Raw genomic sequence first — 144,179 nt, forward strand, 5'->3', positions numbered from 1 at the left:
CTTCCTTTACCTTTTATCCTTGTTAGTTTGTCACAATACTTGATACAAATTTAAAAAATTTAGGTATGTTCTGATTGGAGGTTGTACTTGTGGGGCAGTGTAAGGCAGCCTAACTAGAAACAGATCATCTTATGTGATTGATTTAGAAAAGATATTTGGCTTTGACTGGTCAGTCTTGAGTTGGAAGTGGGAACAAAAATGGGAACTTCAATGTCATCGACCAAATCCTAATCATATGAACCCATTGCTGCAAAGACTGTGGTTTGGCTTCCTGGACTGCTTGCTGCAGAGGTTGTGGTTTGGTTTCCTGGGTTTCTAATGTGGCTCAGAGGTCAATTGTTACATGTGGTCCGGCCCTTGTGTCTTTGTATATTGAGAGAAATATACAACAACTTGACAAAGTCAATGGTCATCTTCTCTCTCTCCTCATCTTTCTTTTCTACCCTTCATCAACTTGAATTTCTCACTCTTTAGGAGTCTAGCACTGGGGGAGAGAGGACAGCAGAAAGGCAAGCATAGCCTTTACGAGACTAGTAGTGGCAGGCTCTGGTGTGGATGGTCGCTGGGTGTGGTGGATACACAAAGCCAACTCTTTCTCTTACCAACCTGATCCAAAGTGTGGAAACTGGACCAGAAGCATCAGCCTCACTTTGGAAATTGCTACAGCTTACTGATTCAGATCCTATATTTTAACAAGTTCTTCCAATGGTTTGTACATACAATAACATTTAGAAAGCACTGAGCTAGAATGTCTTTGTGAGTTTCTCCTAAGTTTTCTTACTGACAACATTCAATTCCAATTCTTATGAGGTTTATGGTGACCCTTCCACTGACTACGTTCTGTTTCTCTTCAGTCCCCGAGTTTCTGACCATTCGCTGTATTGCCAGGTCGTTTCGCCACTTAGGCAATTCTCCTATTTGGAATGCCCTTGAGGACAGCTCCAGCCAGATTGGTTTAATCTACATAGTACAGAGAAAATGTGGACTTTTGCTCTCTTCTTAGTAAAGATGCTCTCTTTTTTTTCTCTCTCTCCGATTGGCTCTTTCAGACAGACTTAAACAGACTTCCTTATACTAGACCTAAGCCAAAGAATACACATTGCCCACACTCCAGTGCCCACCCGCCTTAAACTCCTCTTCCTTAGCCAAAGGAAGAGGGCAGCACTCTTCTTTTCTTTAATGTAGGTAAGAGGCAGCATGAGTGAGAGAGCACAGACCATTTCAACAACTCAGCAAAGGAACTCTATCCTTGGAGTACAAGATTTTAAAAGCTGGAGATGGGAAACACCTACTAACATTGAAACAAACAGATGTACAATCTCTTAGCTTGACCTGGAAGGGGTAAAGCCTCTCATTTAGGATAAAGGGATGCTTTCAACCTATTGCACTGTTCTTCTCATTGTGGATTAAAAAACCAGCAGAGGCAGAGGGACATCCTGTTACAGTCAGAGTGGTCAAAGCACAGTTATATTGCAGGGCAAGGAATTAAAGCTTCAGGACACAAATCAAGCAGAAATCTGATAACTTGGATGCCCAAGGGCAGGTGTGTTCTTCAAACTGTTCTTTAAGGCCTTGAGGGTTATGTTGTCTGTTTTTTCCCCCATAAAATAGGGTGGGGATTGCTATTATTTAATAAAACATACAGAATGTTGGACATGAGAGAAATTTGGAAACCAGTTTTGGCAATAACTATTTAGCTCAAGACACTCCCAGTTGGTGTTTAGCTTTGGGTTTTAAGAAATGTAGGACACCACGAAATCTATCTGGATATAAATGTAGCCCTTGTTTTGACATCAGATACCCTAAATATCAAACCTGGTTTTGAATAGTCTACAATTTCTTTTCTTTTCTTTATTTTTTGGGCAACCTTATGTCCCATTAAGTCTAAAATCTTTAACAAGTGGATGCTGCTGTCTTCCTATGAGGAGGCTTGAGAAGGAGAGCAAAGAAGAGAATTATTCACATGCTGCAACAAAGTAGAACACTTAGAGAACTTTATGTCATCCAGATCAGCTTTCAGGATTTGTGAGAAATAGGAAGAACTCTCTGTAAGCCTTATGGCTTACTGTCCATGTGAACTGTTTTTTGTCCCAAGTGAAGACCAAAAGGTATTGAGTAGCTTCATCAACTAGAATGGTAAAGATTGTGCTGCATAACTCAATTACAGTAAAGAATTTACTTTTGTTAGGAATGGATGTTAGCAATATATCAGAGTTAGGGGAAACAGGGTGTTCAGAAATAACAGTGTATTGCTCTGATGTCATGGATAAACCTCTACCCTCAGCCCTTAGGTCTTCTCACTGATAAAACAGGAGTATTATCAAGACTGATGCAAGAGATAATGGGGCTTTGAAACTTGTAGTCTTCTTTTATGAGTTTTATGCCTTGAAGGCCTTCTTTACTTATAGGGTATTGATTAATTCTGGGAAGAGATTTTGAGGGGTAGATTCCCATTTGAATCTAATGGGAGGTGCACTGTGAATTTTGCCAACATCAGTTGGAGATTTTGCCCATAAGAAAGGTGGTAGCTGATTCAGTAGGCACTAATGATCAGTGTTTCCAGAATTAACTCTAGTACCGTCAGAGACAGAACAAATAAAAGATGTCAAAGGTCATTTAATTCACTGGTCAGTTACTTTAATGACTACTGTCAAATTCTAGAATTATTTTCCTCTTTTGGGAGAAAGGAATTCCAGCATGACACTTCTCTAAAAAGTCTCGACCTAATGAATGGATTGTTGGGGATGAGGGAGAGGAACTAAGAAGAACAGGGTGGGTATCTCTCAATGCCCCTAAACTAAAGGGAATATGTTCAGAGACAGGAACTTCTTAAAGTTCATTAGAGATCTCCACTATTTGAACAGTTTTATTACCCCAAGGCAGGGACAGTTTTATTGTAGTGAGGTTGAGCACCAAGAGTGTGGCTCAGTGTCAGTTAGGACTGGAAGAGATTCATCCCCAATCTGGAGGACTGTTCCTCCAAGCCAGTAAAGAGGGAGGACTAGGAAGAGCCCCTGTGCTTCCTTGGAGCCCCATTATTGAGAATGAGGAGGATGTTAAAACGACTGGTTAGAGGGCTGAAGGAGCCTAAAGTGCTTAAACTTGTAACAATCTCTTCTCCAATGTTCTAGCTCTTTGCAATAACAGCAGAAGCTAAAAGGGTTTTGGTTTTGTTTAGGAGCCTTTATTTGCTGGAGTTGAAGATTAAGAATTTTGGCGGTCTTCCTTTTAGGTGACTCATTCAGAGTGTGAGAGAGCTGGTCTGCCAGATTAACTAAATCTGGAGTAGACATAGTTTACTACCCCAGCCTGGTCCTTTTTACTAAAAGGGAAAGATCCTGGTTCAGCTTACTAATTAACAGAGTTAAAAGCTCCTTGGGTGAAATCAACATCTGAAGGAAGATCAGAATTTTCTTTAGAAAATAATCTGAAGTTGATTGTAATACACATGAACAGATTCATCAGATTTTTGTTTGCAAGCCTGAAATTTATTCCAACAGAGCTAATCAACTAGAGCTAATCAATGAATTTGGCGAAGTAGCAGGATACAAAATTAATGCACAGAAATCTCATGCATTCCTATAGTAACGACAAAAAATCTGAACGAGAAATTAAGGAAACACTCCCACTTACCAATGCAACAAAAAGAATAAAATACCTAGGGATAAACCTACCTAAGGAGACAAAAGACCTGTATACAGAAAACTATAAGACACCGATGAAAGAAATTAAAGATGATACAAACAGATGGAGAGATATACCATGTTCTTGGATTGGAAGAATCAACATTGGGAAAATGACTATCCCACCCAAAGCAATCTACAGATTCAATGCAATGCCTATCAAACTACCAATGGCATTTTTCTCAAAACTAGAACAAAAAACTGCACAATTTGTATGGAAACACCAAAGACCCAGAATAGTCAAAGTAATCTTGGGAAAGGAAAATGGAGCTGGAGGAATCAGGCTCCATGACTTCAGACTATACTACAAAGCTACAGTAATCAAGACAGTATGGTACTGGCACAAAAATAGAAATATAGATCAATGGAACAGGATAGAAAGCCCAGAGATACACCCACACACATATGGTCACCTTATCTTTGATAAAGGAGGCAAGAATATACAATGGAGAAAACACACCCTCTTCAATAAGTGGTGCTAGGAAAACTGGACAGCTACATATAAAAGAATGAAATTAGAACACTTTCTAACCTCATACACAAAAAATAAACTCAAAATGGATTAAAGACCTAAATGTAAGGCCAGACACTATAAAGCTCTTAGAGGAAAACATAGGCAGAAGACTCTATAACATAAATCACAGCAAGATCCTTTTTGACCCACGTCCTAGAGAAATGGAAATAAAAACAAAAATAAACAAATGGGACCTAATGAAATTTAAAAGATTTTGCACAGCAGAGGAAACCATAAACAAGGTGAAAAGACAACCCTCAGAATGGGAGAAAATGTTTGCAAATGAAGCAACTGACAAAGGATTAATCTCCAAAATATACAAGCAGCTCATCCAGCTCAATATCCAAAAAAAAAAAAAAAAAAAGAATCCAAAAATGGGTGGAAGACCTAAATAGACATTTCTCCAAAGAAATACAGATTGCCAACAAACACATGAAAGGATGCTCAACATCATTAATCATTAGAAAAATGCCAATCAAAACTGCAATGAGGTATCCCCTCACACCGGTCAGAATGGCCATTATCAAAAAATCTGTGAACAATAAATGCTGGAGAGGGTGTGGGGAAAAGGGAACCCTCTTGCACTGTTGGTGGGAATGTAAATTGATACAGCCACTATGAAGAACAGTATGGAGGTTCCCTAAAAAACTAAAAATTGAACTACCATATGAGCCAGCAATCACACTACTGGGCATATACCCCTAGAAAACCATAATTCAAAAAGAGACATGTACCACAATGTTCCTTGCAGCACTATTTACAATAGCCAGGACATGAAAGCAACCTAAGTGTCCATCGACAGATGAATGGATAAAGAAGATGTGGCACTTATATACAATGGACTATTACTCAGCCATAAAAAGAAATGAAATTGAACTATTTGTAGTGAGGTGGATGGACCTATAGTCTGTCATACAGAGCAAAGTAAATCATAAATAGAAAAGCAAATACCTTATGCTAACATATATATATGGAGTCCAAAAAAAGAAAAAAAAAAAAAAAAGGTGCTGATGAACCTTGCTTGGGACAGGACAGGAATAAAGATACAGACGTAGAGAATGGACTTGAGGACACAGAGAGAGGGAAGGGTAAGCTGGGACAAAGTGAGAGAGTGGCATGGACATATATATACATACCAAATGTAAAATAGATAGCTAGTGGGACACAGTGGTATAGCACAGGGAGATCAGCTCAGTGCTTTGTGACCATCTACAGGGGCAGGATACGGAGGGTGGAAGAGAGACACAAGAGGGAGGGGATATGGGAATATATGTATGCATATAGCTGATTCACTTTGTTATACATCAGAAATTAACACAACATTGAAAGCAATTATACTCCAATAAAGATGCTAAAAAAGAAAAAAAAAAGAAAAAAACAGGAAAAAAAAGAAGAAAAGAAAAAAAAGAAGCACTGAGATTACATTAGACCCAGGACAAACCGCCCCCCCTCCCCCATTTTAAGGTCAGTTGATTTGTGATGTTAATTCCCTTTTTACTACATAATCTCATATATTCTCAGGTTCCAGGGATTAGGAGAAGGACATTTTTGGGGAGACTACCATCATGCCTACCACAAAAGGTAGACAGAGAAACTGTAGAAGAAAAGGGAAAAGTGTCCTGCTTTTTTAACAAGAGGGTCACATTTTTATTTTGCACAGGGCACCACAAATTATCTACCCAATGCCAGAAAGGATCTAAGTAGATCTACACTCATTCCCTCTTTTGTGGTCCACATCTAGTTCACAGAAACACTCATGCATCCCTTGCCCCCATAAATCCTGGCAGCATCTTCTTTCCTGCTCCATAGATACCTTGTCTTTCTCAGGCATGAGTCACACACTAGACTTCATCTCACTCAACTCAGGACCTCTGCATTCTCCCATGGAAATCTCTATAGGGAAAATTAGCCCGTAATTCACTGCTACCCACTTCGTTGCCTTTTATATGTTTTTGAGGTATTCGTTTCCTGTGGTTACTGTAACAAATTACCAAACACTAGGTGGTCTAAAACAACAGAAATTTGTTCTCTCAAAGTTCTGGAGTCCAGAAGTCTGAATCCATATCATTGTGCTGAAATCAGGGCGTCAGCTGGGCTATGTTCCATACGGAGTCTCTAGGGGCAAATCCATTCTTTGAGTCTTCCAGCTTCTGGTGGCTGATGGCATTTTTTCACTTATAACCACATCACTCCAATTTTCAAGGTGAGCATCTTTAAATCTCTCCCTGCTCCATTTTCACATGGCCTTCTCCTCTGTTAAATCTACCTTTGCCTCTTTCTTATAAGGGTGCATGTGATGGCGACAAGGAGCCACACAGATAATCTAAGATAACTTCCCCATCTCAAGGTCTATGACTTAATCTCCTCTATAAAGACTTTATCACATTAGATAGCATTCATAGATTGCAAATATTAAAACATGAATTTGTGGGGAAGGGTAATTTCCAATCTATCACAGTTGATTGGACTGAAGGGTTCAAGAATGGTGATCCAGGTTTCTCTAAATTGCTTCTGCAATTTCTACCTAAGGCGAAGTCTGTTTCTTCCTCACTCTGTTACCTAACAGACAACAGCTGTTATCTGTCTAGCAGAACCTCATTTCAAACAGAGGCTGCAAGAATTCCATTGAAACATCTTGCAAAAAATTAAATTCAACAAATAGGAGAGGTGGACTTTTTTAAACTAATCAATCATTATCACTCAGATATAAATGTGAAATGTTCTGAAAATAACCTGGATAATTATTTGAGGACATAGTCTCAAAAAGATAATTTTACTAATGAATAACTTCATTAACTAGAAAGATCAATGTCAAGCTCAAGGTAGAAAAAGTGTATATGAATATTTAATGTGTTCAAAAATTCAAATGTACATAGCTTTATGACTTTGGGAAGTTTCTTGTCTTATCTAGACTCAGTTGTTTTCATCTGGAAATTAGATATATTAAATATTTTCACAATGATAGTGTGATGGTGCTAAATGAGGTAACATGTAGAAGCACTTTGGGAAATTTTAAATACTGCATAAATGTGAGCAATTTGAATTGTCATCCAATGGGCTACATATAAGGATATTTCTAGGGATTTCATTCTGCCATATACTATGACTTCAAGGTATTTACAGGTCTAGTTGTAGAGAGATTGACATAGAGAACTAACCATAATATCATTGGAGAATAGAGAAGGGAACTTTCTTAGTTACCTGGGCTGCTACAACACAATTCCATAGATTGGGTGGCTTAAATAAAAGACACTTATTTCTCATAGTTCTGGAAGCTGGGAAGTCCAAGATCCAGGTCCCAGCAGCTTTGATGTCTGGTGAGATCTCTCTGCTTGGCTTGTAGATGACTGCCTTCTTGCTATATGCTCACATGATAGAGACAGAGAGGGTTTTGATTTCTTCCTCATCTTATATGGGAACTAATCCTATCATGGGGACTCCACCCTCATGGCCTCATGTAAACCTAGTTACCTCCTAAGGGTCTCACTTCCAGAAACGATCACATTGGGGATTAAACATGTGAATTTGTGGGAGAGGGTGGGACACAAATATTCATCCCATAGCAGGAACCATCCGCATATGTGCCAACACTTAGAGAAATCTGATCACACTTGAATGATTAATTCTATCAATTTTTTTTTTTTTTTGCCAACATTCTTTTTTTTTTTTTTTTCTTTGTGGACACCCGGAACAGCAGGCTGGGGAAGTCAGAGTGGAAGATAAGGAAATTGGTGGCCCAGAAGCAATGGCAAACAGCACATTAAGATTTGCTAAGTGCACCAGCTCCGACCCTACCGAGAAGGGGCGCACGCCTCCTGAGACACTTCTTTGCAAACATTCTTATAAGAGTTTGCTTCAAAACATGGAGAAATCAGGAAACATTATCTTGCCTCTGTTCATATTTTAGAGATTTAATATTGAACTTAAGGTTCCTTCCTTTGATTGGCCTCAATCTATCTAAATTCAATCCATATCTATATACATAAGATTGTGTGTATGTGTGTGGCCATTTTCCCCAAATTATCAAAAATTGTGTGGCACTCTTTTTCTAATACTTAACAGAATCACTGTGGTGTTTCTAAGGGTTAAGCAATACGTTGGGGCCTGGGTGGTAATGCAGTTGGTTAGTTTGACAATTTGAGATAACCGCACCTGCCAACACCACTGTACATGTCACTCATTCTATCACTGTATTGTTATTGTCAGTACCTTGGCATCTTGACATTTCTTTTCCAAGCTCTGCCACTTTTAGTTTTATTTTTCTGATTTCTTAAAAGGTACTGCAATTGTATTAGTTATGCATGAAAAATATAACCTTTAATTTTTGAATCTATGTAGGAAAACATAATTTATATTCTTCAGCTTAGAAGTATTTATAAAATATCATAGAAAAATAAAATGAGCCTAGTAATGATTTAATATATGGCACTTAGATCAAAAATAAAAGACATTCACTGTACTATCATTTTTCTAAACAGTTTTTTAATACACAATTGTTAGGTATGTCATTTTCTTTAATATTTAAAATTGCGTGGTTTTTACCTCTACATTTTTGCGAGAAGCAATTACGTATTGGTTCTTTCGAGACTCTGTAGGAAGTTATTTCAAGTTAATTCACTAGGAAAGCACTGAACCAGCAAATCAGCATTACTAGAAATGGCTCCCCATCATCTGTACTGTAACAGGATGCCAATAAGTGTTGGCTTTCTTCCCTGATAGAGGACCCAACCCTATTTTACCAACCTGTCTGGAGTTCTTCCTTCTGTTTTCTACTTGTATCTACCATATTCTATAATGTATTTTATTTCATCATACTTACTAGCTATGGCTTCCATAACGATTTCTATCAGGAAGGCAATAGAGCTTGAGAACATAAGCTTTAGCAATTTAAATATTGGTTCAAATTTTAGCTCCATCACTTATTGGTTTGCAACCTTGTTCAACTGAACTCTGAATTTCAATTCCTTCATCTGTAAAATGGGAATAACAAGAATTTACTCATAGGAGTGTACAAGGATTAAAAGAGAAAGATGCAAAGCATGTGACCCACTAGCTGCCACATGGTAAAAACCTTATGCAATACCTGTTGTCTCCATTGCTGCTCCTATTATGACTACCATAAAATCAATGGTTATGAATTATATAGAAATACAGAATCTACATTTAGTTGTGCAAATGTCCCATTTGAAACTGGAAGCTAATATACAGAAAGTTTTTTCTCCAACTCTGACAATTAAAAAGATAAAAATAAACAGAAAATGAAAAACAAAGTTATATCTGTGAACTAAATGATTTTCAGAAGCAGAAGCTATGTATGTTTATCTCAATGGAATTAATTAATAGGAAATATGAACAAGCTTCTGAGTTAAGAACATCTTTAAAATATTTTGCTTAAGGAAAATGATAATTTGTAAAAGTGCAAAGTCTATTCAATATAGTCTATAGTCCAGACTGTCCAATGCTGTGATTATATAATAATGAGTGGGCAAACAAAAGTAGTAGAATAATTACAAGTTTTCAGGATGTAAGTTTCTTTTCATCCCTGGAATATCTTTTGTATAAAAAATTAATTGTAATACTGCTCAACTGAATATGGCTGTCCTTCCATTTAGGACACTCACAAATCACAATGTACTAGACCTGACCCCCTGGGTAAAATGAATTTGACCAAAATATTTCAATTTCAAGAATATGAGCTATATTGAAAATCATTTTGTCACTTTAAGAATTTGGACTGCACTACCTTTGAAACAAGTATTGCATCTTGCTCATAGGAAAGGTATCATCATGGTAAATACTTAATTAGATATAGATATTATGGGATTTTTTCATCAGTGTAAGAATAAAAGTATTCAGTTTGAGTTCTCAAGACTTTGATTACAGTCTATGGTTGTAAATCCAGTCTTGTTCATCAGAGATATCAGTTATTAAAATATACATTTTAGTTAAATGGGTATTTGAGTTTTTAAGAGAGAATCTATCTCAAACTTAAATAAGGACATTTAATAATTTTACAAAAAAGGCAATGAAAACAAATTCCTCCCAACAATGGCTTATTCATGTATATAAATACTGTTTAAAAAATGTTTTCATGGAATATGCTTTAGAAACTTCAACATTTTAGTTGACCTATAATCCTTTAAGAATATTACAAAGTGGCTAGAAACCTATAAACCAATGAGAAGTTTTAAATTAATTTAATCTATAGAGTGAATATTAAGACATTTTAGGTCTTAATCCATCAGATAGTATTTTCATTATGGTCAATAATTCAGAATCTATTGCGGTAGTACAAGTACTCAAAGGAGAAGGTAATCCAAAAATTAGTTTTATTTTTGTTTTGTATTCCCATATTTATATTGAACATGCTTGAACTTTTTTAGGGTTTATAGTAGCTCAAATTAAATAGTCAATTTTTTAAGGCTTAAGTTAGAACACTAGAAAACTATTTAGATTCTATTTTTCTTGCTCCCTGCCTCAACTGAGTAATTAAAAACATCACTTTGCAAATGGATGCAGAGTACATGCCAGAGTTAACCTGAAAATTCACTCTCTACATAAATTAGGAATGGTACATCCTAATTTCTCTGCAAATGTGTATCATATGTGATAACAGTGGTGGGGGTGGGGGAAGAATAAAGGTTTTATAAACACATCAAAATTGTAGTTTGCTAGATGATTTCTGTGTGATTGAAATCTTCTATAAGCAAGGGAATAAGTAGAAAAGTACAACTCCTATTATTTTGGAAGCCAACATTAGTAGTTTATAGTTAAAAGATTTCTAATGCTGCTGAGTTTTACATTGTCATCAAAATTCTTATCATATAGCAAATGCTGTAGATAATGTCCAGAAGATTAACAAAGATATTAAAGACTTCCCTAAAATTAATTGATTTGAAAAGGGATTAATATCCACAGAGGAGAAAGTCCATTATCTCTTATTTAAATTCTGTTTATTGGAAATAAAATTATTGGTATATTGCCATATGGTTCCTTAAAATCAATCATATCTACTATCAATTATTTGCCAAGTTTCACTGCTTAAATATATGAAAAATCCGGTTACACAGTGTTGGAGATGCCAAAACAAATTTGAGTTACAGCCCTAAGGGCCCAGAAACCCAAATTTGAATATTGTCTTACATTAAATTAGGTTCTGCTCACTATGATTTAAATTTTTAATTTCTCTCCCCAGTAGCCTAAACTTACTAGTTTGCCAAACATTCTTTGGTTTTCTTTATAGACAATTTATCTTAGATTTTTGTTAATTTGAATTATACTCCTGTTTAAATATAGTGCCTAAAGTGAACAAAAGACCACACTCATTTTATTTTTTTTTTACATTTTAATTTTTTGTTTATGGCATGATTTTTTTTTTTAATTTTTATTTTATATTGGAGTAGAGTTGATTTATAATGTATTAGTTTCAGGTGTACAGGAAAGTGATTCAGTTATATATATATCCATTCTTTTTCAGATTCTTTTCCCATATAGGTCATTACAGAATATTGAAGACCACACTCATTTTAATATTCAACAATAATAACAATATTAACCCATCTTAACCCACTTCTCTTCAGATTTAGCATAGTGACTTAAATGGGATGTGAAGTTTTATTTATTTTTTAAACAAGCTTAATTTACTTTATTTTTCTTGTACTTAAAAAATGTGTGGTGGCCACAGCTGGAGCCTAGGTCCTCTATGTGGAAACTGTAGTGTGGGTCTTTACAAGATGGTCAGTGAATTCCGGATAGGGAGGCTTAGTGAACACAGTCTCTTTCCAGAGGATGGGATGAGATATCTGTAGGTCTTGGAGATGGCATGGAAGGTGGACTTGGCGAAGCTATCCATGGTGGCACTGCAGCCCCTGGATGAGATGTAGCAACCATTGATACTAGCCATCAACTGCAACTTCTTGGGCAAAGGGGCTGAGACAGTGCCAGTTCCCCTGGGGGTGGGGAAGAGGTATACCAGCACAGAGCCACAGCAGTGGGTTACCTTGCAAGGGTCAGTGCAGGGCTTGCCAATCTCGTCCCTCCACTATCTTGTTGCACGGAGATTATGGCGACCTTGGCCGGAATAATGGCCCCATACATTGCAATGGCTCCCTCCTTGGAGCACTTAACACCCAGAATGACAGGTTGTTGTAATTCCCAATGGTGATAAATGCCTTGAACCTGGTCTGCTGGCCAGTATAGATCTGCTTTTGCACAGGTATACTCTTCAGAATCTCCCCCTTCAGGAACACTTTCAGGAAAAAGTCAGTGATCTCAGATTCCTTGATGGGCAGGGAGAGGCGATAGATCTCCTCCAGGGACTAAATAAAAGATACCTGTGTAGATTTCATGGAAGGAGTAAGTTTTTAAGCAGGAAAGAAAATTAATTTTATTCTTCCATTTATAAAAGTAGGATTTCTGAGCCATATGTGTAGGGACTGCTATTTTTTGAAATGTCTTACAAGAGTAGCCCAGTGTTAAAACATTGGGAAAGTCAAACTGGTAATTAGAATCTTGTCACAGTAGTTGAACTTTCATACTGTTCTGAACACAGGGGCATGGAAAGCTTCAAATTTTATATTAATATGTTAGATCATAGAGTCTGTACGATCCCCAACATTTATTTATTTAAATTTAACCCTTTTGACAAGCATATACACGTGCACATATACATACATCACTTCAATAAAAACATACTGGAAAATGAGAAATGAGGAACTGAATAAGAAAATAAATTACTTATTTCAATAAATACAAGATGTAATATTTAGAAGTGAAGAATCAAGTGTATGGGTCATTGGATAAAAAGGGGTTCAGATGAGGTTCATGCTTGAGTTTGAATGAGTGGGAAATAGTGATATACCTATTAGAATTATTGGACCAAGAACATGAAAAAATATCTTCAGACTAATTATGATAAAGATATATTACTTCTTAGGCTCACACCAGTCATTCCAAAGATCATACGTAATGAGAGGTACAACCATTGGACTATGTTCATTCTGAATAAAATGATGGTATTTCTGTTCAGCCAGTGAAGGGCTAGAGGGCCATTTTTGGATTAGGCAGAATATTGAGAGGAAGACAAAGGAGCATACTTCATTTTATTAAAGTAACAAAATGTGATGAAGGCTGAGAAATCTTGAACCAAGATGTCCTCTTGCACCAGATGTCCCTGAATACAGAATTCTTTGCAGTAGAATATTTCACTGAATATAGAAGTAAAATACCTAGTTTTCTCATGCAAGATTCTTGTTCCAGAAAAGAGATCTGAACTAGAAAGATATTGATCACTTGGTCATCAACAAATAATACGTTTTTCTATAAATTATCACCAGCTCAAACCTAGCCATAATTAGTTACGATTCTATTTGGAGGACGTCAGAATTTGACTAGATTGTGTCATTGCATATAGCTTTGTATGTAGCCATGTTACACTGTCACAACTAAGAAACCAGCAGTGATACATTATTATAAACTGAACTTTTCAATGTGCTTAGATTTCACCAGTTTTTCCATTAATTTCCCTTTTCTGTTCCAGAATTCTATCAAGGACACCACATTGCATTTATTCATTATGTCTCCTTAGCTTCCTCTGGTCTATGATGATTTCATAGGTTTTCTTCTTTTGATGACCTTGGTGGTTTTGAGTTCTGGTCAGGCATGTTGTCCTTCACTGGATTTGTCTGATGTTTTTCTCATTATTAGACAGGGGTTAAGGGGTTTGGGGAAAGAATAGAAATGGAGTGCCCTTTTCATTACCTCAATCAGTAGATATGTGTCAGCAACACAACACTATCAGTGATGTCAAACTGGATCACTTGGTTAAGGTAGTGTTTGCCAGGTTTCTCCATGGTAAAGTTATTATTTCTTTTTTCCTTTTGATATTCTCTTTTGTGGCACCAAGCTATTAAGTTCTGCCCACATTCAGGGTGGAAGATTAAGTTCTGCCTCCGGGAGGTGGATCTTTTCTTTCTCTGTTTCTCTCTGTCCCTCTGTCTCTTTTTAGATTAGCTATAGATAGATAGATACTGATATAGATAAAATTATGTATATACATATATATGTTCATTTTTTAGGGTTGTCCTAACAAAGTACCACAGACTGGGTGGCTTAAACAACAGAAATGCACTTACTCACAGTTCTGGAGGCTGGAATTCCAAGGTCAAGGTGCTGGTGCTGGCAGGGTTGGTTTCCCCTGAGGCTGTCTCTCACCTTGGCCTGCAGATAGCCACCTTCTTGCTGCCTCTTTACATGGTTGTTCCTCCGTGCCCCTGTGCCTCTGATATCCCTCTCTGTGTATCTTAATCTCTTTTTTTTTTTTTTTAATAAAGTCAGATTGAATTAAGATCCACCCTAAAGGGCTCATTTTAATTTAATGAAATGTATTTGAATATCCCACCCCAAATTATGCCTCCTTGGCATATGAATTACGTGGAGATAAAACCATTTGAGCACCGGCAGATGCAGCAAAAGTTATTTACCTCTCTTCAACTACTTAAAAATAAATTATTAATGTCTCCTTTTATAAAATAAATTTACATTTATAAGGAAAATTTCTATTTGTAAAGATATCTCTATACCAGGAAAATGGCTAGGCCCCATGTCATCTAAGAGACTCTAATATAAATTTCAAGACAACCTTTATTTACCGTAGATTTCCTCCCCTCACCCTCCCATAATTTGCCTTCTCAGCCCAGAAGCCCAAAATTCCATTTCCCTTTGTTTAGACTAAAATATTATATAAGCTGGCTGCCTCCTTGAGTTATGTTTTACTTCGCATACCCCCATGAGAATCTGTATAGATAACATTGTTTTTCTTTTGTTAATCTTTTATCAGTTTGATTTGCTAGCCACAGACATTGGTTTTAAGAGGAGAGGGAAGAGATTTTTTTTTTTTCCTCCCCTACATTAGTCACCTCTTTAAGGCCTTATTCTAAATACAGTCACATTCTGAGGTGCTGAAAGCTAGGATTTCAACATATGAATTATGGAGAGACACAATTCAGACCATAACAAACACTATCTCTCTATCATGTAGAATTCTTCTGTAAGGAAAATATTCCCCTTCTCTCTTTATTCAATCATTTTTATGACACCATTATAGATTCAATAAGTAACTTACACCTTAAGTTATAATCCAGTACTACATTATTAATTTGTTGCTCAAATTTTTTAAGCTTGGGAACTCTTTCAGACTGTCTCCAGTAACTCTTTGAAAGCCTTCATCCTTTAAAAAAATTTTTTTGAGCACTTCCTTATTTTGAGGTATATATGAGGCTCCAAATTCATCTTGTATTTCCCTTGCTCCAGCCCTAGAATTAGCCATTTCTCCTGGGAGTCCTAGTTTCTTTCAGAGGAGAATATCACTTCTTATCATTCAGATCACACCTTCTTCTCCAGGAGGCCTTCCAGGAGTAACTGAAGTTCCCTGCTTCTGGACCCCCAGCATTTCCATTATAGTCCCTGCTGCTATATTTCTTAATAATCAAAAGTAATTTAAAACCACCTTGTTTGGTGGTTGTATATTTATTAGTTTATTGTCTGTGTTCCTCTAAGGAATAAACTGCATGAGAACAGAAACATTGTTTTGGTCTCCATTCAAACTGCAGTGCTCACAAGAGGACCTGTCTCATAATTAACACTCAAAAAATATTTTCATGAGAAAGAATTAATAATTTATTTAGAAGTTACCTCAAGTTCAATCTGGTTGCATTTATTCTATCATTCTTTCAAATTATTCCATAGGTCAAGATAGGCTAGGTCAAGCTGCAATAACTAGCATTAGGATTTCAATGACTTAACAAAAGCTTTTTTGTTTGTTTGATGTAGGTTGTTTCAGTCATATGACTCCTTCATATCAACTTGTGCTCCACAATTATCGAGTATGGAGAAAAATAAGGTATATCAGCTATGCTCATATTTCATTGACAAAGCAAATCACAAAATTCCAAAGGAGCATGAAAGGTTAAGCTGTCTGGAGAAAAGGCAACATGATTATTAACATCTAATACTAATGAACATAAATTTTACTGTTTGTTTAATATTTGTGATTTCTTGGGGAAAGAAATGGTCTTAATTTTTTTTTTTTTTAATTTCTCCAATTGACCTTACATATAATAATCATTCAACTATCTCCCTTTTTTTCTTTTTTTTAACTTAATTTTAATTCTTATAATTTTTTCCCAGGTTTTGAAGCTGGTGTTTGCAACTAAAGGTAGAAATATGAACGCCTTCAAATAATGTCCTTAAAGACATATAGGATATATGTGTGGATTTGCTTAATCCACAGCAAAAATCATGGTTCTCAATAATATAATAAGAGTTAAGATAGTGAAGGAAACTTCTCATGTCTCAGTGAATGATAATATGGTGGAATGATAAGAGAACTACATGGTCAGTTTCCTGGTCATTAACATTTTTTAGTGTTAGGATGTCCAAAGATATTATGTCAAGGAAAGGAAGGCTTTGTGATTAAAAAAAGTAGGAAAATTCAAGTTTAAACAAAGTAAATTAAAAATTAACATATTTATTAACTGTTGGGCTTCTTAGAATTCCCATTATGCTAAATGTGTTCTATGAATTTTCTGAAAGATATTTAATATATGGTATCTGCTAAAGTATTTGAAGGCAGGTATAGTTTTGTTGATCTTGGCTGACCTTGGCCTGCAGCAGCTTGAAGCAGGTTTTCAGTTCCCAGCCAGAGACTGAAGTCAGGCCATGGCAGTGAGAGTGCTAAATCCTATCCACTAGACCACCAGGAACCAGTGGCCACTGACGAGGCCCTGGCCCGTCAGCTGTGTAGAAATGAATTTCCACATAGAGATGGAAAAAAGTGAAACAAGTAAAGTGTTTATTAGAAGGAGAAAGGGTACGTGTGGATAGACATAAGGGTGGACTCAGAGAGAGAGTCGTGCCCTCATGGTACTTTGAGTCATTTATATGGGTCATTTCTTCAGGGTTTCCTTTGGCCAATCATCTTGCTTTGCCTGGTTCTGAGTCTGTATTTGGTTTGTCTCAGGATCCTCTCATGTATGCATGTGCATCTCTTAGCCAAGATGGATTCCAACAAAGGGGCCTATGGGTAGTTGACATCACTTACTATGGCGTGACACCTCTTCCCTTTTTGAGCTCCAAGGAGCCTTTCTATGCATGTGTAGTTGGGAAGCTCTCCTTGACCTCGAGAATGAGAAATACGTGGTCTCTTATCTGGGCAGGGCTTAGTTCCTCCTCCTCTTCATCTTGGAGTTTCTGTCCACAGGGGACAAACTCCAGCTGTTCAGCCTGGGACCAATCTATCTCCTACCTCAGGATGAGTTACTGAATTGGTCATTGCAAAGGTTGACTAGTGTTAGATCTTACCTATGACCTCTTGAAGAGCCTTATGGAATGCCCCTTAGAACTGGCTGCCTGGGGCATGGAAGGGGGAAGATTTATCCACCCAACATCTATTCCTAAGAGGGCAATGATGGCTCCAGGAGGGTTAATTACTTTCATGTCTGGGTTCACATGTTTAAATGTTAGGTTGGTTTCTAACAAGGATGTCAATTTGTTAGGTTAGAAAAGTCCCTTGGGATGGAGAAGATTGGTTCAAGATGGCAGAGTAGAAGGATGTGTGCTCACTCCCTCTTGCGAGAGCACCGGAATCACAACTAATTGCTGAACAATCATCAACAGGGAAACACTGGAACTCACCAGAAAAGATACTCTATATCCAAAGACAAAGGAAAAGCTGCAATGAGATGGTAGGAGGGGTGCAATCACAATAAAATCAAATCCCATAACCACTGGGTGGATGACTCACAAACTGGAGAACAATTATACCACAGAAGTCCACCGATTAGAGTGAAGGTTCTGAGCCACAAGTCAGGCTTCCCAACCTGGGGGTCCAGCAATAAGAGGAGCAATTCTTAGAGAATCAGACTTTGAAGGCTAGTGGGATTTGATTGCAGAACTTTGACAGGACTGGAGGAAACAGAGACTCCACTCTTGGAGGGCACACACAAAGTAGTGTGCACATCAGGACCCAGGAGAGGGAACAGTGACCCCATAGGAGACTGAACCAGACCTACCTGCTAGGGTTGGAGGGTCTCCTGCAGAGGCGGGGGGTGGTTGTGGCTCACAAGCACACTAGTAGCAGAAGTTCTGGGAAGTACTCCTTGGCGTGAGCTCTCTCAGCCTCTGCCATTAGTCCTCTCAAAGAATTGGGTAGGCTCCAGTGCTGGGTCACCTCAGGCCAAACAACCAACAAGGATGGAACACAGCCCACCCATCAGCAAATGAGCAGATTAAAGTTTTACTGAGCTCTGCCAACCAGAGCAACACCCAGCTTTACCCACCACCAGTCCCTCCCATAAGAAAGCTTGCACAAGCCTCTTAGATAGCCTCATCCACCAGAGGGCAGAAGCAAGAAGAACTACAATCCTGCAGCCTGTGGAACAAAAACCACATTCACAGGAAGACAGACAAAATGAAAAGGCGGAGGACTATGTACCAGATGAAGGAACAAGATAAAACCCCAGAAAAACAACTAAATGAAGTGGAGATAAGCAACCTTCCAGAAAAAGAATTCAGAATAATGATAATGAGGATGATCAAGGACCTCGGACAAAGAATGGAGGCAAAGATGAAGAAGATGCAAGAAATGTTTAACGAAGACCTAGAAGAATTATAGAACAAACACCTAGAAGAATTAAAGAACAAACAAACAGAGATGAACAATACAATAACTGAAATGAAAAATACACTAGAAGGAATCAATAGCAGAATAACTGAGGCAGAAAAATGGATAGTGACCTGGAAGACAGAATGGTGGAATTCACCTCTGCAGTACAGAGTGAAGAAAAAAGAATGAAAAGAAATGAAGACAGCCTAAGAGACTTCTGGGACAATATTAAACACAACAACATTTGCATTATATGGGTCCCAGAAGGAGAAGAGAGGGAGAAAGGACCCAAGAAAATATTTGTAGAGATTATACTCTAAAACTTCCCTAACATGGGAAAGGAAATAGCCACCCAACTCCAGGAAGTGCAGAGAGTCCCAAGCAGGATAAACCCAAGAAGAAACATGCTGAGACACAAAGTAATCAAACTGAAGAAAATTAAAGACACAGAAAAATTATTAAAAGCAACAAGGGAAAAATGACATATAATGTATAAGCAAATTCCCATAAGGATAACAGCTGATTTCTCAGCAGAAACTCTACAAGCTAGAAGGGAGTGGCATAATATATTTAAAGTGATGAAAGGGAAGAACCTACAACCAAGATTACTCTACCTGGCAAGGATATCATTCAGATTTGATAGGGACATCAAAAGTGTTACAGATGAGCAAAATCTAAGAAAATTCAGCATCACCAAACCAGCTTTACAACAAATGCTAAAGGAACTTCTCTAAGTGGGAAACATAAGAGAAGGAAAGGACCTACAAAAACAAACCCAAAATAATTCAGAATATGGTAACAGGAACATACATATCAATAATTACCTTAAATGTGAATGGATTAAATGCCCCAACCAAAGGACACAGGCTTGCTGAGTGGATACAAAAACAACAACCATATATATGCTGTCTACAAGAGACCCATTTCAGACCTAGGGACACATACAGACTGAAAGTGAGGGGATGGAAAAAGATATTCCATGCAAATGGAAATCAAAAGAAAGCTGGAGTAGCAATACTCATATCAGATAAAATCGACTTTAAAATAAAGAATATTACAAGAGACAAGGAAGGATACTACATAATGATCAAGGGTTCAATCCAAGAAGAAGATATAACAGTTATAAATATATATGCACCCAACATAGGAGCACTTCAATACATTCTGCAAATGCTAATAGTTATAAAAGAGGAAATTGACAGTAACACAATAATAGTGGGGGACTTTAACACCTCACTTACACCAATGGACAGATCATCCAGACCGAAAATTAATAAGGAAACACAAGCTTTTAATGACACAATAGACCAGATAGTTTTAATTGATATTTAGAGGACATTCCATCCAAAAACAGCAGATTACATTTTTTTCTCAAGAGCACATGGAACATTCTCCAGGATAGATCACATCTTGGGTCACAAATCAAGCCTTGGTAAATTTAAGAAAATTGAAATCATATCAAGCATCTTTTCTGACCACAACACTATAAGTTTAGAAACAAATTACAGGGAAAAATTGTAAAAAGCACAAAAACATGGAAGCTAAACAATACCATACTAAATAACCAAGGGATCACTGAAGAAATCAAAGAGGAAGTCAAAAAATACCTGGAACAAAAGACAATGAAAACACGACGATCCAAAACCTATGGGATGCAGCAAAAGCAGTTCTAAGACAGAAGTTTATAGCAATACAATCCTACCTCAAGAAGTAAGAAAAATCTCAAAGAAACAATGTAACCTTACACCTAAAGGAACTAGAGAAAGAAGAACAAACAAAACCCAAAGTTAGTAGAAGGAAAGAAATCATAAAGATCAGAGCAGAAGTAAATGAAACAGAAACAAAGTAAACAGTAGCAATGATCAATAAAACTAAAAGCTGGTTCTTTGAGAAGATAAACAAAATTGATAAACCTTTAGCCAAACTTATCAAAAAAAAAAGAGGGAGAGGACTCAAATCAATAAAACTAGAAATGAAAAAGGAGAAGTTACAATGGACACTATAGAAATACAAAGCATCCTAAGAGATTACTGCAAGCAACTCTATGCCAATAAAATGGACAACCTGGAAGAAATGGACAAATTCTTAGAAAGGTATAACCTTCCAAGACTGAACCAGGAAGAAATAGAAAATATAAACAGACCAATCACAAGTAATGGAATTGAAACTGTGTTTCAAAATCTTCCAACAAACAAAAGTCCAGGACCAGATGGCTTCATAGGTGAATTCTATCAAACATTTAGAGAAGCACTAATACCCATCCTTCTCAAAATCTTCCAAAAAATTTCAGAGGAAGGTACACTCCCAAACTCATTCTAAGAGGCCACCATCACCCTGATACCAAAACCAGACAGAGACATTAAAAAAAAGAAAAATACAGACCAATATCACTGATGAATATAGATGCAAAAATCCTCAACAAAATACTAGCAAACAGAATCCAAAAGCACATTAAAAGGATCATACACCATGATCAAGTTGGATTTACACTGGGATGCAGGGATTCTTCAATATATGCAAATCAATCAATGTGATACAAACATATTAACAAATTGAGAATAAAATATGCACACATATTTAGGATAAAAACTCTCCAGAAAGTGGGAATAGAGAGAACCTACCTCAACGTAATAAAGGCCATATACGACAAACTCACAGCAAACATCATCCCAATGGTGAAAAACAGAAAGCATTTCCTCAAAGATCAGGAAGAAGACAAGGATGTCCACTCTCACTACTATTATTCAACATAGTTTTGGAAGTCTTAGCCACGGCAATCAGAGAGGAAAAATAAACAAAAGTAATACAAATTGGAAAAGCAGTAAAACTTTCACTGTTTGCAGATGACATAATACTATATAGAGAGAAACCTAAAGATGCCACCAGAAAAACACTAGAGTTAATCAATGAATTTGGTAAAGTAGCAGGATACAAAATTAATACACAGAAATCTCATGCATTCCTATACACTAACAATAAAAGATCAAAAAGAGAAATTAAGGAATAACTCCATTCACCAGTGCATCAAAAAGAATAAAATTCCTAGGATTAAACCTACCTAAGGAAGTAAAAGACCTATACTCAGAAAACTATAAGACAATGCTGAAAGAAATCAAAGATGGCACAAACAGATGGAAAGATATATCATGTTCTTTGGTTGGAAGAATAAATATTGTGAAAATGACTATACTACCCAAAGCAATCTACAGATTCAATGCAATCCCTATCAAATTACCAATGGCATTTTTTACAGAACTAGAACAAAAAATCTTAACATTTGTATGAAGACACAAAAGACCCTGAATATCCAAAGCAATCTTGAGGGAAAAAAGGAGCTGGAGGAATCAGACTCCCTGATGTCAGACTATACTACAAAGCTACAGTAATCAAGACAATGTGGTACTGGCACAAAAACAGAAATATAGATAAATGGAACAGGATAGAAAACCCAGAGATAAACCAACGCACCTATGGTCAACTAATCTATGACAAAGGAGGCAAGGATATACAATGGAGAAAAGACGGCCTCTTCAATAAGTGGTGCTGGGAAAACTGGACAGCTACATGTAAAAGAATGAAATTAGAACACTCTCTAACCCCATACACAAAAATAAACTCAAAACGGATTAAAGACCTAAATGTAAGACCAGACACTATAAAACTCCTAGAGGAAAACATAGGAAGAACACTCTTTGACATAAATCACAGCAAGATCTTTTTTGACCTACCTCCTAGAGTAACGGAAATAAAAGCTAAAATAAACAAATGGGACCTAATGAAACTTAAAAGCTTTTGCACAGTAAAGGAAACTATAAACAAGATGGAAAGACAACCTTCAGAATGGGAAAAAAATAATTGCAAATGAATCAACCGAAAAATGATTAATCTCCAAAATATATAAACAGCTCATGCAGCTCAACATTAAAAGAACAAACAACCCAGTCAAAAAAATGGTCTGAAGACCGAAATAGACATATCTCCAAAGAAGAAATACAGATGGCCAAGAGGCACATGAAAAGCTGCTCAATGTCACTAATTATTAGAGAAATGCAAATCAAAACTACAATGAGGTATCACCTCACACCAGTTAGAATGGGCATCATCAGAAAATCTACAAACAACAAATGCTGGAGAGGGTGTGGAGAAAAGGGAACCCTCTTGCACTGTTGGTGGGAATGTAAATTGATACAGCTACTATGGAGAACAGTATGGAGGTTCCTTTAAAAATTAAAAATAAAATTACCATATGTCCCAGCAATCCCACTACTGGGCATATACCCAGAGAAAACCATAATTCAAAAAGACACATGCAGCCCAATGTTCATTGCGGCACTATTTACAATAGCCAGGTCATGGAAGCCACCTAAATGCCCATCGACAGATAAATGGATAAAGAAGAGGTGGTACATATACACAATGGAATATTACTCAACCATAAAAAGGAACAAAATTGGGTCATTAGTAGAAATGTGGATGGACCTAGAGACTGTCATACCAAGTGAAGCAAGTCAGAAAGAGAAAAACAAATATCATATATTAATACGTATGTGTGGAATCTAGAAAAATGGTACAGATGAACCAGTTTGCAAAGTAGAAATAGAGACACAGTTGTAGAGAACAAACATACGGACACCAAGGGGGAAAGTGGCATGTGGGCGTTGTAGTGGTGGGATGGGTTGGGAGATTGGGGTTGACATTTATACACCGATATGTATAAAATAGATAACCAATAAGAACCTGCTGTATAAAAAATAAATAAAATAAAATTGAAAAAAAAAAAAAGTCCCTTGGTAGGAAATAAAGGCAAAAGGCCTAGGTAGGTCTAAGTGAAACCTTGTAATATGAACTAGTGCAAACTTGGACAGTCTATTCAGAAGCAACTGCTACATCAGAAGCTAGAATAAGAGTTGCGACCCAATCTTTTTTTTCATGTATTTAAGTGTATTTAAAATATTGAGGGATAAGTTCAGGAAGCAAATTATAAGTTTTACAAAAATGTATATAATAGATCTTACTATTGATGATTCTTTGTAACATTAGCAAGAATAAAATATATATATAAAGGAAGTTCTAATCTAGCCTCTAAGAACTCTTAATTGTCACATAAATTTTAAGAGCCATCACAGTGTAAAATACCAAAATTGTAGTTATTTAAATATATGTGCATGCATATACTCACACACACACATGTGTGTGTATATGCATACACATATTTATCTCTTACAAATAATCTTATTTTTCATTTTCAGATTTGTATACGAAGTGCTTACTTTTCTCATTTAGAACACATTCATGGAATGTAATGGAAATATTATTGCTTTCATAGGCTTAATGTCTACAACTCAATTCAAAGCAAAACTACAGAACAGCCATTTAACAATACAATAATTCTCAAGTTATTGTACACGGTGACAAACATTCACTGAGCAAACAGTATACAAGGACATTGTTTCCACAAATATAAGTGGAAACAACAAACAGGAAAAGCAATTTAGAAATGAGAGAGAATAAAAAACTAAAAGATTGGCTTTCAATACTCTAGAACACCCAGGATTTGTGCTTTCATGTTTTCATGACCTTTGTTACAGGATCTCAATGTATAGACATTAAAGTCTAGAGTATAAAAAGAGAATAGCTATAATGATATGTCTCATACATTTCATTAAAAATGTGTTTAGTTTTTTTTCTTTTTAGATTTTTAAGGAACCTCCATACAGTTCTCCATAGTGGCTGTATCAATTTACATTCCTACCAACAGTGCAAGAGGGTTCCCTTTTCTCCACACCCTCTCCAGCGTTTGTTGTTTGTAGATTTTCTGATGATGCCCATTCTAACTGGTGTGAGGTGATACCTCATTGTAATTTTGATTTGCATTTCTCTAATAATTAGTGACATTAAGCAGCTTTTCATATGCCTCTTGGCCATCTGTATGTCTTCTTTGGAGAGATGTCTATTTAGGTCTTCTGCCCATTTTTTGATTGGGTTGTTTTTTTTTTAATGTTGAGCTGCATGAGCTGTTTATATATTTTGGAGATTAATCGTTTTTCGGTTGATTCATTTGCAAATATTTTCTCCCATTCTGAGGATTGTCTTTCTGTCTTGTTTATAGTTTCCTTTGTTGTGCAAAAGCTTTTAAGTTTCATTAGGTCCCATTTGTTTATTTTAGTTTTTATTTCCATTACTCTAGGAGGTGGGTCATAAAAGATCTTGCTGTGATTTAATTTATGTCAAAGAGTGTTCTTCCTATGTTTCCTCTAAGGGTTTTATAGTGTCTGGTCTTACATTTAGGTCTTTAATCCGTTTTGAGTTTATTTTTGTGTATGGTGTTAGAGAATGTTCTAATTTCATTCTTTTACATGTAGCTGTCCAGTTTTCCCAGCACCATTTATTGAAGAGGCTGTCTTTTCTCCATTGTATATCCTTGCCTCCTTTGTCATAGATTAGTTGACCATATGACCCAGCAATCCCACTACTGAGCATATACCCAGAGAAAACCATAATTCAAAAAGACACATGCACCCCAATATTCATTGCAGCACTATTTGCAATAGCCAAGTCATGGAAGCAACTTAAATGCCCATTGACAGATGAATGGATTAAGAAACTGTGGTACATATATACAATGGAATATTACTCAGCCATAAAAAGAAATGAAATTGGGTCATTTGTAGAGACGTGGATGGACCTAGAGACTGTCATACCAAGTGAAGTAAGTCAGAAAGAGAAAAACAAATATTGTATATTAACACATATATGTGGAATCTAAAAAAATGGTACAGATGAACCGGTTTGCAAGGCAGAAATAGAGACACAGATGTAGAGAACAAACATATGGACACCAAGGGAAGAAAGCAGGGGCAGGGTAATGGGATTAATTGGGAGATTGGGATTGACAGATATACACTGATATGTATAAGATAGATAACTGATAAGAACCTGCTGTATAAAAAATAAAAAATATTAAAAAAAAAGCAACAGAAAAAACAGCAAAAAAAAAAAAAAAGAAAAAAATATGTGGTTTCTTATATTTTTGGATGATATTTCCCCAAACCATCTGATTGAAATATTGTTTTAACAACGAACTCTGGAATTGAATCTGGCTTCAGGTTTATGGAAAATAGCACACAGATATCATTAATTGATTATACAGCCTTAATAACTTTTATCTAAGTGTTCAGTTCCCTCAGTGATGAATGAACAGTAACAAGTATTGCCATTTGTAAGGAACTATGGAATTTTCCAATGAAGAGTACATGTCAGATAAAGATACCTTAACTTTCAGAAGGATACTGGCTCAAATACCTTCTTGTACAGGTAGCAACAGAGCATATTTTAAATCAAATATGCTCTTTGTCTATATTATCTGCTCATGAGCTTTAAACAAGTGCTATTCATTTACATTTAACCCAAACATCAAATATAGGTTATACATTAATCAAAGAGCAATATATATGATTTGGTCAAAGACATTTCAATGCTGTCACATTCCATAATCATACATTATTATATATGGAACTAAACCCAATTACACTGACACCAAAAATGCAGAATCTAATATTCAAATTAAAAAAAAAAAGTCTAAAAGTATTTCTCACTATAGTGGTTAATTTTATATTTCAGCTTGGCTAGGCTATTGTGCCCATTTGTTTGCTAAAGCACCAGTCTAGATGCTGCTGTGAAGCTATTTTTTTAGATGTGATTAACATTTAAAACAGTAGACTTTTAGTAAAGCGAATTAACCTCCATAATGTCTATTATCAGTTGAAGACCTTACTAGAAAATATTGAGGTCCCCCAAGAAGGAATAAAATCTGCCTCCAGACTGTCTTTAGGTTCAAGACTACAACAATTCTTTCCAGCGCTTTTAGTCCTGTGGCCTGCCCTGGAAATTTTGGACATTTCCACCCCTACAATTGCATGAGCCAATTCTTTAAAATAAATGTATATGTTTTTCTGGAGAAAAATTGGGGATTAAGACTTCAACATGTGGAGATTAACCAAGATGGCGGAGTAGAAGGACGTGCTCTCACTCCCTCTTGCGAGAGCACCAGAATCACAACTGGCTGCTGGACAATCATTGACAGGAAGACCCTGGACTTCACCAAGGAGGACACCCCACGTCCAAGGACAGAGGAGAAGCCACAGTGAGACGGTAGGAGGGGCTCAATCAGAGTAAAATCAAATCCCATAACTGCTGGGTGGGTGACTCACAGACTGGCGAACACTTATACCACAGAAGTCCACCCACTGGAGTGAAGGTTCTGAGCCCCACCTCAGGCTTCCCAACCTGGGGGTCCTGCAACGGGAGGAGGAATTCCTAGAGAATCAGACTTTGAAGTCTAGTGGGAATTGATTGCAGGACTGTGACAGGACTGGGGGAAACAGAGACCCCACTCTTGGAGGGCACACACAAAGTAATGTGTGCATCGGGACCCAGGGGAAGGAGCAGTGACCCTGGGGGAGACTGAACCAGACGTACCTGCTGGTGTTGGGGGGTCTCCTGCAGAGGCGAGTGGTGGCTCTGTTTCACCGTGGGGATAAGGACACTGGCAGCAGAGGTCCTGGGAAGTTCTCCTTGGCGTGAGCCCTCCCAGAGTCTGCCATTAACCCCACCAAAGAGCACGGGTAGGCTCCAGTGTTGGGTTGCCTCAGGCAAAACAACCAACAGGGAGGGAACCCAGCCCCACCCATCAACAGTCAAGTGGATTAAGGTTTTACTGGGCTCTGATCGCCACAGCAACAGGGAGGGAACCCAGCCCCACCCATCAACAGTCAAGTGGATTAAGGTTTTACTGAGCTCTGACCGCCACAGCAACAGTCAGCTCTACCCACCACCAGAGCCTCCCATCAAGCCTCTTAGATAGCCTCAACCACCAGAGGGCAGACAACAGAAGCAAGAAAAACTACAATCCTGCAGCCTGTGGACCAAAAACCACAGTTACAGAAAGACAGAGAAGATGAAAAGGCAGAGGGCTATGTACCAGATGAAGGAACAAGAAAAAACCCCAGAAAAACAACTAAATGAAGTGGAGATAGGCAACCTTCCAGAAAAAGAATTCAGAATAATGATAGTGAAGATGATCCAGGACCTCGGAATAAGAATGGAGGCAAAGATTGAGAAGATGCAAGAAATGATTAACAAAGACCTAGAAGAATTAAAGAACAAACAAACAGAGATGACCAATACAATAACTGAAATGAAAACTACACTAGAAGGAATCAATAGCAGAATAACTGAGGCAGAAGAACGGATAAGTGACCTGGAAGACAGAATGGTGGAATTCACTGCTGCGGAACAGACTAAAGAAAAAAGAATAAAAAGAAATGAAGACAGCCTAAGAGACCTCTGGGACAACATTAAACGCAACAACATTCGCATTATAGGGGTCCCAGAAGGAGAAGAGAGAGAGAAAGGACCAGAGAAAATATTTGAAGAGATTATAATCGAAAACTTCCCTAACATGGGAAAGGAAATAGCCACCCAAGTCCAGGAAGCGCAGAGAGTCCCATACAGAATAAACCCAAGGAGAAACACGCCGAGACACATAGTAATCAAAGTGGCAAAAATTAAAGACAAAGAAAAATTATTGAAAGCAGCAAGGGAAAAACGACAAATAACATACAAGGGAACCCCCATAAGGTTAACAGCTGATTTCTCAGCAGAAACTCTGCAAGCCAGAAGGGAGTGGCATGAAATACTTAAAGTGATGAAAGGGAAGAACCTACAACCAAGATTACTCTACCCAGCAAGGATCTCATTTAGATTTGATGGAGAAATCAAAAGCTTTACAGACAAGCAAAAGCTAAGAGAATTCAGCACCACCAAACCAGCTCTACAACAAATGCTAAAGGAACTTCTCTAAGTGGGAAACACAAGAGAAGAAAAGGACCTACAAAAACAAACCCAAAACAATTAAGAAAATGGTCATAGGAACATACATATCGATAATTACCTTAAACGTGAATGGATTAAATGCCCCAACCAAAAGACATAGACTGGCTGAATGGATACAAAAACAAGACCCATATATATGCTGTCTACAAGAGACCCACTTCAGACCTAGGGACACATACAGACTGAAAGTGAGGGGATGGAAAAAGATATTCCATGCAAATGGAAATCAAAAGAAAGCTGGAGTAGCTATACTCGTATCAGATAAAATAGACTTTAAAATAAAGAATGTTACAAGAGACAAGGAAGGACACTACATAATGATCCAGGGATCAATCCAAGAAGAAGATATAACAATTATAAATATATATGCACCCAACATAGGAGCACCTCAATACATAAGGCAACTGCTAACAGCTATAAAAGAGGAAATCGACAGTAACACAATAATAGTGGGGGACTTTAACACCTCACTTACACCAATGGACAGATCATCCAAAATGAAAATAAATAAGGAAACAGAAGCTTTAAATGACACAATAGACCAGATAGATTTAATTGATATATATAGGACATTCCATCCAAAAACGGCAGATTACACGTTCTTCTCAAGTGCACACGGAACATTCTCCAGGATAGATCACATCTTGGGTCACAAATCAAGCCTCAGTAAATTTAAGAAAATTGAAATCATATCAAGCATCTTTTCTGACCACAACGCTATGAGATTAGAAATGAATTACAGGGAAAAAAACGTAAAAAAGACAAACACATGGAGGCTAAACAATACGTTACTAAATAACCAAGAGATCACTGAAGAAATCAAACAGGAAATAAAAAAATACCTAGAGACAAATGACAATGAAAACACGACGACCCAAAACCTATGGGATGCAGCAAAAGCGGTTCTAAGAGGGAAGTTTATAGCTATACAAGCCTACCTAAAGAAACAAGAAAAATCTCAAGTAAACAATCTAACTTTACACCTAAAGAAACTAGAGAAAGAAGAACAAACAAAACCCAAAGTTAGCAGAAGGAAAGAAATCATAAAGATCAGAGCAGAAATAAATGAAATAGAAACAAAGAAAACAATAGCAAAGATCAATAAAACTAAAAGTTGGTTCTTTGAGAAGATAAACAAAATTGATAAGCCATTAGCCAGACTCATCAAGAAAAAGAGGGAGAGGACTCAAATCAATAAAATCAGAAATGAAAAAGGAGAAGTTACAACAGACACCGCAGAAATACAAAACATCCTAAGAGACTACTACAAGCAACTTTATGCCAATAAAATGGACAACCTGGAAGAAATGGACAAATTCTTAGAAAGGTATAACCTTCCAAGACTGAACCAGGAAGAAACAGAAAATATCAACAGACCAATCACAAGTAATGAAATTGAAACTGTGATTAAAAATCTTCCAACAAACAAAAGTCCAGGACCAGATGGCTTCACAGGTGAATTCTATCAAACATTTAGAGAAGAGCTAACACCCATCCTTCTCAAACTCTTCCAAAAAATTGCAGAGGAAGGAACTCTCCCAAACTCATTCTATGAGGCCACCATCACCCTGATACCAAAACCAGACAAAGACACTACAAAAAAAGAAAATTACAGACCAATATCACTGATGAATATAGATGCAAAAATCCTCAACAAAATACTAGCAAACAGAATCCAACAACACATTAAAAGGATCATACACCACGATCAAGTGGGATTTATCCCAGGGATGCAAGGATTCTTCAATATACGCAAATCAATCAATGTGATACACCATATTAACAAATTGAAGAATAAAAACCATATGATCATCTCAATAGATGCAGAAAAAGCTTTTGACAAAATTCAACACCCATTTATGATAAAAACTCTCCAGAAAGTGGGCATAGAGGGAACCTACCTCAACATAATAAAGGCCATATATGACAAACCCACAGCAAACATCATTCTCAATGGTGAAAAACTGAAAGCATTTCCTCTAAGATCAGGAACGAGACAAGGATGTCCACTCTCACCACTATTATTCAACATAGTTCTGGAAGTCCTAGCCACGGCAATCAGAGAAGAAAAAGAAATAAAAGGAATACAAATTGGAAAAGAAGAAGTAAAACTGTCACTGTTTGCGGATGACATGATACTATACATAGAGAATCCTAAAACTGCCACCAGAAAACTGCTAGAGCTAATTAATGAATATGGTAAAGTTGCAGGTTACAAAATTAATGCACAGAAATCTCTTGCATTCCTATACACTAATGATGAAAAATCTGAAAGAGAAATTATGGAAACACTCCCATTTACCATTGCAACAAAAAGAATAAAATACCTAGGAATAAACCTACCTAGGGAGACAAAAGACCTGTATGCAGAAAACTATAAGACACTGATGAAAGAAATTAAAGATGATACCAACAGATGGAGAGATATACCATGTTCTTGGATTGGAAGAATCAACATTGTGAAAATGAGTATACTACCCAAAGCAATCTACAGATTCAATGCAATCCCTATCAAATTATCAATGGCATTTTTTACGGAGCTAGAACAAATCATCTTAAAATTTGTATGGAGACACAAAAGACCCCGAATAGCCAAAGCAGTCTTGAGGCAAAAAAATGGAGCTGGAGGAATCAGACTCCCTGACTTCAGACTATACTACAAAGCTACAGTAATCAAGACAATATGGTACTGGCACAAAAACAGAAACATAGATCAATGGAACAAGATAGAAAGCCCAGAGATTAACCCACGCACCTATGGTCAACTAATCTATGACAAAGGAGGCAAAGATATACAATGGAGAAAAGACAGTCTCTTCAATAAGTGGTGCTGGGAAAACTGGACAGCCACATGTAAAAGAATGAAATTAGAATACTCCCTAACACCATACACAAAAATAAACTCAAAATGGATTAGAGACCTAAATATAAGACTGGACACTATAAAACTCTTAGAGGAAAACATAGGAAGAACACTCTTTGACATAAATCACAGCAAGATCTTTTTCGATCCACCTCCTAGAGTAATGGAAATAAAAACAAAAATAAACAAGTGGGACCTAATGAAACTTCAAAGCTTTTGCACAGCAAAGGAAACCATAAACAAGACGAAAAGACAACCCTCAGAATGGGAGAAAATATTTGCAAATGAATCAACGGACAAAGGATTAATCTCCAAAATATATAAACAGCTCATTCAGCTCAATATCAAAGAAACAAACACCCCAATCCAAAAATGGGCAGAAGACCTAAATAGACATTTCTCCAAAGAAGACATACAGACGGCCACGAAGCACATGAAAAGATGCTCAACATCACTAATTATTAGAGAAATGCAAATCAAAACTACAATGAGGTATCACCTCACTCCTGTTAGAATGGGCATCATCAGAAAATCTACAAACAACAAATGCTGGAGAGGGTGTGGAGAAAAGGGAACCCTCTTGCACTGTTGGTGGGAATGTAAATTGATACAGCCACTATGGAGAACAATATGGAGGTTCCTTAAAAAACTAAAAATAGAATTACCATATGACCCAGCAATCCCACTACTGGGCATATACCCAGAGAAAACCGTAATTCAAAAAGACACGTGCACCCGAATGTTCATTGCAGCACTATTTACAATAGCCAGGTCATGGAAGCAACCTAAATGCCCATCAACAGACGAATGGATAAAGAAGTTGTGGTACATATATACGATGGAATATTATTCAGCCATAAAAAGGAACGAAATTGAGTCATTTGTTGAGAAGTGGATGGATCTAGAGACTGTCATACAGAGTGAAGTAAGTCAGAAAGAGAAAAACAAATATCGTATGTTAATGCATGTATGTGGAACGTAGAAAAATGGTACAGATGAGCCAGTTTGCAGGGCAGAAGTTGAGACACAGATGTAGAGAATGGACATATGGACACCAAGGGGCGAAAACTACGATGAGGTGGGGATGGTGATGTGCTGAATTGGGCGATTGGGATTGACATGTATACACTGATGTGTATAAAACTGATGCCTAATAAGAACCTGCAGTATAAAAAAACAAACAAAACAACTAATACTAAACTTTCATTGGGTTATTTGTATGGAAATATGTTAATATAAATGTTTCAGACATTACATGAAATTTCTAAAAATCTTATATTTGTATTTGTATGGAAATATGTATGGAAATATGTTAATATAAATGTTTCAGACAGTACATGAAATTTCTAAAAATCTTATATTTGTATTTGTATGGAAATATGTATGGAAATATGTTAATATAAATGTTTCAGACATTACATGAAATTTCTAAAAATCTTATATTTGTATTTGTATGGAAATATGTATGGAGATATGTTAATATAAATGTTTCAGACATTACATGAAATTTCTAAAAATCTTATATTTGTATTTGTATGGAAATATGTATGGAGATATGTTAATATAAATGTTTCAGACATTACATGAAATTTCTAAAAATCTTATATTTGTATTTGTATGGAAATATGTATGGAAATATGTTAATACAAATGTTTCAGACATTACATGAAATTTCTAAAAATCTTATATTTGTATTTGTATGGAAATATGTATGGAAATATGTTAATATAAATGTTTCAGACATTACATGAAATTTCTAAAAATCTTATATTTGTATTTGTATGGAAATATGTATGGAAATATGTTAATATAAATGTTTCAGACATTACATGAAATTTCTAAAAATCTTATATTTGTATTTGTATGGAAATATGTATGGAAATATGTTAATATAAATGTTTCAGACATTACATGAAATTTCTAAAAATCTTATATTTGTATTTGTATGGAAATATGTATGGAAATATGTTAATATAAATGTTTCAGACATTACATGAAATTTCTAAAAATCTTATATTTGTATTTGTATGGAAATATGTATGGAAATATGTTAATATAAATGTTTCAGACATTACAGGAAACGTCTAAAAATCTTATATGTTCTGGTATAATGTTATAAGTAATAATCCTAGTTATTACTTTAAAATGTATATCTCAGAAATAACTAATTTTCTTGTCAACTGCATTATTATGAACTTTCATCAAATCTTTAACCATGGTCATTTTTAAGTCTTTTGTCATTTACAGACAGTTCTGGGTGTACTCTGATGATTTTGCAAATATGTTCCTATAAAAGAGTTTCATCTTCAAGAAATTCATGGAAAAGACTCTGACAAGTACAGGTTTCTGGTAACTGACTGTACTGCTGAACTGAATGAATAAGCATTTTCAGAACTCTAATGAAAAACTGATGAACTCATAAAAGTGCTAACAAAAGATCAAGATGAAAAAAAAGAAATTAATTACATGGGACTGAGTGAACTGATGAGGATGAGTATAATTTTTGTGACTTTCTGTCTGAATTAAAAAAAAAAAAAATCCCACAAGGACTCAGAGGAAAAGAATATACAAATCAATTCTCACTGCAAAGTAAAGGAGCTGTTACAGTGGAGGATTACTGGACTGAATGTCAATGTTATGACATAGTATAAGTGTGTTTCATGTTTGGTAATTGCAATCATTGTTGCTTTTGTTGTGGTCATCCATGTACAATGCTTGGTGTCAGTCTATCTATCTCTTGTAAAAATAAAAAAAAAAAAAAAAAAAAAAAAAAAAAAAGACTTCAACATGTGAATTTGTGGGAGAGGGGTGGGACTTGAACATTCACCTCATAACAGGAACCCTCAGTATATGCACCAATACTTAGAGAAAATCTGATCACATTTGAATGATTAATTCTATCAAAAATTTCTTGTCAACATTCTTTTATTTTTCTTTGTGGACACCTGGGGCAGTGAGGTATTTTGGGTTATTTGAATTTTTCAAATTCCATTTTAATTTGTTTGTTGACTTTTGATTATATCTCTTAGTATACTATCGTAGTGATTGTTTCTGGTATTGAAATATACTTACCAAATTTTATATAGGCCACTTGTTTAACATTTTACCCTTTCAAATAAAAGAAAAAAACCTAACAATTTCCATAAGTCTTCTTACTCTCCCAGCAATGCCATATTAGGGAACTTTCCACTTTCATCTGTTTTGCTGAAAGCCATTTTGATAGGAAGTCTTACTTGATTTACTGGCTATTAACTAGCCAGGCAGTAGTTAAAATTTTCCTTTCTACTGAATAGAAATTATTTTTATTTTTAAAAATTACTCTATATCTTGAATACATGCCACTTGTGTTTAACTCTTTTCTCCCTGCATATCAAGTACTTTGAGGTCATAAGCCATGGCATATTTTATTTTTAATCACTTTAGTTTGTAGGAATTGGTGAGCGGAATAAACTGAAAATTATGAGTCCAAAACTTGGAAAGTAAAAGTTACTAGACAGCTATGCTATAAGTTTAAGAAAGTGGAAACTCAGGATTAAGGACACATAGTCCAGCCCTAGACAATAAAATCATATTTTGCTATATTTACTATTTTAAAACCATTTTAGCAAGAGGGTCTTAGCATTGGTTGCTAATGTCCATATCAGTGGGAGAATTACAGAATGGCAAATACCAGAGCAGAATTCCTCAGATATCTTGTTTAAGGAGCAAAATGTTTAGTACTGGAACAATCACTGTAGGGTTCTTAAATAAATTCACTTTCCAGGTTAGAGAGTCTAACATTTTCAACACTGCAATAAAGCACTTACATACCAGAAAGCACCATGGGGACTTCAGTGGAATAAATATCTGTCTCACATGGTAGACACCTGTCAAATGTTAATGATGACAGCTTAAATAACTTTCATTGGGCTTAAGAGAAGCAATGTGTGCATTAGAAAGAGAAAAGAAGAATCATGTATGTCATATCTTATTTTTACATAGAAGATCTTAAAGCCAATCAACCATTCTTACTTGAAAGTTATGCTATGCCCAATAATGAATAGCTTTTCAAAGCAATCATTGAGCACGGTGATTTTTTCACTTTCTGCACATTAGTTTCCCATAGTACATAAGATGAAATCTCTAAATGTCTCTTTTGGTCCTGATCATTATACAGGCTATCATTAAAACCATAAAAATGATAACCCACTGTGTAATCATACTCAAATACATTCTATCATGCATTCCACAGAATGTTGAAGATAAATTTAGCAAATGTAGGAGCTTGTGGTTTTAAACCACTAAACACTAAAATAAGGCATTTTGATCCTCTAAAATTGAAAGCCTAATATAACTAAATCACATATATAACGTTTTTGTGATATTACTAGTTGAATAACAACACTATATATATATATATATATTTAAAAAAGGTTAGCTTTTTGTTTTTATTAATAAAGATAATATTAATATTGCCAATATCCCAGACACCAGGGTCTGTGTGGATTTCAAGAAAGATACACTATTAAATAGCAATGAAATTCAACAAAGATTGTTGAATGGGGATCTTCACTGGGCATCTCTGGTCTGGCTCACAATCTACCACCACCATCCTTAGTGTCTCCGAGGGCCTCCTTTCTTTCTTTCGTGAGTTTTCTGATGAGTAGCTGGAGCCTGCACCATTGGGTTAGTGTTTGGGCTGATTCCCAGGACTGCCCATCAGCCTCATTTCTCTTTATTTCTTTCTTTTTTTTTTTTTTTTTTTAACATCTGTATTGGAGTATAATTGCTTTACAATGGTGTGTTAGTTTCTGTTTTATAACAAAGTGAATCAGTTATACATATACATATGTCCCCATATCTCTTCCCTCTTGCATCTCCCTCCCTCCCACCCTCCCTATCCCACCCCTCTAGGTGGTCACAAAACACCGAGCTGATCTCCCTGTGCTATGTGGCTGCTTCCCACTAGCTATCTATTTTACGTTTCGTAGTGTATATATGTCCGTGCCACTCTCTCACTTTGTCCCAGCTTACCCTTCCCCCTCCCTGTATCCTAAAGTCCATTCTCTAGTAGGTCTGCATCTTTATTCCTATCTTGCCCCTAGGTTCTTCATGACCATTTTTTTTTTTAGATTCCATATATATGTGTTAGCATATGGCATTTGTTTTTCTCTTTCTGACTTACTTCACTCTGTATGACAGTCTCTAGGTCGATCCACCTCACTACAAATAACTCAGTTTCATTCCTTTTTATGTCTGAGTAATATTCCATTGTATATATGTGCCACATCTTCCATATCCATTCATCAGTTGATGGACACTTTGGTTGCTTCCGTGTCCTGGCTACTGTACATAGAGCTGCAATGAATTTTTTTCTTCTCTTCTTTTCTTCTCTTCTTACCTTTGACCCTATAAGCAGTCATTAACACCACTCCTCTTACATATTTTTTCCTTCTTTGTGATTTTCTCCCTGTTTCACTCTCTAGGCAAAAGCACAATGTTGTTGAAATACAGTATCCCACCTACTCTCTACTTTTACCTGTGTTGAGTATGACAGGAGAAAACACACAATGATGAGCTCTTAGTCTTGCCTTACAAACCTGACATTTTTTTTTTTTAGTTAATTTAGTCTGCACCTTCCTAAACAATTTCACATCTTTTATTCTCTCTTTAAAGTCCCACCTCCTCCTCACCCTCTTCACTCAGTTGATGAGCTTGCTTAATAGGAGCCATCAGAGAAATTTCACATCAAATGTTACCAGCTTACCTGCATCTGCATATATGTAAGCTCTATCTTTATGACCTGTATTTATTCCATCCTATTCACATAAGGACTCCGCATCTGTAATTATTTCTTCTTGTTTTCTGTGTTATCAAATTCTCCATCTTTGCTGGAACTTTTCCATTAGTGTGAACACGTGTTAATATTTTCTACTTATTCACCTTCCTGATGGTGACCTTTCTTTTCACTATTTTCCAGTCAAGTCTTCAAGAGAGTTTTCTGTATTCTATCTCCATTTTCCCGCTCATTCACTATTGGTTTTTATCATCAAGTTTCCACAATCTCATCTCCCTTGAAACTGTTTCCGTCAAGATCATTTGCTACATTTTCATTGTCAAAATTTGTGGTCAATTCTCAGCTTTCTTCTTGCTTCATCTGTCACAGCTAATCGGAAGCCTTCTTAAAATATTTTTTTCTTCACTTGACTCCTTAGATAACCTCTCTCATGTGTCTCCTGTGACAACACTGCCGCCAATTCTTTTTCTATTGCTTTTGTTCATTCTTCCTCATATTCCCAAATTCTACCTGTTGGAGAGTCCCAAGTACAGTTCTTGACCCTCTTCCTTTTTTCAATACATGCATTTAAATCTTTTATAGCCCAGTTTATTTCAATGAAATCTATATGTTGACACTTCCCATACTTGTGTTTCCAGTCCCAACATCTCAAATTGAACCACAGATTAATATTTCCAACAATCTACTCAATACCTCTGCTTGGATATCTAATAAGCATACTACATATCCAAAATAATTTCTTCCTTTCCCTTGCTGAACTTGCTCTTCCTGAGGCTTCCTCATGTTTATAAATGTCATTCTTGCATTTGCTTAGCCCCTAACTTGGAGTCATCTTTGCTCTTTTGCTCTCTTTCACACCACATGTCCAATTTATCCAAATTTCCTGTAGCCTGTGTTAGAAATATATCAAAATTCTAACCATTCTACATCATTTCCACAACTAAGTGGTCTAAGTACCTCGATCTCTTAGTTGTATTATTTCAAAAGACTCATAAATTGACTTTCTACTCTGTATTCCCAAAACTGCAGTTAGAGTGATGCTATAAAACCCAAAGTCAGATAGAGTGACTCTTTTACTGAAAAAAACTCTCATATAGATTGCCATATCACCTAGAGTGGATTTCAACTTTGTTATGAATCCCTATATTATCTCTCCTTCTACTGCTTCCCAGACATAATCTACAATTCCCTCCTCACTCTTTGTATTCTAGATATATCAATCCCTGATATGAGGGATTTTTAAAAAAAATATTACAGTGACTAGAGGAGGGCCTCTATTTTTTGTAACTACAGAAAGCCAAAAAGTTTCATAGAACCTGTTCCAGTTTTTCTCTAAGGAGTATAAACTCGTTCCACAACAGGATGGAATGGACAATGGCAGGGTGGGGTGGGTATACATATCCAAATAGAATGTATTTTATATATATTTTAAAATATATGCATATATAATAGGTTAACTTGTATAATATGCATTTATTTATATTACATTTAATATGTAATCTATATCATATAAATTATATTATATATTTCCTATATATATATATTATCCTGTGAGTCCTAGCACATATATTTATTAAATATTTAGCTTCCACTAGGAACAACGACAATTCATTTAAATTTGTCCTCATATTAAATTCTCATAACAAACTCATACAGTGGAAAATAATCAACTTTCCTTTCTTTCTTTCTTTCTTTTCTTTCTTTCTTAATAAATGAGGGAACTGAGGTTCAGAGGTGTTAAATAGCTTGCCCAAGGTCATGTGACTACGGAATAACAGCTGGGATTTGAATACAGTCTCATTGCATGTGATTTATTGTACTTATCTCTCAATTAATTCTTCTGTTCTCGTGCCATTGACTTAGGGCTTAGTCATGCTAATTATTTTGGTTAAAGAATGCAAGTGTATATAGGCATACTATTTCTAACAAAAGACTTTACAAATGCTCTCATGAATAGCTTCCTCTCTTACACGAAGTGAGAAGATTATGCCCAGGTAGCCTCAAATTCTTCAACCAGACTTTGAAACAAGAGACTTGTTTCTGGTAAAGAACTCAACATGCAGCATGGATGAGAGTTACCCCTGGACAACAAAAAGTGAATGTGTTTTGTTAATAGCCACTGAGATATTTGGATTGATTGTTATATTACATTATCGTAGGAATAGCTAACTAACACTGTTCACAGGTAGCATTCCTTGTCTGAAGAATTAATGATAATTACTATGATAAAATAAAGGCAGAGAAAGCAAAGCTATAGTTCAGCATGAGAGACTTAGTTTTAAGGATGAACATGCACATTGTTACTAGAAATCCTGGGTTCAAATCCTGTCTCTAGTCTCCCAGCCAGTAAGTTTTATTAACTTCCTGAGCTTTGGTTTCCTTAAATTAGATAGTGAATAATACTGCATCTCTATTGAACTGCTGTAAATATTAAATTTAAAAGATATACAGGGACTTCCCTGGTGGTCCAGTAGTTAAGACTTCACCTTCCAATGCAGGGGGTGTGGGTTCAATCCCTGGTCAGGGAGCTAAGATCCCATGTACCTCACAAAAAAACAAAACATAAAATAGAAGCAATATTGTAACAAATTCAATAGACGTTAAATTTTTTTTTTAAATAAAAAAAAAAAAAAAGATATACAAAATTTCCTAACATAGAACAAGTCATATAACTGATCTTTCACATATATTATGTTTTATCCTGAAAATGAGGATTACAGATACTGATATAAACAAGCACACCAATATAGTCACTTTGAAAGTGTCTAACTCAGAGTAAAGATTCAACATATGTTTGGTGTATTTATGAATGAACACACTCTTTATATATCCTCTAACAACCTCATCTAATTTTGTAATCAAGTCACCCAAATAGGCTAACATAGGTTGAATAAAAAAGTATTCTTTATTCTATTACTTGTGTGCATGTAGGACAAAGTAAATAATTCATTTAGCATTTATATAGTTAACTTTGACTTACAAATCAGTCTACATGGATTATCCTACATTAAATAAATAAACTGATATTTCCTTCAAGCTAATGAAAAATCAGATCTATTTCTTTGGCTTATGTTGTGTATTTCAGGGTGTTTATATTGTGGTCATCAGCTTCTTGCTGTAAATGAATAACTAATGTGCATGATTTATAGGTGAGATTTCTATAGTCAAAAATGGTTGGAGAAGGATTCTAGGAGAATGTAGGGAGAAATACATTTAAGTATTCCCCAAACCTACCACACTCTCCCCCTGAATCACTGACAGTGCAATTTCTGTAGCAAAACTAAAAATTCCTGAACAACATGTGAAATAAAAGTAGATGATCCTTAAATATGAGTGAATGTGGACAAACCATTGGTTGCCACATGATCTGAGTAATATTAGCACTATGCAGAGGGTAGAAGTAAGCAAGGGTATGCCTTACATACCTGTGAAATTCAAAAGGACCACACTTTCTTGAAAACTAAACAGGTCAAGTTGAGATCATCTGAAACAGGAGTGGGACTCTACTCACCGTAATGCTAAGTGAAAAAATAGCTCCATATTGAGATCTAAAAGGGCTGGGAAGTCTAAGCCCTCTGAACTCTCAAAACTAGGCAGCTAAACCCCCTTCCAGGACAAAGCCCCACACAGGATAAACTTCTTAGAATAAGTCTAAATTGAGCATAAAAAGGAAAATAGAAAAAGAATAAAGTCCAGATAAAAGTATAAAAGGAATATAGGAAAATTCAGAAAGCAAGATGCCATTCTTTTGAACTAAAGGGATATCTTGAGCTATAAAGCAATCTTGAACGACTTTTCTCATTTTAAAAATAATATTAAAAATACTGGTTGCCTTAGTATAACTCCTAGAGACAAAAAAAAAAGCATGCTAGAAAGAAACACCCACAAAAAAATAAAAACTATAACATTTTTAAATGTGCTAAAAGAATTATACAAACAATACATATATGATAGACATAACTTTATAGCTGAGAAGTGAGGGGATAAAACTCAGAGACAATAAAATTAAAGAAAACATATTTCCTAACTGGAGACAAAATAAGAAGATCAGAAAAAAGACAGGGCAAACAAACAAAATAGATAATGCCTTCTGAGAAATAACGTAAAAAATTAATCCAAAAGAAATGAAGAAAAGGATGCAAATGGATCAAGAGAATGTGATAAATATAGAAACTAGTCAAAGAAGATACAGCTTATGTAAAATAAGTTTGCTAAGGAACACCAAAGCAAGAGAATAAAATAAATACCAAAAATTATAATTCAAGACAATTATCTTGAGATTAAAAAAGGAAAAAATCAAGTCAGTAAGAACTCCTGGGGATTTATATTCATATTTCTAAAAACAGTGACCACTCCTAGTACCCAGACTGAGGTCCTGGAATCCTATTTCCCACCAAAAGAAATAAATGGGTAAATTGCCTGCTTCCAGTTCAGATGTAGAATGGCCAAAGGTTGACAATTTTTTTTTTTTAACATCTTTATTGGAGTATAATTGCTTTACAATGGTGTGTTAGTTTCTGCTTTATAACAAAGTGAATCAGTTATACATATACATATGTTCCCATGTCTCTTCCCTCTTGCATCTCCCTCCCTCCCACCCTCCCTATCTCACCCCTCTAGGTGGTCACAAAGCACAGAGCTGACAAATTTTTAACATCAATGAGGATAATAAGTACAATATATCAAACCACATCAAATATACTTAAATTCACCAGTTTAAAATAATACTTAAAAAAAAAAAAACTAATTGCTTATCTTTTGAGGATTCTAGAAAATCAACTCTTTAACTGTTGGTAAAGAAGGGAGAGAATCTATTCTGCCTTTCTTATATTAACTATGTCACAAGGTAGCTAAGACATGGATGAAATGAAATATATCTTTTTAAATATATTCTAGTTTTGTGAAGAAGAAATTTTAGAATGAGAACAAATTCATTTTGCAATCCCTAGGGAATTAACTGAAAATTCATGGCTGTTAATATCACAACATGAGAGACAATCAAATATTATATTCTTCCTAACTGAAGTAAACATATTATCTATGAAGTAGACTTGCCAAAACATTCACCCTAAATCTAATTACACTAGGGATCCCATTATCAATTAACAAAAATTACAAACGACAGAGACACATATTAAATTACAACATCGTGATCCAACCAGCAAAATCTGGATTGTAGGAAACTTCAGAAAAAATTATCTGGCTTTTTAGACAAATAGGTAGCAAATTAAACAATAAAAGAGATCAAGGAGGAACACATGGATTTTAAAAAAATTGAAAAGAAACAAAACTATGGAATAAAGTTATTTTAAAGAGCATTAGAGTGTTTATCATAAAAGCCAGCATGTGATTGGAAGGGGTTAGTGGAATGTATATGCAGAATTTCTATTTTCTGACCTAGTAGTTGTTAAAAGTGTACCTGCCTTTTAATAATTCACAAAGTTCTAAACTTTTAAATATTTTTATTTAAATATAGAAACATTTGGGAGCTTGGGATTAGCAGATGCAGACTAGTATAAATAGGATGGATAAACAACAAGGTCCTACTGTATAGCATAGGGAACTAGAGTCAATATCTTGTGATAATGGAAAAGAATATGAAAAGGAATATAAGTATGTATAACTTTGCTATACAGATGACTACAGATCAATAGCTCTGTTAAAACATTCTCATGATTTAAGTATTATTTTTATATCACAGCAACTCCCATATTTTTCTTTATAAGTAACCAAAAGCATTATTTAAAGAATGGTACAAAGCTGAATGTTTACAACTGCATCTTCGTTTAAATTAAAAATCATTAGACCTTCTGCTTTATGCTTGTAACTGAAACATAGCCCAACACAAGCGCCAGATCCAGCACAATTAGGCCTCTGCATCAAAGGCAAGAAATGAGACATTTTGACATTCTGGAACATTGTATTTCATGGGGCTCTGTGCACAGCTAGGTAGCACAGGTGTAATTGCAGTACAATGGGGAAATTCAGTGCTCAATGGCTTTCAAATTCTCCACTCCTATGTGTGATGTGATGTGAAGCTCTTATGTCAGTGCTGCCTGCTTTCTCTGTGATGGAATGGCATTATGTGAAATGCAAATGAAAATATGTTGAAGTTCTCAATCTCCAAAACTAGATTAAAATTGTATATTTGGCTCTTTTTCCTGTCTCCATAGCTTCTGTATATCTGCATCTGTGATTTTACAAATATAGAAAAAAATATTTTAAAAGTCTTTGTTGACAGAAGTTTACATTGTGAGAGATATCTTCTCTTTCTCTTGTTAGAACGCTACAGCCAAACTCTGCTAGTTCCTGAGCCAGCCTGCCATAATTATCTTTAACAATGTGCTGCTTAATGTGGCAAGAATTCTGGTGATTTTTTTTCCAATTTTCTTGTCATAATCGAGACAGTTCCAAGTTTAAGTTCCTAAACTCCCTCTCAGTGAACTAGAACATGAAAGATAGAAACTTAGGTACAAAAATAGGATCAAACATCTATTCACTTAAAGTCATCCTATATTCAAATTTTGAAGAACATTTGATATTAGAAGATATTTTTTGAAGAAAATTTTCAAGTTTAAGTTTTGAAATCACCATTAAATTGACTAAGTGATCATCTTCAAGGAGAGCCATAAGCTCTTAACTGAATCTTTAATAAAAATTGTTCTGTCTTTCAAAGTTTGCCTATAGTAATAGGACATGGTAAGATACTTGCTTTTAATTATAGGGTGTGAAAGTTAAGTTGTGTTAATAACTGGCTTATCCAAAATAAGAACTCAGAAATTGTGTTTGAGGCTGGCACATCAGTTGAAAATAGGAGAAAACTCTTGGAAGAGAAACACATGCAGAGAAGGTGACCCCCCAGGTAAGTAAGAAAATTATGCCCAAATACTTGGAAAATTGCATACTGAACCATGGAGGGTGGGCATGCCAAACACATATGTTGAGCTCTGCACAGCTTCTGAATGCTGATGTTAAAGATTTCTACTCTTATAAGTGATCTATCAGTTATTCATAATTATTTCCTTTCTTGAATAATGATATAAAATTGATATAGATTTTCACTTTCTTTCCTGTTTCATTTTACATTTTGGATGAAAGAAAATCACTATCTTTAATGTTTGCAATTATCATCACGATTTTTATCATTATAATCAATAAAACTCTATGAGATAACTTACCAGCCATTGCAAAATGGGATTTTTTTGAACTTACCCACTAGAAATTAATAACTCCAGGGACGTGAGTCTTCGGTATAATTAGATCTCAACAGGTATCTGTTGAATAATTGAGTTAATGACTTGGATTAGTGTGTTGAAAATGACCTAATAAATATTTTCATGTTAAGGTCTCATTCCCTTTCCACATTTTATTTATTCATCTATTATTTCAGAATATCATCATTCTTTCACATGGCTGATGACCTTATTACTACTGACTCCAGAACAGAAGATGAAACTCAACTTTTGAATGAAAGAAGTAGCTAGGAAATTAGCAGGTGGTGGACATAGCCAACGTTTCATCTTCCTAACCCTTCTCATAATGGATCATGCTCCAAGAGTGTGACTTTATTTTCCATCCATAAGACAAACACTTCTTTCCTCTTGCTGCCACTCAGAGACTGATAACTTATTAACCTTCAGAAGTTTTACGGAAGAGTCTTCTCCAGCCCAAATATCACAGGAACTATTTTTTTCTTTGAAGGAATTCATGCAAATTTTAAAAATGCTCTCCAAATAGCCAGTTTTCAGGTGCCCCAAATAAATATGTATTAGGGACCCAAGTATAAGTTTTGAACGATTAAAACAGGCAAAATTATTTGATATTAAATAATTATATAATCTTAATATTACTATGATTTATTTTAAACATAATGGTATCAAATTGGCATGAGTTGGTATATTTTACACTTCAATACATATAAAAGTTACTATTAGCAACTATCACCATGTAAGAATAACTAGACAATATTGTAAACATATGGAGAATATGAAATACTTGATTTTTCCAACTGATGCCAAAATTGTAATGGGGTCCATTACTGACCACATGATTTTTATCTTATTTGACATTTTTATGTCATTATTGCACCTCCTCTTCAAATGTAAGCAAATACAGAAAATAAAAGTGGGACACTAATAAACAAAAAGAATTTAAAAATGTTTCCTAAGAAATTGATGTTGGATTTTTATTTGCATATTTATTGTTAAAATGGCTCGCTTAATTTTTAGTTCATTAAATTTTTATATTAACCAAACTGAAGTAATCAAAATCTGGGCAATAAGAAGATTCTGAGGAAATCCTAGAAACTGGGTCAGAGATAAGGTTTTTCTTTAAAATCTAAGAGAGATACATGTTCTATCACAACCACATTAAAACAGGAATTTATTTTCTTCTCAAACACTTTACGTACTTTAAGATGACATCCACTAGACACAGCACAAACTTATCCTATTGTAGTACTGTAGTAGGCACTATACTCTGCTTGCTGTCTCACATGTGCCTACTTGAGCTTTACTTCTACCTTGCTATCTGCACATGATTAAATTTGTTACTAAATTCCACTACCACAGGGAACATTTTTGTTTGTTTGTTTTTGATTCAAATGACTGAAAACTCAAGGGCATTCAGCCGAATTTAGTATTCTCTCACTTTCTCTCTCTCTCTATATATATAGAATACATATAAAATCAAGATTTTATGGAGTCTTAGAGATATCTGACAATTTCCTGTAAATGCCTGCTGTTGAATCACGAGAAATTTCAGAGGAGATAAAAAAGTTTTTATTCAATTAATTGTAGATTAATCCACAAGGAGTCTTTCAACATCAGAGGCCATATGTTCTTCAGATCTGATAACTATGTTCAAATGTAGTCAAATATAGTAAAAATATAGTATATGGTCTACATGTTTTATACACGTTCTAAACTTTCTATAAATTGTATTACTATTTTCATGACTTTTTTTGCATCATTTTATTTTGATCAAATGGAACATACAGAAGAATTTTTGGTAAGTATTGACACAGAAGTTCAAAAATTAGGTGGTCGGTCTAGTATTACAAAACAGAGAGCTTTATGCAACCATTTATAAATAGATTTTTGAGTCCTTGAATTAGGGTCTGCTTTCTCCTAGACTTGCTAGAGATCTACTGACCAATTACGTGTTGCTTGATTCCACTTTCAAGAACAGTAACAAAAATTTTCTTCAGACAGAGAACAGTACAATCAATTACATATTTGTTTATTTATTTTATAAATTTCCTGTCACTGACCACCTAAGTACATCTTCCTTTTATCTTGAAACTTTCCTTTTATTGGCCTTTTCTCTAGAAAAACAAACATATTACATCCACATAAATTTTGCATATTCTTTAAAATCGTTGACAGATATGTTGAAGTCAATTCATACGCCATGAGTTAAGAATAAGTTCTTAGGGGTTGCTTTACCTTGAGCACCAGAACATACTTAAGTTTGTTGTTCTTAGTAAATTAAAATAAATCAGAGATTTCAGGAAACCATGAAACTGAGATGGAACTAAAGTGGGATTAAGAATTTCAAATACAGGGCTTCCCTGGTGGCGCAGTGGTTGAGAATCTGCCTGCCAATGCAGGGGGCACGGGTTCGAGCCCTGGTCTGGGAGGATCCCACATGCCACGGAGCAACTGGGCCCGTGAGCCACAATTGCTGAGCCTGCGTGTCTGGAGCCTGTGCTCCGCAGCAGGAGAGGACACGATAGTGAGAGGCCCGCGCACCGCAGTGAAGAGTGGCCCCTGCTCGTAGCAACTAGAGAAAGCCCTCGCACAGAAACGAAGACCCAACACAGCCAAAAATAAATAAAATAAATTAAAAAAAAAAAAAAGAATTTCAAATACAGAATTCCATACCAAATGCAGTGTCAGGCAATGCTTGGATCTCTTCTTAAGGCAGATAACATCCTTAAGCTAAGTTCTAGCTTTGCTTATAGTGAGAATTGGGGCCAAAAACAGAGGTTTTTATCTGCAGCTTCCAGCAAAGAGCAAAGTTGGGTGTTCTCCTCTTCTTATTCTGTTCAAAACAGAAATGACTGGTCAAGTATTCCCCTTGTCTCCTTTGGGGGTCTAACTGGCAGGGGTGGTGAAGGTTTCAACATATTCTATTGAAAAAAAAAAATCAAACGTTAGTTTAAACAAAAAGATATGATCATGGTCTACAGACATAACTTTTGTTTCTCCTTTCTAGCAGATACACAGCTTATTTTGTAGAAAGTCGGCAGATGCTTTGGCACACTTTTCTTAATTAAAAAAGCAATGAACATGGTCAGTTAACCACATTGCTTCCCATGAGTACAAATGTTGTGATATTAGGGAATCTTGGGGCTGGGGTGGCAGGTAGGGGCTTTTGCTCATTGTCTTGCCACCTGATTTTGCACATTATGAGTTGACTTTTGTTAAATTCACCTCTATATTTTACACTTTGTTTCAAGCTGGAGATTACCTTATTGTCATTCTTGTCGTGCTCATTTTTTTTTTTTTTTTACTAAGAAAGCTTTTTACTAAGAAATTGTGCCTATGTTGCCAATAAATAATTATTACATCTACTTTTGAAGCACTTTTCAGATACTTCATGAAACTGAATCAATAATGTATGTGTATTTCTCTCTTGATAAAACTACATTAAAATTAGAAATACCATAAAAAATTTGGTAATGCTTATGGTGTGTTGAGACAATATGGTGGAATTTTGTACTCTTTGTAAGAAAACTTTATGCTGATTTCCATTGCATTCATACACTCTGCCCCCATATCTTATGCATAGATTACCTACTTATGTCTGAGTTTATTTTGAATGCCTTCATCTCACTAACATCATCTGGTGGCTATTATATCTCTATCTACTCTTTCTTCCAGAGTCAAAATGCTAAATGGAAATGCCATTGCATAACTTTAAAGAGTCTATTTTTACTTTGTCAATTTTTCTTTTTAATGTGCATGATATTTCTCAAAATGCAGTAGTTAATATATTTTAATATATTTAATATATTTTAAGAAGATTCTAGCATTAACAGGAAACTGCCTTATTGTTGGTATAGTAGAAAAATATATTTTAATTTTTACATTAGCTTTCCTATGTATTTTTTAGGTTTTGCATAAAATACACATTTTCATAAGTCAAAAGTGGTCAGATATGGCAATTTCATATGGTTTGAGATAAACTGTTTATTTTAGAGGCAAATTGAATTCTGCTACATCATAATGAATATGCATATTTCTCTTATGGCATATCTTTAAGAAAAGTCCTATTTCTTTATTTCCTGACTCAAAAATTATGCTTGTTATCTCAAGCATAATTTTGAGATGCTTGGGAGTTTGGAAAAATTATTTTATCTGTCTATCAACAAGGCCTCTAAAAGATCTAGCTGATGGATGGAGATTTCCACAAAGAAGTCAGTTAATTACTTGCCAGAATTTCTAGATGAGGGATCATGTTTTGTGTCATTTGTTTTAAAGATTCCAGCTGCTTTACGTGTCTATCACAACATAGCGCATGCACTAAGCAACAATTTAGAGACCAGCTCTGTAAGTTGTTAAGTACAATGTTGGTGACTGAAGAACATTTCTAAGAGAGAGAAAATTTTAAGTCAATCAGAGTAAAGTGTATATGATTAGCTTTCACAGGATAGTTTATCTAGGTCATTATTTTATACAGTTTTGAGTTCTAACGCTCAAAGCATTTACTCAGCACTCAATTCATATAACTTCTTAGAAATATTCATAAAAGATCAAGAACTTGGAGTTTCTGTTTCCACATGTAAGGAGCTTAGAAGTGACCATTCCATTCTAACAACAAGGAAAAAGCTAAACAGACTGAAAAATCAACAATTCTTCTTGGATTCATAAGAGACATGAAGACACAGGGCCAACTGCTATCTCCCGCGTTGGAGAGACAGACAGGCAAATACAGGAAGTCATGGCTTACTGAAACTGAGACTCACAAGAAGAAACCTCCAGGGGAACCAGTACTAGTGGAGGTAATCATGGACTGTAATTGACAAACTACTCCACCTTTCCAACCCACTGAACACAGCTGTGTATGATGCTCCTAGTATTATTTATAGTCGTGATGTTCTAACAATTTCATTTCCAAAAATTCTTTTGAGAAGACATTTCTCTTGTATGATCTTTGAAGGACATTTACAATGTGTGATTTTTTAACTCGATGTTATTATATGGTAGCAACCTGCTTACATTTAGAATGTGTAGATATAGCAAAATGGTCTAATATGCAAAATTTCCAGAAAAGTTTGAGAGCTTTTTCATAGGTAAACAGACCTTCAATAAATGGCCCAAAATACTTCAAAGAGTAATGAACATTTCTTATTCAACAAATGTGGAACATTATTCTACACTTTTTCTTTTCCAATATCAAGGTCAAGTAGCAAATCACACATAGGTAGGCTGCTGACCACTCTATCATTCTCCTTTGGGAAACTGCTGGGCCTTGCTTGAACAGATGGAGTCTTGTCCATTTAGGACACAAGAGTGACCCAAGGTCCCAAATCTTTGTGGCTCCGTGGCTCGAAGTTGTGTTGTTGGATCTGTGAAGCACTATGTACCCATTTTCTTGAGTCAAGGAGACCCCCCCCCTCCTGCATTGGTTTGTTATTGTGGCCTTCATTCTTTCTACCCAATTGTACTGTGATGCAAGGCCTGGTTGGGGCTCCTCTGTCATTCTTTCACTTAGCATAGTGTTTTCCCAGTTGGTCTATATTGTAGCATGTATCAGTATTCTATTCCTTTTTATGGCTGAGTAATATTCCATCGTGTGCTATATTATATTTTGTTTACCCAGCTATCAGTTAATAGATATTTATGTTGTTTTCACTGTTTTGCTAGGATGAATAATGCTGCTATGAGCATTCATGTACAGATTTTTTGTGGGTTTGATTTTTGTGGGGGTATACAAACTAGTATAGAACTTCTGAGCCATATGGTGCCTCCATGTTTAAGTTTCTAAGGAACTGCCCAGTTGTTTTCCATAGACGTTAGACCGTTTTACATTTTATGAGTATTCCTATTTCTCTATAGCCTCGTCCACACTTAGTGTTTGATTGCAGCTATCCTAGTGACTATGAAGTAGTATCTCTTTGTGGTTCTGGTTTGCATTCTCTTAATGACTAATGATCCTGAGTATCTTTCCACATGCTCATAGGTTATATAGATATAGGTACAGATATATAGATATATAGATATCTTCCTTGGAGAAATGTTTATTCAAACCTATTGCCCATTTTTAATTATAGGGTTTTAATAGACATTTCTTCAAAGAGGATATACAGATGGCTAATATATACACAAAAGATGCTCAAGGTCACTAGTCATTGTCTCCAGAAATATATAAAGAACTCTTACAACTCAACTCAATAAAAGAACAAAACTGGGTTATTTGTCTTTTTATTGTTAAGTTGAAAGAATTACTTTTGTATTCTGGATAGGGGACCTTTATTAGATATATGATTTGCAAATTTATTCTCCCATTATGCAGATTGTCTTTTCAGTTTTTTGATAGTGTCCTTTGAAGCACAAAAGGTTTTAATTTTGATAAAGAAATCTTTATGATTTGTCAATTATGTATTTTTTTCTTTTGTTAATTGTACTCTGATTTCACTTACAAGAAACTGTTGCCTAATCCCAGGTCACAAAGGTTTACGCTTTTTTCTTTTTTATAATTTTATCACTTATATTTGGTTCTTTGATCCATTTTGATCTACCTTTTGTAAATGCTGTAAGATAGAGATCTAACTTTATTCTTTGTATGGAGATATTCAGATGTCCCAGTACCATTTGTTAAAAAGACTGTTTCTCCCATGCTTTATTGTCTTGACACCCTGGTGAAAACCAATTGGTCATAAATGATTGTGTTTACTTATAGACACATAATTCTTTTCAAATGGTCTAATATGTCTATGCTTATGCCAGCACCACATTGTCTTGTTTACAGTAGCTTTGTAGTAAATTTTAAAATTGGGAAGTATGAGTATTCTAACTTTGTTCCTCTGCTTCAAGCTTATTTCAGCTATTCTGAATCCCTTGAATTTCTATATGAATTTTAGGGTCAGCTTACCAATTACTGCAAAAAAAAAAAACTAGCTAGGATTTTATAGAAATGATGTCTAATCTATAGCACAATTTAGAAATGATTGCAATCATCTTAACGATATTGTCTTCCAATCCATGAACACAAGATATCTTTTATTTATACAGGTCTTCTCTAATTTCCCTCATAAATGTTTTATAGTTTTCACTGCACGAGTGTTGCCTTTCTTTGTTAGATTAATTTTTAAGTATTTTATTTGTTGTATGGAAGTGCTCTCTTAATTTCTGAATTGTTCATTGCTAGTATTTAGAAGTACAATTAATTATTTTATTTAATTTTGTAACTTGCAACATTGCTGAATTCACTTAATCATCATACTTGTGTGTGTGCATGTGTGTGTGCATGTGTGTGTGTATTTCTTAGGGTTTTCTCTATACAAGATCATGTTATCTGCAAATAGAGGTAGTTTTACTTTTTTTCTTTCCAAGCTGAAGGTCTTTCACTTCAATTTCTTGCCTACTTAACTAGTCTATAACCTTTATACTGAGTTAAAGTGGCAGGAGCAAATTTCTTTGTCTTGTTCTTTATCTTGGGGAAAAGTATTGAATATTTTACCATTAAGAATGAAGTTACACAGGCTGGCTGAATGGATACAAAAACAAGACCCATATATATGCTGTCTACAAGAGACCCACTTCAGACCTAGAGACACATACAGACTGAAAGTGAGGGGATGGAAAAAGATATTCCATGCAAATGGAAATCAAAAGAAAGCTGGAGTAGCAATTCTCATATCAGACAAAATAGACTTTAAAATAAAGACTATTACAAGAGACAAAGAAGGACACTATATAATGATCAAGGGATCGATCCAAGAGGAAGGTATAACAATTGTAAATATTTATGCACCCAACATAGGAGCACCTCAATACATAAGGCAAATACTAACAGCCATAAAAGGGGAAATCGACAGCAACACAATCATAGTAGGGGACTTTAACACCCCACTTTCACCAATGGACAGATCATCCAAAATGAAAATAAGTAAGGAAACACAAGCTTTAAATAATACATTAAACAAGATGGAATTAATTGATATTTATAGGACATTCCACCCAAAAACAACAGAATACACATTTTTCTCAAGTGCTCATGGAACATTCTCCAGGATAGATCATATCTTGGGTCACAAATCAAGCCTTGGTAAATTTAAGAAAATTGAAATCGTATCAAGTATCTTTTCTGACCACAACGCTATGAGACTAGATATCAATTACAGGAAAAGATCTGTAAAAAATACAAACACATGGAGGCTACACAATACATTACTTAATAACGAAGTGATTACTGAAGAAATCAAAGGGGAAATCAAAAAATACCTAGAAACAAATGACAACGGAGATACGACGACCCAAAACCTATGGGACGCAGCAAAAGCAGTGCTAAGAGGGAAGTTTATAGCAATACAAGCCTACCTCAAGAAACAGGAAACATCTCGAATAAACAACCTAACCTTGCACCTAAAGCAATTAGAGAAAGAAGAACAAAAAAACCCCAAAGCCAGCAGAAGGAAAGAAATTATAAAGATCAGGTCAGAAATAAATGAAAAAGAAATGAAGGAAACAATAGCAAAAATCAATGAAACTAAAAGCTGGTTCTTTGAGAAGATAAACAAAATTGATAAACCATTAGCCAGACTCATCAAGAGAAAAAGGGAGAAGACTCAGATCAATAGAATTAGAAATGAAAAAGGAGAAGTAACCACTGACACTGCAGAAATACAAAAGATCATGAGAGATTACTACAAGCAACTCTATGCCAATAAAATGGACAACCTGGAAGAAATGGACAGATTCTTAGAAATGCACAAACTGCCGAGACTGAACCAGGAAGAAATAGAAAATATGAACAGACCAATCACAAGCACTGAAATTGAAACTGTGATTAAAAACCTTCCAACAAACAAAAGCCCAGGACCAGATGGCTTCACAGGTGAATTCTATCAAACATTTAGAGAAGAGCTAACACCTATCCTTCTCAAACTCTTCCAAAATATTGCAGAGGGAGGAACACTCCCAAACTCATTCTACGAGGCCACCATCACCCTGATACCAAAACCAGACAAAGATGTCACAAAGAAAGAAAACTACAGGCCAATATCACTGATGAACATAGATGCAAAAATCCTCAACAAAATACTAGCAAACAGAATCCAACAGCACATTAAAAGGATCATACACCATGATCAAGTGGGGTTTATCCCAGGAATGCAAGGATTCTTCAATATACGCAAATCAATCAATGTGATACACCATATTAACAAATTGAAGGAGAAAAACCATATGATCATCTCAATAGATGCAGAGAAAGCTTTCGACAAAATTCAACACCCATTTATGATAAAAGCCCTGCAGAAAGTAGGCATAGAGGGAACTTTCCTCAACATAATAAAGGCCATATATGACAAACCCACAGCCAACATTGTCCTCAATGGTGAAAAACTGAAACCATTTCCGCTAAGATCAGGAACAAGACAAGGTTGCCCACTCTCACCACTATTATTCAACATAGTTTTGGAAGTGTTAGCCACAGCAATCAGAGAAGACAAAGAAATAAAAGGAATCCAAATCGGAAAAGAAGAAGTAAAGCTGTCACTATTTGCAGATGACATGATACTATACATAGAGAATCCTAAAGATGCTACCAGAAAACTCCTAGAGCTAATCAATGAATTTGGTAAAGTAGCAGGATACAAAATTAATGCACAGAAATCTCTTGCATTTCTATACACTAATGACGAAAAATCTGAAAGTGAAATTAAGAAAACACTCCCATTTACCATTGCAACAAAAAGAATAAAATATCTAGGAATAAACCTACCTAAGGAGACAAAAGACCTGTATGCAGAAAATTATAAGACACTGATGAAAGAAATTAAAGATGATACAAATAGATGGAGAGATATACCATGTTCCTGGATTGGAAGAATCAATATTGTGAAAATGACTCTACTTCCCAAAGCAATCTACAGATTCAATGCAATCCCTATCAAACTACAACTGGCATTTTTCACAGAACTAGAACAAAAAATTTCACAATTTGTATGGAAACACAAAAGACCCCGAATAGCCAAAGCAATCTTGAGAACGAAAAATGGAGCTGGGGGAATCAGGCTCCCTGACTTCAGACTATATTACAAAGCTTCAGTAATCAAGACAGTTTGGTATTGGCACAAAAACAGAAATATAGATCAATGGAACAGGATAGAAAGCCCAGAGATAAACCCACACACATATGGTCAACTTATCTTTGATAAAGGAGGCAAGCATATACAGTGGAGAAAAGACAGCCTCTTCAATAAGTGGTGCTGGGAAAATTGGACAGGAACATGTAAAAGTATGAAATTAGAACACTCCCTGACACCATGCACAAAAATAAACTCAAAATGGATTAAAGACCTAAGTGTAAGGGCAGACACTATCAAACTCTTAGAGGAAAACATAGGCAGAACACTCTATGACATACATCACAGCAAGATTCTTTTTGACCCAGCTCCCAGAGAAATGGAAATAAGAACACAAATAAACAAGTGGTACCTAATGAAACTTAAAAGCTTTTGCACAGCAAAGGAAACCATAAACAAGACCAAAAGACAACCCTCAGAATGGGAGAAAATATTTGCAAATGAAGCAACTGACAAAAGATTAATCTCCAAGATTTACAAGCAGCTCATGCAGCTCAATAACAAAAACACGAACAACCCAATCCAAAAATGGGCAGAAGATCTAAATAGACATTTCTGCAAAGAAGATATACAGATGGCCTACAGACACATGAAAGAATGCTCAACATCATTAATCATTAGAGAAATGCAAATCAAAACTACAATAAGATATCATCTCACACCGGTCAGAATGGCCATCATCAAAAAATCTAGAAACAATAAATGCTGGAGAGGGTGTGGAGGAAAGGGAACACTCTTGCACTGTTGGTGGGAATGTAAATTGATACAGCCACTATGGAGAACAGTATGGAGGTTCCTTAAAAAACTACAAATAGAACTACCATACGACCCAGCAATCCCACTAACTGGGCATATACCCTGAGAAAACCATAGGTCAAAAAGAGTCTTGTACCAAAATGTTCATTGCAGCTCTATTTACAATAGCCAGGACATGGAAGCAACCTAAATGTCCATCGACAGATGAATGGATAAAGAAGATGTGGCACATATATACAATGGAATATTACTCAGCCATAAAAAGAAATGAAATGGAGGTATTTGTAATGAGGTGGATGGAGTTAGTGTCTGTCATACAGAGTGAAGTAAGTCAGAAAGAGAAAACAAATACAGTATGCTAACACATATATATGGAATCTAAGGGAAAAAAAAAAAAAAAAAGGCCATGAAGAACCTAGTGGCAAGACGGGAATAAAGACACAGACCTACTAGAGAATGGACTTGAGGATATGGGGAGGGGGTGGGGTGAGATGTGACAGGGTAAGAGAGTGTCATGGACATATATACACTACCAAATGTAAAATAGATAATTAATGGGAAGCAGCCGCATAGCACAGGGAGATCAGCTCGGTGCTTTGTGACCACCTAGAGGGGTGGGATGGGGAGGGTGGGAGGGAGGGAGATGCAAGAGGTAAGAGAAATGGGAACATATTGTATATGTATAACTGATTCACTTTGTTATAAAGCAGAAGCTAACACACCATTGTAAGGCAATTATACTTCAATAAAGATGTTTAAAAAATTTAAAAAAAAAAAAAAAGAAATACTAAAAGGATTGTAGCAAGTTATACCTCCACCAGCACCTTGTGAGACTTTCTGTCTCTGCACACTTTGGTGTCAGATAGTCAGGATATCTTAATGGCTGGCAATCTGATGAGGTACATCTGCAGATTTATTATACACATTTGCAAATGATGGAACCAAAGCTAGGGACGGCTGACTGACTTGCTCAAGGTGATAAATTACTGAGTCAGGCAATTCCTTTCTTGTTTTGTTTTGTTTCAGTTTGGAATACTGGTCCATTCTGTTTCTACACAAGTGCATGTTATCCTCAGGTACCTGTGATTATTTTAGGTCTAAACTTGTTCTTCACATTTTTCTGTTTTTAAATAAAGAACCATAATTTATTCCATTCCCTGTTTCTCTAAAAGAGCAGAGCCCATCAAGACTGTACCTCTCCTTCCTTCACCTAAATCCTCTTCTCCATAATGGGTGTGGATTCTTGTCTTAATTCAGGTATCTGAGAAAGTTCGCTTGGATGTGCATTCCAGCCATGACTCCAGCTTACGATGTTGCTGTTCTGTGGGCAAAATTGACTCGATCCCTTTGCATTCGGTCAGCGTGCTCTCAGACTCTGTGGTGTGCAGAACATTTGAGCAAGTCTCTCCCGCCTTTAAGGGTACACTTGCTGGGTATTTACAGATTAAAACCGCCATAGGTTGTTACAGTTAGTGATGGAATAAATAGGCTGAAAGAATATTGTTTCCCTGATCCCAAGGCCTGACACATATGGAGTATAAAATGTTATGTCAAGTTGCTGGTTCGTGTGCAGACGTTTTGTACACACAAGGGTTTCTCCACAGGCTGGTAATCTAAGGAGCAGTCCTTCTGCTACTTTCTCTGGGTGCAGAGTAATAACTTAGCTCTCCTAAGAGTTTTCTTCCTTGCTTATATGATGTTGCAAAGGTTAATTCTATAGTGCATGCATGGTCTAAGTGTAATATTCTGATATATATTATTTTCCTGTGAAAAAATTATTTACACAAATGTCAAATGCAAGTTATTGTAAGAGTACTGTAAGAGTAACCGCCTCAGGTTAGAGACACTTCTTTCTGCTTGAATTTCTTTAGCTTCTCTATCAGTTGCAAGTCAGGAGGAACCACATATATGAGACCATAAAGATATCAATTTGCAGTTGCTCCATCTCCATCTCCCTGGTAACAGCATCACTTACTCAGATGGGGTCAAAAAATTGGTGGGTTTTGTGATTGTTACAATGAAGGGAAGGTTATTTTTTAAAATCTGGTATGTTATACTGACATTATTATATCATTAAAAGTTTAAACATGTATTAGAAAATAAGTGCTTCTTTACATGCCAAAATATCATGCAAACATTTTAAAATTTAAAATTCCCAAGTTATCGATATACTATTTCTCTCTACTCTGTAGGGAAACAAATCCAATTTATAATAAATGCATTTAAGAGTAAAAAAAAAAAAAAAAAAAAAGAATGAAGTTAGCAGTAAGCTTTTGTAATAAATTCATTTTATCATGTTAAGGAAGTCCCCTTCTATTCTTAGTTTGTTAAAAGGTTATATCCTAAATTTTATCAGTTGTTTTTCTTGCTCTACTAAGATGACCATGTGTTTTTCTCCTGTATTCTGTTAATACATTATAATACATTGATTAATTTTTGTATTTTGAACCAAAGTTACATTTCTGGAATAAGTCTCAACTTGGGCGTTGTGTATCATTTTTTTTAACGTCTTTATTGGAGTATAATTGTTTTACAAAGGTGTGTTAATTTCTGCTTTATAACAAAGTGAATCAGTTATACATATACATATGTTCCCATATCTCTCCCTTCCCTCTCCCTTCCCTCTATGCCTACTTTCTGGAGGGTTTTTATGATAAATGGGTGTTGAATTTTGTCAAAAGTTTTTCAGCATCTATTGAGATGATCATATGGTTTCTATTCTTCAGTTTGTTAATATGGTGTATCACATGGATTGATTTGCATATACTGAAGAATCCTTGCATTTCTTAGATAAACCCCATTTGATCATGGTGTATGATCCTTTTAATGTGCTGTTGGATTCTGTTTGCTAATATTTTGTTGAGGATTTTTGCATCTATGTTCATCAGTGATATTAGCCTGTATTTTTCTTTCTTTGTGACATCTTTGTCTGGTTTTGCTATCAGGGTGATGGTGGCCTCGTAGCATGAGTTTGTGAGTGTCCCTCCCTCTGCTATATTTTTGAAGAGTTTGAGAAGGATAGGTGTTAGTTTTTCTCTAAATGTTTGATAGAATTCTCCTGTGAAGCCATCTCATCCTGGACTTTTGTTTGTTGGAAGATTTTTAATCAAAGCTTCAATTTTAGGACTTGTGATTTGTCTGTTTATATTTTCTATTTCTTCCTGGTTCAGTCTTGGAAGGTTGTTCTTTTCTAAGAATTTGTCCATTTCTTCAAGGTTGTCCATTTTATTGGCATAGAGTTGCTTGTAGTAATCTCTCATGATCTTTTGTATTTCTGCAGGGTCAGTTGTTACTTCTCCTTTTTAATTTCTAATTCTATTGATTTGAGTCTTCTCCCTTTTATCCTTGATGAGTCTGGCTAATGGTTTATTAATTTTCTTTATCTTCTCAAATAACCAGCTTTTCATTTTCTTGATCTTTGCCCTTGTTTCCTTCATTTATTTTTCAATTATTTCTGATCTGATCTTTATGATTTCTTTCCTTCTGCTAACTTTGGGGTTTTTTTGTTCTTCTTTCTCTAATTGCTTTGGGTGTAAGTTTATTTATTTATTTTTTATTTGAAATGTTTCTTGTTTATTAAAGTACGATTGTATTGCTACAAACTTCCCTCTTAGAACTGCTCTTGCTGCATCCCATAGGTTGTGGGTCATCGTGTTTTCATTGTCATTTGTTTCTAGGTATTTTTTGATTTCCTCTTTGATTTCTTCAGTGTTCTCTTGGTTATTAAGTAATGTATGGTTTAGCCTCCATGTGCTTGTATTGTTTACAGATTTTTTCCTATAATTGATATCTAGTCTCATACATTGTTGTCTGAAAAGATACTTGATATGATTTCAATTTTCTTAAATTTACCAAGGCTTGATTTGTGACCCAAGTTATTATCTATCCTGGAGAATGTTCCATGAGCACTTGAGAAGAAAGGTATTCAGTTGTTTTTATATGGAATGTCCTATAAATATTAATTAAGTCCATCTTGTTTAATATATCATTTAAAGCTTGTGTTTCCTTATTTATTTTCATTTTGGATGATCTGCCCTTTGGTGAATGTGGGGTGTGAAAGTCCCCTACTCTGATTGTGTTACTGTCGATTTCCCCTATTTTGGCTGTTAGTATTTGCCTTATGTATTGAGGTGGTCCTATGTTGGGTTCATAAATATTTACAATTGTTATATCTTCTTGGATTGAGCCCTTGATCATTATGTAGTGTCCTTCTTTGTCTCAGGTAATAGTCTTTGTTTTAAAATCTATTTTGTCTGATATGAGAATTGCTACTACAGCTTTCTTTTGATTTCCATTTTCATAGAATATCTTTTCCCATCCCCTCACTTTCACTCGTATGTGTCCCTAGTTCTGAAGTGGGTCTCTTTTAGACAGCATATACATAGGTCTTGTTTTTGTATCCATTCAGCCAGTCTATGTCTTTTGGTTGGAGCATTTAATCCATTTACATTTAAAGTAGTTATCGATATGTATGTTCCTATTACCATTTTCTTAATTGTTTTGGTTGTGTTTTGTAGGTCTTTTCCTTCTCTTAGGAAAAGAGAAGTTCTTCTCCTAGAGAAGTTCCTTTAGCATTTGTTGTAAGGCTGGTTTGGTGGTGCTGAATTCTTTTAGATTTTGCTTTTCTATAAAGGTTTTAATTTATCCATCAAATCGGAATGAGATCCTTGCTGGGTAGAGTAATCTTGGTTGTAGGTTTTTCCCTTTCATCACTTTAAATATGTGCTGCCACTCCCTTCTGGCTTGCAGAGTTTCTGCTGAAAGATCAGCTGTTAACCTTATGGGGATTCCTTGTATGTTATTTGTTGTTTTTCCCTTGCTGCTTTTAATACTTATCTTTGTATTTAATTTTTGATAGTTTGATTAATATGCCTCTTGGCCTGTTTCTCCTTGGATTTATCCTGTATGAGACTCTGCGCTTCCTGGACTTGATTAACTATTTCCTTTCCCATATTAGGGATGTTTTCAACTATAATCTCTTCAAATATTTTCTCAGTCCCTTTCTTTTTCTCTTCTTCTTATGCGACCCCTATAATTCGAATGTTGGTGCATTTAATGTTATCTCAGAGATCTCTGAGACTGTTCTCAATTCTTTTCAGTCTTTTTTCTTTACTCTGTTCTGCTGTAGTTTATCCACTATTTTATCTTCCAGGTCACTTATTCTTTCTTCTTCCTCAGTTGTTGTGCTTGATTCCTTCTAGAGAATTTTTAATTTCATTTATGTGTTGTTCATCATTGTTTGTTTGCTCTTTAGTTCTTCTAAGTCCTTGTTAAACGTTTCTTGTATTTTCTCCATACTGTTTCCAAGATTTTGGATCATCTTTACTATCATTACCCTGAATTCTTTTTCAGGGAAACTGCCTACTTCCTCTTCCTTTATTTGGTCGGGTGGGTTTTTACCTGCTCCTTCATCTGCTGTGTGTTTCTCTGTCCTATCATTTTGCTTAACTTACTGTTTTTGGGGTCTCCTTTTCTCAGGCTGCAGGTTCGTAGTTCCTGTTGTTTTTGGTGTCTGCCCTCAGTGGGTAAGGTTGGTTTAGTGGGTTTTATAGGCCTCCTGGTGGAATGGACTAGTGCCTGTGTTCTGGTGGATGAGGTTAGATCTTGTCTTTCTGGTGGTCAGGTCCACGTTCAGTGGTGTGTTGTAGGGTGTCTGTGACCTTATTATGATTTTAGGCAGCCTCCCTGCTAATGGATGGCTTTGTGTTCCTGTGTTGCTAGTTGTTTGGCATAGGGTGTACAGCACTGTAGCTTGCTGATCCTTGAGTGGAGTTGGGTCTTGGTGTTGAGATGGAGATCTCTGGGATATCTTTGCCATTTGTTATTATGTGGAGCTGGGAGGTCTCTGGTGGACCATTGTCATGAACTCAGCTCCCCCACTTCAGAGGCACAAGCCTGACACCTAACCAGAGCACCACACAGCTCAGAATAAAAGAAAGAAAAATAAACAAATAAATAAATTTTAAAAAGTTATTAAAATAAAAAGTAAAAAATAATTATTAAAAATTAAAATAGTAAAAAGTAAAAAAAAAAACAAAGAATGAAAGAAAGAAGAGAGCCACCAAACCAAAAATCAAATCCACCAATTATAACAAGCACTAAAAACTATTCAAAAAAAAAAAAAAAACGAGTCAGACAGAACCCTAGGACAAATGGTAAAAGCAAAGCTATACAGACAAAATCACGCACAGAAGCGTACACATACACACTCAGAAAAAGAAAAAAAGGAAAAATATATATATATATCATGGCTCCCAAAGTCCACTCCCTCAATTTGGGATTATTCCTTCTCTATTCAGGTATTCCAGAGATGCAGGGTACATCAAGTTGTTTGTGGAGATTTAATCCACTGCTCCTGAGGCTGCTGGGAGAGATTTCCCTTTCTCTTCTTTGTTCGCACAGCTCCTGGGTTTCAGCTTTGAATTTGGCACCACCTCTGAGTGTAGGTCACCTGAGGGCGTCTGTTCTTCGCTCAGACAGGACGGGGTTAAAGTAGCAGCTTATTAGGGGGCTCTGGCTCACTCAGGCCGGGGGGGAGGGAGGGGTACGGATGTGGGGCGAGCCTGCAGCAGCAGAACCCAGCAAGACATTGCACCAGCCTGAGGCACACCTGTTCGTTCTCCCAGGGTAGTTGTCCCTGAATCATGTGACGCTGGCAGTGGCAGGCTGCACAGGCTCCCGGGAGGGGCGGTGTGGACAGTGACCTGTGCTCGCACACAGGCTTCTTGGTGGCGGCAGCAGCAGCCTTAGTGTCTCATGCCCGTCTCTGGGGTCCGTGCTGGTAGCCCCGGCTCGCGCCCGTCTCTGGAGCTCGTTTAGGCGGTGCTCTGGTTCCCTTCTCCTCGCGCACCCCAAAACAATGTTCTCTTGCCTCTTAGGCAGTTCCAGACTTTTTCCGGGACTCCCTCCCGGCTAGCTGTGGCGCACTAACCCCCTTCAGGCTGTGTTCACGCCACCAACCCCAGTCCTCTCCCTGGGGTTTGACCTCCGGAGCCGGGGCCTCAGCTCCCAGACCCCGCCCGCCCCGGCGGCTGAGCAGACAAGCCTCTCGGGCTGGTGAGTGCTGGTCGGCACCGATCATCTGTGCGGGAATCTGTCCGCTTTGCCCTCTGCACCCCTGTGGCTGCGCTCTCCTCCGTGGCTCCGAAGCTTCCCCCCTCTGCCACCCGCAGTCTCCGCCCGCGAAGGGGCTTCCTAGTGTGTGGAAACCTTTCCTCCTTCATGGCTCCCTCCCACTGGTGCAGGTCCTGTCCCTATTTTTTGCCTCTGTTTTTTCTTTTTTCTTTTGCCCTACCCAGGTACGTGGGGAGTTTCTTGCCTTTTGGGAAGTCTGAGGTCTTCTGCCAGCGTTCAGTAGGTGTTCTGTAGGAGTTATTTCACATGTAGGTATATTTCTGAATATTTCTGTGGTGAGGAAGGTGATCTCCAAGTCTTTCTCTCCCACCATCTTGAAGGTCTTGCCTGGTGTAGCAGCTCCAATAGCCTTGAGAGTCACTTTTGGCGCCGCCAACGCAGTTGAAAGTAAAGGTGGAGTCTGATTATCTGAAATCCGCCGCCTGGTTTGCTGCTGTTGAAACCCAGGAGGCAGGCTCGGACACTCTGTGCGTTCACTGGGGACTCGGAAAATTTTAATTATTTGTTCTCTTCCCTTTGACATCATCTCAAAATTCCAAATTTTTGCCATTACTCTGTTTTTTAAACGTTTTTTGTAATAACATCTGACTTACAAGAAAAGTTGCAAAAAATGCAAACAGTTCTCACATAGCTTTCTCAAATCCTCATATATTTACATTTCACACACTTGCTTTATTCTCTTTAATTCTTTATTTTTTCTTGAAAATATTGAGCATAATTTACAGAGATATGCCCTTTTAGCTCTAAATACTTCACTGTATATTTTCTAAAACAAAAGATATTCTCTTATATAAAAAAATGATGGTCAAAGTCATAAAATTACATATTGATGTCTTTTTCTGTTCATGATCCAATATAGCAACACACATATTTAATTCCACGTTTGTTAAATATAGAACAGGTCCTCAGGGTTGCTTTTGTCTTAACACTTGTGAAGAGTTAAGGCTAGTTACTTTGTAGAATGTCCCTCAGCGTGGGCCTGTCTGATGTTTTTTTCATAGATTCAGGTTATATACTCTTGGCAATAATACCGAAGAAATAATGGGTGCTCCTCTCAGTGTATCATGTCAGGAGACACATAATGTTAATTTGTCCCATTAAGGTGATGTTAATTTTGATCACTTGGTTAAGGCTGTGCCTGCTAGGTTTCTCCACTGTAAAGTTAATATTTATACCTTTGTAATCAATAAGTATTTAAGCAGAGATACTTTGAGACCATATAAATATTCTAATGTCACTTCAAATTTTGCTCACTAATTTTATCATTCACTGGTGATTTTTGCTCAAAGGAATTATTACTGTGATGACGGTCAAGAGTGATGCGCCATTATCTGTTAAAGGAAAAAGGTCATCTCTTTCATGCGTAGTATAACCAAGCAAAATACCAGTACAAAAAAAGCAAGGCTGACTTGATTTATTCATTAGATTCTATTGCTATTTCACACATTCTGATTGGTTTTATAATTTAAGATCTTGGATTAGTTTATATATTTATAGTTCTTTTAGACAAATGTTTATTCAAAAGATAAAAGAATTTAAAGGGCAAAAGCAAAATCATTTCATGATTTAATTTTGACCTAGATATTTATTTATTTTTTTTAATTTAAAACTTCAATGATTACTTTGGTTAATGCAACGTAATAATAGAGCATATGCGATTTGGCAAAACACTTGTCATTGCCACAATCAATTTATACTTAGAACAAGCAAAGTATTCGTCACATTTGAGACGGAATTTGTAGTGTATCAGAACAGAAGGAAGGCAGTGATTGACAAAATGTTTATGTGACAGATACTATCACCATGTAAATACACATCTGATGAACTTGAAAATTAACTTACTGTGTGGAACAGAAGTGCATGATTTTAGAATTCAAATTCCATCCCTCATTTCAGCTAAGAGAGAGTAAATGCATAAAGCTAGTAAACTGAAACAAAATTATTTCTTTTACTAAGCCATTACAAACAACTGATGGCTGGGAGATGTAGAGGCCAGAACTTTTAAATCCCTAGGACATGTAATGAGTGACGTACTGTTTTTTTAAGGGAGAGAGATCATTATTTTGCTTGATTATAGTATGCATTGGTAACATTTTAGTGAAATTTATTTTTATCTTTTTAGCCTTCAGAACCAGAGATGCACATACAGTGAGTAGTTGAGCTATAATAATACCTTAGTTTCCAATCCTGGATTCCATACCTCTCCTTCCTGTCCTCCCATTATGCTTCCCAGAGACTGGTTTCACTTTCTCCTGACTCTTTCTCAGTATTATCTTTAGGACCTGGCTACAAAACTCCTCATGATTCCAAGAATGTTTACAACGCAACTTTCTTCCAGCCTACCTCAAGTTCTCCACCTTTAACGCAATACATCCTTCTGCTAACTCACAGCAAAGAGACAGCAAGACCAGAAATCAAAGGTAAGGAAAAGCAATGAGATCCTGCCCTAGAGTTACAGTACCAGAAATGCTGCCAAATCTGAGAGATGAACTGCAGCCAGCATCCCTTGAGTTCCAGGGGGATAAAACCTTGTTTAGAGTTTGCTGTATATCATTAGTGTCACACAGGTCAAAAGGCAGCCCTTATTATGCTATTAGCCTCAAAGAGAGTTTCAATTTTTTTTTTTTTTGATCCAGACAATGAATAAATGGAATTTTTTTTTTATGATAATGGCATACAAATGTTTTAAGTGTGGTACTTTTTATTTAATAAAATTCTTCCATTTATTTAAAAATATTCATTGAGTCATTGAACTGAACACAGAAGAAACTGTGAGATAGTTGGGGGGAGGGTGGAAAAAAACGTGTATTAAAGTCAGACTGATTTGAACTCAAAACTCCGTTCTGCAATTTACTACTGTGTGGCTTTAGCTTAATTTCATGCCCATCCCAGCCTTAGTTTTCAATTATCTTACAGACAAAATGTGGGTGTTTGTTGTTGTTGTTATTGTTTATTGATCTTATATCTTACCACATTGATGAACTTGTTTATTAACTCCACTAGCTTTTTGTGTGGATTCTTTAGAGCATTCTTATATACAAAATCATTTCATTTGCATATATAGTTTGACCTCAGATTGTGGGGTTTAACAAAGCATTCTATGTACAGTGAATACATATAACAGATAATGGTCTAAGTTGGCTCTTTATTCTTTGATAAGAAGAAGCTTAAATGAAAATGGCTGGGGAGGAATGTCTTCAGTTATCTGCATATAGTTCTCTGGTCTAATGGCAATTCTTAGACCCAATATTAAGCTTTTTGAGAAAAACACTCAACTGAAATGATGCAATAAGAAATAAACATTCTCCATTTAGATTAGCAAACACTCCTTTCTCAAGCTAAGTAAGATACAAGGCCTTCTCCAGACATGGTTTTAAGAATGAAATTTTAACACATTCCCTTGAAAAAGGCATCAGGCTATCTCTTTTCATTCATATAAACAAGAAAAGAAAAGAAAGAACAAAATAACAAGAGAAAGGAGAGACTTAACAGTATTTCATTTATTTATCTAGTTATTTAGTTATCACTTTCATTACCATCAGTGGCTATTATCGACATGACAAAAATAGACTGGAAACAATTCTTGTGTGAACAAGAAAATTAACACTATCTTAACATATTTGCATTGAGGGCGAAGGAAACCTGTCTTTTAGCCTCTTGATAATTTACAGTGCATCTTCAATGTCAAAAGGCAAAAGAAAAAAATTATTGTTTTAAGAGGTTGGATAGCATTCTGTGTTATTTTATAAAAATCTTAAACAATTGTGTCTCTGAAGTCACAGGTAATGTGGTGCAGCACATCTCATAAGTATTTTGAGGTGGTTATATACACCATTATATTAGATTCTTTCATTCATTTCAAATCATTCCATTTTACATTGTTTAACTCCTCTGCCAAGTTTGATAATATATTACCAAACTATTCCCTGCTGAAAAGAAAAAATGTATCCCTGGAGAAATTGTAGTTTGGGGTTCTAGTTTTCAGGGTGGTAGGTCCCAAGAGGAACGTTGCTTTGGAACTGGTAAGAAAGGATCAACAATCTTTAATTCTATCAGAAGTTTAATCTTGTAATGAAGCCTGAAAATTCCATTTTTGTTAATAGAAAGGGAACCAGCATGAAATGTAGAGAGCAAAACATTTTACTGGCAGCTAACAGCCAGACTGAGTCATCACAGGCTCAGCGTATAAATTTGATTTAATTATATTGAAGAGAAGGAGGGCAAAAATGGACTGAACCAGCACAGCCAGCCAAATGCAAACAAGGCACACAACTCAAATTGTGTAACTGGTGGAGAGAGAATATGCTTTAGGTTAAGAGCTGAGGTTTTCATTTTTGTGCCATTCTTAAGAGTTCTGACACAAAGCAATATCAATCTTATTTAAAAGTACCTGTCCTTGCTGGAGATCTTTCCTCATTTCTGATATGGCTTCTTTGGAACAGTACTTCACCTGTACTCACAGACAAAACCAATAAAAGAATCCAACAAGCGACATGCTCTTTGAGTCATTCCTTAATAGTCTTAGAAATCCATTTTTCTGTATCAACATGTAATATCCTCCACCTCTAAGTACAGTGCTGTTTATCCAAATGCAGATAAGATCAACATTCACTTGTTTTCCTTTTGGTTCAGGTTGTTTTCCAAACCGTTGCTAAAGAAATCTATTACTCTGAGAGTGAATCAATTATTCTTCACACAGAAAGGCAGCATGGCACGAAGAAGTAACTCTGGATTGAAGTCAGGAGACCTGGAATTTTCTTCCAGTTTTGCTACCAAGGCAAATAATTCACTTCTGTTTTTAAAGGTTTCTGAGTGACCTTTCTGTACTTAAAGATTTCTCATTTGTAAAATAAAAGGGTTGTTGAGAGAGTTCTTCACAGATCTACAATTCTATGATCTCAGCCTGGTTTATTAGATCTACACTACAATAAGCAAAATCAGCATAAATCCATTAGCAATGCCACTTCTCATGCCATTCATTAGGAATCCACATATTACCTAAAAAGATGGTCAGTGTAACCAAAACGAAAGCCTACATTTTAAACTGTGTTTTTTATTGTTTTTCTTTTGATTTTTAATTTTTTTTGGTAGTTACAAACACAAAAAAGTATACGGAAAAAAATATATACAGCCAAGTCCAAAATATTACACTGAACACCCGTTAGCAATATACTTCAAAATTATCCTAATTTGTAAGAAAAAAATAAAATCCCTAAAGAAAGGTAAAAGTGAGAGAAATGCCCTATGGAAACAACATCGAAAATTGACCTGGGGTGGCCAAAAGCGACCCAACATGGAGCCGGGCAATCATGACACACCTGGACTTCAGTCACGTACCCTGTGTTCTTAGAGAAAACCATGAACAAAAACTGTAAGGACTTCTGATGATGCTGCTAAGGGTCCTACCTGGATAAAGTCCCTAAGGAGAAGCTTGGATGACAGGCAACCATCAAAAACTTGCGGTCCAGGGCTTCCCTGGTGGCGCAGTGGTTGAGAATCTGCCTGCCAATGCAGGGGACACGGGTTCGAGCCCTGGTCTGGGAAGATCCCACATGCCGCGGAGCAACTGGGCCCGTGAGCCACAACTACTGAGCCTGCGCGTCTGGAGCCTGTGCTCCGCAACAAGAGAGGCCACGACAGTGAGAGGCCAGCCCACCGCGATGAGGAGTGGCCCCAATTGCCGCAACTAGAGAAAGCCCTCGCACAGAAACGAAGACCCAACACAGCCATAAATAATAAATAAAACAAACAAACAAACAAAAAACTTGCGGCCCAGTTGCAAGGACTTGTGGTCAGGCTGCAAGGACCATCCAACCTCCTTACAAGTCTCCCAACTGTGGCTTTCAAGGTTTTTGCTTTTAAAAATCCCTCACCCCCTTCACAGGGTGAAAAATAGGAGAAACACACTTTCAGTTACAGAGGAAGCCTTTGTATCCCTGGTTTGCAAACCTTGGGAACAATAAAGCTGTTCTTTTGTTTCCAGATAACGCTGATTCTTTTCTGGGATTATTTCTAATTTAAGATGGCAATTTAGAGTTTTTATGTTTTCTTAATATTTAAAGGAACCAGTATTGAAGAAAACATGAAAATCCACCAATATGATTTCACCCCTTCATAGTTTATCTATGTTGTTTTTTCCCTAATTTGCTAATGTCCTTTGTGGATAAAAGACATCTTTTCTTTAACTGTGAGATTAATATTCAATGGCCATTCAAAACATGATTATAGTTTTAGTTTCTTCTCATATTTAGAATTATTTTTAGTGTGGTCCTAGTTGAGGAATGGTGTTTTCATTATTTTGGGGGCGGGTGAGGAGGGTTGGTTGTACAAATCTTATTTTTGTTCTTACAGTTTCCTTCTTGGCTCCAACTTCCAGTAAACACACTCTTGCTTCATTTTAAAAGACCTTCTTGCAGAAGGTCATTTATTAGGAAGTTATTTATCTGTGAAAAACCCAATTGCTCTATTTTTGACAAAGTAAGCAAACTAGCATTGCATTTGAATGCTGAATAAGAGGCACACCAGACAGAGGTGAAAATAAGAGAAAAAATAAATAAATTTCCAGTTAAAGAAAACAGTTAAATGCATCTTCTTGTTAAAAGGGTTAAGAGGAAAAGCATTTCCACCACCTATACTGAAGTTAAAAAAGCATAGAGTTTATGATGTTTTCCCTTTAAAGTTAAAGTAAGAAAACAAATAATTTATGACTGCTCCAGGGTTATTAATTTCCTTTCAGTGGAATCTTAGTGCCCCCTACTGATACTCAAGAAATGTTTTTTAGTAACTATATTTTCTGGTATTCTTTTTAGAGAAATATTTTTCTACTATGGTAATTATGGCAATCCTCTAATAACATTGTTTTACTCATCTGAGCTTTGCCAAGGTGCTGAATAGAAGTGAGTTCAGGTTATACTTCCAGATTCCTGCAACCCAACTGAAATTGCCAGTTAAACACAGTTCACTATTTTCAGAATCAACTACTTTCAGAATCAACTGATCTGCATGTGTTTTGTTGAATTCTTTTGTTGAACTGTACATAAGGTGAACTATGATGTATTTCCTTTTTTTCTCTCCTTTTGAAAGTTTAAACATATCTTTAAAAGTTATTACAGGCTTTTGGTAGATGATAGGTAGGCCTACCAAAATATAGGCTTTTAATGGAAAAGGGCCAACCATTAAAACATCCTTGCCCACCCATGTTTCCAGAGGCAACATAGTCCATGTCTTCTAGCTGCACCTTGGTAAGCTACCTCTATATTTCTAAGTAATATGCTTATCATTCCGTTTCTCTTTCCCTCTCTCTCTTTCTCCCTCATTTTGTCAAATTAGCCATTTTCTATTGACTTACTATAATCGAAGATAAGAATTAAGCTCTCTACCACACACACACACACACACAAAACCATGCATATATGTACAAGTCAGATCCCTCATCATATATCACACACCACATAAAAATATCATTCACAGCTGAATTTTTAATATATAATAGTTGCAAATATTTTCTTGTGCATATTTGCTTGTTCTACCAACTGAAATAACCCTTAACTTCTTGTCTGCTATATAACCATCATTAAATACTGGTATAGTACGTGTTATATACACATATTTATGCACAGATATTTTTTTCATATGAATGACAGGTATACATTTTTTAAATTCAAAATAAAAAATTATATAAAGATATTTAGTGAATTTGCAGAGTGAAGAAAGCATCTCTTTTTGGTGAGTCCTTGACTGGATTCCAGACACCTTCACAGTAGTCAGAGCTCTGCCACTTACCAGCTGTGGAAGCTTGAGTGTGCCATTTTACCTCTCAAGGTCTCAGATTCTTTACCTGTAGAAAGAAAACACTGGCATCTACTTTCTGAAATTTTGATCCAATTCTAATGTAAAAATATGATATGATATCATATAAGATTATAGTGTATTTGATTACATTAATTTAGGTGTTCTAACAGGTTTAAAATTGTTACTAGAGAAACCCAAGACTAATACTGCTTCTTATGTCTAATCTTACAATAATGAAAAGATGGTCTTGTCTGTGAGTTAGATTTTCTATGCAGTGGATGCCTTATTTTACATTCTAAAAGCCTGGAAGAGTGCTATCAAACTTCAACATGCATCCAATTATTCACCTAGGTTCTTTGTCAAAAGGCTGATTCTAATTCTGTAGATATGAAGACAGGCCTGAATTACTGTTTTTCTAACAAGTTTCACGAATCTCACTTAGAGCAGCAAGGACCTACAGTTTAATTTCAGCTGAACGCATATAGAGAGCAAATCTGCATTACTGCCTACAGTGAGTAGGCCACCATATTTTCTGACATACAAATTGAGCTCCCCATAAGGATTTTGAGTCAAGATATAAAGAAATCACCAGTGGTGTTCCTGTACAATTCAATTGACAATGTATAAATATTATCTTCCAAATCAATGCAGACTACTCTATTTATAGGCTCTTAATAGAACTCCAAGCCATCAAAAAAGGTGGAAAAATTTGAGTAATAATTTAGATGCTGTATTTAAACATCTTATGATATTCATTTATTAGCAAATTGTCAGTTTATTGAGAACTTTTCTTTTTACCTAAACAATAGATTTACCTCAAACAAAATTTGTCCAAATTACTTACAAAGCATTTTTACCTAAAGTTACTACTTCTTCTTATGAGAAATGCAATATTTTAGTTTTTTTTCAAATTCTGCCACAGAAACTATATAAATTAGATAAATATATTTCACATTGACACTTGATCACAAAATCTGACTACAAAGCTTGCTATGTCTAGGAAGGAGAGCTAAGAAACACATTCTCCTATAAATGGTCTCATCCCAAGGCTGTAACATCAAAAACAAAAGCAAACAAACAGAAAGTGAATTCTGGTAATTTTCAAAACACAGTTAAGACGTCTGGAACATAATCTGCTTATAACAATTTGTCCCAGCAACACTCCATCAGAAAGCATTGCATTGAATCAGTATGACTTCTTTCTGTAGTTTATCAGGAAAGACCATGAAATGCAGTACTTTTTTTTTTTTTTTTTTAATTCAAGACACCTAGTTCAAAGACCACGTCCATAAATCATTGTCTTTGACCCTTGCAATCTCATTTCACTACCCCAGAGGGGGAAAAAGACTTGCATTATATCCTCAAGAAATCAAGAAAATCAAAGTCAATTTCCTTTTGAACTCTCCTTCTAAGGTATCAAGAAGTAATCATCTTCTTACAAATCCTCCCACAACCTTCTTTTTAATGCTCACTGGAGACCTGAACAAACTCCTATTTGACACCCCAAATGCCTCTCCTCACACAGAATTTAATGGACAGTCTGACCTTCAAAAATTGGTCCTGATTAAATCAATCAAATATGTGTCCTTTCCAGGAAAATGTGGTAGCAAACAGCCTTTGTTATTTCTTAAAGTTTCTTCTCTTGAAGAAAGAGAAAGCAATTCACCCCTTTATTTATTAATTCACTTAACAAACACGTACTGAAACCCTACCATGTGTCAGACACTAGACCAGCCCTGAAGATATAAGGATAAGGAAGAGAGTCACGGTTTCTGATCCACCCTGAACTTCAGGTGTTGTAGTTCAGCAGTGGCCAAGCTCAGTCTAAAGTTTGAGTCCTGGAATGATTGGCCTTCAACTTCTCTGTTCCCCAACACTATAAACTGTTTCTAATATATTGAATCTCAACGTCTGTGAGAGCCAGAATGAACTGTGGATCATTATAAAGTAACCCTCCCAACCCCAAAACACAAATATTCTGGTTCAATTCATCTGGGTTAGTTTTGGGCTTCCGTCTTTCAAAATACCTGGAGAGGGAATTCTCCATGTGGAAAACTTACATGTTTTCATGTGGTTTTCTCCACGTATTGTTTTCTCCATGTATACTCACTCAGGTATTAAAAAATTGATTGGGGAGATTAAAACAAGAATATGGTTTATAAAATGGCTTAACTGAAACTGCAGACAGCCTGAAATCAAAATATTGATATGCATTTCTAGGTATGCAATTTACTGCTGAGAATACCTTTTTCACCTTTCTCACTAAAAATATCTAGTTAACTCTGTTGTATTCTTCCTTTTTATATCCACTGCTTAAACGGAATGCCATTATGAAAATAGTTCCAATTTATGTTTCAGATGTAAACTTCTGTGTTTCACCATAAGAGGAATAATATATATCCAAAGCTAAAAGCCTAGACATATTTGCAACCTGAAGGTTTTCTGGGTACTAAGACATATCCTTTTCCTGGTGCCCATAAAAAGGAGAACAGAAAAGTGTAAAGGTGTCATGCTTTCTCGACGGTCAAACAGAAGAATGAAACTTGCAGACAACATGAAGAGTTTTACTACAAACACCCCTGATTCTAGATGTCCTGGCATTTTATATATTCATTTAAAAGCCTTCAAGGAGAGAAGACAGAAGTCTGCATCAGTTAAGAAGGAGCCTTGATGTCAGTGGCTGGGTGCAGGAATGGGCCAGCGTGTGAGAGCAAACAAATGTCTGAAGCAATAACATCAAGGAAGTTGTTCACAAGGTAGAACATTTTCTGAAGTGAAGTGAAAATGTTGGAACAATGAAGATTAGCTAGTGGTTCCAAAGGAAAGATGAAAAGATTCCCACAGACAACAGCAAAATATTGGAGTGTGACAGGATGGAAAATCATAATAAACGGAAGTGAAAACATCAGAAAGCATAAATCCATTTTCTATTATTTCAGCTGTGTGGCTGACAGGGTCTTGGTGCTCCTGCCAGGTGTCAGGCTTGAGCCTCTGAGGGGGGAGAGCCGAGCTCAGGATATTGGTTCACCAGAGACCTCCCAGCCCCATGTAATATCAGTCAGCGAGAGCTCTCCCAGAGATCTCCATCTCAACGCTAAGACCTAGCTGCACTCAACGACCAGAAAGCTCCAGTGCTGGACACCGCATGCCAAACAAATAGTAAGACAGGAACACAAACCCACCCATTAGCAGAGAGGCTACCTAAAATCATACTAAGTTCACAGAAACCACAAAACACACCACCAGACATGGTACTGCCCACCAGAAAGACAAGATCCAGCCTTATCCACAAGAAAACAGGCACTAGTCCCCTCCACCAGGAAGCGTACACACCCACTGAACCAACCTTACCCACTGGGGGCAGACAACAAAAACCATGGAAACTACAAATCTGCAGACTGCAAAAAGGAGATCCCAAACACAGTAAGTTAAGCAAAATGAGAAGACAGAGAAACACACAGCAGATGAAGGAGCAAGGCAAAAACCCACCGGACCTAACAAATGAAGAGGAAATAGTCAGACTACCTGAAAAATAATTCAGAATAATGATAGTAAACATGATCCAAAATCTTGAAAATAGAATGGAGAAAATACAAGAAAAGTTTAAAAAGGACCTAGAAGAACTAAAGAGGAAACAAACAAGCATGAACAACACAATAAATGAAATTAAAAATTCTCTAGAACGAATCAATAGCAGAATAACTGAGGAAGAAGAACGGATAAGTGACCTGGAAGATAAAATAGTGGAAATAACTACTGCAGAGCAGAATAAAGAAAGAAGAATGAAAAGAATTGAGGACAGTCCCAGAAACCTTTGGACAACATTAAATGCACCAACATTCGAATTATAGGTGTCCCAGAAGAAGAAGAGAAAAAGAAAGGGACTGAGAAAATATTTGAAGAGATTATAGTTGAAAACTTCCCTAATATGGGAAAAGAAATAGTTAATCAAGTCCAGAAAGCACAGAGTCCCATCCAGGATAAATCCAAGAAGAAACACCCCAAGACACATATTAATCAAACTATCAAAAATTAAATACAAAGAACAAATATTAAAAGCAGCAAGGGAAAAACAACAAAAAACACACAAGGGAATCCCTATAAGGTTAACAGCTGATCTTTCAGCAGAAACTCTGCAAGCCAGAAGGGAGGAGCAGCACATATTTAAAGTGATGAAAGGGAAAAACCAACAACCAAGATTACTCTACCCAGCAAGGATCTCATTCAGATTTGACAGAGAAATTAAAACCTTTACAGACAAGCAAAAGCTAAGAGAATTCAGCACCACGAAAACAACCTTACAACAAATGCTAAAAGAACTTCCCTAGGCAGGAAACACAAGAGAAGGAAAAGACCTGCAATAAAAAACCCAAAACAACTAAGAAAAAGGTAATAGGACCATACATATTGATAATTACCTGAAATGTAAATGGATTAAATGCTCCAACCAAAAGACATAGACTGTGTGAATGTATACAAAAACAAGACCTGTATACATGCTGTCTACAAGAGACCCACTTCAGACCTAGGGACACATACAGACTGAAAGTGAGGGGATGGAAAAAGATATTCCATGTGAATGGAAATCAAAAGAAAGCTGGAGTAGCAATTCTCATATCAGACAAAATAGACTTTAAAATAAAGACTATTACAAGAGACAAAGAAGAACACTACATAATGATCAAGGGATCAATCCAAGAAGAAGATATAACAATTGTAAATATTTATGCACCCAACATAGGAGCACCTCAATACATAAGGCAAATGCTAACAGCCATAAAAGGGGAAATTGACAGCAACACAATCATAGTATGGGACTTTAACACCCCAATTTCACCAATGGACAGATCATCCAAAATGAAAATAAAAAAGGAAACACAAGGTTTAAATGACACATTAAACAAGATGGACTTAATTGATATTTATAGGACATTCCATTCAAAAACAACAGAATACACTTTCTTCTCAAGTGCTCATGGAACATTCTCCAGGATATCATATCTTGGGTCAAAAATCAAGCCTAGGGAAATTTAAGAAAATTAAAATTGTATCGAGCATCTTTTCCAATCACAAACTTATAAGACTAGATATCAACTACAGGAAAAAAACTAAAAAATACAAACACACGGAGGCTAAACAATACACTACTAAATAAGCAAGGGATCACTGAAGAAATCAAAGAGGAAATCAAAAAATGCCTAGAAAACAATGACAATGAAAACATGATGACCCAAAACCTATGGGATGCAGCAAAACAGTTCTAAGAGGGAAGATTATAGCAATACAATCCTAACTCAAGAAAGAAGAAAAAAGTCAAATAAACAGCATAACATTACACCTAAATCAATTAGAGAAAGAAGAACAAAAAAGCCCCAAAGTTAGCAGAAAGAAAGAAATCATAAAAATCAGATCAGAAATAAATGAAAAAGAAATGAAGAAAACGATAACAGAAATCAATAAAACTAAAAGCTGGTTCTCTGAGAAGATAAACAAAACTGATAAACCCTTAGCCAGACTCATCAAGAAAAAAAGGGAGGACTCAAATCAATAGAATTAGAAATTAAAAAGAAGTAACAACTGACACTGCAGAAATACAAAGGATCATGAGAGAATACTACAAGCAACTACATGCCAATAAAATGGGCAACATGGAAAAATGGACAAATTCTTAGAAAAGTACAGTCTTCTGAGGCTGAACCAGGAAGAAACAGAAAATATAAACAGACCCATCACAAGCACTGAAACTGAAACTGTGATTAAAAATCCTCCAACAAACAAAAGCCCAGGAAGAGATGGCTTCACAGGAGAATTCTATCAAACAGTTAGAGAAGAGCTAACACCTATCCTTCTCTAACTCCTCCAAAGTATAGCAGAGGGAGGAACACTCCAAAACTCATTGTACGAGGCCACCATCACCCTGATACCAAAACCACACAAAGATGTCGCAAAAAAAGAAAACTACAGGCCAGTATCTCTGATGAACATAAATGCAAAAATCCTCAACAAAATATTAGCAAACAGAATCCAACAGCACATTAAAAGGATCATACACCATGATCAAGTGGGGTTTATCCCAGGAATGCAAAGATTCTTCAATATACACAAATCAATCAATGTGATAAACCATATTAACAAACTGAAGGATAAAAATCATATGATCATCTCAATAGATGCAAAAAAAACTTTTGCACAATTCAACACCCATTTATGATAAAAACTCTCCAGAAAGCAGGCATAGAGGAACTTAACTCAACGTAATGAAGGCCATATATGACAAACACACAGCCAACATTGTTCTCAACTATGAAAAACTGAAAGTATTTCCACTAAGATCAGGAACAAGACAAGGTTGTCCACTCTCACCACTATTACTCAATATAGTTTTGGAAGTTTTAGCCAGAGCAATCAGAGTAGAAAAAGAAATAAAAGGAATCCAAATCAGAAAAGAAGAAGTAAAACTGTCACTGCTTGCAGATGACATGATACTATATATAGAGAATACTAAAGATGCTACCATAAAACTACTAGAGCTAACCAATGAACTTGGTAAGGAGCAGGATACAAAACTAATGCACAGAAATCTCTTGCATTCCTATACACTAATGATGAAATATCTGAAAGAGAATTTAAGGAAACACTCCAATTGCAACAAAAAAAAATATGGTACCTAAGAATAAACCTACCTAAGGAGGCAAAATACCTGTATGCAGAAAGCTATAACACACTGATGAAATAAATTAAAGATGATACAAACAGATGGGGAGATACACCATGTTCTTGGATTGGAAGAATCAATATTTTGAAAATGACTATATACCGAAAGCCATCTAAAGATTCAATGCAATCCCTATCAAACTAGCAATGGAATCTTTCACAGAACTAGAAGAAATAATTGCACAATTGGTATGGAAACACAAAAGACCCCAAATAGCCAAAACAATTTTGAGAAAGAAAAACGGAGGTGGAAGAATCAGGCTCCCTGACTTCAGACAATACTACAGAGCTACAGTAATCAAGACAGTATGGTACTAGCACAAAAACAGAAATATAGATCAATGGCACAGGATAGAAAGCCCAGAGATAAACCCACACATATATGGTCACCTTGTCTTTGACAAAGGAGGCAAGAATATACAATGGAGAAAAGAGACCTCTTCAATAAGTGGTGCTGGGAAAACTGGACAGCTACATGTAAAAGAATGAAATTAGAACACTCCCTAACACCATACACAAAAATAAACTCAAAATGGATTAAAGACCTAAATGTAAGGCCAGACACTATCAAACTCTTACAGGAAAACATAGGTGGAACACTCTATGATATAAATCACAGTGAAATTCTTTTTGACCCACCTTCTAGACAAATAGAAATAAAAACAAAAATAAACAAATGGGACCCAATGAAACTTAAAAGTTTTTGCACAGCAAAGGAAACAATAAACAAGATGAAAAGACAACCCTCAGAATGGGAGAAAATATTTGCAAATGAAGCAACTGACAAAGGATTAATCTCTAAAATATACACATGAAAGGATGCTCAACATCACTAATTATGAGAGAAATGTAAATCAAAACTACAATGAGGTATCACCTCACACTGGTCAGAATGGCCATCATAAAAAAGTCTACAAACAAGAAATGCTGGAGAGGGTGTGGAGAAAAGGGAACCCTCTTGCACTGTTGGTACAAATGTAAATTGATACAGCCAGTATGGAGAATAGTTTGGAGGTTCCTTAGAAAACTAAAAATAAAACTACCATACAACCCAGCAATCCCACTACTGGGCATATACCCTGAGAAAACCATAATTCAAAAAGAGTCATGTACTACAATATTCATTGCAACACTATTTACAGTACCCAGGACATGGAAGTGACCTACATGTCCATTGACAAATGTATGGATAAAGAAGATGTGGGAAATATATACAATGGAATATTACTCAGCCATAAAAGGGAAGGAAACTGAGTTATTTGTAGTGAGGTGGATAGACCTAGAGTCTGTCATACAGAGTGAAGTAAGTCAGAAAGGTAAAAACAAATATCATATGCTAACATATATATATGGAAGCTAAAAAACAAAAAAAAAGAAAAAAAATGGTTCTGAAGAACCTAGGGTCAGGACAGGAATGAAGACACAGATGTAGAGAATGGACTTGAGGACTGAGGTAGGGGAAAGGGCAAGGTGGGATTAAGTGAGAGATTTTCATGTACGTATATACACTACCAAACGTAAAATCGATAGCTAGTGAGAAGGAGCTGCATAGCACAGCGAGATCAGCTTGGTGCTTTGTGACCACCCAGAAGGGTGGGATAGGGAGGGTGGGAGGGAGACATAAGAGGGAGGGGGTATGTAGATATATGTATATATAAAGCTGATTCACTTTGAAATACAGCAGAAACTAACACACCATCGTAAAGCAATTATACTCCGATAAAGGTGTTAAATAATATAAATAAATAAAATAAAAATAAAAGCTTTCAAGGACTTTGCACTCAAGGTTTATGTAAAATAAGTCTCTGAATAATGAGACAAAGAGAATTTGATTGCAGATTATTACTAGTTAGTGCATGCATGAAATTCATTTGTTTATGAGATTCATAAACAAAAGTAGAGGAAGTGTTGCTAGGTATTATGTAAAACACACCACGAGAAAATGGCTCTCTAAGGCTATAAGTAATTTAAATATTTGGGTTAAGCAAAATACAATTACACAATCATCTTTCAATTTTCTTCCAGTTTTTCTAATCAGAATTATGTGGATCTTTTGCTTAATGTTAAACATTATCCACATAATGCAGAATATGTTGTTATTAGTGAAGATTTTTGTGAAAGTTGAATTTTCAAAACAAACATGTCAGAATAGTAGGCTCTATAACATAAAACACTATGGGGCTTCCCTGGTGGTGCAGTGGTTGAGAATCTGCCTGCTAATGCAAGGGACACAGGTTCAAGCCCTGGGTCTGGGAAGATCCCACATTCTGTGGTGCAACTAGGCCCATTAGCCACAACTACTGAGCCTGCGCATCTGGAGCCTGTGCTCCACAACAAGAGAGGCCACTATAGTGAGAGGCCCGCGCATCGCGATGAAGAGTGGCCCCCGCTTGCTGCAACTAGAGAAAACCCTAGCACAGAAATGAAGACCCAACATAGCAATCAATCAATCAATAAATAAATCTTTAAAAAAAAAAACAAAACACTATGGAATAGTTGTTTAACTTTCCTTGTTGCCAAAATCACTTCTTCAAGGAACTGTATCTAGTTTTATTAGTTATTTAGTCTAAATATATTGATAAACTATATTTTTCCTGTTTAATACACCAAAAGCATTTGAAGCATTTTGAATCATATTGTCCCTCACTATAAAAAACATCAACTATTCAACTTATTATAGACAGTGCTTAAGAATACAGACTTCAACATGAGTCAGACTTGTTTGGCTCACGTTTCAGTTCTGATTCTTCCTCAAACAGGACCTACGGCAGGTTATTTAATCTCCTATGATTCTTCTCCTTCTCCTATACAAATAAATATAAATCTCATAGAGTTTTCCTAAAGGTTAACATCCATAAATTATAGGCATTATTACATTGTTACTTTGAACCGAGCAGAGTTGGCATAAATTAATTTTTATTAGAAATAAACACAAGTGTAGATAAGCCCAATTTGTGATAATTTCACGGAATCTTTAGACAGAGTTAGTCTTGCGAGCTTTATCCTGTTCAGCCAGTAAGGTAACTCAGCTGAGTACACCAAACAATGGCACTTGGACTTGAAGTGTATTTGCTTTGGAAGTGTTTAATTTGACTTTTTTTTTTTTTTTTTTGCAGTTTTTCTTAATATTCCCAAATGATTTTTATTTCCTTTCTCAGGTTGATAGAGCTTATTGATTTGATCCTTGGAGCTTTCTCTCCAGAATTCTTAATGTTTCCTTCTAGGTATTATCTACTTTAAAATGTCTTTCAGGCTTTAGACTTCTCTGGGAGAGAAACTAGGAAGTTTATATATAGTCAATAAGAGGGTTTTAAAGGACTGCATGAGTTGAAGGTATATACCTCTTAATGGTACTGAATTTTGAAGAGAATTTGAAAATTTGAAGATTTTTAAAGTTCATGTTTCTGGCTGCCACTTATGGAGACATGCTCTTATAACATTCCATAAATAAATGCCCAAGTATTAAAATCAGGACTTGTCCAGCAATAAAGATTAAGTATTTTTAACTGAGTGCTCACATGTCTTAACACAATCCTCAAAAAACAAACAAACAAAAAAACAAACAAACAAAAACCAACCCTATTCTATTACATAACTCAAGCAAGGAAAATACTTTTAAACTTTGAACATTTCAATATGAATTTTAATAAGTAACAGAAAAGTATAATTTAGTAAGAATCTTACTAAATAAATGTAAAGAGTGTCACGTAGTGAGACAATCTGGTATTACTAAAAAGTAAGATCTTTATGTCACTGTGTCAATAGAGTATTTATATCATCCTGGGTGACAGTAGATAAACTGACTTGCAAACCAGTCAAAAACTGTGAGATTGATATAAAAGAACTAGAAGAGAGAAAAGAGAATGTGGTCAGAAAATCTCAGGAAGAACAGTGTATATACCTTGGGACTTTGCATCATAGAGCTCATAAAATGAAAAATGTAAACTGATTTTTTTTTCTCTCAGGTCATGTAGAGAGATACTACATCAAATATTTCTAAAAGTAGAGCATTCCATTGGTTTTATTATATTAAACTGGGAATAAAATGTAGTGATTTACTGAGGTTGTTGTAAAAATGCATCTGAGCTATTGCTCTTCAACAAAGAAATCAAGGAACTGAAAGAAAATCACAACACTCTTTAAATTATTAACTAGATTACTATGTTAACTATAATTAACATGATATAAAGTTGAAAGAAAATGGTTATAAATATGACTAAAATGTCCAGTTCATTGAAAAATTAATTTTTCTCATAACTATGATGTCATGATATTCTGGTCATTGGACAGTTTATCTTTTTCATAACTGTAATAGAATGTTAATAGTTGGGGTAAGACTTAAGGGGATTTTAAGATCTTGTGACTAAATTAACATTAATTCAGAGTTTTCTAATAAGATATTGCTATAGAAACTCATACCTCAATCATTTATTTTATTCAGCAGTTTGGAAAGGTGAGGATTTCAGGAAGAATCAATTCACTTCCATTTTATTCTCAAAGAAATAAAGAATTAAGCTAGATAATTGCTTCAAAATGAATACAAAAACTACGTGAGTAAGTGTGCTTGCTTAGATATTTCTACTGCTCCTGGAATATACCAGTATCTTCCTACTGCCACCCATCAGGAGGCTGCAGTCATTCTGTGAGAATTCTTGTCACACTTTGTTCAAGCTAAGGTCTTCCAAGAGTATCCTTGGATGATGCTGAGTCATGAAAAAGAATAAAGAAGTTCTCAGTCATCCCTCATCTCTACAAACCTTGGGACCATGTCCAGGGTATTGGTTATCAATATATTATTAATGACACAGAAAGTAAAATACCTCAATTAAGAATGAAGTATGGGGCTTCCCTGGTGGCGCAGTGGTTGAGAATCTGCCTGCCAATGCAGGGGACACGGGTTCGAGCCCTGGTCTGGGAGGATCCCACATGCTGCGGAGCAACTAGGCCTGTGAGCCACAATTACTGAGCCTGCGCATCTGGAGCCTGTGCTCCGCAACAAAAGAGGCCGTGACAGTGAGAGGCCCGTGCACCGCGATGAAGAGTGGCCCCCACTTGCCGCAACTAGAGAAAGCCCTCGCACAGAAACGAAGACCCAACACAGCCATAAATAAATAAATAAATAATTAAAAAAAAAAAAAAAAAAGAATGAAGTATGTAACAATGTATGGATACCAAGGGGGAAAAAGGGGGTGAGATGAATTGGGAGATTAGGATTGACTATATAAACTATTGATGCTATGTATAAAATAGATAACTAATGAGAACATGTTGTTTAGCACAGGGAACTCTACTCAGTGGTCTGTGGTGACCTAAATGGGAAGGAAATCCAAAAAAGGTGGGGATATATGTATATGTATAGCTGATTCACTTTTTTGTACAGTAGAAACTAACACAACATTGTAAAGCAACTACAATCCAATAAATATTTTAAAAAATTAAAAAAAAAAAAAAGAATGAAGTCTCAGAGTCAATACAAATCTCTTTGATATTCAGGTCAAATATATGGCTGTTATATAACTCATATGTCTCTTCTGAAAAATGAAGATAATAGTTGATAAACAGATACTGATATAAACAATAGCTGAGACAAGTAACAGAGGGAAAAAAAGAAAGAAAAAGCCCACTGTGTATGTAGCCAGAAAAAAAAAAATCAGTTTTGATTGTAGGTATCCAAGCCAAGGCTACTTATGCAATAGTAAGTATAGTTGGAATAGCAGACTTAAAAAGAGTATCACTGCGACTACATTACCCAAAGCAAACTACAGATTCAATGCAATCCCTATCAAATTACCAATGGCATTTTTTACAGAACTAGAACAAAAAAATCTTAAAATTTGTATGGAGACACAAAAGACCCCGAATAGCCAAAGCAGTCTTTGGGAATTTGGGAAAAAACGGGAATTCCCATTGAGGGAAAAAAACGGGGCTGAAGGAATCAGACTCCCTGACTTCAGACTATACTACAAAGCTATAGTAATCAAGACAATATGGTACCGACACAAAAACAGAAATATAGATCAATAGAACAGGATAGAAAGCCCAGAGATAAATCCACACACCTATGGTCAACTAATCTATGACAAAGGAGGCAAGGATATACAATAGAGGAAAGACAGTCTCTTCAATAAGTGGTGCTGGGAAAACTGGACAGCTACATGTAAAAGAATGAAATTAGAACACTCCCTAACACCATACACAAAAATAAACTCAAAATGGATTAGAGACCTAAATGTAAGACCAGACATTATAAAACTCCTAGAGGAAAACATAGGAAAAACACTCTTTGACATAAATCACAGCAAGATCTTTTTTGATCCACCTCCTAGAGTAATGGAAATAAAAACAAAAATGAACAAATGGGACCTAATGAAACTTAAAAGCTTTTGCACAACAAAGGAAACCACAAACAAGATGAAAAGCCAACCCTCAGAATGGGAGAAAATATTTGTAAACAAATCAATGGACAAAACATTAATCTCCAAAATATACAATATTAAAAAAACAAACAACCCAATAAAAAAATGGGCAGAAGACCTAAATAGACATCACTCCAAAGAAGACATACAGATGGCCAAGAAGCACATGAGAAGCTGCTCAACATCACTAAATATTAGAGACATGCAAATCAAAACTACAATGAGGTATCACCTCACACCAGTTAGAATGGGCATCATCACAAAATCTACAAATAACAAATGCTGGAGAGGGTGTGGAGAAAAGGGAACCCTCTTGCACTGTTGGTGGGAATGTAAATTGATACAGCTACTATGGAGAACAGTATGGAGGTTCCTTAAAAAACTAAAAATAGAACTACCATATGACTCAGCAATCCCACTACTGGGCATATACCCAGAGAAAAGCATAATTCAAAAAGACACATGTACCCCAATGTTCATTGCAGCAATATTTACAATAGTCAGGTTATGGAAACAACCTAAATGCCCATTGACAAATGAATGGACAAAGAAGATGTGGTCCATATACACAATGGAATATTACTCAGCCATAAAAGGAACGAAATTGGGTCATCTGTAGAGACGTGGATGGATCTAGAGACTGTTACACAGAGTGAAGTAAGTCAGAAAGAGAAAAACAAATATCGTATATTAACACATATATGTGGAATCTAGAAAAATGGTACAGATGAACAGGTTTGCAGGGCCGAAATAGAGACACAGATGTAGAGCAGAAACGTATGGACACGAAGGGGGGAAAGTGGTGGGGGTGGGGGTGGTGTTGTGATGAATTGGGAGATGAGGATTGACATATATACACTAATATGTATAAAATGGGTAACTAATAAGAACCCGCTGTTTAGAAAAATAAATTAAATAAAATTCAAAAAATGAAAAATAAATAAAGAGTATCATTGCATGGTCACCCCTCGGGTTTACCTCTGTTCAAAAAGTAACATAATATGATTAGAATCAAGGATATACCATATTCATTTTCCTGTCTAGCGAGAATAAGACACCACATCTGCAAAGTGGCCACGGCTTAAAACATCTTTCTGGGTAAATTAAAACCTGGAGAACCTAGGAAAGTAAAATCACCTGATGACAATAGGGAACACAATAAGCTAGAAAAACATCTTGTGTCCCTGCTATGGTTTGTTACTTGTTAAATAATCTTCTTATAAAAAAAGAAAATTCAGTGGAAAAGGGCACTTATACTTTCTGAAATATAGAAAGCCTAATTTGTCCATATGATATTGACAACAGAATAAATAGACACAAAATACATATGCAAACATCATTTTATTAGAACAGCAAAGCTACATCTGACATTTTCCAACAGTTCATTTTTAGGGATAGAGCCTTTAAAAATATTAAAAGCTCAGCAGCAAAAATGATGGATGTGAAATGTACAAAATTTGAGTAGAGAACAGTAAGGAGTTGGAGATATTTTCCATTTCCTCAATTCTTAAAATTACTGCTGTATACCAGACTATATCCAATATTAAGAAAGTGGTGTTATCTTAACTCAGTTGAATTTTCTGCTTTTTCCTACTCTTATTGTTCTATATTATTCCCTTGCTATTTTTCACCTCAGATTCTTTGTTTTCATTCATAAGTTTAATATTTCAGGTTGAAAATTGAATGAGGAGCATTTCCCCCATCATATTGGCTATGTGTGTGTATGTGAATGTTAATGGAAAACAAGTAAAAACAAGGAAAAATCTGAGCCTTGAAAGAAGAGAGCTGTGCATGAGTGAGATCCTCATTTATCTATCTTTTCCCTGAAGGAACTCAATAATCTGCATAGCATGGGACATTTAGGATTAAAACTTAAAAAAGATGATTGTATCATTTTCAGACTTTCCAGGACCGATTTCAGATATTCAAAAGCAGCTGGAAATTGAGGAGGGAAAACACATAAGGAAAAAAGTCATGTAGGGATAAGACTTATCTGTATATAAACATTCTTGGAAACATTGGTTGCAGCCTGAAATATGGATGCATGTAGGGGACAGTAAGAGCCCAGTAGAAAATCAAAAATGGAGGGCCTAAAATGGTGAACAAAGATGCTGCTGATCAATACAAAGAAAATAGAGTTTGCAGAGTAAGTCATGCAGACGTAAACAGGTTTCATGAACAACTAAGTCTTCCCATTCAAACCTAAGAATTGCTACATTTTAAGGTCAAACACTATGTTTGATGGCAAGGAGATCAATACTATGACTAAGGGCAAATAGAATAGTTCTGCCATGCAAAATGTAAAACTGAGCCTACAAAATATCAATATGATCAGTTAGTAATGTATTTGCCAAATAAAAGGAATAAGCACTCTTCAGAAGAATACAGTTAAATCCAAACGAATTGGAACATATTGTACACAATAGCTAGTATGTAATAATAATAATAATAATAATAATAATAATAATAATAATAATAATAATAATAAAATCAATAGAAATGCAAAGAAAGAAGAAAATGTGACACATTGTTAGGACAAAGAGTGGTCAATAGAAAAAGACACTTAGATTAACCAGATGCTGGAATTAGAAAACAAGGGCTTAAAACATTCATTTTAAGCATGTTCAGGAACTTAAAGCAAAAAATATATATTATATATATATATAATGATTAACTACATGGGTATTGCAGCACTAAAGAGAAAATTAAAAATAGATAGTGATATTCTAAAGTTAAAAATACAATATCTTCTATAAAAAAAAACATTAACAGGGTGGATAACCAGTGAACCTGAGGATAGTTCAAAGATGTTATTCAATTTGAAGAACAGAGAGAAATAAGACTGAAAAAGAGAATAAGTACTATGTTACCTGTGAGCAGTATTGAGTTTTCTACTATAAGGGTAAACAGAGTCTTTTAAGGAAAGGAAAAAGAGACTGACAAGAGCAAAAGTATGTTTGGATAAATAAATGCAAATAAATGTCCACATGTGATGAAAAATATAAACAAAAAATTCAGGAAGACCAATAAACCTCAAGTAACATGTATATTATAAAGTAAAACAAAAAATTTCTTAGTCACATCATATTCAAACTGTTGAAAGCCAAGAAAAAAGATAAAAATTTTAAGCTAAATAGATAAAAATGTCAGATTATATAAAAGGTAGCAACAATACTAAATACAGTTTATGTGTCCTCAGAAACAATGGCTGCAAGAAAACAATGGAAAGAACATCATTAAAGTGTTGAGATAAAATCTTTCAACTCAGAAGTGTACATATAAAGAAAATATCCTTCAAAAATTAATGAAAAATAGAGTTGTTTGTTTTTTTTCAGATCAGTGCAAGATGAGAAAACTTGTCACTAGGAGACATGAACTACAGAAAATGCCAAAGGAAATTTTCAGCTGAAAAGAACACAAGATGGGAATTAAAATGGGTATAAGGTATTGAGAGCATGAAAAATAATATGTTTATTAGTATAATGTAAAATTTGTGTCAAAAATAGCACAAAGAAAAGAAGTGACATATTGAATTATATTGATGTAATGATCTTTAATTTTATGGAAAAAGTTTAATTATTAGACTTTGATGACAAGGAATAATATTATAACCCCCTGACAGTCACCCACATCAATAAAAAATAATATAAAGTGGTATAGCTGAAAAACCAACAGAGGAATTAAAATAAAATAGCAGCCTAATTAATATACCCAAAAATAAAAAGCAATCACAGAAGAGGAAAAATAATAAGTAGAAGAAAAAGAGACAACAACAAATGATAGACCTAAATCCATAAATCACAATATTTGCATTAAATATAAAGAGACAAACAATCTATTTTGAGCACAGATATTGTTGTTTTTTATTACCTCTATTTACCCTGTTGGTAAGGGAGGGATCTCTTCCTCTAAATAATATGAAATGGCTGAACAAACAACACGTGGCACTGGACAGATGAAAGAGACTACAATTCATATTCACAAAGACTCACAGCATGGGGAGGAGGGCACTGCATACCCTCAGGGCCACACAAGGCTGCACTTAGGAACCGTGAATAAGCAGAGGCTGTGAGAGGTAGGCTTTGTAGTAAAAAGAGGGTGGGTTGACCCTGGTTTTCTGAGGAAAGATGTAATTAGCTAATTTAAATAATTCCACATGGTGGCAGGAAACTGAGGCTTGCTACTGGGCATAAGCAGGCACTATGCCTGGTCTCTGTGATAAAGGGGCTTGGTTGGCAAAGGAACCTTATCTTCAGCAGCCATGGTGGGAGGGAAACTTGTGGGTAGGCTGTCTGAGACCTTCCCAATATTACCAGATGTCAAGACATCACTTAAATATTCAATCTTAATTTCAGATCTCACACCTAAATGGCCTGGCTGGGTTTTTAAATAAAAGCTTCAAGTATGTGAGGTTTCATAGAAAAAACAACTTAAATATAAAAAATCAGATGGATTAACAGTAGTAGGATAGAAAAAGGCATGCACACAGTAAAAATAAGAAAACAAGTGTGGTTATAGTTAGACAATACAGATTCTAAGGCAAGTAGTATTACCAGTCACAAAGAGGAACTTTGCATATGGACAAAAGGGTAATTTTACCAGGAAGATATACCATTATGGGATGTGTATGTACTGAAAATCAGGGCTTTACAATACTTGAAGCCAAAATAAAGACAACTAAAGAGATGATTAGACAAGTTTACTCTCATAATTGAATATTCTAAAACATATTTATCAGTAACTCAGAGAACTAGATAAAAATATTACCAGGCACCTAGAATATTTTAAAAACATTATCTTTATCTTGCAACTTACCTCAATTGAAATTTATAGAATACTACACCCTACTTTTCAGACTTCACACAGGAATTTCACCAAAATAGACAATATGTTGAACCATAATATGCCTTAAAAAAGAAAAGAGAAGAAAAAAAAAAAGAAATAGTACAGAGTATGTTCTTCAACCACATGGATTAATTTAGAATCAATAAAAACCAATCAGTTAAAAAAGACCCAAATATCTGGAAATCACACACACACACATGCACACACACACTACCATACACTCTGCTATGGTCTGAATGTTTGTTCTTCCCAAAATTTGTATTTTGAAAACCTAAACCCCATGGTGATGACATTAGGAGCTGGGGTCTTTCAGAGGCAATTAGGTCGTGTGAGTCCTCATGTTGGAGATTAATGCTCTGATAAAAGAGACCCCACAGAGCTCCCTAGCTCTTTTTGCCAAGTGTAGATACAATGAGGAAGTCTGTGATCTGAAAGAGGACCCTCATGTGACCATGCTGGTACTCTGGTATTAAACTTCCAGTCTCTAGAATGGTTAAAAAAAACCATTTTTGTTGCTTGTAAGCTACCCAGTCTGCGGTATTTTATTATAGGGACCCAGGAGGACTAAAACAAATACACTTTTAAATGATCCATGCATCAAAGAAGAAACTACAAAGGATTTGGAAAATGTGAATAAAATGAAATTATGACATATTAAAATGAGTGGTTGCTTCTATAGCTTTACATTTTTATATTAGGAAAAAGAAAGGTTTAAAATCACTGAAATAAGTTTTTATCATAAAAAGCTAGAAAATGAAGACAAAATTAAACACAAAGTGAGAATAAGGAGAGGAATAATAAATATAAGAGCAGAAATCAATGAAGCACAAAATAGTATAAAATATTAACAAAGTCAAAGTGTTTTTCTTTGAGAAACTTAAGGAATATTGGAAATGAAAAAAAGAAAAAGAGAAAACAAAATGATTACTACTAGGAATGAAAGAGGTGATAAGGTAGAGATCAAACCAGAATTTAAATAAGATAAAATAGTATTATAAAAAACTCTATGGTAATTCAGCAATATAGATAATAATGAACATTTATTTGAAAACATAGAACCTACTATGATTGTCACAAAAATAAATTTAAAAAAAATCAGAATAGAGGTATACCTATTAAGTAAATTAAGGTTTTTATAAAAAAAAATTTTTTTTTTCACAAAGAACATCTCCATGGCCAGATAATGTCAGGTGTGAATTCTGTGGTTCATTTAAAGGAGAAATATTGAAATCTTAGAAAAGCTATTTCAGATAACACTGAGGAAGAGAACAATTCCCAACTGATATGTCAATCTGACAGACACATTATAAGAATAGAAAATTATAGACCAATATCACTCATGATGACAGACAGAAAAATCCTTACCAAAGCATTAGCAATTTAAATTCATCTGTATATTAGAAAAACTCAATGATACCTTAATGATTGAGTGGGGTTTATCTCAGAAATGCACTTTGGTTGAATATTTGAAAATCAAACAATGTAATTTGCCATATTAGCAGATTAAAAATGATATAACCATCCCAATAGGCATAAAAGTTATTAAATAAAATCAGTAAATAACATCTTCAGAAAATTATTAATAGAAGGGAATTTCTTCAAACTGATAAGTGGAGTCTATAAGAAACCAAGTGTTAATATCATATTTAATTTGAAATAGTGACCTATCTTCCTGCCCATGATAAGAAAAAAATATCAAATATTTCTGCTGTCATCAGTTCTATTAAATATTGCTCTGGAGGTCTTAGCCTCCAGTAAAAATTAAAAAATAAATGGAAGGAGTATACAATATATTTAGACTGTAATATTAAAATGTTCAAAATTCATGCATAGATGAAATGTAACCCCAATTAATATTCCAACATGCTTTCTTTTGAGAATTGGGTAGTATATCCTAAAATGTATATGGAAATAAAAATGATCAAAACTAACCAAAACAATCTTTAAATAGAAGAACAGATTTGGAAGATTTATACTACTTGATTTCAAGACTTGGTCTAAAGCTACAGTAATTCAGACAATGTGGGAATATGGAAGTGGCAAAAGGACAGACTTAGATTGATAGGACAAAATAGAGAATCCAGAAATAAACCTACACATTTGATTGATTTCAGCAAAGGCATCAAAGCAATTCAATTGAGAAAGGACAACCCTTCCTACAAATGGTGCTGAAACAATTGGCTAAAATAAAAAAAAAAAAGGACCTCAACATCAATCTCATACTATACACTCAAAAATTCATTCTAGAGGGATCATCAGCCTAGCCACACTTAATCTTAAAACTATAAAGCTGCTGGAGAAAAAAAATGGAATACTATCTTCAACAAAGTAAAGATTTGTTTGAGCAGATCCAAAAACTGCTAAGTATTAAGACAACTTTTAAAAATTTGTCTTCCAGTTAAGAAATTCTGCTTATTAGAAATCATTATTCAGAAAATTAAAGACCAGCCCTAGAATTGTAATAACATTCTAAATTCTCCCTTCTGACAAAGAATTTGTGTCCACAATATGGAAACTACTAGAAAAAAAAAATTAAATCCCAACGTTAAAATATTTGGCCAAAAAGGTGAGCAGCTACTACACAAGCATTTGTAGGAATTGCCGATTAATACATAAGATATTCCTGTACATATTTATACAATAAGAAGTACAAATTGAAATCAAAATGATGTATCATTGCATACCCACTTGAGTGATTAAGACGGAGAAGTCTGATAAAACTAATGGTTGGTGAGGTTGTAGAATGACTGGAATCTCATACATTTCAGGAGTTGGGATATAACATGTTACAACAGCTTAGCAAAAAGTTTTCACACTTCCTTATACTGTTTAACATATCCCTCCCCTAGGACTTAGTAATTCCACTTCTAGATATTAACCCAAGGTCAACAAATCATATGTCCACAAACTATTTATCCCAGTTTTATTTATGATACCCCCAAATTGGAGACCCAAATTTTCATCAAGTGAAGAATGGATAAAGAAATAGCGGTGCATTCATACAGTACAGTAATACAGTTCAATTAAAAAAAAAAAAAAAACCACTAATAGTACAACAAGTTTACATAACAAAACCATTAAAAAAAATTAATTACATGGGACTGACTGAACTGATGAGGATGAGTATAATTTTTGTGACTTTCTGCCTGAATTAAAAAAAAAAAAAATCCCACAAGGACTCAGAGGCAAAGAATATACAAATCAATTTTCACTGCAAAGTAAAGGAGCTGTTACAGTGGAGGATTACTGGACTGAATGTCAATATTATGACATAGTATGAGTGTGTTTCATGTTTGGTAATTGCAATCATTGTTGCTTTTGTTGTGGTCATCCATGTACAATGCTTGGTGTCAGTCTATTTATCTCTTGTAAAAATAAAATACAGTGTGTGTGTTAAAAAAAAAAGTTTTTAAATGAAAGAAACTAGGCATAAAGAAGGACATACTATATGCTTCCATTTATAAGAAGGTCAAGACAAACAAAACTGATGTATAGTAAAAGAAATCTGAAAAGCGATGTCTAAGAATGTTGTGATTCCCTGGAAGGGGAAACACTGAAATCACAGTTTAATTGCAAAAATATGAGCAGCTGTTGGGTGACAGAGTGGAGTTCTGTAAAGAAGGGTTTTAGAGCTTTCAACAAAATGAGTCATCGGGATAGAATTTTGGAGCTCTCGCTGTCTTCTTCTCCAGCCATGAGTATGAAAATATCTGGCTCCCCTGGTGCCCCGCTTAGGTAGGTACAAGAATACAAGGCTGGTACATAGAATGAGCTTGGATGTTTGGGAAGCAAAAACAAATAGAATGAAAAAAATGAAGGAGAAACAATGCCTCATTTCCAATGCCAACAAATACACAAATTATAAAATGACTGAAATGAATGAAATGTTAAAATTTTTGACAAGTTAGTAGAAAATTAAACTGGGGCTTATCTTCCCCTCTGCACATAGCTTTATTTTGTAAAATAAGGAGCAGTGGATGTGAGAGAGAATTGTGTACAGCAAGAGAAGAAAGGATGCCAAGCAGAAGGGTTGCTCCCATTGTAATTATACAAGAAAAGAAATTGTGGAAACACTATTATTGTAAATGCTTAAAAATATTTTGCTATTTTGCTTTCCCATTCTTATTTCCCCATTTCTACTACCACGCATTTAAACTTTCATTAAAAACATCTCTATCAGCTTTTGTTTTCATTATGTGTACCAAAAGCTAGGGAAGAATACTGGAAATGACTATCTAAATGAAAAAGAGTCCATATTTTTTTCCAAGAGTGACATCGACACTTCCAGCTGGATATGATTCAGAAGGCAGAGAGAAAGGGGAGGGATGAGACTTAATTGAAATGTCAAATGAAAAAGGGATATAACTTGTGTAGTTTCTGTTAGGCAAGGATTGAAAGTAGTTTTCTTTTAACAAAACAGTAAGCATTTCATCAAATAAGCCATTTCTGGTTTTGCCCAGGTATCATGGATAGAAATGCAGAGCAGAAGTTGCTTTTTATGTGTAACATGGTAGATTTGAATATGTTAAAAATCTAAAGGCATAAACTTAAACAACCGTTATATAGACTTACTGACATGGAGTTATTTAGAGTTCTCTTCTCCACTCTACAACAAACACTGACTCAGAATTTTCTACATCCATAAACTAAGTGCTTATTCTCAAATGAGTCAACTTCTAATGCTTCATTAACTCTAACAGGTCACAAGCAAAACCCTACTGTCTTTTTTTTCTTTTTTTAACATTTATTTATTTATCTTTGGCTGCATTGGGTCTTCATTGCTATGTGTGGGCTTTCTCTCGTTGCAGCGAGCAGGGGCTACTCTTCCTTGCGGTGTGTGGGCTTCTCATTGCAGTGGCTTCTCTTGTTGTGGGGTATGGTCTCTAGGCGCACGGGCTTCAGTAGTTGTGGCACGCGGGCTCAGTAGTTGTGGTGCAGGGGCTTAGTTGCTCCGTGGCATGGGGGATCTTCCTGGACCAGGGCTCGAACCCATGTTCTGTGCATTGGCAGGCAGATTCCTAACCACACTGTGCCACCAGGGAAGCCCTCCTACTGTCTTTCAAATTGCAAAATTAGAAAGCAGTATAATTTATGGTGCTACTTAGTGGAGTTAGGGATAACTAAGCTTTTCCTTTAACCTTACACTGCCTATGACTTGGGGCACATCTGTGCCACAGGTTTCTTGCCCACTAAAAAAGCAAGCTGGATATGTGAATGAAATTATATTTGGGCCACGGATTCTTCCAAACACTGGACAAACTGTGATCAATAATCCAGATGATGTCCTTGTACTAGAAACCTAAATTCTTGTAAATGTATAAGGAAACAAATAAATGAACAAGGTGATTTTATGGGGTGGTATCTGTCATGAGGAAAGTGAAAAGGATAATGTGTTAAGAGTGACTAGTGATGTAGACACTTCAAACTGGGTGGTTGTAGAAGGCCTCAATAAGGAGGTGACAAATGTACAGTTGTTTCATTGATAGGGAGGAAGAAGGCTTTGGTGGTCAAAGAAAAGCATGTAATAGATTAAGTAATGGAATGTGGTAGAAATGGTAGAAGCCATCATGGCCAGATCACATAAAACTTTGTAGACTCTGTGACAGGTGGCAGTGTTTTCCCATCCATATCCATTCTCTACCCTCTCTCTCCTGTTCTTTGCATCCAGAAGTCTGAACTGTGTAAATTGCCACAGCGAGTTGATTTATGCTCTGTTCTCCAGTTGTGTTTGGCCAACTGGTGACTCTAAAAGGAGATCAAGAGGACAAGAGGAAAAGAGGTTCTGGTATGCATTCACCTCAGCTACTTCCCTACTAAGTCATCGTGGGACAGCTGCATCCCTCTACAGAAAGTCCCAACTCCTATGAGGTAGCCCTCACCTTAGCTATTCTTTCTGTATTCCTGTAACTGATCCCAACTCTTCAAGTCCAGCCTTAGTGAAGTGTCCCTGCTGTTTATAGTCCTGAATCACTGTCCTGTCCCCTGCTGGTTGACCTAAACTCTGATGGCACTTATAACAATAATACTATTATTCAATTATCTTTTAAGTGCCAAGTTTGAATGAGCTCTCTGTTTCCTGCGGGGACCGTATCCAGCACAAACATGATAAAGACTTGGTTTTAGTTATAAAATGCACATGATAGGCAAAATGCTGTATATAGTTTTTCATAATTGGAAAACACAATGCACTCTTAGTCGCACTATGGGAACCGGAGCTGTCACCATTGCACCGCTCTCTCACTCTCTTGGTCAATGACCAACAGTGGTCAGGCCAGGAGGTTACATTTGTGACCTTAGAACAGCATGAATTTGAATATTTTCAAATAAATTTCTTGACTCTTTCTCCTTCAACCTCTCAACTTGAAAAAGCAGAATGACATATCAGGAGTACGACTAATACTAAAAGACAAGTTGTAGGTAGTCTTAAGAAAAGTTGCACTTCCACTCGAAAACAATGCAAGATGATAATGAGGAAAAAATCTGTAGAATTAATTTTGCTCACATAAGTATTTCCCTGAAAATCTGTATAATAAGAAAAATATAAAAGGGCATCAATTGTCTGGATTACTAGAAGGCATTTGCAAAATGGACTACTAGAATGCAAGAATTTATTACACCTAAAGTGTTGCTTGCTGCAAAGCATTATTAAATCATTATTTCTTCTCCTAAAGAAAGGAAATATTGAATTTTGTAAGGCAAAACATCTGATCTAAGTATATGCTATTCATTTGAGAAATACAGTGTTTCTCTTGAGGCAGTTCAGAGCTACTAGTTTCTTTAGCAAAAGATATAAATAGGAAGACCCTCAATCTAAGTTTAGGTTTTGTGCAAACATATATAAAATGCTTGAGCTATTCTCTGAAGCTCTAGCAATCCCTCCTCATAAAACTGCATCCAAAAAAAAATACATTGTGTTTACACAGGCAAACAGAAGCAGAGGTTTGAACAAAATCTGGCGATTTTAATCAATATGGAGAGTCAGAAATTGGGTTATCTGAATAGTTGAGATCAAAATCTCACTCTTCCTTTAACAGTTTTGTATCTAATTTATTTATTTTAAACATTTTGCAGATGGTTAGGGATAAAGATATGAGGAAAGAGAGCCTTGGCGATGTTTATTGAAAACTAATTTGTGTGGAGAAGATATATAAGGGCAGAAAATTTGGTAAATATTCACCAAGTTAAAGCATTTAGTCATGACTTTAAGAAAAGTAAGTCAAATCTACATACTATAAAGGAAAAAGTTGATAAGTATGTAAGAAAATTAAACCATGCAGTATTTTTACCAAGTCCAAATGTCATTTTCCCTACATGACTTAAGGTAATACTATTATCTCTTTTAAAACAAGTGGTTCCTTTGTCAATAAATTCAATGAAGCGAAAAGCAAGGCCAATGGAAGTATATGTTAGGTGCTGAGTATTTGAAAGGTTAAGATCTTTGCTGTTGAAGGTGAGAGTGATGCTGTTTTAGGTAGTGTTGGGGGAAATGAGAAAGCTTAATGATCTTGTTCATTTAAAGGCTCAAGGGCACCTGGGCCCAGATATTCTAATAAATCACTTTGTTTACATAACACTATGCTGAATGCTGATTAAAGTGAGAGAGAATAAATAAACAATTACACAAACAACAACAACAACAAAATACTTCCTTCATACTTCTAACAGATTCTGAATATTCTGGGATTTCCTTATCTATAAATCTTCCCTCTTTGGGCAAACAGTCTAAACTACACTCTCAAACTTAACATTTATTCATTTTCCACCTTATTAATTATTTATAAATTCTTAACATTTATTCATTCATATTGATTCATTGGTTCATTCAACAGATACATTTGTGTGATGCCTACCAAATGTCACGATGATATTAGGTAATGAGAATACTCAAATTAGAACACAGAGACACAATTTCCACTATGAAGAGAGTTAACACTCTTTATTTACAAACTAATAACGTGACAATAAAAAGCAAAATAAAAATCAACTGTTACTTTGCAGTTACATCAGAGTTTTGATATTCTTGGTGAGGAATGAAAAAATAATGAGATTGGAGTCTTTGTATTTAAACTAGTGTTTATTAGTATTTACTAACATAGTTTTACTTGTATTTTGTTTTTTAACCAAGGTTAAGGAAGACCATTATAAATATAAGAGATTGAGAATGTTGTAAAGTTATTACCAGGTGTAACTTATTGTAAAGTGTGTCTTATCTGGAAGCTTTAAGTCAACTTCAGTGCTCCAGAGAGAGGGTCTTCCTTTTTACAATAGAAATTTGAAGAGAGTATTTTTTTCTGGGAAAAGGCAGGAGTATACATGCATTGCTTACAGCAGGTAGGCTTATATTAGGTCTTTTTTAGAACGAACTAAACTTGAATCTTTTTCCCCCCAAACACTGTCTAAATTAAATGTATACATTAATTTTTAATAATTTACTTCATTTTATCTCGACATTATTAGTACTTATGATTAATTTTTAAGCAACTGACATTCTCTAATGATCCATTTTCTAAATAGACTACCAAAAAAATCTCACAACAAACAATTAAAGTATAAAAGCAATGACATTTCTGAAGTATAGGCTCCTCTTCAGCTCCAGTGCGTGTATAATACTCACTGATCTCATTTGGTACAGATTTGACTTGATATGGATTAGCTGTAGTTTAATCTGCTAAGATTCTGGTTCCCATATCTTGCATCATTCCCTTGATAAAGTTAAATAAGCTTAGAGAAACAGTGCTGCCACTGAGATTCTAAATTAAGTAGTTAGTAATCAATCAGAGGAAGAAGAAAAAGAAGAAGAAGCAGAAGAAGGAGGAGAAGAAGAAGAAGGGGAAGAAGGGGAGGAAGAAGGGCAGAAGGAGGAGGAGGAGGAGAAGGAAGAAAAGAAAAAGAGAAGAAGGAGGAAAAGGGGAGGGAAAAGGGAAGGAAGGGGAGGAGGAAGAAGAGGAGAAGAAAAAGAAGACAGAGAAGAAAGAAATGTGTCATTGATTTTAACTAAAAATTCTAGACCACTATAGGTCAAAGAGAGAGTTCCTGGAAATAGACTTGGATACCCCATTCCAGAAACACAGCAGGTGTCAGGATCCTGAGAAGAATGAATGAGGCCCCCTACTCCTCTGGGCAGGTCAAGTCCCAACTATAGAAAGATACTGGGTGACTCAGTCCCTTGCCAACCCTCTTGAAGCCTGGTTTCACCTTTGAACCTAGGAGTTCCACAAAATGAAGCATCAGTTTCTCATCTTGGATCACTACCTCTTTTATTCTCAAAGTGTTTCCATTAAGATTAATATCTGTTGTACGGATATTTTATAATAATAAATATATTAAATCTGGCAAAAGAAAATCAGATTTTTGTATATGATTAATGCTAGTTATAAAAAGTATACGTTTTACTTAAAGTTTTATGTAAATTGCAATTAAATAAATTTTAAGCTCTCTATTATGTAACTACAAGTCAAAACTATAAAGAGGCTAAACAATTTAAAGATAAAATGTTTAAAAGCTAATAATGTCATAATGCAAAACACTGAGAACATCAAACACTGGTGAGGATTTGGAGCAACGTTCCAAATTGCTGGTGGGAATAGAAAATGGTACAGACACTTTGGAAGTTTGGCAGTTTTGTACAACACTAAACATACTCTTACCATGCCATCCAGCAATTGTAATTCTTGGTATTTATACAAATGAATTGAAAATGTATATCCACACAAAAACCTGCAAGTGAATACTTGTATCAGCTTTATTCACAACTGCCAAAACTTGAAAGCAACCAAGATATTCTTCAGTAGGTGGATGGTTAAACACACTGTGGTAATCCACACAACAGAACATTTATTATGCAGTGCTAAAAAGAAATGAGTTGTCAAGCAATTAAAAGACAGAAGAATGTGAAATGCATCTTGTTAAGTAAAAGAAGCCAGTCTGAAAAGGCTATACATGGCATTATTCCAACTATATGATATTCTGGAAGAGGCAAAACTAAAAACTGTGAAAAGATTGGCAGTTGCCAGGGTTGGGGCAGGGGAGGGATAGAGCACAGAAAAATTTTAGGAGAGTGACAATACTCTATATAATGTTTAATGATGGATACATGTCATTCTACATTTGTCCAAAGCCATAGAATCTACAAGAGTAAACCCCAATATAAACTATAGACTTTGGGTGATTATGATGTGTCAATGTAGGTTCATTGATTATAGCAAATGTACCGATCTAGCAGGGCATGCTGATAATGAGGGAGTGTGTGTGTTTGTGCGGAGGGGGTGTATGGGAAACTCTGTACTTTCTGCTCAATTTTTCTGTAAACCTAAAACTGTTCTTAAAGAAAAAATAAGGTTTAACAATTAAAAAAAAGATGAATAATCCTCCAAAGTGTGTTTATAAAAAGGTTTTGCTGTTTTGTGCATCACTTCAGAAAAAAAGAAATATTATCAGAGTAACTAAACCAATCATTCTTTGTAGTATAAAGGGATTTTTGTAGCAACTGATATAAATTTAAACAGGAAATATTGCAGAAAGGTAAAAAAATAAAGCAGAGGAAATGAAAGGCCCGCCCAGTAGAAGCATTGTACTATAAATAGCAATGCTCAGATCACGAAAATCAGGGCTTTGACAAATCCACAGCTAGGTTGTCTGTGTGAATAACTACTCTGTTTTGACAAATAACATAAATCATTTGAAAAGCTTATTCTGCTGCCACCAACTGTGGATTTTTTTCCCTGTCATTTAGAGTTGCTGACAGGAAAAAAATGTGGCTACTAACAGATTCATCATACGGGAATGTTGAGCTTTGAGTACATTCTGATTTCTTTCTTTTTTTGCTTCAATATTTCAGATATTGATTATAAAAAGGGCCCCTACTCACCACCCCTTCCGATATGCATGTTGTTTATATGTGATATTGCAGCTCTTCCCAACTAGAAGTGAACTTGCTTTCTCTGATTTCTCTGGAATCAGAGCTGACTTTGTGACTTGATTTGGCCAATGGAATGCAGGGCTGTCACAGCCTGGCATTCTGAGTACAGGGCTCTGGAGGCCTTTCATTCTGCACTCTCTTGGAACCCTGCTCACTTACCTTGAGAATAAGTTGGACTGGCCGGCTGCCTGATGAGAGACCACCCTGAGCAGAGCTGACCCACCCCAGTGAGGCAGTCTTAGACCAGCCAGCCCCAAGCTGACGCACCCCTGATTACACCAAGGTCAGTCAAGTATGACCTAGATCTGCAGAACTTTCCACAGACTCATTATCATGAGACAGAAGAAAATGATTGTAGTTTTAAAACTCTTAAGTTATAAGTGTTTGGTTACACAGAGATAGCTAACTGGTAAAGAATCTTAAATGAACTGCTGACTTTGATGGTCTCAAATCCTTCATTTTTGTTTAACAAATATTTATGCAAATCCACCAAGTGCCTAGAACTCTGCAAGGCACTCGAGAGGAAATAAAAATTGTGGGAGAATATGTCTTTTACTCCAATTAACATAATTCTTTGAGGACAACAGTACTGTATGCCCTAGGTAATGCTTTGATATTTACGCAGACTTCAAATTTGCCTCATCCATGACAATGCCCTCACTGTGAATCTAGAGATGCCACCAACGCTTTCTGACTTCCAATGACCTTTAGAAATATGCATATCAGAGCAGTCTCTTCATGGAAGGCAAATCTTAGAAAACAATGTGTATATATTTTTGTATTGACTAAATTAAAATAATAGAATTAGTTAATAGATAAGTATAACTAAAGTCTCTTTTATAGATTTTTTTTTTAAGTTATACAATTTTTATTTATTTATTTATTTATTTATTTATTTATTTATTTATGGCTGTGTTGGGTCTTCGTTTCTGTGAGAGGGCTTTCTCTAGTTGCGGCAAGTGGGGGCCACTCTTCATCGCGGTGCGTGGGCCTCTCATTATCGCGGCCTCTCTTGTTGCGGAGCACAGGCTCCAGACGCGCAGGCTCAGTAATTGTGGCTCACGGGCCTAGTTGCTCCGTGGCATGTGGGATCTTCCCAGACCAAGGCTCGAACCCGTGTGCCCTGCATTGGCAGGCAGATTCTCAACCACTGCACCACCAGGGAAGCCCTATAGATTTTTATCTTAAGTAAAAGTCTATTAAAATTACTTTGTATTAAATATAAAAAAGTAAAGGTATCTACAGTTTATTACTGAAATATTTTAATCTTTATATTAACTGTTTGAACGTTAAGTACAATACCATTTTTTTTCTGTCCTTGTTATTATTGCATCAAGAACTACAGTTCTCAGCAATAAGAGGATGCCCAGAAGATAAAGTAAGTCTTATTTCTCAGGCAACTACTCTCTCTCAACCACACTTACTAGGTAAATCTCCCATGCCTGCCTATACTGATGCAAAGGGACCCACATTCCAAGACTCTGGATCATTCCACAACATCCCTGGTGGATCCACAGACCTTCCAACTACCCTAAAGGCAAAAGAGTTAGTCTTGCAAAATCCCAAACCTGCCCCACTGAGAAATATCCCTGGGAGAAACTGCCTACATTAAATTGTATTATTTTTAAGTAGTGAGAGGAGGACAAGGGGAATATAACATTTTTAGCAAGGAAGGAGAAAAATGGCCATATGCCATAGAGGCTAGGCAACTGGGCCAGGAAGAAGAAATCCTCAGTTTATCTCTCCTTTCTACCCACTGATGAGCAAACTAGAACTTCTCTAGTCATCAATGTGCCCACTTCCATGGGATTTTTATGAGAATTATAAGCAACAGAATTTAAAAGATTCTTAATATTCACAATTAGGAAAGAGCATAGAATATATGAACTCCTTTGAAGTAGATTCTTTAAGTTCTGTACCATCCATCACCCCAAATTACAAAACGTTACGTACAACACAGTAAAGTTTACACTAATTAAGCATAAACATATTCCAAGTGAAAATTTGTTTTATTTAAAGTTGAAACTCATGTGCACATCCTACACACACACAAACATATACATATACACATATCTTGCTATATAACCGATCAGGAACAGGCTTTTATTCCAAAGGTTTAAGGTTAATCAGACAAAGGAGATATTTTTCTTTTTTTCTTCTTATGTCCATTTTTTAAAGCAATACTACTAACTATTTCACTGACTTCTATAGGCATTGAAACAGTCTGGATCACTCCCCTTTACATCTTCACTATGTTACCATAAATCACATCATCATTGTAATTAGTGTAAGGGTAGGAAGTTTTAAGAAAATGCTTATTTTTTGATGTAACAGATGAAGGAGACAAGTAGGAAACATGAGCAGGAGAAAGTTAGTATGCACAGATTCGAAGTGATCTTAGGAAAAACTTGTACACTCTTGGAATTTAAATATATATAATATATAGAGATATTTCTTACGGCTGGTTACTGTGGCTATTTATAGACATACAAAACTTTTTTGCCTTCCAATTATTCAGAACTTCATTTTTCCTAATTCTTTTTGTCCTTAGAGTTGTATTAAACCGCACAGCAACCTATTATGAAAATAGTGTTAATTAAGTGAAGGACAGATAAATGAGCAGAAACCCGGTGTTTTGCCGAAAGTTTTATTTTCTTCTTAGGTTCGGAAGATTCGTTAACAAAAAGACACCACTCGTCACACAAATAGACAATTTCAACTTAACTTTAATAGAGAATCATTAAAAAGGAAGCAAGAGAAATGAAAAGGGAAAGAAAAGTAAAAGCATGTACATCACCAAATTGGGCCGACACCTACCTCCAGACTTGAACGGCGCTGGGAAGTCCCTTGAACAGCAATCTGGAGTCCCAGTTGGGAAGGTCCTGGGCAGTGCGTCTACTCTGAGGGTGAGACTTCAAATTGCAGTTTAGGGGATATCCCGCAAACTGATATCCTCAGTTTAAGTGCAAATAGGCAGCTCTGGGTTTCTTTAACAATGCCGCTTATCTCATTGTGTGTATCATAAGAATTTCTAGACCCCCGGGCAACTGGCCAGGTCCCCGAGGCTCAAGAAATTCCAGGATCCACTCCTTTCTTTATCGTTAAGTGCCGCCGGGCTAGCTGGCAGTAGCTCACAAGCAGGCACGTAGTCCGGGGGCAAGGTCACGAATCGGTTAGAGGCCTAACATCATCCCTGAAGCCTGAACAAGACTACTTCCATTTCAATCCTCCTAACACCCGATTGTACAGAGTATATTAGACTTCTAGCATCTAACTGAGTGTTATTTGTAATTCCTTACACATCTTGAGTCACCGTGGAATTGCAAAGAATTTCCCGAGTAGATTTTGGTCTATGTAAATGTAGGAATTCCCAGTCTAATCACTATAAGAAAAGTCTCTAAACCTTGGAAATGAGCCTTGGATTAGTCCTCTGAGAGACGGGGAAGTGGGCTATATAGTAGGTGTCCCAGAATAAACTATTCTTCAACAGTTTAGAAGAAATTATTACAGTCACTCATAAGACTCCGTAATAGCCAGAGACTCTAAGGCAAGAGTACAAAATTGTTGTTAATGTAGTCAACTATATGTAACTCTTTTCTAAAATGACTACTGTACAGCATGTAATTTCTTCAGGTGAAGGCATCTAATGGATTATGTGTTGTACATGGAAAGAGAATCATTCTGCCATTTTTAAGGTCTTAAGGAGAGTCTTTACAAGGCAGGGGTGGGGAAAATTGACACATTCTGTGCCTTTTAGCGTTTCTTCCCAACGTTTGCTATGTGCATCAGAATGTAAGCTTTGAGATTTAAAATGTGAGCTAAAGTTCATTTCACTGTGCAAATCAGGACATCAAGCAAGCCTAACAGAAAAGCCCAAGAGGTAAACAGAAAACTTGCCAGAACTTTTGCCATCAAATGTAATGGGAATTAGGTTAAGTAATGATTGGACCTTCTCTATAGGTCTGGGAAGTCAGAGAAGCCAAGGGGTAAAGAAAAATGTCCTGAAAACCTCCATACACTTGGTAGATTGTGAAAAGTAAAAGAATGTGCTTAAAAATTAAATTTAAAATATCATATTAAAGCCTACTGTAAACTGCTGTAACAAAAAGACCCACAAAGGGTTGCTATTTCTTTCTCCTTTAATCATCCAGGCAGGTGTTCCTGGCTGGTGGGCAGTTCTCCTCCACACAGGGATCCACAGCTCCTGGTTATTCCCTTCTAGAACTCTGCTATCCATTAGGGTCTCGTCACCGTCCACATCCTAAAGGCCAGGCTGTCATGCCCAGCAATTGGTGACAGGAGGGAGAAGAGTCATGAGGAGGCACAGGTACCCAGTTAGAGGTTCAAACATGAAAGCAGCACACGCTGTCTCTACTCTTATCCCATTAAGAAGAACTCCAGTGACTACACGGACTGAAAGAGAGGCTGGAAAATGGCATTTTGCCCTGTGTCCGGGAAGAAGATTTTGATGGACAGTCATCTCTGCCATACACATCAACAAATGAAAATTGATGCTATCATGGCAAAAAAAGTTTCTAAAAAATGTTAATCCATTAAAAAGAAGCTAAAAAATTATGACCTCCTAACTAACAAAAATTTAAAAACAATTACTGTCAGTCATTTGACTGTCATCAAATATGCCTTTTGAGGGACAAGAGAAAAAAGCAGTAAGTGTTAGCATATCAATTTTATATACTTGGAAAATATTTATGAAAACAACATCAATGTGAACTAGAAGAGATTAAGAACTCAATAGAGAAATAGCAGGGAGAAGATTCATGTCTTCACGTCTCTTAGGTGTGTGCTTGAGTGAATGACCTCTCTGAACCTCAGATTTGTCTTCTGAAAAATGGAACGAAACACACCCAATCTAAATAGTTCCCAAACGGCTTCATTTGTCAAAATTAAAACAAACAAAAGTGTGTGAAAGCACTCTGTAATGTTAAAAAGCCACATAAACTCACATAAAGCATTGTATAAAATACTGATTTTTTAATAATTTTCTTTAAATTTCTAAAAAAAAAGAGTTGAACTGCATATGTTACTATTTATTGATTAAATGGTTTAAAATTTTAGCATAATCCTTTCAACAAATATTTGCTTCATATTTCATAATCAATAGCTCTATTTGTCTTGTTTTTAAGTTACTAAAGGAAAATAAAACATTGTTATTTGCTTTGTTATTTTTATTATATCTGTAGGTCCTTTGAAGGGAAAGAACATATTAAATTTCTACTCCTAACATTACAGCAACATTTTTAAAGCATTTTTGTTAGTGCCTCTCCATCAGTAAAAAAATTTAATTTTGCTGTATGTGTGTGGATATGCATATATATGTATATATAAACATATTTATATATAGTATGATTATACATCAGTATATTCTATATATATATAATAAAAATTTAATAATACATTTAAAACAGATGAGATAAAAATTAAAGAAAAATTTTAAATTTTCTTTTGTTTATTAGAGATAGAGAAAATTTGTTTTGTTCTCACTAACATATGGTTAAAAGTTTGGTTATTATATAATAGGAGGATTATTGTTAATATATTATATATAATATTATTAATACTCTATTGCTTGTATTATTAATATATTAATAATAATAGTGGCAATTATGTTATTGATTTTTATTTCTCCCTAAAAAATTGGCTTAGCAATTAAAGATACAGATATTCAAAAGTCTGGTTCTAAACTGGTTTAGTTTTATATAATTGTTAGTGGATGTGAAAATTTAAAAAGTTACTTCATAAAGTTAGAGTATTTATTACATATATGCTGACACACACACACAAACACATACACACTTAGGGGATGGTTCATTGTTATAGCAGTGGATATAAATTCATATTTCAATAAGATGATAATATTAATTTTTAACTAATTTATTATCCTGTCTCATTAAGTCATTACTGTCTTTCTCTCATAATGCTGCTTCAAAAGATCTACTAGTAATAGGAGAAAAGGTAGTTCTGCCATTTTCTTACTGTTCACTTCTTTTATGTTAGTATTATCTTTGAACTACAATTTCTACTGGGGAATATTTTAAAAACTTGTTCATTTGGGAAGAATATTTAAGTTTTAACTAAATACTTAAATAAGCAAAGAGAAATTGTAGTTTGTGGCATTACTTTGAAATGAAAAGTGAAAGCAACTCTGTGGAACCCTGTGATGTTTAGGATATCATGGGAGTCCTCAGACATGTTGAGTATCCCAACTAACACCTCACTAATGTGTGTGGGACGTGGTAAGTTCTTGTGTCCTATAGTCAGAAGCTTAACCCTTTCTTTAGTTTTTAAATAAAAATATAATTAGAAGTGCTATAGGTTTCTTCCTACACCTCAGTGGATAATCTTACACATACTTGAGTTGCCTCACATTGTTACCATTACTTTTAACTTTCTCAAAAGGACACTCAGATATCTTAGTATAAATCTGAATCACACATTGTGATTAAAAAAAGGAAAATTTTTATTAACTCTCAAGTATTGCATGTAATAGAAAATCCATAAATTCAAGGTAAGTCTGTTTTTATATGCATTGTAAAAGTACATAACTACATAAACCCTGGATTTATTATGTTTGTTGAAAAATAGCCAGCCTTGTCAGAGGAACTTTTAATATGTTCTGAAGGATTCTAGAAAGAAATGAAAACTACTAAACAGGCAATTTTATTGTAAAGTTTTGTGCTTGCCTGGGGAAAGGAAAGAAATGGAAGGAAAGTATATGCATATTGAAATGTCTGAATTGCATGAAAACTTTTGATCTCTTCCTTGCCAAAAAAATCAGGATTCAAGATTACATTATGTATGAATACCTGGAATATAGACATTCACTCATTTGACTGTATTTCTATAAATCTGCAATCACAAATTTCTAAACGATACGAGATTTCAGTATCATATTTGTAGGAAATCCCAGCCAGGATATTTTATTCTTTATTTGGCGGAGAAAAATAGCTAGAAATATCTTGCTAAAAGAGCTAACTGTGCATACTATTTTTAAAGAAACTTCATAGAGTATCCTGAAATCTGTTTAAATATATATATATACAGATATGCATGTCCTTTTTTTCTTCAAGAAAATCATTAACTTTAAAAAATTAAAACTTTAATCAATTTTTTTTTTTCCTCAAGGTAACTAAAAGAAGTGTGTAGATTTATTTCTTGCCCCAATGCTACATTGCTCAAGATTTCCCACTGGTAGATCTTGTTTAAGGTGCAAAAATAATTCCTGCTGAAGTGTATCATGAAAAGTTTAAAGTAAAAAAGAAAATAGAGCCATCAAGCTAACACTAAATAATCCCTCTCTTTCTTATTGTCTTGATTCAAAATTCATAGTTATTTCCTCTTCTGACTGAAATGTTAAAATAAAAAGTAATCTTTTTGAAATTGCTAAAATGTGTTATAACGTCATGGGAGATGGAGGAATCACTCTTCAGAATCTGTCTTGAACACACTGCTAAATGTTTTGTATATGCATCTAATTTAATACTTCTAGCAACCATAGGAGTAAGGCCATGTTAGTTCCATTTTATCAAAAGGAAGATCACGTTCAGAAAGATTTCGTCGTTATGCCAACATCAGAGAACTTGAAATTTGCAGGTGAAATATCGAAGACTTAGAAATATCTTACCACGTAGTGCCCATTCATTGCAATGATGGAGCAAGACGGTAATTATTTGGTCTCAGTGCTAAAGCATTAAGATGGTATTTTGTTCAGCTAGTCCAGGGTTTCTCAACCTCAGAGCCACTGACATTTTGGGCCTGGTAATTCTTTATTGCAAGCCCCTGTCCTGTGCATTGCAGTACGTTTACAGCATCCCTGGCTTCTTTCACTATATACCCATAGCACACCCCGACCAACCCAATTCTAACAAACAAAATTTTCTCTTGACATTGTGAAATGTTCCTTGTGGCACCAACTGCCCCTGGTTGAGACCCACCAAACAGTAGAATAGCATAAGAGTCAGGGCATTTCACCCTGCCCATGTTCTTTCTACTATGTGTGTACACACACACGCAGACTAAAAAGAAAAAAAAATCAAAGAGAAAAACAATGTACTGGTCAACAACATGATAAAAAATAACAAAAAAAGTAGTACATGAATCCATCTGCATACTTATGAAATAGTCACAGTACAACTTGCTCTGGGAGAGTGAACAGAAATATCAGAAGAGAAAATAAAAGAAAAATAAACTTCTAACATTAACTCCTAAAGAGATCTATTGGTGCCACATTCAATTTAGCTTTTAAATCTCAAAATGTCCACTAATTATATAGGGAGAAAATATAATATTGAGGTACATGTAAAGGGGTGATGAAATGTAAACCGTCAGATGCCAGGCTGCTGAAGCTAGAATAAACTAAGGATTACTAAATTCCTTAAATAATTCATCCAAGGTCAATCTAAGCAAAATCATTTTGCATCTCACCTTAAGGGTAAATTAATAAATAATAAATGTTCTATAATACTCAAAATTTCTCAAAGTACTTAATCTGAAAGACTGACTAATTTTGAACCCCATTTGGTGACCTGCTACTTCCTCAGGAAAGTTCAAGATTCTGACATCCAATTACTCCTCAGCCAGAGCAGATGCTTTCCCCATAGCTTACTTAAGAAGAAAAATCTCTAGTATGATTCAAGGGCAAAAAAGAGTTCTCAAGGTCTCACAATAAGACCATTAGAGTAGAATATAAAACTTTTAAACAGAAGTGTAAATGGAAGTCAAAAGTTCACTTTCTATGTGGGCTTATTTCTCTTTCCCTCAGTGTGAGGGAAAATGAGCAAGACCAGGAAAGTTTTTAAGTGAAGCACTGCTTTCAGTATCTTTTAGGAAAACAGGACAAAGGAATCATGAAATTCCCATGAGGTCCAGACCACAGACCACCTAGATCTTTATTGCTGATTCACAGATTCATGAAGACTACATGCTCCAAAATATCACTTTTGTGATAGGTAATTCTTATGTTGGCTCTCACTTTTGAAAACTGAGACAAAACAAATGTTTGTGGAAAATGGATCTATTCTTCAGGCCACAGGAAGAACTCAGCAGCTAAATGAGGCAGGAGATGAGATAACATCATTTTCTACAGGGAATTAAAAATTTTGTATTGCTCTGTGTATTTATTCATGTCTTCTCTTATTTATCTTCCCCTTCCTATGTCATTTATCTCACACATACTCTTTTTCATCTAACTAGTCAAACTATGGAGTTGAAGGGATTTTTGTTACAAACAGAACGTGCTCCTTTTTTTTTTCCTCCTGCATTCTATCTCCCTGTAGAATTTCCATTTGCCCTCCACGGCCACCTGGATCAAAGGTTTCCCATCAGCGCTGAGTAATGCAGTCTTCCTTTGGTGACTTAAACATTTTCCGTGGAAGTTTTATCTTTAATAATGGCCTCTCATTTCCTTCATCTCCTTATCGCTGACTTTCTTAGCCATTCCACCTGAGCCAGCTACAATCAAGGTATAACTACTCCTCCAAGATCACTGTCTCATGCTTTCTGCTCCCTGACTACAGCCATGAATATTCAAGACTCGCTGTTCTCCTAAGAACCTCTGGTCCCCTAAACCCTGTCATCACTCATCCCTTCAATTCAGTCCTTTGTTTATTCTACAATTAACTTAGAGCCTACGATTCATAAATGCAGTAACATGCTTGCAAATCACAATGAACTAGTGCTTATCAAATGATCTGTTATAAAAGATGTTGCAGTTGTTGATGATGAGAAGGATGATTGTGTTGTTCATAGCCCACTGTGGGACGATACTTTTATAAAATAAAATAAAAATAAATTATTAAAAATGAAACTTAATAATCCCCCAAGACAATCAAGATGCAAACCATTAATTTATTATTAGTTTTCACAGATAAAATGTTATCAAGTTTCAATAACATTTTATAAACATTTACTCCCATTGTCTGTATTTTTCTTGCCATAGACTGGTAATAAACTGATTGTGAGCAAATGCATTTGTGGACCCAACATTTGAATAGCATCGCGTTAACCTCTCTACCCTCTATATCTTTTCTTTGCACTCATCTGGCAAACTTTAATATAATCATATAACAACTTATCCTATAATTTGTGTTACAGAAATATATTAATAATTGAGACCTGATCTATGCATTTGTTCTATGCACTTATTTACATAAGTTCTAAATATTCATATAAATAACAAATAATATCTTCTGTAACAGGAAGTCAAAACTAAAGAAATTGAAGGAATGTAGCAAACTCTTATTTTGGCTGGGAGTTGGGGAGAAAGAGTTGATAGCCTCATTTTGGTTTCAGGACAAACTATTTTTCTGTTATATTAATACAAGATAACCTGGATTCCAACGTAATTAAAGTGATACCGCAATTCAATTACGGAGACTCTTGGTCTCTTTTCATTATTAGTAAAAATCTGTAGGAAACAATTATAATGATGTTATAGAGTATAAAATTATATATTGCATTTTATAATAAGATTTTATCACCTCTGAAAGTACAATTAGTAGAAGTGTCTTAAAAAATATTACTACTAGAAATAAAATATATTATTACTCCAAACCCCAACAATAACCTTCATAGATATAGCAATGTATATATATAAAACTTGACAGTATCAATAAGAACCTTGTGAAAGACCATAAATACCTCTCCAAAAATATGTATATATATATATGGACCACTATATTATATGTATATATATGGAAAGGTAAGACTTAATAAAAGGTAAAGGATTTAAAATTTATTTGTAGCATATTATTATTTTACTTAATAAAAAGTCACAAGATAATTATACAAAACTAGAAAATTAAGATTTAATTGATGTTCATCAGAAAATGCAAATCAAACTTTAATACTTTTTATCAGCTATTTATTTTTATTTCTTAGACTTACTTTCAAAAACTAATTTTAGTTGAGGATTTAAAAACAAAAAGAGCAAGTGTCTTGTACAGCATAACAATATACGGAAAAGAAATCTCTTTTATGCTTCTCATGGTTGGTATTTTTCCTGAGAACACAAACACTAATCTGACATAGTCCAAAGAGTGAGAAAGTATTTTCTTACAGCTTTTTAAAATCCTTTTTCTGCTCTCAGAGATGTGAATTTTTGTTTTCTGAGCCAGCCAGTACTACTTCCACAACATTCCTACTGGTTGTGTACAAATTGGAGAGCTCTGAAAAAATGGCCTGTGTAGAATGAAACCAATGTCCTTGGCGAGCCATTCCCGTAAGCTAGGACAAGGCTTTATCTCTGACCCCTCTGTTCGCCCCAGGGAAGGCTGATACTCATCTGAGTTGATTCTCTCAGGCAGAGATTAAAAGTGGAGTCAGCTTCCACCTCTGACATCACAGAGCCAGGCCACAGCAAGAACGTGCAAGCATCGCATTTCCAGATACTTGATCTCAAGGCCGGTGTTAAGCACTTGAAGCAAAGTTTGTCCTTATTAAAGGGGGTTCATTTTCCCTATTTTACTGTTGGAAACAAAACACATCTCGTATTGACATGTTGTACTGACTTTTCATAAAGCCTATCATACATCTCATACTTGAGTCCATTTGACTCAAAGTAAAGTCATGTACTTCCTCCTTCTTTTTCGACATTGTCTTAACAGGCTCTGTCAATAGACAACACAGCAATGGTACTACAAAATCCTTCCAAATCTTCTAAATCCTGGAAAGTTACCTTTCAATAAAATGTATGGGCTGTCTCAGTTTTACTTCATTCTTTATCCTCTGATGATTGTTTTTTATAACATATATTGGAATTATCTATTAACCAGGTTACTATTTTCCAAAATAGCCCATGCACTTATGATATCTACATTGTGATTGATTAGGGATCATGAACCTGGGAGCCTCCACTGAGCAGAAAAATCTTCCAGAACACCCTGTTACTCAGCCTTGATTTTGAACCCAATCCTGGATAAAACAATACGGTCTGCAGTTTAACTACACTGTCTCTATTTTCTATTTCATACTCTGTAGGTTTTGAGAGAGATGTTCCACATATATAGCATCTTATGTAAAAAAGAATTTTCCTCACTTGCAATTTCTGGATGAATTAAAAAATATATATATTGATAAATGCTTCTGCTTATAGTCATTATTATAGTAAAATATACCAGTCTCTTCATTCTAACTGATGGAGATGGGCAATCCTCTTAGCTGACAAGTACTTCTGCAGTTACAACCTTGCATAACCATTCCTGCATATTGCAGAGTAAGTATTCTGATTACATGGATCTATTAGGTCCCATATATACACTGCCCTACAAGATATGACCCACGGTAGGAAGGAAAGGACACACCCAGAGAGGGAACACAGCCTCATTTTTAGATTTAAGTGTCAAGTTGGTTAGTTTTCTCTGAAAGAGGTTTAAAAGCCTTCCAGCTCATATAGCCATCTCAGAGTGACAAGAGCTATATAGTATCTCATAAGGCAACTTTGTCAACTGAGACTAAATTAAACATGCAACATCCCTGCGAATGCTATTCCCCTAAGCAGGCTCTAAATTTTCAATTGGCATTTTTGCACCAGGTAGCATTTCCAAAAGTGGTGTGAAGCTCAAGGAAACACCAGCTAGACTTGGCTCATAAAACTGGTGATCAGAGCAGAGTTGGGAAGAGAATTCAGGGGGCTCCTAGGGAGAAGCAAGCTACCATTTATTCAGCCTCTGCTATGGTACCAGTAACTTCACAAATTATTCTCTATTTCAAGCCTTAGAACCAGACTTTTTGATCAGATGTTTCTATATTTACAGAGTCATTCATCCAAAAACATATTTTTGTAAGCATTTGCTGTATGACTCACTATGAGTTGACAGCTTTGATGCAACGATGAAAAAGGTAACTTGCCCTCAAGATGTTTACAGAAAAAAGGAAGAGAGACATCTCAGACTAGTACTACTTGTAAACTATCAAGCTATTCATAAATTAAGTACAGATGTTGAGATTAAGCACGAAGAAACATTTATATTGCAATGATATCGAAAAGCCTAATCACTTTTGAGGTCATTCTGCTACTTCTGATTGTTCATTCTTATTCTATTTCACAAAAGGTTTGCTCCATGATAGACTGGGATTTAAACAAAATAACAATTACTTCTCCACATTATTTTGAGAAACATTAACCTAATACAGCTATGGGTAGAAGAAAAACTAGCCAGCAGGAGAGACCAGCTTAGATTTTTCTTAAAGCATAAGAACACGTGTCCTCTTCAAAGAGGCAGGTAATAAAAGGAAGGCAAGAGTAGTTCAGACTGAGAAATCACCATGTCAAAATGAGATCAAAACCCAAAGTTTAATCTCTTTCCCAAATCTGAGAGTTTGTAAACATTTGAGTCAAGATTCAAACCCACCTTTAACCATAAAGTTTCTGCTTGTTCCACTTATATCAAAGTACCATACTGAAATTAGTGATTGATGGATAAACACAGTTTTCCCATCTTTCAGTGAGCCTAGAGTCAGTCCTGACCACTTTGATTCTCCAGGACATATTTTACTAGTCTTGCTGTTTCTGTTGGGAGCAGAATACAGATTGAAACAAAAAGAGATGAGCAAAAACAACCCCCCACCTCCAGAGGGAGGAACAAAAGAGATTTACAACTGCTGAACTTCCCCTGAGAGCTGCCGGGCAGTAAAGGCAGTTTCTGACCCAAGAAGGATGTCCTAGATGGTTGCGCCTAACTTCAATTTTCCTGTTGCTCACGATACTTTTTACCATTCGAAGTACATAAAAAAGCAGAGAAATGTTTCAGTTAATATTGTATATTTTATACATGCAGTACTAAAATCTTTGGTGTTCCAAAATGTTAATTTTTAAGGTTGTTTTATATCTCATGAAATAATAAATGTTTTAAGAGAAAGTTTCATTATCTTTTGCTTAGCTTGTGCAAATTATTTTTTTGGATGTATTCTGCACATTTCAGAGGTGCATCCAAGCATTTCTTTCTATGGAGAGGCTGTATGTCATTGTCGGGCTACACCCCACACTCTTGCAGTCCTTGCAACTGCTCAGCTGTGAGATGGAAGAAAGAACCCAGAATCAGTGACAGAATCATCAGCGATTTATTGGATGGGGAATTTACAAGTCAGAGGCAGAGGTCCCGGATCAACACCCCACTGTGTACAGCTGATAGCAGGCAGGACACAGGGGAGGAGGAGGTCATCAGTTATAGGGGACATGATGTCAGAAGGGCTCCTTGGGGCACTGTTGAAACACTCCCTCCCCCATAACTCTTTGGGTTAGCAATTGTTGCTGTTTCCTATGATGACCCAACATACTGGAGCCCTTCTGGTCTCAAGACTAGAACAGTCATAAGCTGGGGGTCCAGAGATCATGCTTACATAAGGTAAGGGTGAGGCAGAGCTGGGTAAGGCAGGGGATGTACAGAGAGCAAGAGAGCAGCCATCTTATGGGGTCTGACCATACAGTCATTCAAGTATAAAATTCAGAAACTTCTAGTAAAAAAAAATTCAACTCAATCACTGATTTCACCTGATCACTCTTTCTATTAGCAGAGTCATTATGATAACCCCATCTAGTGGTGCATAATTAGTTCTGACTCCTGCAAGGCATTAAGTCATCATTAACCAAGTAAAGAGATATTTTACATGTGTAATTTCAGTTCCTGAATCAAGATAAAGAGATGATTTTATTCATTCTGATGTAAGAGACTTCTTGTGGAGAAGTGGAGTGAGGTCAACCAGGGAAAAATCTAGGTCTGGCATCAGGAACATAGCACAGGACTGGGTATTGAGAGGAAGAAGCAGAAACCACAGCTCTAACTAAGTCATAGCAAGAAGTGTGCCAGGGCTCCCAGTGTCCATGGAAGTTAAGACTCAGGATCAGGGTAGGGACTTGGGTGAACTGGGAGTGATCACGGAACGTGAGCAGGATAGATGGGTTTTGATGCGATTCCACTTCACGCGATGTGGTTGGTGGAAGGGCCTGACTAAGGCTGGAAGTTCAGAAGTTGTTAGCTGAATTCTGCAGACTCTGAGAGGACCAGCTGTCCTGCCACCAACCACTGTGTATGGGCTTTCTGTAGAGAATCATCTAGGATAGTGGTTCTCAAACTTGAGCAGGAGTCAGAAAGTATAGGTCTGCTTTTTTTCTTTTGGTATGCCGCAAGGCCTGTGGGATCTTAGTTCCCCAACCAGGGATTGAACCCTGGCCCTTGGCAGTGAGAGCGTGGAGTCCTAACCACTGGACCACCAGGGAATTCCCTAGGTCTGCTTCTTAAAAATGTAGCTTCCCAGGCTCAACCTTAAAGATTCTGATCCAGTCTGAAGTGACCTAGGAATGTGTATTTTAGAAAGCTTCCAAGATAATTCTAATGGAGATTTCTGATTAGAAAGTATGGTTTAGGGAGTTCCCTGGTGGTCCAGTAGTTAGGATTTCAGGCTTTCACTACCGTGGCCGGGGTTTAATCCCTGGTCAGGGAACTGAGATCCCACAAGCCTCATGGTGTGGCCAAAATAAAGAATGAGTTAAAAGAATCTACAAAGGCTATCTCCAGCCTGGAGATATGTAGTCTAATATACTTCTTGAGGGCAAAAATGGAAAGACAGAACTTACTATTGCCACCCCTCCCATTCAGGTTATAAAATACATATAATCACCACATTATGATACCTCCAGTTTTCAGAGGCTTTTAAGAAATTGCTAAAAATTCTTTAAAATTTTTCAATTCAAGTCACTGTAACAAAAAAGTGTAAGACAGAAAGTCAGAGAAAGGAAATTTGATTTTTAAGTGAAAAAAAGTACAAATCCCATTTATGATTCTTAGTGAATGTATCACAATTTGCATGCTATTTACACATCAGATTCTTAAGAGGTAAAATAGAAATATTGTACCCGTTGAAAATAATTAATGTGAGAATTAAATTGCTAGCATATGCATAAGCTTCTAGTTCTATACATGGCACATAGAAGAACCCCAACATTTTTAATGGATTAATGAATGAATGAAAAAAAATACTTGGGCAGGAGAAATGTCTTTTATGGAAGTAAATGGAAGGTTGACGAATTTGGTGTGTTAGCTTCCAAATTAGTGGCAAACATAATGTACAATTCTTCCCAATTATTTTTGATCACCAATTTTTTTTGCTTTTTTCCACTTGTATTTTTACCCCATAGAATTGCCAGTGTGATTGCTCTGTATTTTATCCTGCTTTGCCTTGATATCCTACATACCCTTGGTGTAAATCTTTAAATATACAATATAAATATTAGCAAAGCCTACAACCTTTGGATCCAATGCTATTTAACTACAGAGAAAAAATAATTCCTTTACATGTCTTGGAATTTGAATATCTTTCCATCTTCTTCAGTCCTTTTGTGAATTTCTAAAGTATGGACTGCAAGTAGTCCCCGTGAAGTTCCCGGTTACTGGGGCTGTCTTCCATGTTAACCCGTTACTTGGCTTCACTTACAGGCATCACTGTGTCATCTTGGTTTCACCAGGATCGAGGCAGAACTGGCATTTTCCTCGTCACATTCCATTAATTTTCCAGCACACACTACAGCTACCATGACGTTCATTTTCTGCAGAGTTGCTACTGAGGTGTAAAACCATGCACAGTTGAAGGGCATTGCTCTCCAAATGGGACAAAGATGAATAAGGCAGGTAAAGAAACAAGCGTAGGAAATGTGACTTTTCAATCTGTAACATGCACTACAAGCTATGGAGACCCCGAGTTTTTTCCAGAAGTAGAAGAAACACTATGACTTAGTGGTGGATGACAATTTTCTATTTATAAGTAATTTTACATACATGATTCAATATTCATAGCAACCCTCTGACATAGGTAGTCATTTGATGTTCGCTTGAGAAATATGGAAAACCCAGGCTCAGAAATGCTATATAAATTGTCCAAAGTCACATAGCTAGTGAACTGCTAGTGTGAAATCTCAAGATTACAACATGCCTCTTAACAGCAGGGGCCCAAAAGAAATAAATAAGTAAAGAGAAGGAAATGTCAGTTGGGTCTGCAGTCACAAACTACCTAATCAAAGCTTGGTTGAAGGAAAATAATAAGTTGGAAATTTAATATTAACAAAGTGGCACTTCCCTTTTGGCTATCGATTTTTTAAAAATATAGTTGATTTACAGCATTACTTTTAGGTGTACAACATAGTGATTCAATGTTTTTTAGATTATACTTTTAAATTTATTAGAAAATATTGGCTATATAAGCTAATATATCATAGCAGCTTATTTAATTTATATACAGTAGATAGTATCTCTTAATCCCCTACTTCTGTGTTGCCCTTCCCTCCTTCCCTCTCCCCACTGGTAACCACTAGTTTGTTTTCTATGTCTGTAAGTCTGTTTCTGCTTTGTTATATTCATTCATTTTATTTTTTTAGATTCCACATATAAGTGATAACATACAGTATTTGTCTTTCTCTGTTTGTCTTATTTCATTAAGCATAATACCATTCATGTCCAACCATGTTGTTGCAAAAGGCAACATTTTATAAGGCCTTTTATTAGGCTGAGTAATATTCCATTATATGTATAAAATAAAATAAAATACTTCTTAAGGGCAAAAATGGGAAGACGGAATTTACTATTACCACCCCCCCATTCAGATTATAAAATAGAGATACATGTAATCACCACATTATGATACCTCCAATTTACAGAGGCTTTTAAGAAATTGCTAAAAATTCTTTATATATATACATACATACATATATATATATATAAATAAAGTAGATATATATATATATCTATATATATATATATATATATAGATAAAGTAGATGTGAGATATATATATATATATATCTATATATATATATATCTCACATCTACTTTATCTATTCATCTGTTGATGGACATAGTTTGCTTCTATATCTTGGCTATTGTAAATAATGCTGCTATGAACATTGGTTGAATGTATCTTTTGGAATTAGTGTTTTTGTATTCTTTGGTTGGCTATCAATTCTTGAATTCACAGTTACTTCAGATAAAGTTATAGGCACTCTCTGGCCTTGAAATCAATACCATTAAAATACCATGATATCAAACCTCTAATCTCTAATAAAATCTGTATACTTAGCTCTCAATCATGTCACTGAACTAAGTTAATGGTGATATTAAAAAATAATGGGTACTAAGTATGTGTTTGGATTTGGTAGGTGTCCTAGTTTCTAGTGTTCTACTCTGCTCTTTAGGAGGATTTTTCCTTCACTATGTTTTCTGAGGCCATCCCTGAGTGGGGCTGTAGTGTAGCAGCACTAGATTTATGACTAGCTGTGAATCAAGCCCTATTTTTTTTCTTTGTCCATCAGTGAGTCATAGAAACCTTCCAGGAAGCCATAGATGTGAGCCTATGGCGAGGCATCAGTACAAATACGTAGATGCCATTGTAGTCTAGGTCACTGTATATGTAATTTACTTGTACCTTTTGGATTTTCTCAGGCCCAGTTATGAATCCATGGTACAATGGATTGCTATTGTGCCCCACTTATCAAAAAAGTATGACTCAGTGGGAATCTCAGGTCTCACACTTATTCAGTGCCCCATGTCCAAGCATTCAGTCTCCACTAAGGCCCAGCCACACCCCAGGAGTCATTCTTCAGATGGCGAATACTTTATACTATAAAATACATCACCTTGTTCCAGAACCCCAAAGATCTCTGCTTTGGCTCTCGTATTAGAACTTGTCAGAGACTCCACACGCATCCCAACCCCCTGGATCTTATGTGTTGTATGGCCAAATCAACATAGAAATTTGCACCACAGTCTAGAATCAAAATTGGTTGTTATCTAAATCATGATAAACGAATAAGAACAATCTTACCAAATGCAGGTTAATGTGTACTGTCTTGAAATTCCAAATGCTATGCCTCTTTATTACTGCCCTTTATTAAAAAAGGAAGAATATATTCTTTCTCTTAAGGAATGGCATGTCCTGAAATAATATAATCCTCTGAATGTCACTCTGAAATCACAGAATTTTGTCTGCTATGCTTTGGCATGTATGTGGTGTCTTATTAGGTATTTAGACCACATATCTATTGCTCACCATGCCTAGTTAGCAAGATGTCATCAATAGAGTTGATCATTATGAAGTTTCACAGAATCTCAAAATGTTAGAATTCCCTTTGGACTATATTTTTACAAAGAGCAGGAAGGTTAACATAGCCCTGGAGCGAGACAGAAAAATGGATTATGGTATTCTTACATAAATTCAAACTGCTTTTGATTTTCCTTGCTAATGTGGATATGCAAGGATTCACTAGACCAATTACAAAGTGCCAGAGGTTATATTGATCTGTTCTGGTAAAAATCCCACATTCAGCACAATATCTGTGCTTTGAGCTACTACTTGTTTAAAAAAAAGGGTAAATGTTCACATACAAACACCAATCCTGCTTATAACATGGACAGAAAAACCCATGTTATCTACTGTTCACTAGGGCATTCTCACAAGACCAAGAGCTTTCTAAAGTATTTGCCTTTGGAACACTAGAAATCTAATGTAAAAACAGGTAAGCTGGAGATACTCAGCTTAAATTGGAGCTAGAGCTAGCTCTACCCTGGCAGTTACGTGGTAGAAACCTACCACTCTGAAAAATACAATTAGAAAACACTGCTTTGAAGGAGCAAAGACCCCTAGCATATCCAACTACCCAGAAGAGGAATCTCTTCCATAACATGCCTTGCAAGTAGTTATCTAGACTCTGTATAAACAATTCTAGGAAGCTAATGTTCCTACAGAGTTGAATTCCACTCCTGGAAAACCTGTAGTGTCCCCTTCATTCTAATGAGCCAGTATTTAGATAAGCACAATGTTCAACCTTACACCAGTGTTCTAGAGATATTGCTGTGGTATGTTTCACACAGTTGGCCTTTGCTGTCTTTTGAAGTGATAGGAATAGAGGTATTTGGTTGCAATTTACAGTTTTGGAAAGGGTCATTGGTCAGATTCCCCCCCCCCCCCCACAAAAACATTAAATTGAAGTTTTAACTGCCAGTACCTGTGAATATGACCTTATTTGGAAATAAGGAGTTTACAGATTCGATCTAGTTAAAACAAAGTTACAGTAAGTCCCCTACATATCTTCAAGTTGCGAACTTTCAAAGATGAGAATGTGAGTTCGCATGTCCAATCACGTAACTTAGTTCACATATCTGGCATACATTGTCACGTGCAGCCTGCCCTCCGTCTCCTATTGCTGACGATCCTTCAGCTCTACCATCTCCCACCTCCTCTCCCTCCTCCAATCAGTAACTCTTCCTGCCTCTTCACTCGATGCCAGCCCCTGTATGCCAGCTGTTGTACTGTACTACTGTACTTTTCAAGGTACTGTACTGTAAGATTAAAAATGTTTTCTTTATTTTTTTTTGTGTGTGTGTGTTTTTATGTACTACTTGTGTGAAAAGTATCGTAAACCTCTTACAGTACAGTACTATATAGCTGATGGTGTTAGTTGGGTACCTAGGCTAACTTTGTTGGACTTACAAACAAATTGGACTTACAAATGAGCTCTCGGAAGGGAACTCATTTGTATGTAGGGGACTTATTGTATACTGAAGTCAGGTGGACCCCAATCCAACATACCTGATGTCTTTATAAGAAGACAGCTATGTGAAAACAGAGATAAAGGGAGACTACCATGTGAACATGGAGGCAAAATTAGAGTAATGCATCTAAAACTACAAAACTCCAAGGATTTCTGGCCATCTCCAGAAGCCAGGATGGAGGCATGGAGGAGATTCTCTCTCAGAGCCTTCATAAGGAATCTACACACTCTTGGACTTCTAGCTTCTAAAACAGTGACAAAATAAATATCATTTCAAGTTACTCAGATTGTGGTACTTTGTTATGGCAGCCCTAGGAAACTAATACAAAAAATTATAGTCTTTCTACCTTGGTATTTCAAAGAATGAATTGAAGAATTATATCAAAGTGATTGAGACAGACTTGGTCTCTGAAAGATTTGGACTTAAATACTAGTCATATTAGCCATTAGCTCCATGATTCTGTACAAATATCTTAATTCTTTAAATCTCAAATTATGCATATATAAAATTAGAATTATAATAATAGTGTCTACTTTTTAGAACTTTTGTGAGATTAAATGGGTCAATGCATATAATACTGTTAAAATGTTGTAAGTACTCAGCAAATATTAGGTATCTATTAATACTATAAAATAGTATATAAATACTATAAAACACTTGTATTCCAAGCAAAGATATCTAATCTGACATTAACTTATTTACTTCATAAATATTTATTTAGCAGGAAAAAAATAGTAGGAATTATATATAGCAGGAACTATATTAGGAGTTTGGAACACAATACAGAATGACAAATAATATAACTGCCATTAATGGAGATTCTCTTCTATTTGAAAGAACCATTAAACTTCAAGCAAGTGAATCAAAGGAAGAAGGTGTGCAAGGAATTAAGAATATGCAGATTATGACCTACTGAATGCAGACACACCCGCCACCCACATGGGGGCGTCAGGTAGCTCCCTCAGCACTGAAGCTCCCATTTTGGGGAAGTAAAACCCACAAGTGTTTTTGACTGACGATGCAGTTTCAACACACCCACACAAAGGAAGTAGAGCACAAGATTTAGAGATCCCAGAAGCAGGAGAGCCCAACGAGCCAGGGAAAGGGCAGTCCTCCATCCCAGGTCACCAGCCAGCAGGAGGTAGAGAGCAGGGTAGCAAGCACCTGTTACTTCTAAGGTGGTTGAAGCAGAGGTCACTCACCTTCTGCGGGCTTATTCTAAGTAATTATTTTAAAAGATACCCTAAGAAAAATAGAGCAGGAGCTTATGGCTGGTGTCCTAAATTCACATCTTTATCTCAATGTCCAGATTCTGGGAGTGAGCAGGGTTATCACACTGTAAAATGCCTAGGCAACAACACAGAAAAACAAAAGTTGTTTTTCTCATGACAGAAGGTTAATTTCAGATAATAAATGTTATGAAAGAAAATAAAACCTCTGGGGGGGGGGGTGAAGGGAACAGAGTTGGAAATAGGGAGAAGGCAGACACTTTAGAGAACATGGATTCTGAAGACTCATCTATCCTGAGAAAACTTTTTTGAACTTATTAATGTTGATTATCTTTAAAGATGATTTTGTGAGGTTTGGAAAATATGAATTGGATAGTTGGATGCCCAAAGGAAATGTTTTCTATTCTAAATGGAGAAATGTAACTGGAAGAAGTAATTTTAAGGTAGAGATCAAAATGAATGTTTAGAAATTAGATATGACAAAAATAAATAAATAGAGCTTCTAATCATGCCTCTCCCTCGCTTAGGAAAACGGGCTTTAGCTTTGCTTGCTGTGCCCCTTCCACCCCAACTGAGGAAAGCTCTGCTACTTTTAGACTAGTAGGATCTGGTACTCTGGAATTGGGACAATGAAGGAATAGAAAAAACAAACAAACACAATGCACAAAAGCCATGGAGATTTTATCTTTGAGAAAAGCCATCAGAGAAGATAAATCATACACCTAAGATTACTTCAAATGGTGGGAGCTGCACAGACTCTACGTCATGGATGAGCATGATATATGGATGAGGTGTGGTGAAGGCAGAGACTGAAGTGAATGGATAAGGAAGCTGGAAATTTCTTCCCAGGAGTTAGGAGCATTTAGAGAATGGCAAAGAAGACAGATTTTAATAAGATTTTCCATGAACTAAGTGCTTAAATATGTTGTGGAACTTTTAACGCAAGCAAGTAAAGATATGAATTATTGTCTGGGGCATGCTTTTAAAAGGCATCAGAAACTATGAGCACAAACCCTGTGGACCATAGCATCAATAGGGTTACAGAAGCCTTATCAGTGCTTCGTCTACCTGACCACATCCATCTGTTTAGACCAAGGTCTGAGTTATCTCTGGGCTGCCCAATACCTCTCCTAAGCCAAGGAAATGAAAGTCCCTTAGAATTTAAGAAATTGCATAGTGCATCATGTAAGTATGGGAGAAAATGTTTTCTTTGCGCTGAAGCATAGATGAATCAGTTATCTCGGAGCTACTATTGGGAATCTGTCTCACTTTAGGAGTTTCCTGTTTGCCCATTTTAACCCTTGTCTGTGTTTCTTGGATGTCTGCAATTCAAATAACCTACTTCAGAATTCTCTGGTTGCAGAAGATCTGTTTTATGCTGTACTCCAGACTATTAAAGCCTGGGGCTTGGACTTGATCATCTCAATTCCTTGGCTCACTTCTTACTTTTATGAATCTTCATTTTCTTTTCCCCTTGCTTGTATGAAATTCCTGGAATAACCTAAATTAGCCTGAGACTCCACCTGAAACTTACACCGCTGCTTACCTACATATTTGAAGCCCCATGCATGGACCACTTTCCAGATTAGCTAACTATCGATTCTTAATGTCTTGACTGGATATGTTGAATTCTTTTGTAACTTGGTCTCTACTTTCTGGCCCTCTCAAAGCATCCCCAGCTTTGTATTCTCCTTCCCATCTCCTCACTGATTCCTTCTGTTAACCTCAAACTTTGAACCTTAGTCCCCTTTCCTTTACATATTCCATGCAGATGGTGCTGTCAAGTAGTACAGCCTAACCCAATGTGTTTGAATAAGGAGACCGTCTCACCAAACATAACTGAACTGAGTTGGAAATAAGGAATGGAAAACCAAAAGTGATTATTTTCAAACCATTTTTGATATTCAAAGGGCTTTGAAGAGGAACAATAAATACTGTTCTTCAGAAGTACTAAATCTACTTTAATAGCAAGCTAATATATCTTAAGAATGTCTGTACCTTTTTGACCCTACATGAATTTCTACACACAGAAGATGATTGAGTATAGGAAAATTGTATTCATCAATTGGGATTAAAGAGCCCTAAAATTCTCAAGTCTGGGTTGCTGAAACCAGTTGAACAATTAACCAATTAAATTATGCTTGAAATCCTTTTGTGGTTTAATACTCATGAGATCAAAAATGTTCCTTATAAAATTTACTTATAACTGTCATATTTATCAGCATTACTGTCATTTAGCACATGAAGACAGCTCTTTCTTCAGTATATTCACCGATTATTTTCCTTTTTATGCTCTATCCTCTTTTAACTTTCATAAAATATATTTCTCTTCTGAACATTGTTTCTTTTATTTTTTTTCTTTACAAATCTCATGTACCAATGATATTCCTATCTTTACAATAGTATTCATTTTTCTTTTTTGTTTTCTATTCCCATCCTACTACCACAATGTTCTCCATGTGTTGTAATGTATTTCTTTCCTGACATTGAATGCAGATGATTCTGAAGTCATTACAGTGTTCACGTATTTAGTTATTAAGCACCCTTGTAGCATCTTTGCCACCGGACTTTGTCCAGAGCATACGTCCATTGAGCCTGTTTTCATATAGGCAAACTTATTCCTTCCTGGTGTGCTAATAAGTAATCTGTACATAACATCACCAAATTTCACACTTGGACCCAAGTTAGAAAGCAGTCTCAGTGTCAGCCTCTTCACTGTCTGCAGGGGGATATGGTAAGAGGCAGCCTGTACTGTGACTTTGTCAGATCTTTAGTAAATTACATGCAAGGATAAAGAGGACATCTTGCTTTCTGATAAAACACCTTCTTTATTCTCATTTTTCTATGATATATTGGATAACACCATAGGACATAAATCATCATATGCCTAATACAATAAGTGCATAATTAAACACATAAGACCCAAAAACAAGCCTTTACAAAGACCATTATGCTTTATAACAAAAGAGAAAGATTTCACAACAATGAACAAAGCTTTCTCTCCTGCAGGGAAACACAGCTGGCAACAGCATGAAAGGAGTATAACATTTAAAAATTGTGAATCACCGTGTTGTACACCTGAAACATATAATATTGTACATCAACTATACCTCAGTTTTAAAAAAAAGTAAGAAGGAAAAAGTAAAGAAACTAACAAGTAGACAGAAATAATGCATTGAAAAGACAAATGCTGAGAAAATAAAGTCTAGTTTATTTAGCTCAAAAAAAGAGAAATGTGTGGTAAGTACTACAGACCCTCATACAAGGTGTAATGCCTCTCTTTCCTCTAGGACTCAAAGCTAAATGGGGTAAGGGTGCCTTTACAAAAGTTATTCTTTGAAATTAAATTCCAAGTATATCACTTGGAAGTGAACTCTAAATATGGGGAGAAAAGTTGTTGTCCTCCCAAGAAAATCACTTAAAAAAAGATGGTTAACTCTTTAAGTCCTATGTTTACCTAGTTGGACTCTGGTAACCTTTTAAAACTTGGACTCTGGAGTATAGGAAAGAAAAAGAAGCTGAGCCCAGTTCCCAAGCTGAAACCCAAGTGGCGCTCCCTAAGGGACTTAAGGATGTGTCTGTATGGGGTCCCATCTAAGTTTGTTCCAGATATCCAGAATGCCTACAAGAATACCACTGGCTCTGGAAGGGGGAAACTGATAGTGTTGACTGAATACATTTTTATGGAGACATAAAAACAAAAAAAAAAACACACAAAAAAACCTGTGAATGTTGGGAGGGATTTGTTCTCACTATTATACATGAGATTCTTTACTTGTGATGTGACTTATAACAAGCCCCATGGGAATGGTATAATCATTTCCATTTTGCAGCTGAAACTCAGAACTAGAAAGTGACTCATCAAGTAAGAGATGGAACTGGATTCAAAGTCTATAAAATCTAATAGCTCTTGTGTTGTTAAACTGCAGCTCACTACTAGTAGAATTGCTGCAAAAAAATTACCATTACTGTTTTCATCTTTTTGAAAACAAAGATGCAAGTGTTCCTTAGGGACTTCATATAAATAACTTTTCTTAAAGTTACAATCATAAGGCATGGATTTTATAGACAAAATATTAATATATTATATGTGTACATATATGTATCCTGCTATATAATATATACATATATCATTATATATTATATTATTTACTATGTATATATACACATATGTTAATATTATGTTTTTAAAACCTATGTGTTATGGTTGCAATTCTAAAAACCTAGCTTATTGTACACTAAAAAGTATTGTTCTTACAACAGCTTCCTGACCTCTGACATATAGTCTTATTACATGAACACGTTTTTCCTTAATCTAAACACAAGATATATTTAATGGATTTAATTTTGAGGAGTTTACTATTATGATTCTCCAGGTGTGATGTTTTTGCTATTTGTTTTTTTTTAAAGCCCTTTTAGCTATTTATATTACCATCTATCTTTAAGTGTCTTAAATTATATATATTTCAAACTAACAAAACATTAAATGTAAAATTACATTAGATGAAGAAATGGGGGAGTTGATAAAAAGGAAAGTAATCAAGAAACTTACATATATGTGGCACTCCTGCCACCTTGTGGGTTTTCTGTGTTATCCATAGACCTAATTTAATATTTGAGGGGGGAATTTTTGAAGGAGCATTTTGAACATTTTTGTTTTTAGTGTCCATTCCTTAAAATATCATACTCACTAATAAATAAATTAATTAAATAAATAAATGCAATTATTCTCAAATAGTCCAGAAAAAGTATCTGTATGTATACCTATATCTATAATCTATAGCTATACTTATAAATATAATTAATTTTATGGTAATACCTTTACTTTCCAAAAAATGAGAGAGAAATGGTTAATGATAAACAAATGGGTCCTATGATTACAACAGATAAAGCTGGGAAACATTCTATTTCTTAGTCTTGCAATTTTTCTTTAAGTTTCAAATTATTTGCAAGTAAATAATTTCTCTCTCTCTTTCTGTATCTTTTCAGACACTGTTCCAGGAGTTACCCCATCTGCATCAATAGTTTTTCTCTCTCTACTGAGGTTTGAAAAGCCTCTCAATACCCCACTGCTCCCTCCAGCTATTTCATATTTTCTTCTTGATCTTTACTGGAAAAATTCCTCTGGAGGAGAGTCTATACTTGTTTCCATTTATTTCCCTTCATGCTATCTTAAAACATTAGCTCAAACATGAAATAATTAATAATTAAAACTAAATTCCTGATCTTACTTTCCAAACCTACTCTTCCAATAGTCTTCCTATCTAATTCATGGGAACTCCATTATCCTATTTGGCCAAAATTCTCTGCACAATATCGCCTCTCTTTTTCTCACAAAGCTCATCAATCTATCAGTAAATCTTACTGGTTTTAAGATCAAAATATATCCAGAATCTTGACTTTTCAGCTGCTTTACTACAATCTTTCTGATGCAACCGACTATCAGTTGGGTTACTTAGACAGCCTTCTGACTGGTCTCCTAATCTCGACTCTTTCTTCCTTGGAATTCATCCTCAGCACAGTATCCAGACCAATTATTTTAAATAGAAAACCAGATCGAGTCACTCTATCCAATATGTTTAATGGCTTCATTTTGAAAATCCCAAAGTCCTTACAAAAGCCTACAGTGCTCTTTATGATCTGATCATCTCCCTAGCACTCTTTTCCCATTCACACACTCCGCCATTACTTATTTGATAACTTAAACCCCTGACCTCTAGACTCCTCTGTTCCAGCCTCATTAGCTGCCTCACTGTTCTTCAAAGATATCAGCATGCTCCGGCCTCAGTGTCTTTGGACTTCCTGAAATTATCTTTCCCTAAAGATTTGCATGGATATACCTTTTTTAGATCTTTACTCAAATATCACATTTGTGGTGATCAAGTTTAAATTCAACACCACTGCTTTACACACTATAGCACTCCCTATCTTCTTTACCCTACTTTATTTTTTCCTCATAATTCTCTAATACTTTCTTTTGTATTTGTTTATAACTATTTGCCCATTTAGAATGTAAGCTCTCTGTGAGCGAGGACTTTGTCTTTTAGTCTAGAACAGTGGCTGGCTCACTGAATGTGATCAATAAATATGAAATATACCTGCAAAGAGTAACTGAATCCTTTTGCAAAAACAATTCTCCAAGTTGCCTTTTCTGATGATTGAAACTAAAATAAATAACTGTATGTTTACTGTATAGTTGATTAAAAGCAGATCCATATACTACAAAAACAGGTTAGAGTAGTATAAATGATATTTTTCTCAAAAAACTTAAAGAATACAACCGGTATCACTACAACTGAAAATGTAGGCAATATTTAAAATTGTTTCACTAAACACCGTGACTCTGTGTCTTATTTTTTCATATATATCGCCCATTGTTCTTTTGTTTGTTTGTTTTTTGGCCGTGCCTCTTGGTTTATGGATCTTAATTCCCCGACCAGGGATCGAACCCAGGCCAGTGAGAGTGTAGAGTCCTAACCACTGGACCACCAGGGAATTCCCAACATCCTTTGTTCTCAATACCCTGCTTTATACAATGTTCATTCACTCATTCATGTATTCATTCATTCAAGAAATATTTATTTAGAGTTGAACAAGATGGCCTTAATGTTCCCCTCAACTGGAGTAACTTTAGACACACTTCTTCCAGCCTGTGGGTCCCTGACTTTCCTTTTCGTAGAGTATTTACTTCAGAAAACTTGTCATTTCTCTCTCTGCCTCTTTGATGTGTAAATCCTTCTAAAAGTCTCTGGGCTAGATTTACAACCCAGGACTACCTTTCTCAAGAAACTGGGAGCTATCTCTTTGAAACATAATCATCAAGGAACATAGGGCCCCCATCTCCCAGTCTGTAGGAAGGTAGAAGCTTAACTTAGAAGGGCATCTTACTCCAAGTTGTAAAAACTGCATCTTGAAGATAGGAGAAAGTTTACTTTGCCTTTGGGTAAGCCAATTAGTAAACAAAGATGCCCTAATATCCCCCCTTCTCCCCTCCCTCAGCTCTTAAAAATGTTCCCACCCTTTGCTTCAACACAGCTGAGTGTGACGTCACCACTTGGTCTGTCCTCTCTCAGTTGCCGGCAATAGTATTGGAATGAAATCAATTTCTACTTGCTCATCTTGTCTGGTGTGAATTTTTTTCCTTTTTTTTCTTTTTAACCTTTCATTATGCATATTTACTTAGGCTTCCAGAACATCTGGTCATCCTATTTAAGGAGAAAGTATATGATTATTTTATTTACAATCATGGGATAAGGGAGGATTTTCTACATATGTAATACAACTCAAAAGCCAAAATAGAAATTAAAAAAAAAAAAATTATTGATGTATATTTGATTTATGTCATGTTAGTTTCAAGTGTACAGCACAGCGATTCAGTTATACATATATATGTAAATTTTTTCTTTAAAAAAGTATACTTCGTGCCCAGTAGGCGATTTATGTAAATAATCTTTACATGCATGGCAGAAAAATATGCTGGAATATAAAATGATTTAAAACAATCTTGACTTTTTTCCAGGAAAAAGAAATGTCATTAAAGAGTTAGTTCCTGATGCTGACTTTTTTCAAGGAAAATATGCCACAAAGCTTATTTAGGGGATCATGAAATCAAAACTATGTAACCTCTCTGTAATATAATCCATCACACAAATCTTGATTTACTAGGGTTTTATAGTTAAATGCACAAAGTTTCATGCTGTGACCTTTATTAATTTGACTATCATATGTTAAAAAGTAAAATAACACACATATTTAGCCATAGCATTATTGCTGCTATTCAAAGTGATGTTTGGGCTAGATTCAGAATGATTTGATTAACTGATTAAAAATGTTAAAGTTAATTTAATAATTGATAAAAATATGCCACTTTCCATTTCATCACATATCTAATTTGGCCTGTTATGAAATGTATATGTAAAAATTTGTACCAATACCACAAAATATTGTTCAACTTATTGATTTAAATGCGGACAACCCTAGGCACAAAGCTGAATGCAAACATTATTTATTATTGTGCACCCCCCTCCCCCGAAAAAGGTTTTTTAGAGTCCTAACCCCCAATATCTCAGAATGTGATCTTATTTGGAGACAGGGTCTTTACAGAGGTAACCATGTTTAAATGAAAGCATTAAGGTGGCTTCTAATTCAATAAGACTGATATCCTTATAAAAGCAGGGAATTTGGACACAGAGGCAGACACACAAAGAGGGAAAACCATGTGAAGAAACAAAAGGAGACAATAGTCATCTACAAGCCAAGGACAGATCCTTCCTCACAGCCCTCAGAAGGAACCAGCTCTGCCAACACAGTGACTTTGGACTTGGAGCCTCCAGACTGTGAGAGAATAAATTTCTGTTGTTTAGGTTACCCAGTTTGCAGTACTTTGTTACAGTAGCCCTAACAAACTAACACATTATTCTTGACAGATAAAACAATTTTAAGTATTAAATATGATAATGTCGTTTAAAATTCAGTTGGTAATCAAACTGGCTAATCATGTGTGAAAAGAGTGTTTTGGTGAAATTATTCTCCATTTCACTATTTCCTGTTGCTGAACGTTTAAACTGCTCCATAATATTGCTGCCTTAGCATCCATTTGTGTGGCCACAAGGCACACAGTAGCTTTGAAGTGACCCTAACCCTTCCCTGAGCAGGCAGCTTAGATAACAGCCTACAGAGTCACAAGTAAATGTAAGTTCCTGATATGTCTCCCCAAACACCCTGTGATAAGCATTCTCCCCCAGATTCCAGGGTCTTCCTCTTGTGGGCCCCTTAGATAAGACTCCTAGGAAGCTCACCAAAACCACTGTTTTGGTTTGAATTGACCAATCTGGCTTTAGCCCAGAAACCCCAAAATACTTGACTTGTGGACCGTAATAAAGGCAGGTTTCCCAGGCCCTGCCATACTCTCTGCCTGCACCCTGCCTTGACCTACCTCTGTGGCCTCTCGTGGTATGCCAGATTCTACGAGTAATAAACTTTTCTATTTCTCTGGTGAAAGGTGGCTTACCACAGTACACCCCTGGGACCTACTTAATAAGTGTCAATGTAACAAAGTTACAATACCTGTCCATTGAAGAAAACTTACAAAACATGATTTTTTTTAATTTCTGAAATTGACGTAAAAGATTATTATTCACAGAAATAAAAATAATACAGCTCCATATTCTATAATCTATATATGAAATCCAGAAATTGCTAGATTATATATAGTTATGTTAAAGAAAATACGTTTTTCCAAGTTCCTTCATTTTTAAGTTTGGCACTTAATGAATTTGGCCATATAGAGATAAGTTTTCAAACCTTTTATTATCAACTAATTGGTAATTGTTTTGTGAAAAGCAGAAAAATACATGGAATCTGTATGAAACTCCTTTGATAGTGAAAAAATTGAGCAGTTCAGACCATGTTTTACCAACTTTTTTCTCTCTCTCTTACTTCCTCTTCCATCTTCAATATAAACTCCATTGGGATCCTTTTAAACTTTTTTCATTTATGTATTTATCTCCAAGCTTATGCTTCTAGCCCTATAATCTTCCCTTCCCTTTATATTGCATTCACTTTCACTCAACTATTTGATTTTCATGCTTGAATTCTCTGAAGTGAATGGTTTCTTCATATTTCATGATGTGATATTGTACCAGTGCATTCACAACCTAAAATCAAATTTTCCGTTTTAAATGTATAACACTGTAAGTGCCCAGATAATTTACCACCTATTATTTTTATTATTTTTTATTCCTTTAAGATATTAATCATTTCCAAATATCCATTCTTCACAGCTTTCTCTGTTAGAGTTTTATTGTGATTTATCTATTAACCTGCTGTCAGGCATAAATTAATCTTATATTCTTTCACAGATGAGGCAAAGAGGGACAAAGATGTAGCATTTAAAGTCAGTAACTTTGTCACTGATGTAGATAGAGAAGGAATACACAAGAAAAAAAGTGTCTACTTATATTTATGGTATCATGTTTAGACCTGAAGGTGAGAGCTTTCACTCATATAATTATCGCTTATCACCTTGGAGATCTAACTCCAAGGTTTTTTGTTTGTTTTAAATCTGCTACTTGCAAATTTGAAGTGTTAGGAAGACTTTAAAATAGACAAAAACATTTTTAAAAAGAGATTAATTGGTGATCTGTCTGTGTCACACATCCAGATAATTTGTGCCTTTTATGTCTTAAGCTACTTTACAGCTCTGTAAAGTGTAAAAAGCTGATAATAATACAAATGAGTTTTGTTCACAGAAATGCTAAGCAGTTGTGTTCAGTGGAATGCAACTGATGATTGTCTTGTGGATAGACCAATTTTTGTACATATTTTTAACTTCATTTCAGCATTCCCTCACTGCATACAAATGTGTGAATTTTTAAATTTTGTTTGAACCAGCTGTAACATCTTACTGGTTTCTTAATTAATGCATAAATTAAATAAAATCATTGACACGTTCATTTCATATTTGTATCATATTCATGAGCACACGCTCTTTTTAAAATTATCCTTTGAAAGACAGTAAAGAAATACAGTACATTGCATAATGTTAAGACAAATAGACTTCACCTAAGGAGGTCAAGCACTGTTTATAACCTCCTTCCTAATTCAGCTTTTAGGTTTTCCCTTTTCCTAGAATTCTCTACCCTGTGCCAAAAGGTAAGCAAATCTCAACCCTATCACTGTTAGGGAGAACAACTTTAGTCACTTTCAACATTTTGAGGGTGTGTGTGTGTGTGTATGTGCCTGTGTGTGCTTTTAGATATTACCAAAAATTATTAGGAGAGGATAAAAGAGCATTTTGTAACAAATAACCCAACAACACAATTTAATTAAATCTTAGTGGACTTTTCTGTCTTCACCAAGAATCTCTACTGAAATCCTTCCAAGGAGTTATCTTTCCTTTCTTATCCTTCCCAGAAAGCAGTCAACTTTTCCCAAGAATTTTCTCCTGTTTATCTACATCAAATGCCTCCAGCCTTTTTTTGTAGCTGCTTTGTTCAGCCAGAAACCTTGGAGCCAGCCCAGTCTCCAGACTTTGGAATCTTGCTTGCATCCCATTGGGACATTATGTAAGCATCTTCCAACAAAGATGCAATGTTCCTTATATTGCTAGAATTCATTATCATTTACTTGATAGCCATTAACTTTATACATATTCATTCTTAGTTTTTATGACATTCACTCCATTATTCATGCCAATAATATTTACTGCAGAAGCTACACAAATACAGGTTACTCATCCAGGCTTGAAGAAATAATTTTCCAAAGTAACAGAATGGTTGCCAAACTAATATTTAACATTTATATTTTTCATAAGGATATTTACATTGATTATTTTTATAGATGTCAATAGAACACTTTCATTTAGTGAGTGAAAGATGTCATCAAGAAATCATCAATCTTGTTTCCTTTGCTCCACTACCTATCCCCCTCCATTAAATCTCTGAGATTTGTCAATTCTGTCTTTCAACCATCTCATAAAAACTACTCATTCTCTCAATTCTTGTGTCACTGGGCTAAATCAGACCATGTGTATTTTGTTACCTGGTCTCCTATAACACCTCCCTTACTCTTCACTTTCTCTTGCCAATGGTTTTCCAGGTTCTACACTTCTAAAAAACATAGCCATATATATGGCCATTCTGGTCTTCCCTTCCAACTATTTCTGAATTACATCTCATGGACCCATCTGTTTTTAGAACCTTCTCTAGTCAACTCATCATGGGGCCATTTCGGATCAACCAGGTCAGGACATGATGCTCTCACTTATGAAGTGATCTTCATACACTGATAAGTTAAACAATCTCAGTGTTTACTTCATCCATCTTCAACTTCTATCTTATTGCTTTACCTATCTTTCCCTAGAAACTCTCCCACCCGATGTGTGACTTGGGTCCTCTAGAGAGCAAATATTGAAAAGAAGTGACAATTCACTTGTGAAAGCTAAAAGGAGCAGGAAGCAGAAATGGCCAGAGAAGGTCACCAGACCACAGTGGAGATCAGAAATCTATGAAAGGGAAGGGGGATGAAGATGATTGTGCAGAGAGAACTCAGACTGTGATGCAGATCTGACAAAGTACAAACAACCCAATTAGGAACTCCAGAGCAAGGATCACCCATTGGAGGAGTCTTGCACTGAATAAAAATGGCTAGACCATAGTACCTCTAACATACTGAATCTTGGGCTGTCCAGGTGAAGTAAGATCTTGGCTTGAAAACTGAGGTAGATCCTAAGGATGATAAGAGTGTCAGATAACTGCAGTCACTGAAGCGGAAGAGCAATTTCTTTGTCGAAGAAGGATACCAGTGGCACACCTGCTGGTACCATACCAGGTCAGCTTAGACTTCTGTCCTGTATGATTTGGTGCATTGTTTACATTCATTCTCCTCAGGTGCTCTGCTCAGTGTTGTTTTTAGCTCATTCCAGAGCTCTGTCTCTCAAATCTATAGCCACATTACACTCATGCTAGTCCTAGAAATTGGTAGCTCTTTCAATTTACTAGGTTTTATTCACTTGAATGATTACTTGTTTAATATTGACAAACCAAGAATCAACATTTAGGATGATACCATTAACATTTTGGTGTGAAACTAAGTCAAGCTATCCACTGGACACCTTCCATGAGAAACTAGAATTAAAACAATGAAAAATACATCTCCGGTAGCCCTTTGTGGTAGAGTGTAATATAGTTCAAACTATTCACTACCCAACATTATACAACTTTTATTCCAGAGCTCCTTTATATGGAAATATTGTACTTCCCATCCATCGACACCGGTCTTGGTCATATGGCTTACTCTTGCCAGTAAACTATGAAAGGAAGTGATAAGAAGTACCCTTGAAAAAATATTTTCAAAGCTATCACACAGTTTCACTATTACTCTTTAAATTATATTTTCTTCTCTTCGACAAGACTAATAAATGATAGAGGTTCAAATAGGGGCCGTCTGAGAATAAAAGAAAAAAAGATAGAAAAAACATACCAACAACAAAAACATGCACAGCTGCCTTGCAATAGATAAGTGTGAGGTAGAAATAAATTTTGAGCCATTGACATATTTTGAGGTGTTTGCTACTGAAGACTGACCTAGCCTATTGACTGATTCACTTTGCTTTCACTGGTCAACTGTGGGGTTTCATTATGATGTAGTCTGCGTGTGTGTTCTTGGGCCAATTTCTTTATATCCCATGTCTCCTCTGTAAAATAGAATAAGAATGAGATCTATTTCATATGGTTGTCATCATAAACAAATGAATTCAAACATATGAAGCACTCTAAAGATTACCTGGAAAATAATGAATGCTTTCTAGAAGTTTCTACCAACACCACCACCATTGATACTGTACTATTACTAGTCCTACCCCTACTTCACAGACAGCAGTTCAATCCCAATTTCCCATTTCTACCATTTACTAGATTTATGATCTGGCATAATTTCTTTAAACAATTGAACCTCAGTTTTCCCACATAAATTTTTATGTACATTAGTGTCTTTTTAAAAATATATTAGTGTCTTTAAAAACATTTATAAAGTGTCAATCAGCATATAAGACATTTCTGGTGTCCAGGTGAGTTCATTTTCCAAATATTTTGATAAATCAGTGACTTCATTTTAATATTTAATTCTACTCGTCCATATCTAGCCATTTCTTTATCATTTTTTCCTTTCTTCTTAAAATGATCATGGTCATCTGAATATTCTCAAATCTTTCCGTTTATCTTTTTGGATATCTTAACACTGTACTTTCATAAAATTTCATGTATTCTTCACTCTAAACACAACTCCAAATAAATCATATTAAGTATCAACATTTCTGCTGTAAAGAATATTCGACAAAGTTGTGGGCTAAGTTGGCAGATACTTAAATGCATCTGAAATGGATGTAAGTTATGGAGCCTCAAGGAAAACTCTTTTTAGAAGCTATTCTTCCTACTATCATGTTCTCAAGGATGGAGAATAACGTTCTTTCTCATTTTCTTACCAGGAACAATTAAACAAAAAGAAAGCCTTTGTTTTTTTTAAAAAATCCTATAAATTTTGTTTCCTTAATTTTTCTTTGTCTTTGCATTCTTTCCACACAAAACATCTTTTACCATCTGGCTGTGACGTTGATTTTCATCGTAACCCATTTTTCTGAATTCTATAAACAGATTACATATGTGTTAAGTTACCAAAAACAAAGCAAAACGAAACCAAACTAAACCATGTTTTTCAAAAATACAGCATTCATAACTGAAAGAAAGTAAAGAAGAAAGTTCGATTTTAAGTTAGCTTTTCTGCTAGGTTTTAGGATGTTAAATATTTTTCCATTACTCCCTGACCTTCTAGCCTCCTTGACTTCAATTTCTCTTCAGATTCAGTCTATCCTCTTACAATGTCAACGTTACCTTCGTAAGTAAGTAGATTTGATTATTTTACTTTAGAATTCAATCTCCATAGACTCTCTAACATTAATTGGCTAAGGCTAAAATTATTTCACATTTTCGTGAAATCTCTTATGAATTCCGTTTTTGATTTGGTTCCTGTGATGCCACCTACTTCTCTGTTTATTCTCTAGCTCTTTCTCAGCCTCATTCCCTTAACTCTATAAATATGGAATGTGTATTCTCCACCATTCTGATCCCACTATCAACACTTTTCCTTTTATACCTATTCCCATAGAGAGCTCAACTGATGCCGAGCTGCTATTGATTAACACCCATGGATATCATCCAGAGCCTTAAACACTTGCTCAAATGCCACCTGTGTGCTTTTAATGATCCAGTCAGCATCTCCTCATGAGGGCTCTAACAGTACCTCATATTAATTATGTTTAAAAGAAAAATGGTTTCTCATGTACCCATCCCCTTCACCTATTCACAAAAATATCATCTTCTCTTCATGCCTTCCTTGTATCCATCATTGACTCCACCAGTATCTTAACTCTTAGTTTTTATGATTATTATAGAATTGTAGAATTAAAAGAAATCTAATAGACCATCCAAGCCATCCCTCAGGATGTATAAACCTCCACTACAAATTTGACCTCTGGCCAAAGCATCTGTGAACTCAGCAATTGTAGGCTAAATTGTATGTTAATATATGTTTCTCAGTATGAGGTTGATGGTTTTGTCATGCAAAAGAGTTTAAAAACCAATGGTCTACACTCATACTTTCTTTTTTTCTTTTCCTCCATAATTTTTTTTTTGCTTATTTCCAAATTTTGTCAATTCAATCTCTTCAGTATCCCACAAATACAAACCTTCTTTTCTTTTGACACTGTTCCCAATTTGAGCCATACCCATGGACCCTGAACTACTGCTGCAGTTTCAGGTATAAGAGAAAGATATCCTGCCAGTAAACATTCAAGAAAACAACCTGAGAGTCTGGAGACAGAGTAACTCATAGAGTTTTCTTCCTTGTTGTAACAGTTTCCTTTTGCTGTTATAACAAATTACCAATAACTTTATGTCTTAAAACAACACACGTTTATTATCTTACACTATTAGAGGCCAGAAATTGTAGAATCAATATGTTTTTCTTCCAGAGGATCTGGGAGAGAATCTATTTGCTTGCCTTTTCCAGCTTCTAGAGGCAGCCTGCATTACTTGAATCATAGACTCTTTCTCCATCTTCAGAGCCATCAGTGTAAATCTTCAAATATTTGTCTCCTTCTTTCTCTCACTCTCTCTCACCTGCATATCAAGGTCGAGCTGGGGAGGTGTGCTGTGAACAAGTGCTGTGATCTGAACTAATGCAGAAGCTAGAGTCTGTGTTTAAGAGGACACCAGAGTTCACTACCGGTGGTTTTTATGGCTCCAACAGGAGTCTGGTTAAGGCCATTGTTCTGGTACATGTTGGAACATTTCTCATATTAATTCCTAGAACAGAATTTTTCTATGTCCCAGTCTCTTAAAGGAGTCTCTTATAGCCATATAAATAGATTTACTTTCATTTTTACCAGATCTTTCTTGATATGCTTATGTCTGATTGAGAATGCAGTATATGGTATCTTCTTCCAGTTCTGAATAGATTATAATTTCCTCTAGTGTTTAGGTTTTATTTATTTATTTGTTTTAATATTATTCTCCCAAGTTTCAACCTTTTCTCATATCTGTGAACAGAGTTATGAATGCCAGACTCTTGGCAAAGCCTTTACAACTGAAATAGATTCTTAATTAACTTCTCTATTCCAAGCATTCCCCAATCATTGCATCTTTTATGCCTCTGCATCTTTACACTTCTTTGATAAAGTGTTTAATGTCACTTCTTAAGTTCCCTTCTTAAGAATACTTGTTTCCCACAGCAAAACAAATAACATCCAAACTCCCTGTCATTGAACTCAGGATCCTCTGCAATCTGTCCTCAAAACTAACTTCAGGGACTTAACTTCCATATTTCTTTACTCAGAGCTTATCTCTTCTGAGGCAGGTAATAGAGCATTTTCACCTCTGCTAGTCATTTAGTTCATATTTTCAAAGGTGCCATTTGAAAATTATATAAAATCAGTTATACGAGGCAGGAGTCACTGCACACTGAAACATGGTCTCATCATTAGACATAATAATGTCTCAATGAAGTCTGATAGGCTGACCATAAAGAACTTAAAGTGTTTAGGTTAGTGGCTCAAATCTCGCTCAGACCATGGGATTCAGGAACATATATTTATAAGCTCATGTATGAAAACCTTTAACAGTCACTCATCCTTTCTGGGCAAGTCTTGGTCATCAGGTGAGAGGTCAATGCCATCATAACACAGTGATCTCAAAAATCCTTTCCTATTCTTAAAAAAGGATGAAAAATATAAGGCCAGACACTATCAAACTCTTAGAGGAAAACACAGGCAGAACACTCTATGACATAAGTCACAGCAAGGTCCTTTTTGACCCACCTCCTAGAGAAATGGAAATAAAAAAAATAAATAAATAAACAAATGGGACCTAATGAAACTTAAAAGCTTTTGCACAGCAAAGGAAACCATAAACAAGACGAAAAGACAACCCTCAGAATTGGAGAAAATATTTTCAAATGAAGCAACTGACAAAGGATTAATCTCCAAAATTTACAAGTAGCTCATGCAGCTCAATATCAAAAAAACAAACAACCCAATCCAAAAATGGGCAGAAGACCTAAATAGACATTTCTCCAAAGAAGATATGCAGATTGCCAACAAACACATGAAAGAACGCTCAACAACATTAATCATTAGAGAAATGCAATCAAAACTACAATGAGATATCATCTCACACCGGTCAGAATGGCCATCATCAAAACATCTACAAACAATAAATTTTGGAAAGGGTGTGGAGAAAAGGGAACCCTCTTGCACTGTTGGTGGGAATGTAAATTGATACAACCACTACAGAGAACAGTATGGAGGTTCCTTAAAAAACTAAAAATAGAACTAGCATACAACCCAGCAATCCTACTCCTGGGCATATACCCTGAGAAAACCATAATTCAAAAAGAGTTATGTACCGCAATGTTCATTGCAGCTCTATTTACAATAGCAAGGACATGGAAGCAACCTAAGTGTCCATCAACAGATGAATGGATAAAGAAGATGTGGCACATATATACAATGGAATATTACTCAACTATAAAAAGAAACGAAATTGAGTTATTTGTAGTGAGATGGATGGACCTAGAGTCTGTCATACAGAGTGAAGTAAGTCAGAAAGAGAAAAACAAACACCGTATGCTAACATATATATATGGGATCTAAAAAAAAAAAAAAAAAAAAAAATGGTCCTGAAGAACCTAGGGGCAAGACGGGAATAAAGATGCAGACCTACTAGAGAATGGACTTGAGGATATGGGGAGGGGGAAGGGTAAGCTGGGACGAAGTGAGAGAGTGGCATGGACATATATACAATACCAAATGTAAAATAGATAGCTAGTGGGAAGCAGACACATAGCACAGGGAGATCAGCTTGGTGCTTTGTGACCACCTAGAGGTGTGGGATAGGGAGAGTGGGATAGGGAGAGTGGGAGGGAGACACAAGAGGGAGGAGATATGGGGATATATGTATATGTATAGCTGATACATTTTGTTATACAGCAGAAACTAACACACCATTGTAAAGCAATTATACTTCAAAAAAGATGTTAAAAAACAAACAAACAAACAAACAAAGAGATGAAATTGCTTGTCAGATGTTATTTTACCTGTGGTCTAAATTCTTATATTTATATAATATTTTCCATCTTGTCACTCCTAAAAATAATCAAGCTTCCTGGAACTTTTCAATGTTTCAAAAAGTGAAGGAATGGTGGGACCTTCTATTTTATGTCTCTTGGACAAGAGCTGGTCTCTGAGATGGAATTCTTTGGCTGCTCTCTGTGATGGATCCTAAATGCAATTGATCTATACATAAAAACATTGGGTTTATTTTTCCCTCACACCGTTCGCAGATCATAGTACAAATTGCCAACACATCATTTATGTCCTTGTCTCTGCTCACTGGTATGACCAGAACTGAACCTGAGAGAACGGTATAGATGTTTAGTTGCCCATGCTATTCATCAAAATGCCTGCCTGGAAAAAACAAACTCATTGCTGTGAGAAATAATGCTTCAGTTTTCAGACCTCCACTGAGACAAAATGTCCAGAGTTCACAAAATTCAGGCAATGTAAATTAACAATTTCTCCAGCACCTCCTGCTCAACAATAACAAGTACTCAGGGGAGTTCGTAAGTGTCCTTGGAAAATAAATGGGAGGTTGGTGACTTCCACACAAAATCTCCTATGACTTAGGAAATCTCATGTAGTTAAAAATAGTATTCAGCGACTGGACTCAGGGCTACATTTATTCTAAACTAATTTAAAATACTTATTTAAATTTGTGGTAAATACGATAGCCTACACAGTAATTCAAAAAATCTAAACTCTCCTCTCTAATGTAACAAAAATCCTTACAGAATCATTGAAAAACTTAAGTGAAATTGAAATCCTCTTTAAGATTTTATAAACAAACAAAGGAGGAAGGAGAGAAAAAGGAAAGAGGGATTTAAAGTAACATCTTAAATAACATGTTAATTCTCAGTGGCTTATTTTATTAACTACATGGTCAACTATTAAGTCACAATTCCATGGGGCTTTTTTCTGTGTATTCCAAGTATTAAATGATATTTGTATTGACCATGGCCAAAGATAAGCCACTAAGATTATTCTTCCGTTTCATTACTTCCCATGTGTCAGGTAAACTGAAACTAATCAGAGAGTTAAATAAAAGGTTTTCAGTTCTAAGACCTAGACTTTGAAATTCATTGTAAATATATATATATATTTTTTGTCATTGAGCAATAAGAAGTAGTTTGTGCATTGGCATTGGTCTAAATATTTTTTCTAATAGGTAAGACGCTTTCATGACCTATCTGAAAACAATATTTTGATGGCTTTCTCTAAACTGTCACCTTGGGAAAGAAAAAGATAATACATTGATAAAACTTCTCTGTTGAAGAATTCCTGGCATTGCTGAATTGATAGGAATGTTATTTTAAATGTGAAATAAAATGCATTTGCTTATTTGAAAATGTCTTCAGAAAGCAAATCTTTTCTTAAAAACATACATATGTAATCCATACTATTTTAAACACTTGTAAACTCTTTAAAATTTCCCAAAAAGGAATTAGAAAGGAATATTTAATAATGAAGGGAATTTTAAGTCTTGTATATATCATTTACCAAACTTCTGTAGGATACTTCCAAGATGGACAGTTTACTACCTTCTTAACTGTGTAAATAATAAAACAAACAAAAATATAAATATTTATTAATCAGGTCAATGATAGTTTAATATATTAAAAACAAACTTTAAAATTTTTATGTTTTGTCAATATGTAGTTCACACTCTATATTTTAGGTGTGATATTTTAAATCCAAAATCCATTTTATGATATTTATTAATTTGTGTCTTGTATATAAATAAAATAAATGTATATTAATGAAATAGTTTAGGAATTTCAAAAATTTACTTATACCAAAACCACACAACTATTTGGAAAGGAAATCTCTTTTTTTTTTTTGAAGTTATACCAACGCACTTAATATTGGTGTAACTGCAAAAATTTTTATATGCAACACATGGCCATTAACATTACAGTTTTTGGCCTTTTTATAAGGTAGCTTACATAAAAAGAAAGTTGCTCATTGCTTGTCTGTCCTAATCTATGAAGTGTTGTAACCAACAGACCCCATCCCATAGATTTTCACTGTGTACTTAAAGCATACTTGATACCTCCCCTCATGAAAGGTGAACAAACCTGAAATTCCCACCTAGAAAAAAAAATGTTAACTCAGAATTATCAAATCCTGAAGTTTAGGCAGACGGACACCAGAAATGGATTATGGGCAACTCTTAAATCATTCACCTAACTACATAGTACTATAGCAAGTGACAGTGTTGGCCGAAAGAAGACACAGGTTTCTCACTAAATTTTGTTTCAAAGGGTCTCAAAATTCTGTGACAGATTTTTGATCATGTTTTTATTAAAAAGTATTGATTTTAAAGACTAATAGCTTAAAACCACCACACACACACACACACACACACACACACACGTACACACACAAACGATCAACAAAATGTTCCTCTTTCCTTCTGAAGGTTTTTCAATGTATTGTTATTATTTCATTAACCAGTCATTTACTATTCAACTTAAATCGCCAATTGATACAGACGGTTCTGAGACAGGTCTTCTACCTGCCACCCTAATCTTCTAGATTAGGGTGGCAGGTATTATGGATAGTATTCATCTTGAGCTTTCTGGGCAGACACGGTGACCTTGCCAGCTCCAGCAGCCTCCTTTTCCACTATTTTGATGACACCCACAGCAACTGCCCATCTCATGTCATGAACAGCAAAACGATCCAGAGGAGGATTATCAGAGAAGCTCTCAACACACATGGGCTTGCCAGGAACTATTTCTATGGTGGCAGCATCACCGGGTCTGAAAAATTTGGGGCCATCTTCCAGTTTCTCTCCAAATAGCAATCAATCTTTTCCCTCAGCTCAGCAAACTTGCAAGTAGTGTGAGCTGTGTGACAATCCTGCACAGGTGCATAGCCAGCATTGATTTGGCCTGGGTGGTTCAGGATAATCACCTGAGCCTTGAAGCCAGCTGCTTCCATTGCTGGGTCACCTTTGCTGTCACCAGCCACATTGCCAGAACGAATATATTTGAGAGACACATTCTTGACATTGAAGCCCATATGGAAGAGCTTCACTCAAAACTTCATGGTGCATTTTAACAAACTTGACACCAGTTGTAACATTGACTGGAGCGAAGGTGACCACCATGCCTGGTTTGAGAACACCAGTCTCCACCGGTCCCACAGGGATAATACCAACATGAACAATTTTGTAGATGTCCTGGAGGACAGCCAAAGGGCCGATCAGTTGGATGAGTTGGTGGCAGGATGCAGCCCAGAGCTTCAAGCAGCATGGTTCCATGGGCATTGCCATCTTTATGGGTGAATTTCGATCCCTTAAACCACGACAGTTTAGCATTTGGCTCCAGCATGTTGTCATCGTTTCAACCCAAAATTGACACACATGCTACTGTGTTAGGGTTGAGCCAATTTTTTTAATGTAGGTGCTGACTTTTTTTAAACAATATCCTCGTATAACTTCTGGCTGAAGGAATCTATTTTGTTAATATCAACATTTAGTTGTTTCACACCCAGTGTGTAGGCCAGAAGGGCATGCTTCCAGGTCTGCTTGTTCTTGGAGAAACCTGTTTCAAATTCACTAACACCAGCAGCAACAATCAAAACAGTACAATCAGCCTGTGACGTGCCTGTGATCATGTTTCTGATTAAGTCTCTGTGTCCTGGGGCATCAGCGATGTTCAAACAATACTTTTAGGTCTCAAATTCCCACAGGGAGATATCAATGGTGATATAACACTCATGCTCAGCCTTCAGTTTATCCAAGATGCAGGTATCCTTGAAGGAGCGATTTCCCATCTCAGCAGCATCCTTCTCAAACTTATTGATGGTTCTTTTGTTGATCCACCACATTTGTAGATCTGATGGGCAGCAGTGGTCGACTTGCCCCAATGTACGTGTCCAACTATAATGATGTTGATATGAATTACTTTCTTTCCCATTTTAGTTTAGATTTAGTGGTGATTTCACAACATCTGTCTGGTGATAAAATTGTTGTAAAAAAGCTGCAAAGGAAATCTTTACAATCTTTTTGGATTCCACCCACAGTCTTCAAATAATGATATATGTAACACATGATCTTACACATAAACATGGAATTAGCTTTTACTTTGTCTGTGGCTGTTCAGTCTTATTACCTAAGAAGTCTGGAACCATGGTACTAAACTTGACCAAGAGTATACTAAATAGTAGGACAAATTATCTGCTATTATCCACTATTATACTAAATAGTAGAACAACTTATCTGACAAATTATCCCTACAGAGGTCACCCTGTACTAGCTTGTCTACATTGTTATTAAAAAAGTATAGATGTTATTTTTTTGTTTGTTTTTGGTTTTGTTTGTTTTTAGTTTATATAGCCTGGCTTTAGCTGCAAACTTCGTATCTCACACATATTTTGATGGTACATTTTAGTACTCTGCTTTGCCTTTATGCAGTCCTTTATCAGTCCTTTCCATATCAGTCGTGTGTAACAGCTGCAGTTGGTGATGTGGGAAATATAAATGAACTTGTCCTTTGATACAAATTTGGCTCCTAGGCCATCCCTGGTTTGAGGTCACACAAGCCGATAAGAAGAGAATGTATGAATGAAACTGGTAGATCTAAAAATAGCTAAGTTAGCTTTTTAAAAGGTGAAATTGATCAAGAATTCTGTATTTTGGATTGCTTGGGCTGTTTTAGTGAAAATAAAAGGAAGTTTAAAAAAAAAAAATCAATGGCTGCCAGAGGTTCTCTTAAAAACGCAGAGACATGAATCCAAAGGGGAGTCAGGAAGACACACCACCCTTTGATACTAAGTGGAATTCTTCTTAGGCTGCAAAAATATTAAACATGCTAGTATATTTGGATTCATTGTGATGATAACAAAGTATCCCCTAAATTTAGATCTTTGGCTCATTTTTATTCATGCTCTGATAAAAGGAACTCTAACTGCCTGGGCTCTTGCTGACCCTCCTGTTGACG

General features: G+C 35.6%; 2 pseudogenes; both read right to left on the bottom strand.

The window, feature by feature from the left end:
• Positions 1–9,096: 9,096 nt before the first annotated feature.
• On the bottom strand, positions 9,097–63,149 carry LOC103003888 (40S ribosomal protein S2-like; annotated as a pseudogene).
• A 78,747-nt stretch (positions 63,150–141,896) lies between these two features.
• On the bottom strand, positions 141,897–143,156 carry LOC103004155 (elongation factor 1-alpha 1-like; annotated as a pseudogene).
• Positions 143,157–144,179: the final 1,023 nt, after the last annotated feature.

This window comes from Balaenoptera acutorostrata, chromosome 4 (genome assembly GCF_949987535.1).
Source record: "Balaenoptera acutorostrata chromosome 4, mBalAcu1.1, whole genome shotgun sequence".
In the NCBI taxonomy this organism is placed as follows: Eukaryota; Metazoa; Chordata; class Mammalia; order Artiodactyla; family Balaenopteridae; genus Balaenoptera; species Balaenoptera acutorostrata.